General features: G+C 52.2%; 1 protein-coding gene across 3 annotated transcripts; it reads right to left on the bottom strand.

The window, feature by feature from the left end:
- Positions 1-2,078: 2,078 nt before the first annotated feature.
- Nol4l (nucleolar protein 4 like) lies at positions 2,079-120,661 on the bottom strand. 3 transcript variants are annotated; one of them, XM_041670359.1, is made up of 11 exons: positions 119,828-120,661; positions 73,594-73,749; positions 67,974-68,085; positions 60,823-60,932; positions 29,353-29,494; positions 13,844-14,121; positions 11,322-11,507; positions 11,051-11,242; positions 10,738-10,860; positions 10,220-10,421; positions 2,079-6,371 (listed from the first exon to the last, which is right to left on the bottom strand). In XM_041670359.1, the coding sequence occupies exons 1-11, from the start codon at positions 120,146-120,148 to the stop codon at positions 6,154-6,156; spliced, it is 2,040 nt and encodes a 679-aa protein (XP_041526293.1). In that variant the 5' UTR covers positions 120,149-120,661; the 3' UTR covers positions 2,079-6,153. The 3 variants fall into 3 exon arrangements, with proteins under 3 accessions (XP_041526293.1, XP_041526294.1, XP_041526295.1); XM_041670360.1 differs by having other exon boundaries at positions 13,862-14,121; XM_041670361.1 differs by lacking the exons at positions 60,823-60,932; positions 67,974-68,085; positions 73,594-73,749; positions 119,828-120,661 and adding an exon at positions 36,601-36,718.
- Between the last annotated feature and the right edge of the window lie 2,317 nt (positions 120,662-122,978).

Below are 122,978 nucleotides of genomic sequence, written 5' to 3'. Positions count from 1 at the left end.
AGACTACACAGAGAAACCCTGCCATGAAAAAATAAAGAGAAAATAGAACCTCATTTGAAAGTGGTGAGTTCCCATACTGAATTTCCCTATGTTAGGGGACTGTTGGGAGCTGTAGAGAAGGTGGGGCTTGTAACCTCTCTACAGCTACTTTACACCCCAAAATGGGCAGCACTCACACTTGTCTCCATTTTACATTGATCTGGCGTACTACTGTTGGGGTGTTGTCTTGCCTCAGTAGATGGGTGTTTGTTCTGGGCACACTCCTGGGGAGTGCTCCTGCCGCACTCTAAATGCACACAACCTGCCTCTGTGTAATAGCTCCTGGATGCTAAGCCTAATTAGACTGAATTCATAAAAGGGATAGCAGGAGATAGACCTTCGCAAAGACTGAAAGATTTTCTAAGTACTGTGCTCACCCATGTGTTTTTGCTTTTGTTTTTATTGTGTTTGGGGGGTGTTTTGGGCTTTTTAAGATAAGGTCTCAAATAGAGGCCTTCTGTATTGCCTGGAATTCACTGTTTAGACCAGGATAGCTGTCAGCTAAGATCCCTCTGCCTGCCTCTGCCTCCTGAGTGCTAGGATTAAAGGCATGTACCACCCAGTGGTATTATATTTTTCACAGGATCTCCTATCCCAGGCTTGGTCCTGCCTCTACTTCCCAGGTGCTAGGCATGGACCAGTCACCATGTTATGTGGGTACTGGTGATGAAATCCAGAGCTTTGTGCATGCTAGGCTAGCCCTCTACTGAGGTTTTCCAGGTAAAAGGACAACATGTGTGTTTTTCCCGAGTGGAAGAAGGGAAGGTTTGCCAGTATTAAGTGAACTTGTCATTGCTTAGGATGGCATTTCCCATTTGATGATGTCTTGTGTCAACTGTTGACAGCAGTGAGGTCTGATGTACCACCTAAAGAAGCAAGAAAATGAACCAGTGTTTTCTGTACTCCAGCTGCTTCCCCTGGGATTCCTGTGTTCTGAGGAGGAGCAGCCTCACTGGGGAGGTAAGTGTTTTCTGATGCTGAGAAGCCACGAGGCCCTGCACGATCTTGTTCTTTAGGTACAGTCAAGGTCGTGGGGCTTTTGTGGTCCCTTGCTTTGGCAGGATGGAAACTTCCCTTGGCATTACTGAGGATTTGCTGGCTGTTGGCACCCGTATCTGGCAAAGATGAGGTGAGGAGGCACATCATATGCTATGCCATACCTAACCCTATCTGCACAGCTCAGGTATGTAGTCGGTGAGGGTTGCAGACTCCTTGCACTCAGCCATTAATGTGAGCATTTGGCTGCTTCACGGAATTTATGTTTTAGTAACTGGTAATGTAGCCAGGTGTGTTGGGCATACCTTTAATCATAGTCCTTGGGTGGCAGAGACAGGCAGATCAGAGATCTGAGTTCCAGGACAGCTAGGGCTATGTAGAGATTCTGTTTGAAAAATCAAAACAAAAGCCTGCTTATATCTGCATATACAGTTTCATAGTAAAAATTTTGCTTTTAACTTTTGCATTCAAAATTTCCTTCAAACTTAGGATAGTCAACTTGTTTCTGTAGCGATTCCTAAAAGCTTAACCTAAAAATGACTAATAGGGTGGAAACTATGTAAACAAATACTAGGAAAAGTGGCCTTTGTTTGCTTTCAAGGTAGGAGTAGGGTTTTGCCTAGAATTGGATGTCAAGTTACTGGATGTTGAGGACTAGGAGTTTTCCAGGCTCTTTGGGGGTTGCTATGAACTCAGACTTAGTCAGTTGGCCTGGCACCTGCCTACCAGGAGAGAGCACAGGCCTTGCTGTCACACAGCTGTGTAGCCCTCTAGGGGGAACGAGGTGACTCTGAAACTTGGCTGCATGGCAGGAGACCTGCCACCAGTGCTCGGCACAGTGGAAAAGCACCCTTCCCTCCTTTTCTAACAGGCTCGGTGCCATAATGGAAACCTATTGATGATGCATGTCTGTGAGCCCACTATAGCTAGGGAAAGGTGAACTCTATTGGTAGGGAGATGTCTCCGGACTAGATTCAGAAGGACCAAGAAAGGTTGACAGTGCTGCTGGAGGTGGGACACAGGCAAAGCTCAGCTTTGGGTTTGTTGTTCAGTGTTTATTAAGTAGATTCAGTCTGGTATATGATACACAGTTTCAAAAGGAAAAGGGTTCCACATACTTATGACATCAGTGCATTTAGCAGTAATACCATGGAGATAACCGCTCATTAACAGCTCATTGGTCTTCTGGTAAGTGAGGGAAAGAGGGCATCGGCCTGTGCTAGTCATTCCACAAACAAAACAGAATTTAGTAGCCGCATCACGTAGAAAGACACATCCTAAGAATTAAAGTATTAAGCCACATTTACTGGGAACTCTACAGAACACAAACACTTTATAGAGCATTGAGGAGGAGGTCCTCACCTGCTTAGAAGAGCCACATTAAGTTGCATAGGTGCATATCTGTAAAAATATAATTTAGCGGTGAAACCATTGATTAATAAAGTCACCTTTAAAAGTTGGTGCCATCCACTGCTTGCGGTAAGTGCCTTATGCTTACTGTCTGGAGCCCCTGACCCTCCCCAGAGGTGATGGGAACCCTGAAGAAGTGCTTGTACCATCTGCACTGAAAGTCACAGTCTCACCTGATATGGAATTTATGCTCTTCCAACATGCATCTCAGTTATGCCAGCAGATTGATGACTTCTTGTGTTGTCCCTAAATCCTGCCTGGCTTGCTCCTGAAGACCCATGAGTCCTCTTGACCTTCTTCTATTGCCTGCTGCCCAAAGAACTTCCTCCCAGAGCTGGGCAGTGAAGTCCTGCCTTGCTGTCTCCTCTGTGTGCTAGCTCATACCCAGCGGACAGAAGGTGCTATCTTGATTCCTCTCCTAAGTGAACACATGATAGAGGCACAGAGCGTCCACCAGGCAGAGTGTGTTGGCAAGTCTGAGTTCAAGGTGGTGTAGGGTTTTGTTTTTAGGTGGAAACGGGTACAAAGTGAGAGGTTTTGCTTTGTGGCTTTGCTAAGCAGATGAGCTAGTGAGGTGCATCTTCCTCCTCGAGCACACGTCTTGCAGAACACACAGGGATGGGGCATCTGTACATGTAAACAGTACACTTCCACTGAGTCCAAAATTAGGAGCAAAATACAAAGGTTCACATTGGTCTTAGGTAGATACAGGCAAGAGAGGATTGAGCTGTTGAGCTCAGAAACAACAAAACAAAGTTTCTAAAGCACCACTAAATTATATAAAAATCAGACCACGGACGGATTGAAACTGGTATTCTGGTGAAATACTTTACTATCTTGTAAAAAGTTTTACAAAAAATTACAAATTAAAAGTATCAACCCTCTGAGATCAAAGCAGCATTTTGAGAATGAACTGGTAGTTAATCCTATAACCACCTGTGGAGTCATATGTGGCCCTTGAGAATAGGGAAGGACAGATGGGTTCCATCTGTTCCAAGTCCTCTTAAGACCCTCCTCGCCCTGCCTGCCCGCCCCTCCCCAACACCATCCTTGGGAATAAACTGTCCATTTGTTGAGTGGTGTGAGAAAAGGCCATGTACGCCATCACTGCTCTAGCGGGTCATCCACCACTTCTCTTGACACCTGCAGGATCTGCCCTGCAAGGACGCTGGCACTGGTGTGCCCTAAACCTTCCATCAGCCTCAAGTGGCTGTAGGGCAGGGCTTTGGGGAGCTCCCCTGGGAAAAGGCAGGCCCAAGTCAAGGGGAAGGCTTGAAGCTGCATCTTTTAAAACAAAAGTAAAACAGAACAAGTCCCCTGACTGAACTAGGTAATAGAATCCTCTGTCCATATTAACTTGCTCCTGATATGGCTGTCTCTGAGGCTTTGGGGACAGCTTCTCTGGGAGGAAGTCCAGGTCAGCATGACAGCATCCACTGTCCTGCAGTCCCTCTGGAAGCAATCGGCACTGGCACTGGTTCTGCTTCTCTTGAAAACATGTAGAACCTATGCTTATACTATACTCTGGGAGCAGGCTGCTGGTGGCTGCTCCAGACAGTAGCTATGGTGACTGATCAAGACTGCTTGCACTTAGGAAACACCACTTAAGATGTAGATCATGCTCGCTCTTACAGATGTGTCCCACGGGGGTGGAGGGAGGAGTCCCTGCCTAGTCTCTTCTCTCGTCTTCCAGAAATGCAAACCATTTGTGTCTAGCTGGGGTACTGCCTCTGGGAGCAGAAACGACACGGTAAGCAATTGATACCAGAAATTCTAGAGCGGCGATTGTCTCTGCCAATTTTTAACATTAATATTTTCACAAATTGCTGGGGTAACATTTTGCAAAAGATCTGATTACTTTGTAGTATTCACACACAAAAATAAATATTTACACAAATTCAAACATCCAGGAGTCTTACTGAGCAGGTGGGGAACCGGGCACATGGTTGGCCAGCTGTGGGGAGGCCCTGGGCACTGGAGCTTGTGCTGTACGAAGGGGGCTCAGGTGTCCTGGCCCAGTCCAGAGGCCTGGTGAGCGGGCACATGAAGGCAGAGGTGGTGTGACTGGGTAGGCATTGGAGGCCATCTAAAAGACCACATTTAACCCCAGGGAGGACATGTGCAGGGTGAAGAGCCCTGCCTGGCAGCCCTGAATCTCAACAGGTAGGGAATCTGCGCTGCGCTGCCTGCCCACCTGTCTGGGAAGGGACACCTGCTCTGGGATCGAAGGTGACTTTTTGTGGCTGTCCTAGTGTCCACTCAGCCCTAGCTCCCCTGAGGCCTCCTTGCTCTGAGGGAGGAAAGGCAAAAGGGCTTCTGCCAGCTCTGGGCAGGGGCAGGCAGCAGAGTGCTGCTGTCATGGCTACGGAGTGTTGAGGGAGAGGCCCCCTGGCCTGCTGAGGTCTGGGTGAATCCCTGGTTTTAGCAGCACTGGTAGGTATTGCACAGAGCAAGAGGAAGTGCCTATCAGGAAGGAAGGAAACCAGGTCAGCTTTTTCTTGTCCCTTGTCACACTCCAGGGACTTGGGTTTCTTAGAGGACAGGCCTTTCCACAAGAAAGTCTGATCCTAGGAGAACACAAGTACCCCCCCCCACACACACACACACTTGCACCAATTACTCCCTTTACTCCCACCATGAGGTGAAGGTGGAAGCACAGTCCACCCTGGGGCACACAGGTGCCTGACAGAGCTGGCCATGAAGAAGTGGCCCTTCTAGCAGGTTATCTGGGGCTGAGGCCTGTGTTCATCAGACCTGGGTCCTTGACCAGCTCCCGGCACTGCATCCTTCCAAGATCTCTAAGAGCCAGGCAATGGCAAGCTGCTGGTTTGTAGGGCCAAGCCCCTCGGTCTGATGCAGTTAGATACATTGTGTGGGAGTTGGGGAGACAGCCATTCAGAACACACTTGGAGCACATCCTGGAAAAGCCCACGCTGGAGTGTGAGGTAGAATACAGGTGACCGTGTGACTGGAACTCTGGAGGATGGGTGGGTGCTTTTGTTTGCAGTGGGTGCGGGTGAGGTCCTCCTGTTTGGCAGTTCCTGGCAGTGTCCCTGTGGCAGCACTGGGATCTGCAACAAGATAGCCTAGTGGAGTGTGGTAGCCTTCCCAAGGGTGTGCTGGGCACTCGAAAAGCGAGCTGGTGCCTAACTCTGCTGGCCTCCAGCCCGCATCAGTGTAGTGATATGGAATGTTAGGTACAGGGATACATCCTTCTGATCAGATAGACACAGACTGGCAATCTGTACAAACACAAAAGAATCCATTTCAGAAAAATAAATTACTAAGGGGAGAGGAAGAAAGGGTCCACGTTTGCTCTTCTCAATAAATATGCAATTCTGCTCACCTAAGACTTCAAAGGTAATAATTGGGATGGGGGTTCTAACATCAGGGTCCATGAAGGTGAATTCTAAGTAGAGCTGCAGCCCCTGTGCCTTGTCAGGGGAGCCCAATCCTTCTAGAGCTGCCCCATTGGCCTCTTTCCAAGCAGGTCAGAGCACCCGTGTGGTGAAATTAAAAAAACAAAAAAAAAAAAGGAAAAAAAAAAGTGTCCTTGTGCCCAAAGTCTCAGATGCTCGGACTGTGGCTAGAAACAGCTCTTTTGGATCCCACCTCTTTCAGAAAATGTACCAACTGGTGAGACAGGAAGCTGGGTCCAAGCTGGGACAGCCTCCTTCCCTGGTGTCGTGCATTCTGGGGCCAGTGGGGTCAGTTCTGCTGTAAAATGAGGTTTTCCAGTTCATCCGCAGAACGCAGCAGGAAGGCTGCAGACTCTCGGTAGCCGGCAATGAGCTGCCGCACAGCGCTGATCTCTGTGGGGCTGAGCTGAGCCGTGGGCATGGTCCTGCTGGTGCTGTTGCTGGGAGGGGTGGGTGTGGGAGGGGTGGGTGTAGAGGCCCCACCTTTCATGCTGAGGTCTGTGGGCCCTGTGGAGATGCAAAGATGGTTTTAGACTCCATAAATTTTAAAGGAAGTAGAAGTCCCTGCCTGTATCTGGGAAGGGTTCCCTGTGGCTGGGCATAGCATTAGATGGAGACCACCCTGGACTATTTCTCTGACAGCTGTAATCCCAGTATCTAGAACAGGGCTTTTACATGACAAGGATTCTAGGCTGAACCTCACTGGCAACCACATGGCAAATGTGTGGACGGTGGACCTGCCTGAGGAATGGGGTGGCATGCATCAGGCTCTGGCATAAGGCACAGCAGGGCTCCAACCTAGTTTCCTGCCTCTACCCATGCCTTTCACTATCTTTTGAGGACTCCCACCAGACACAATCCCAGCTCTGGTCCCCAGAAAAGAAAGAGGCAACCTGGAGACAAAGAAGCATGTATGCCTTTAACTCCTGACTCCTGCTTCTCCCCAGGTAGTGGTCAAGGTTGGAACAGCAATAATAGCCCCAGGAAGGAACTGTACTATAGGCACTGTGAGAAAGAGCTGTTGGTATGTTTGGGGGACAGCAAGGTGCATGTGCCATTTCTCCAAAAAAAGGACAGTTGAGAGGGGAGGCATGCAACATAGCACATGTTACAGTGCGGCCGTGAATAGCCCTCATCACAGCTTGGAGAGGCAGCACCCCTCCCCTTGAGGGTTTGTAGGTGCTTGTGGATGGAGGAGGGGCGAGGTCTGCTGAGCCTCAGCTCCTCTTCCTCTGAGATCTCTGTCCCAAGTGAGGAGGCTGATGCTGCTGGGGCTGAAGAAATAGAAACCACAGGACCCAAAGAGGACTTCTGGAGAAACTGTCTGTTGTCTGCCCTCTACTGGCTGACTGTGGCAGCAAAGGAGCCCAAGCTCTTAAAAGCTCTGGGTCAAGGGCACCACAAGCCACCTCTTTGCCTCTCCTTAACAGCTCCACGGGGTGGGCTGCAGCATTGGGATTCAGTAGGTATGTGCTCAAGTCTTTCTTTGCCCCCTCGCTCCTCCAGACTTTAAATTCCAAAGCAAAGCCAGGAGCCTCTGGGGAACAGGGGGTTACATGGAGCTTGGGAAAGCACAGGCAGAGCCCAGCAGACAGGCTTTTCAGCCTTGGAGAGGACTAGCTGTGGTGCCCACTGGGACAGACTTCTCAGTAGGCCTGGAACTTTTGGGATAGATTCCCAGTAGTCATGGAAGTGTTAGGAGCTTGAGAAGCCTTGTAGATGTTTATCAAGAAGATAAGCAAAGAAGAGAGCTGGAGATGACAGACCATGTGCTTTGACGAGCACTGTCACCCTAGCAGCTCTTCTTTCCTGCCTGTTGCCCTGAGTCCCCTGCCTGCCCTCATCCTTCATCTTGGAGGCTGTCTTACAAGATGCTCCTCTGGGCATCAGCATGTCTCCACTTCCCTGTAGGTTTTGATGGCCAGGCTTGTTCATTGCTGAGTTTACACTGTAGAGATGGACAAAACCTTGTCTTGAAGACGTCTAGACTAGAAGGAACGTCTGGCGATAAATTCTGGAAACAACTGTTGCTAAAAGGAAGTTGGTGCAGCCCCTCATTGGCATCTGTGATTTGAACAGTTTGTAAAGTTATTTTTTGCCTCTAACCAGAGAATGTGGATGGTTTGCTAAAAAAATTTCCTTGGGGATGTGGTCATTGGTGAAATAGCTACTCTGGGTTCAATTTCTAGCACTACAAAAATAAATGGCCGAACAGTGGTGGCGCACACCTTTAATCCCAGCACTTGGAAGTGGCAGGCAGATCTCTGAGTTCAAGGCCAACCTGGTCTATAGAGTGAGTCCCAGGACAGCCAGGACTGTTACACAGAGAAACCCTGTCTCAAACAAACAAACATTAATAAAAATACAAATGAATAAATAACAATGCTCTTGGAACTGAGAAGGCAGAACAGTTAGGTCTGTTATAATCAAACACAGGAAGAAGGAGAAGGGCTGTGTGTTGTAGAAACAGAACCAATCAGGTGACTGGCTTCCATGTCGGTAGCCTCTGCTAGTTTCTCAACATCCCAAGTGCAGGACCCAAAGGGGATGGGACAGGCTTGATTCCCTCTGGCTGTCTCTGGTCTAGGCAATGTCCAGGGTATCAGAGGCCACCACCTGCCACAGTCAGAGGTAGTCCCAGGTTTCTCCCCCACTCCCCAATTCCCAAATCTCAGCTCACTATTCATGGCTGCTTAGAGAGCTCTCCCACGCCTCCCCATCCCTGTTTCATGTAGCCTGTATGATGTGGGACCATCCCTATGCAGGCTCTGGTTACAGCCAGACTCTCGGGTTGCTGGTGGCCCCTATGGGGCTAGTGTGGGCACAAGCTGCCTAGCACCCCAGGCCTGAGGAGCAGAGTCTGATTCTATCTAAGCTCATTCCTACCTCCAAGTGACAACATGAGCAAAGTGGGGAGGATGAGCCATTGGCACAGCTATTGTGGGGTCCAGCCTGCACCAAACAGGACAGAGGAGGGACGGCTCTGTGACACAGTAGCTCCTGCTCCTGCTTGTTTCCCCAACCACTGGAGCCACCTGTGCTCACAGGTCAAGGCTGTTCCCGGCAAGGAGGAAAATGGTCAGCATGTTGTTCAGAGATAGGATACCCCTTGATCTCAGTTCTGACTGCTATTATTGTCTTTCAGGACCCACACCCTCTTGAGAGGCCAGGGAGCCACCACAGCTGCAGTCCCAAGACAGGCCATGCTGCGTGTACCGGGTGAAGACTTAGTATGTACTGCCTGGGCATGACTGGTTACCGGGTCATCCCTACCTCAATCCCCAAGAATTCTAACCTCCCTGATCCTGAAACCCACTTCAGATACCCCAGCAATGGGGCTGGAAGGAGGGTGGCTCTGGGTCAGCCATTCTACCTGGGGTGCGCGCCACTCTGGCCTGGCTCTAGGGATTTAGGCCAGACAGCCTCTTATTTTAGGTTAAGATGCATAAGAAGGGATGAGAGGCTAAGCCCAAGCAAGGACCTTCCAGACACCAGCACTTCCTTCCAGTTCTGGAGCACAGTAAGCATGAAGGTGTGGAGCAAGAGGGTCGGGGGAGCGGTGGTGGTGGAGATGGCTTGGGCTTTCTCCCACAGCTAGGAACCGGCTACTCAGGGACAGTCCTAGACCCCATGCTCCCCTGCCAGAAAGTGCCCTTTCTTCTACCTGCCCCCTTCAGTAGCAACATGATGTCTTCCAACTCCCTTCAGTCCTTGGCCCCTGAATAACATTGATGCATACTGCCTCTGCCTCCTGCCCTAGAAACATTCTCATCACTGGGTTACAACAGGATGATGGAGGCCGAGTCTTCTGTGCCTAGGAACTCCCAACCCCAGCAGAGTCCGACCTCCCCTGACCACACTGTGCCTGCTGGCCAAGGGCTGAATGCCTCTTCCGCTCCCATATAAAACAATGCCTAATGCTACAGGAGGGGTGTAGAAGGTATCTCTGTCTCTGTCTTCCTCCCACTGCCAGGTGTAGCACCTGTACCACAGACTCCTGGGAAGCACTTGCCGAGCTGCTCAGTTTAGGTATGGAGCAGAGGAACCCAATGTCTAACAATCACCAAGATGACGTAAATGGCGGCTCTGTGCATGGACGGGCTAAGTCTGGGTCAGATCCTGGCTCTGCGACCAACTCACAAGGAGGGGACTTTCAGGGAGTGAACCAGAGATGGGTACTTGCAGTGACTGGCAAAGGCAATGCCATTAGAGATGAGAAGGGAGTCAAGGTTTTCCTGACCTCATCTGACGACTGGCTGCTAACGGGGAATCCGAGCCATCGCCCCTCTCCTCCCAAGGGCTACTGTGCAGACCACGCTAGGCACTATCTGGAGAACAGGCCTGACCCTACTTACCGTTACTGTGATTTCCTGTCTGGAGGGAAGCAGAGGGCTGCAGGTTGCTGCTCAAGGACCCATAGCTACGGTAGCTGTAGTTGAGGCCACCATTGACGTACACAGGGTCCTGGGAGTAGGCAGAGGCTGGCAGTGAGTAGGTGGAATGGGTGATGGCTGTGGAGTCCCGAGAGTGTTGCTTATCCAAGGCTATGGGTTCGTCCTGCAAAAGAGGGAGGACAGTGCTGGGAACCCAAGGCACAGCAAGCCTAGTCACCGTCCCTGACACGTGGAAGGCAGAGCACAGTCCTGTGGTTCCTGGGACCCAGTGACGTGACTTAAACTAGGGGATGCTGTTGGTTCTCTTTCCTTGGCATCTTACCCCAGGGATCTCGCCTGACTCCATCCTTTCTGCCCCCACAGTGCCATCAGCCTAGGACTATGTGACAGCTGCGCACCCAACTGCAGGTGAGTGTACAGTGCCCACTGGCCTCTGCCCCCTGGGTGAGACCCCGCAAGCAGCTAGCACGAGCACATACTTGTGAGGACTGGTAGATCTCCAGGCGCATCCTTTTAGCTGCTTTTCTTGTCTCACTCTCACAGGCAGCTGCTAGGATGTTTTCTGCCATGGCTGAGGTCAGGTGGGGAGGAGTGGGTCTGGTCTGCAGGCAGAAGGGACACAGAGCTGGTGTTTGGGCTGGAACGGCCCTGGTCAGGGTCAGGGTATGGTAAAGCAGGTGTCTGGACCTGTATTCCTCATTTGTGAAATAGGCCTACTGAGAAGTTAGGGTAAAGGGGTCTGGAGAACAATGATGGTGTCACAAGCCAGGGTGGCCTGGAGGAGACGCTCACCATCTCCATGCCATTCTTCTTCATGCGACGACAGGACTTGAGGTATGTGCGAATGCGCTTGCGGGCCCGCTCCTGGAACTCAGGGAACTGCCGGCTGCATGACTCAATGATGGCCTGGATCTTCTCCTTGGGCTGCTTGGAGATGGGCACCATGCGGTCCAGGTTCTCATCCACAAACAGCCGCACAAACATCTAGGGAGACACAGGCCATGGGAGGGGCTGGCCTTGCCTGAGACTCATCCCTGTCTTACCAGCCCTGCCTGGTACTCACATTGAAGGCCTTGAGCCGCTCAGGGTCCATGCCCTCTGAGTCATTCATCTTGTCATTGTCCTCATGGTCATCATGATCATCATCGTCATCATCTGCTGTGGGGGCCCGGCCCACTGTCAGGTCCTCAGGACAGCCACTGACCTCAGTCTTGATGGAATCATAGCTCCCAGAGCTGTAGGGGGGAGACTGAAACAGGGCAAGAGACAGGGAAAAATCAGAAGGCTGCCTACTTGACCTCTCATGGTAAGCTTAGGGGACCAGGCTGGTGAGCTCATCCAGCTGCCACAGGAGTCTTAGATGCAAGCTCCTCAGCAAGTTAACCCTGCCTCCCACTATGAACCAAGAGGACCAGCTCTGCCCGCAGTATCCCTGGGCTACTGCCAGGAGGCCTGGCTGCAACAGCACATAAGGGCCTTGCCTCTTGGAGGCCATGGGTAAAGTGTGGTAGCAGTGTCCACATTGGGACCTGCCATGTTGAGGGAAGGAGACAAGAAGCCAGCCTCTTTTGTGTGCCAGGCTCTGTTGGGGCTTCCAGGGCTCCTCCTGGATCCCCAAGGGACTGCAGCCTTGAGTTGACAAGGGAGCTGCCATCAGAGCAGCGAGTGTGCTGTCTATCGGGAGGAACAGATGGGCTGGGAAGGGGGGGGGGGGGGGCATGAAGCAGGGCGCGCAGTCCCCAGCTCGCAGGCTGGGCTGTTTTTGCCTATCTCCCAAGAGATTACTCTAAGTCCCGGGAAAGCAGGTATTCAAGAAGAGCGGGAAGGGCCTGCCTCGCACTGCCTCACCTTGAATGGGTTCAGTCAGACGACAGGGAAAGGTGGTCACACCCGGGAAGGGCACAAAGGATTCCCTTCTGTGTGCTAGGACCTATTTGGGCTTCTGGATTGAAGCCTGCACTGACTGCCTGTTCCTCCTCAGACTATGGCTTCTGCTTTCTCCTGCTTCCCAGCCTTAGCTTGCCCCTTGTGCCCCAGCTCTACAATACTCCACAGAGCCCTGGCTCGAGGCTGCTGTCGTTTGCATCTGTGGCATGTCCTGACCGGCACTAGTGTGGTGGGTAAGTTGGGCTCAGGAGGACACACAGTTGTAGTCTGGCACTGTGATGGTGGCCACAGCCTGGCCTACAAGGACCTGTTGCTCAACTCTGGTCCTCAGGCCCTTCTCGCTATGACATACAAAGCCTTACAGAGGCAGAACTCCAGCCGTCCAGAACAGAAGTGTGGAGTCAAAACACATGTAGGGCACAGGGCTGCATTCTGGTGCCATGGACATGTCAGATCGGCAAGTGATTCTTTAGCTGAACCTCTGCCAGGGCCAGAGCAAATAAGAAAACTGTAGGAGCCGTTAGTGCCACCCTTGTGCCATATGGCCCTGGGAGCAGTGGCTAGCGGAGTGCTTTGCCAAGCAAACCTTGCTTCCACCCTCAAACAGCTGCTCTCTCTGGTCCCTGGACCTACTTCTCCCTTGATCCCTATGGCTGTGCTACACATGTGGTACAAACTCCATTCTGTCGCTTTAGATCATGTCTTGGGGCGTGTATCCCACCCCTCTGCAAGAGACAGGCAAGGACAGAAGAGTTTGTTGGGAGTAGGCAGGTGTTCAGGGAGGCAGATTTGAAGAGGTGCTCCAGGAAAGCTGGCACCTGCTGTCAGGAAACCTTAATGACACACTACAATGTGTGGAATCACGGGCCATGGTTGGGGACCCACTCTGCCCATCTCTATACCCACATCAGCCTGGTCAAGGGAGGAGTTCCGCAGCCCTCATTCTGACAGCTTGCCCCTTTTCTGCATCATCTGAAAAGTAGGGACAGCAGACTGAAGATCCAGGAATGGGGTCTGTGTGCTGCCTTTTCAAAACGTGTGGGTGCGTGTGTGTGTGAGTGCACACGCGCAGTGGGGAGGAAATCACAACCACGATGCGTGTGCAAGTCAAAGGACAACTGGAGAGGGGTTCTCTCCCCCCATCTTTATGCCGACTCAGAGGATCAAACTCAGGTCACCTTAACAACTGAACCTTTTCTAAGTGTTTTTTTTTTCTCCCTTAGAGGTGTCACTGTGTAGCTCAGACTGTCCTGGAACTCACTATGTAGAGCCTAGGTTTGCTTCAGACTACAGCCCCCCCCCCCCATTTTAAGCAATTCCGAGTGCTAGCATTACAGGCATGACTCCTCTGCTCAGCGATGTCTTGTACTTCTGTGCCACATGTACCACTTGTTGCTATTCTTTACAGCAGACTATCCCAGAAAGGAAGGAAGCCTCTGGGACAACAGGGACAAACATCACCTGCCATCTCTCCACCAAGGCAAGAGCCATCACTTCTCAGAGAAGTGAAACCTATATGGGACACATCTGCCATTGTAGTGTGTCTCGAGGAAACCATGGCAAAATGGCCACAGCTACTACCCTGTGTTGATGTCACACATGGGCGGGCTCAGTTCCCACTGCCCTACAGTATGTACGATGTATGACCTCATTCCAGCCTCCCAACAACCCAGAGGCACAGTCTGCAGCCCCACCCACCTCAGGAGTGCTCTTTACCCCATACTTGACACGGCTCCGCAGCCCGTCAGTGCCACAGCCATCTGAGGGGTAGGACGGTGTGCCCAGCGCTGTGCCTGGTGGGAGCTTATCACACAAGTTGATCGGCTGATCCTCAGCAGTGGCAGTGAAGTCCATGGGGGCTGCAGTACCGTTGCCATTCATCTCAGGGAAGGCAGGATCACCCTGTGTGCTGCTCGAAGTGGATGGGTTCAGGGTAGAAGAGCCATTGCCGCTGCCGCTCTCAGAGGAGGAGTCGTCTGGAATGAGAGCCCTGGCCATGAGGCCCTGTCCCTGCATCCACCGTCTCCAGAGGCCCCGCTGGGTGTGGTGGCCTCAGAGTACCTGTGCTGTTAGCCAGAACCTCCGCCATCTGCACTGAGCCTCAGGCTTCCCACCTGAGCTGAGGTGAGGTCAGGAAGTGGGACCACTAGGAGCTAAGTGGCCATGACCAGCATATGCAGAGCACAGAGGTTTCTCTTTACCTCCAAACCTACAGATGCCAGAGACAAGCTCAAGGGAGGCTCCACTTCAAGCAGCTCACCACAGGTCCTTAGACACTTCCAGGGTTGCAGGACTGGCTTCTCTGGCTGCTCAGAACTGCCTTCTCTCCCACCTTCATGTCTCTCTACACAGGGGCCCTTGAATTTCTCCTTCCTCTACCCAGGGAAGGAGACGGCTCTAATGCCCAGCTCCCCATTTACAGGTGCCTTTCTGTACAGTCTAGCCAGATTTGCAGCCTATGCACAGAACACCATTCTGCCTCTACCCTCTGTGCCTGGCCAAGTGTCCTCAGACAGCACAATGCCAACTGGCAAGTCTGGGGGGCTGCACCTCCTGTTTCCAGGGGGTCTTCCTGCTTTCTTGAGGTGGGAGCCCCCTGCTGTGGAGAGTGCAGCATTGCAGGACCCAGAGGATGCTCCAAGGACACAGCCATTTTTAGATAAATTCCAGGTTTCTCTTCCCACAGGCCCCAACCTCCTGCTGCATTAGTTGGGACCACAGCAGCTACTCTAGACCTCCTGGGGTCACTGTCAGCTGAGCACTCATGTGGATACCAATGGTGCTTAGGTACCCTGGAGACTGCAGCTAAACCCAGCAAGGGGATGGGTGGAGTGGCAAATGGAGCCCTGATCATATCCCGGGACCCTTTTCCCTAGGCCAGGGTCGCACTGAACCCCACCCCCACTGCTAGCAGATTATGAAGATTTAGTCCCTAGTGTTGAGCACTGGGCATGAGTGCCGCCTGAGCGTCCCCATGGTGACTGAGAGGCTCTAGTGCAGCAACCAATCACTAGCCTCTCAGCTGCCTGAGGGCGGGGCCGGTCTGCCCATCAAGCAGTCAGGGCCCTGAGTAGAGGGGGATGGGGAAAGTGTGGTGCAGTGGCACCCCCTCAGCTGCTGCAGGTCATCTGGGCCAGGCTACACTGCTGCATCCTCCCTGAGCCCTCACCGCCTAAGTCCTCTGCCTTCGTAAATGGGCTGGGTTTTTCTCTGACAGTATCTCTAGCAACTAGTCTAGAAGGATGCACTGAAAAACAGATTACCTGAGAACCTACTGTGGGCTGGCCCCACCCCAAATGTAGGAGCAGTGATGACCACTGCAGGGTGCTGGCATGCCTGAGGACCAGCTACATCTTAAGGAAGTTTACCGGTAACTGGTGGGTGTCACCTACTCAGCAACTGTCAAGCCCCACCTCTGCTGTCTGCTGTCCTCAGCGCCCTTTCAGAGCTCAGGGTCTTCCCTTTGTCACTGTCCAGGCTCCAACCTCGTGACCTTGCAGACTGCCCTGCCAGCCCCCACCCTAACTCCTGGGTCTCCAGGCCTGGGTTAGGGCTTTGTGTGTCCTGGTCCGTTCAGCTGCGCCCTTTTCAGTGGGCTTTCGTGGCCTGACTCTGCTCTCCTGTCTCAGGGTACCTGGGAAGGAGGTACTCACCAGTCCTAGGTGCCACCCATACAACCATGGTAGAACCTGGCACCAGAGAGGCTCAAGTAGCTGAGATCTGGGGAACAAAGCTGAATACCTACCCTGGCGCCTTTGTCTAGTCTTTGTCTACCCTACCTCAGGCCACTTGCTCTGGAGGGATGAGCTGCTCCTCATCAGGTACCATGCCAACAGTCACTGTATTCTCCACAGGCACCAGGCTTAAGGACTGCTGCATGGGCACAGAGGTAGACTCCCTTGTCTGCCTGCTTAGAGCAAGCAACCATGTATGTGGTTCTGGAGCTGCCCAGGACACACAGGGCAATCCTAGGGCTTCAGCCTAGGGTCAAAATCAGCTGTGATGAGAAGCTACCAACACTGTCACCTGGCTACAGGCCCAGACTCATGCTGCCTCACTTGCTAGAAAAAACAGGCACTAGCTCCCATCTTTCCGTTTTCAGAGGTCATCCCCATCTGGCAAGGAAAGTGGTTGGATAGATGTGGCCCACAAGACACCAGAACCTGCAAACTGCTGTGGCCATGGACTAGAAACTCATACTATTACGTAAATACCCAGAGTGACCAGTATATACCATTAGCACCTTGAAAAACCACTAGAAGTGAATAGGCAAAGTGTGACCTCGCCATGAAATAGAAGACTCAGCCTTAAAATGAAGACAGACGTGGGAGGGTAAACAGTGAGTGAGTCCACTTAACTGCACAGGAAACGGGTTAATGCTTAGTGAACTCACAGTGTCTGTCTGGCATGATGAAACGTTTGGGAAATAAGAGTGCTGATAGTATTTTGAAATATTGAAGTATACAGCCCAGAGACCTTATATTTAGTTTAACACACACACGCTGCCGCCGCAGCCACTGCCGCCACCACCACCACCACCAAAACCCTCCAGACAAAAACACCAAACTTTTGAGCAAGCCAATGGGCCCTTGCCCATGCTGCACCTTGGAGAAGCTATCAATCTGAGGGGGGAAACAATTACAAACGCCCACATTCTACAATCCCACAGCATATGGGTCCCACCTGGTGGGCTAGCTCTTTTTTTACACAGCCTGCTCCAGCGCCACCTAACAGGAGGCGCATGTTTTCCAACTGGCGAGTGTTAGCATAATACAAAGGAGCTAAGGACAGGGTGGATGTCCCCTATATGACCTTAAAGAGGCCACCTCTACTTGTACCTCAATTTTTCTTTCAAACAGCTTTTGCACCAGTAAAACAGAATTTATGTCGTTATCAACTCTCCCTGACATGAAGCAGGGACTCAAAAACTTATTTCACCCCAAACCTCCTTACGTCATTCTCACCTGCTTCCTGCATCCGTGTCCCCAGACAGCAACAGGGGGCCCAACAGTATAGTATCAGAGGTGGGCACAAGGAGAAAGGGAGGGTAAAGGCCTGGGAGGAGTCCTCCTGCCTAGGACACTGGGAACCAAGAGCCAGGAGAGTGTCTCATGGCCCACACCCTACACTGCCCTTCCTTCAGAGCTCCCTTGAGCATCACCTCAACGGGTAGCCTCTGAGTCTACCTATCCCATCTCATCCTGGCACAAGCTCTGACTTCTGCAGAATTCATCCCAAGGAAGGTGGCCCTACAGATACTGTCCATCAGCCCCACCATTGTGGCCGCAGCCCCTTTTCCCTATTGAGCCACAGGGCCTCCTGCCATGCCTTCCACTTGCAGTTCAACCCAACTGTGGCTTGTACCCTCTGCTGCTTGCTACACTGTCCCTGGCTCTCCAGAGCTTGTCCTTCACTTCCTGTTCCTTTGTTTCCAGGGCTTTGCTTAAAGGTTTCTGTGTCAGGAAGCCCTCCCCTCCCCAGCCCCCACACTGACACGCTAACCTCTTTACCTATTTCTCACCACACTCAGCCGCCTTTGCCATACTATTCATTTATTGTGTCTGTAGCCTGTAGAGAGGTTGCCCCTGGGCCTTGGCAGAGTCCTAGTGCTAGGCCTGGATCACTTCTGCTTCCCTGTAAGCCACACCCCTTCTTCTGACAAGAACAGCTAGGTCTGCTAGGGTTCCTGGGGTAAGCATGGACCAGTCAACACGACCCATCACAGCCACTGGTAAAAGTCATATGACCGAGTTGGACCCACCAAAGTCAGAGCTGAGCTTTTTCTACCTGTTAGGCAGTACACACCCTGGGGAAGTTCAGAGATAGCTGACACAACCTTTCCAAAATCCGCCCATGCCTTAAACCAAAGGCAACCCTAGACTAGTTATGAGAGTAACAACTTCCTTATTGTCAAAACTAGCTGGAGGCCACTTTGCCTGAGTAACTTACGGTAGGCAGGGGCCAGGCCTGGGGGCTGGACTTTCTGCTTCCCACTTATCCTAATGCTGCTAATACTGACCCAGGGATGCCACAGCCTCACCTCCTAACCCATAGGGTTCAGGGGCAGGGAGTAGAGACCCAGCAGCTGGGATCTGGCCCATGGCAAATTCTTCCTCACTCTCCAAGAGGCACCCAACCCCATGCCTGGATGGCATATGGTGGGTTGGGCCAGTACTGTCGGCTGGCCTCACTTCAGCCTGACCTTGGGCACAACCACCTCCTGGGCTCTTCTTATCTGCAATTCAGGGAGTTGCCGCTGACGCCCTCTTGGGCTCCAGTGTTTTATGACTCCATGAAATAACCAGCTGGCCCCACAGCACTGAAGGCCCTAGTGCCCTGGCCCTTTTGAGGCTGTGTCCTCTCCTGGGACCTACTCAAACCTGAAGCTGGAAATAGAAACACAAGGGGTTCAGGTGACCCTCTCGTCCCCACCTGGTCTTCATCTTGCAGTTGTGCCGAGTCCCCTCTAGGACATGCACCTACCTGAATCCAGAACAACTCTGGCAGGGCACAGCTGCCCAACCTGTGACTGCATGAACAGACTAGAGAGGTACCCTGGGAGCAGCAGGAATGTATCCCTTCTGTCCATTTCCACAAAAATGGTAAAGGGTGACTCCCTAGGCTGGGAGGACCCAGAGCCCACCACCTGTGCCTGGAGAGCCCTAGGGCAGGGGAGGCCTGCCATGCCCGTCTACTGTAACGGGGTGATGTGCTGCTATTCAAATGGGAGATCACTGATGAATGGGGGAAATTGTTCCTCCTTCTGTCCTGGCTCCAGAAGGAGACAAAAACTCCTTTTACCTCAGCAAACAATGCCCTTATGTGGGCGCCAGCGCCCTGCAGCCTGCACAGGCCCAGCTCTGTGCAAGCCGCCAATCACCACTCTGGGCTCTGGGGCCACAGCCAGCGGTACCCTTCCCCAGTGGGCAACCCACACCAGCCCCCAAGCCAGGCTAGAGAGGTGGCAAGGCCACAAGAACCTACAAGTTGGGCACACAGGCAAGCTGCCTGCTTTAGCAGAGGTGCAGGGCTGAAGGCAGCATGGGCCCCTTGGTGAGGCTCTGGTCAAAGCCGCAGCCAGGCAGGGGCAAGGAGGGGTATCAATAATTCACATACAAAAGCTGGGAACCAGGAAGGAGGGGGAAGGTGAAGTGCTACAGTTAGTAGCTGCCCCCACCCCCAGCTGTATATGCCAAGCAGGAGTCACTGAAGGTCTGGAAGGAAGCTCTGGGCTGTAGGCTGGCACGCTGACTCCTCTGAATTAGGGGCATACACCTTGCTAGGGCTCTCCACCTCATCCCTCACTCCCGCCTGCTTTGACAAAGGCCAGTGGCCTGGGTAGTGTTTACATAATGCATAGTTCCAAGGAGCATCAAGCTCCTGGCGCCCATCTGTGCTCTCTGAAGGCAGGCAGAGGGACTGGGGTCAAATGGGGGCCAAGGGATCCAACTGTCCTAGGTGATAAGCCACACTGGGCATGTGACCAGCCACATGAAGCCCATATTCTCCACTTGGTTTTCAGGCTCTGCCGCCACCCAGCTTCTCTCTTGGGCTCCCTGGCTCTCCCCCTGTGGTTAAGCAGTCTGATAAGTGGAGGCTTAGGGGTCAGAATACCATGCCCACCGCTCATGGGCTCCACTCTTTCTCCTTTTTAGGACAGGCTCTCACAAATCCCAAGCTGTCCTTTAGTAGCTCTACAGCTGAGGATGACCTTGAATTTCCCATCCTCTTGCCTCTACCTCCCAAGTGATTATAGATGTGTGCGCCACCAGGCCCAGCTGCTGCAGCGCTGGGGAAGGAACCCAGGGCTTTAGGAATGCCAAGCAAGCACTTCCCAGCTGAGCTCCATCACTGACCCACTCAGGTTTCCTGACACCCAGATCCATAGCATCTGCCTCCACAGTGCACTGACATTTTTACATCTCTGGCTCGTTCCTCAGGCACCAACGCCGAGGCTCACCGTCATATTTTTAAAACGCAAGACAGAGTTGAAACTGAAGCCATGGTCTGTTTGGGGTTTGGTGGTAGCTTTTTGTGCAAGGCTAGGAATGGAAACCAGGGCCTCATGTATACTAGCCAAACACATTAATTTTAACAATGTATTGTAAAGTCAATTGCAATGATACAATCCTGTAATCCCACTATCATATGAGACTGAGGCAGGAGAATCAGCTTTTACTACACATAGGAAGTTCAAGTCTAACCAGGATTACAGAACCGGACCCTGTTTCCAAAAGGGGAATCTGAGTTTCTTTTCCCTAATATAGCCAACATATCTCAATAGGTAATCGGTAGCACATTTCTGTTTTCATGCTAAGACCACCCAGCCAAGTGTGTTTTCCTGAGCGCCACACACCTCTGCACCAACCCTTTCTGAATGTTCAGCGGCTACTAATGAAGGAAGTCTCTTCACGCAGCGCAGGGCTGCGGGGCCCCAGGATCCAGGCCTCTGGAGAAGTTCCAAGCTGCAGATGAGGTATTAGAGAGCAGGGGACCGAAGCACCGAAACCACGTTTGTTGTGAGAATGGACACCAAGTACACACCAGATCTGAGTGTCAGGCTCTGTGCGTACAAATGCCCTTTTACAGGACACAGCTCAGTGAAGGCTCAGAGGCTCCCAGGGTGAGCAGCAGCGCCCAGATGGCTTCACAAAGAATGCCTCAGCCCACCCCCACCCTGGATTCCCCCAACACACACTGGTAAATGACTCCCAGAGGATATGCTCCCAGTGTGGAACCCTTGGCTTGTCCTCCCGGGCACAAACAATGAGAAATAAATACCAATTCCAAGTGCAAAGCTCTAAGCTAGACTCCCCACTGCCTGCTACCACCAACCCCCACAAATCATGTGTTCTGAGAGTAAGCAGCGCCACTTCAGGCTACCATGTGTGAGTGATTCATGGGGCAGGGCCCTGCCTGGGAGCTTGTATGTGGAGTTGGCAGGCCCCTAGTAACCCTTCCTGTCCTCCCGGAAGCTGGTCTAGGGCTGGTGCATCCCAGTCCTAAGATCAGGGTGATGATGACAATATGGCCCAGCTTCCTGGTTCCTGGAAATGCCACCCCCAGACAACTCAGGCCAGGGTGGTACCTGCCAGTATGGTCTTACCCAGCCCCTGTGTGTATGGCACAGCAGGGCCACCCTAGCAGAGGAAGGGCTCTGAGTACTGCTGGATAAGGCAAGGCTGCTGATAGCAGGGCTAGCATCTGCCAGATGGTCCCAAGGCCAGGGCTAATCTTCCTGGTCAGGGAGGAAGAGAGGGGGCAGGATCTCCCTCCCCTTTGTTTAGCAGGTAACCTTCATCCTGTTGGGTCCCAAAACTTGTCCTGCCTTAGTGTCCTTACCAGGAATCCTGGGGCCCCAGTAACCTAGACAAGGTCAGGGCACCATGAAGCCCTGCCTGATCCTCTGATAAAGGAACCCCTTGGAGCTGTCTCCTAGCTCCTCTTGTCTTTGCAGGCCAGGTCTAGCCCAGCCTAGCACTACTGCACTGTCTACAGAGCAGCTTGAGGGATGCTTTCTGTGACCCAGGATTACCACATGTCCCATGACCAATCCCCAGAAGAACTGAAATCCTGGAGTAGGGTAAGAGAGAGTCTAATGGAGACTATGGTCAGATGTTTGGTGCCTTGAATCAAAACAAACAACTCGCTTTACAGGGAGAGAAGAGGACCCAGGCCTGGCTTCCAGTCTCATAAGATACGACCTGAGACAAACAGGGTCTGAGTGATAAACAGGACGAAGACCCACAAGTGTGGGGAAGAGAAGCTCCATTTAAAAGTCCACCATCAGTAGCAGGGCTATAGACTGGGTGTAAATGGTGTCTACCAAACACAAGGTCCTAGGTGCAATCTCCAATAAAGTAAAGGCAGGGCTGGAGAGATGGTTCAGAGAGCTCTGGTTGCTCTTCAGAGGACCTGGGTTCAATTCCCAGCACCCACAAAGTGGCTCATGACCATCTGTCCCTCTGGTTCCAGGGGATCCAACACCTTCTTCTGAATTCCATGGGCACCAGGCTCACAAGTGGTACACACACACACACACACACACACACAGGCAAAATACCCATACACATAAAATAATAAAAATAATTTAAAAGAGAAAATGCAAAGGTAAGAGCCCAGTGAGGAGTTGGGCGTGATAGATCTGGCCTATAATCCCAGCGCTCAGGAAGTCTGGAGAAGGACTCAGGGTTCAAGGCCTGCCTGAACTGCATAATGAGACCCCTATATCAAACAAAGGCCCTTTAGGGTCATCCCAGGAGGCTGTAGTAGGTACCACTCCTTCCTCCATGGGGCAGTATCCAGCCATGAGGACTGAATCCACAGTGAGTCAGCTGTAGGGGTCAGGAGCTCCAAGCCTGTGCTAAGTGCTGTTCTGTGTGAGTAGTGGGCTTACTGAAGGGTGGCCATGGCAGAGGGAAGACCAGAGGTGGCACAGGCCTGGCCCCAACACTCATTCACCCCTTTCTCTGCTAGTCATGCAACCACTCACCTAAGTTCTCACTTGCTAGGAACACTCTGGGTGGAGCACACAGGAGGCATGCCATCACCTGGCTGCTTCCCCTCAGCCACCTGCAAGCCTGGGAGTGGGTGGTAGGCAGAGGCTGCGTACAGGGAGCAGAGGAAGCCCTGAGTGAATGAAATCCTGAGGGCATGTGTGCTGTTGACATGGGCGCAGTCATGTCAAGGACTCCGAAGTCTCAGACCCGTGAGAAAACAGCAAAGCCTTCTCCAGGCTAGGTTCAGGGAAGTGGAAACCCTTTCTCCAGGTTTGAGTGTGAATGTTGACAGTATGTGTGGAAAATGTCCACCACAGCTCCCCCTGCCCCGCGGTGTTTACAGCCTAAAGACTGCCCACCCCGAGACTGCTCCTACCAAAATCAGCTAGCCCTGCCTCCTTGATCAAGCTGAGTACCGCGAACCCTGCCTCCATGTTCAGCTGTTTGCAGTAACCCCGCCTCTCTGTTCAACTCATATGTATTGTAAACGTGCTGTGCTTCCAGGGTGCTGCAGTTTCTCTATCTCAGAGCTCAGACTACCCAATTCCAGCTGTCTGCAGTCCAGCTGTCTTTTCTGCAGCCCCTTGCTTCCCCCATTCACATCCAAGTCCCTAGAGCCATCCAAAGATGTAGCAGCTGTCAATCAACAGGCAGGGTCTTCATACACCTGTGGGTGGGAATGGGTCAGGAACTTGGGATGCTAAGGGAAGCTGTGAGAGCTCAGACCCAGCGGCCATCAGGGCCTTGGTCCAGCTGTTTAGCTAGCTTTTAAGACAGGCTCTTTGCTATGAAGCTTAAGTTGGCCTCAAACCCGCTATGTTACCTAGCCTCACCACCACTTCACCATCCATCCTCCTGCCTCAGCTTCAGTGTTAGGGTTACAGGAGTGCATCACCATGGCCAGCTCTGGCTTGCCTTCTCAAGTACCAAGCAAGATTCTAAGGGTTAAGGACATCACTCTCCATGCAAGAAGATGGCTGTAGGCAGAGGCCCATGGGGCCTGAGGAGGCCAAGAAGCAGGACTGGGCCAAGTGAGTCTGGAGAAGAGCTCAGATAATCTGGGAGAGGTGGAGGGCCTTTTATTGCTCACCGACCCCAATCCCTACCCACAACTTTCTAGGCCTAAAGGTGTCAGCGGACCAAGAACCTCACTTCCAGCCTGGCCTATGATCCTTCCCAATGTCCACACACCATCCAGTCCTCAACAGCCCAGTAAGGTGGGCACAGGATTATTATTGTTTTCTTTGTTTGTTTTTCAAGACAGGGTTTCTTTGTATATCTTTGGTATATGTTCTGAAACTAGCTCTTGTATACCAAGCTGGCCTCGAAACCACAGAGATCCGCCTGCCTCTGCCTCCTGAGTGCTAGGATTAAAGGCACCACCACCGCCCCGCCTTAAATAATTCATCTTTTTGCGTGCTTTGGTGTAAAGATTTCAGATACCCTGGAACTGGAGTCACAGACAGTTGGGAGCTGCCATGTGAGTACTGCGAATTGAACCCGAGTCCTCTGGAAGAGCAGCCGGTACTCTTAACAGATGAGCCATCTCTCCAGCCCAGGCGCGGGATTATTATTCAGCCACTAAAGAGGGGAAATGACTTGCTCATGATCACACAAGCAGGAAGGAGCTGAGGCAGGGTCTGGACCTGTATCAAATGAGAGAGCTAGCTCCTGAGTCTTTCCCCCACACCTCTCAGAGCCCATGGAGGAGAAGTTGGGAGAGGAGACCTGGAGACCTGGGAGGGGCAGTACCCTGAGACACGGGTGTGGCTGGGAGAGGAGGGACAGAGACGCTATAGTTTGAGTCAGGGCCACTAGACCTCACTTGCTCACAAGGGGCTGCTCGAATGCGCAGTTGGCATTTCTAGGTGGCAGAAGGCCCTACTCAAGGCAACAGGAACCAGAAGGTCCAAAGCCTTGGTCTTCTGAAAGCTTCTAAGGGCACACCGAGATTAGTTTACAGCAGACGATCACACTAGACAGGTGCTGAGCCTGGTACAGGGTAAGCAACTAGCTTAGAACATACTGGGCACCGAGCGCTGGTGGCGGACGCCTTTAATCCCAGTACTCAGGAGGCAAAAGGAGGCAGATCTCTGTGAGTTCAAGGCCAGCCTGGTCTACAGAGCTACTTCCAGGACAGGCTCCAAAGCTACACAGAGAAACCCTGTCTCAAAAAACAAAAACAAACAAACAAAAACAACAGAATGTGGGGAAGAAAGACCAATAGCAGAGGACAGGACCTACCTACAGGAAGCCAGGCCCAGGAAAGTCCTCAGGCCCACAGAGGTGGCCCTATAGCTGCCTAAGCTGCAGTCTGGCTGAGGCTGCCCTGACTTGCCTTTCTTGACTGTGGCTTGGGATCACAGGAAGCTTCTGGGCATTTAGGGCCCCAGGACTCCAAACCCAAACTGCTTCCTCTGACAGGCTGCTGCCCGGTGCCTCCTCTAGGAGCCCTTCCCTTCAGTCGATGGCCACACAATAGTTATTGAGCATCTATCTATACAAGCCAGGGGCTGGGACAAAGCCTAGGACAAATGACTCTAGCTGGTTGCTTCCTGTGGTCTGGACAAGCTATTTCCATGTCAGAAACCGAAGGAACTCAGTGCACAGGGCTGGCTGGGGCCGGGGGCACAGTAGACTTGGGTTCACAGGGTAGACTGGACCATTTTTACATCAGCAGAACCAATGACAGGAAAGAGGGAAAGCCATTATGTAAGGAGCAATGTAGCACAGTATGATCCTCCCAGCAGAGAAGAGTGAAGGGTAAGCCGCGAGAGAAGCCTGAGGAAAGGCCCCCAATACCGGCAGCATTTCTTTCTTTCTTCCTGTGCTCCCACCCCCAATTCTCTGTAACGCACAAGCTAGGAAGTGAGGGGAACACTAAGATCTATTTGTATAGTCATAGCTGCTGCTCTCAGGAAGGTGACAGCGCAGCAGGGTCCCCAACTTCCCTGTGCTTGGTGCTCTCCTGCCAAAGCCAAGCTTTGGAGACCTGGGAGGGGCTGACAACCTTGTTAGTCACTTGACCAGACTACTGAAAACCCCTCTCAGACTCTGACCAGCTTAGGGATGGGCACCAGGAGGCTACACTGGCCTGCGGGAAGTAGGAGTCCCAACCTAATGGAGGCAAGCACCCATGTCCAGCAGGTCCCCAAGAATAGGCTGCAGGGGGGCCTCGTCTGGGAAGGGAGGGGCTCCGGTGCTCTGCCTAATTCCCACCAGGCAACCCCAGCCTGTGCTGCAGAAGGGCGGAAGCAGGACCCTCCACTGTCCCCTGGCGTGAGTTTCCTGTCTGCCGGTGGAGGTGGGGATGAGTAACGTCCGTTCCCTGCCCCCATGCATCCCTTCTGAAGGCCAGGCCTCAAGTTTTCCATTCAGGAAGGGGCACAGTGAGGGGCCTAGTAGAGTCCTGGCAGGGGAATAGGAGGAGCGGCAGACAGGGTTAGAACCCTGGCCCGCATGACTGCCTTTCAGGAGACCTGCTGGCTTCTCCCCTGGGAATGCGCACACGCATCTCCATTCACTCATTCACTCACCGATGCTTCCCCAGCATTGCCTTGTGCTGGGTCCTGTCTTATGGTCCCTGGGGTGCTTGCTAACAGTATGGGGAGGAGATACGGATGGGTCATGATAGGATGATGGGGTTTTTCAGCTCCAAGGCAATACCAGACCTTAAGGGCTCTGCAAAACGTCTCAATGGTTGTCTGTCTTTGGCAACTCCTAGACCAGAAGCTTTCCCAAGCTTTCAGAACACACAGAGCCCTGACAGACCCGAGAGAGAGCTCAAAGCCGAGAGCTACGCACGAGTAGGAGGAAGCCTGTGCCTCTCAGTGTGTGAGGACTCTTGCACTTTGACAAAGGCCCATCAAAGTGGAGGGAGGCGGGAACCTCTCCTGGGGCCCTCCCCTGTGAGATAGGAGAAGACTGATGTCCTCAAACAGGCCTCAACCAGGCTTGCTATCACCACCCAACAAAAGGACCTCAGCAAAGGAGGTGGGAAAACTACCAGAGGGGAACCTGGGGGGAAAGGGCTGGGCCAGGGGCAGGCTCGGAGACAAGTCCAGTGGTGAAAGTCAGCATGCTTTCCACTGTCTAGGTTCAATTGTCCCTACCAAGGCCCAGTTTTGTTACAATTTAAAGAGAGAAGGAGGAAGTGGTGGCCCAGGTCTGTAACCCCAACCCTCAGGGCTGAGGGAACTAGTTTGAGGCCAGTCTGGGCCATAAAGCAAGACCCTGTCTCAAAATCAAACACAAAAATAATTTAAAGGGCAAATTCCCTAGAGGTATAACCTGTATAAACTGCCTGGCTTCTTGCCATCACTCTGGCTTGTATTACGGGTAGACAGGGGTGATGTGCCCAGCAGCCCTGCAGTCCTGGCATACTGGGGTGCGGTCTCAGGAACAAAGAAGCCAACTTGTCCCTAACAAGGAGGGGGGCCTCTATTTCCCTGGCTGCCATGCTCAAGGGCAGTCTCTATAAATGTCAGCTCGCCTTTTCATTTGGGCCACAAACATTCAGCAGGCCCCTGTAATAGGCCAGGCATGCAGCTGGAGGAGCACAGGGCAGAGGCCAGCATTAACACAGACTACAGGGCACCTTATAGAACTAGGGGGAGGGACAGTCAGAGACCTCTCCATCCACTGCACTCTAGAGAACTAAGAGCCAGCTGTGGTTATAGGGGAGTTTGGGGATAGACACGCAAGCAGAGTTATGGCTGAGTTTGTCCGCACCCCTTAGTCCTTCAGCAACAATAAGAAACACGGGCTCACTCATGGGGGCCAGATTTCAGCTTGCATCTACACTGACCACGCATTCTGAGACATGGCTGGAAGGCCGGACCAGGACTTCAAGCTGTGATCATGACCAAGCGAAACCCTGTGGGAAATCCTGGGACCTTGGTCACCAGGAGGCCCCAGGGACGCAAGAGGCACCAGAGACCAGACCAGATGTCTGGGTTTTCTTATTGCATATATACCCTCTGCCCTGGATCTAGGCTGGTCTCCGGCTAACAAATCAGTCTGCAGCTTCCAGAATCAGCCTCTGATTCAATAATTAAATTGGTGGCTCACGATCAACACCATCCTCCCTTTTCCTAGCTCTGCTGTTTGCCCGCATAAACACAAGTCCTACCAGCAGGCCAGCCCTGCCTGTGATTCGTCCAGTGCTTAGAGCCAGGAGGGGCCTGAGATATGTCTGACTCTACCCTGCAGGTGGCTGTAGGGCAGCTTACCCCAGAACCTCTGCTTCTTCATCTGCACTGCATCACCACCAAGGGATACTAAGGACATCACAGCCCCAGCAGAAACCCCCAGTTAGTTTGCTATCTATCCTGAGGACCTCAGTCCACTGAGACTCCAAGGTAGTGTTCTCGGGCAGTAACCATGGTTCCAAAAGGCACACTGAGGAACAGCAGCACAACCAGACCTTTGGAGGACTGAGACAGCCTTACTAAGCTGGACCTTGGGGTGGGGGGAAAAGTTCTAGATCTTTCTTGAGGAGGTACGACAAGGGTGCTTACTAAGCACTGTTAGCACAGCTCTTAGTAGGCTGCTGGGTGTGGCTCTATCAGTCAGATGAGGCTGGAGGTCAGCTGCTGGGTTGTCCCAGCCCCAAGAACCCCCATGTGGTAGCCCCCATTGGGCCCCACCCCCGTGGGAATGCCATAAGGCAATAGTAGTCTGGAGGCTCACAGCACGAGGGGGTCTTGCTGACCTCACAAGGCAGCAAGGCACAAAAAGCCTTTTCTTCTCCAGCAGCCTGGCACCCCACTCCTCACACAGCCACCCCCGGCTCCCTGGCTCCCCAAATCCAGGCCCAGACACTTCCAGCTGCCTGTATGCTAGACTCCTCCCAGACAAAGCCGGACTCAGGCTGGGAGGGAAGACCAGTGTGTGGGTTCTGCCATGGAGATGAACTTTGACCCAAACTGCAAGGCTCCTACCCCTTATTTGCTCTTTAAGGCTCACCCATTTTTTTTTTTTTGCAGAGTTAACATTACACCCCTTTTCAACCCTGAACCTCCCTTCCACATTCCAAGCTCTGACCTTTGACCTCTCCTAATTACCAGTTCCTATACCCCAGTTCTCTGAGGTCTAGCTCTGGGCTCATCCCTTACTTCTAGTGATCTAGGCCCAAAAACAAGAGCCCTACCAGAGGCCTCTGACTACAGGTGTTATCCCACATCTCCAATCTGGTCAGGCCCAGGTGACGCAGAACCCAGGAGCCCATTCCAGGACTCTATATGGACTCATGGAGTAGACATCTGACTTCTGACCCTGACTCTCCAACCCCAAGAAAATCCAGACATTTAGTCCATCCTGGTCAGCTACCAACTACCTGACCACTGACCATGTGGCCCTGTCCCAAAGCCAGCCTTACTCAAGCCATAAGAACACAGCTCCAGATCACACACATTCTTACCTTCCCAGGCCTGAATCCTGGCAATTCCGAAATCCTTAACCAACAAACCCATGAGCATAAACAGGTGCAAATAGACAAGAGGCCACCCCACAGTCAATCGGGGGCCCTGCTTATGAAAACACCCTTCTCTCCCTGGGGCAGTGGGGCTTGTGGAGATGCTGACAATACCAGCTCTCAAGTACAACAGGGACGCCCCAGTGTCACCTGGGTCCCACCACCCGGAGCACCTGCAGGCCTCTTATAGAACAATAAGTGCCCTCCCTGCCAGCTGCCCAAGGGGCACTCACCGTCCTCTTGGCTATGGAGGTTTTGCGGGCTCCGCATCCTCTCCTCCTGGCTGGGGCTCAGGCTGGAGGCCAGGTGGGGGTCAGCTGACATCCATGTGGAGTCATTCATATCAAAATCCTCACTGCTCACAGAGGTTTCATCCTGAGCAAAGACAAAGAAGACAGGTGTTCAACAAGAGCAGACGCACACTAGAAAGGATCCCAGAGGGTACAGGAGCCCCTAAGACCTTGTAGTGAGGGCTGGATGGCATTCCCTCTGACCCCCTCAAGTGGCTTGGGCTCTGGTTCCTAGCGGAAGCCAGGGTTAAGAGCCCGTGCTGTCTGTAATTGAAGACAATTAAGAGGTCTCACATCCTGTGGAGCGGATAGCAGGGCCTGGCTCTTACCCTTGTGAGCCAAGGTTGAAATGAGTGCTGTAAACAAGAGCTACCATTCCCCACCCAGAGCCTGAGGAAAAGGGCTCACTCTACATAGTGCCTGCACTGGTAGCGGGACATGCTGGGCACTGAGGAGGCCAAGGTGGCAGCCCCCACCAGGCCTGGTGCCAACTCCTGTGAAGCATACATGGAATTCCTTTCTCCCACTCCCCCAGCCCAGAGGACATTTCTGTCTTCCTCCTTCCTAACCTTTGCTGTGCTTCAAAGATATGCTCTTGGGTGGCTTCCAGGGTTGAGCAGGCCAAACCCAGAAGTGTGGAGAAGGAAGGGGGTGGGGCGGGCCAGGGTTCGGATCACACCAAGAAGGGACAGGGAGAAAGGGTGCCAAGGCCTTCCAAACAGCAGACAGTCTGCTGGAGAGGACAGCAGCGGCTCCTCTCCTGACTGCTGGTTTCAGTGTGCCTTTGGCCAGTCACTTGGGAATCCCCAGGATGGGGCCCCTTTAATTCAGCCTTCCAGCAGGAAAGAACCCCACCTCCTTCTGCTCCAGCCCCTTTGAAGAGCAGCAAGCAACTGGGATGGCTCTCCAGTTGTAACACATGGGGAAGATGGCCCCGCAGTGCCACACATGGAGTCCTGACCTTGTGCCCCAACCCCTAGCAAGATACAATAGCTTCTGTGGGTCCATGGCAGAGCACCCTTGGGGCCTTGGAGCCACTCCTACAGGGCCCTCTCACAGACATCTCTTTTATGGTGAGCAAACACACTTCGGTTTGAACTTTCTTCAACTGCTGTCCCTGAGGCAGACACATCTGCTCCAAGTGCTAGGGAGCCGGAGGTTGAGTCTCCCTCCCTCCCCCAACCATGCCTGCTGGCAGCAGTTTCCTGGAATTCACAGCTTCCATACAGCAGTAGAGACCCTCCGTGCTGGGTCCGGAGGACAGGAGCTGAGCCACAATACTGCAGGTCCAAATGAGCCCAGTGTTCTCCCCATGCAAGTGCCGGTCACACACACTCATCCTCTGGGCTACCTACTACACACAAGCTTCCTCCAGCCTGCCTCCATGACAACACATGTGCTCACATCAACAGGGGCATGCATGCTCAACAAGCTCTCTTTGCACAGAGTCTAACAGGAAAAGGTCTCTTGGAGGTATGGAGCAAGGACACAGAGCAGGGATTCTGTGCTCCCCTGCTGGCCTGGCCTGGTGGGTGGACTCTGGGATTCTTCCCTTTTTTCCCTGGGCCTCTCACAGGCAGAAGCAGAACTCAGAAGCACTGTGGGGAATGCATGAATCAAGTGATTCTATCTCCTAGTACTTTTTTTTTTTTTTAATCTTTTTGAAACAGGAGCTACTTGAGCAGGTTGGTCCTACACAGGCAGGAGGATCTCTAAGTTCGAGGCTAGCCTAGCTTAGTCTGTAGAGTTGAGTTCTCTAACACTTAGGGGCTACACAGAGAAAACTTGTCACAATATAAAACAAAAGAGAGAGGAGCTACCTATGTAGTCTAGACAATCCTCCTGTCTCAGCCTCCAGAATCCTGCAGACACCTATGTAAACCCATTCATTCACTCAAGTATTCCCTGGACACCAACTATGGGCCACGTTTGCTAAGTGTTGGAAATCCAGCTGTGAGCAGACCCTGTTCCTGGCCTTCCTGATACTCCCCATCCATGGGGAAGAAAGTGGCTGCTGCTGCCCATGCTCCACAGCTCCTCTTCTTAAACAACCTGCATGTCTGTGCCACCAGCCTCATCACACCACAAAACTGCTGTGGGGCTCTATCCTATCACCCCAGAAAGCTCTCGGGTCATCCAGGAGTAGGGACCAGGCTGCCTGTTCTCTGAATTCCTCATGAGGTAGCAAGACTTGTTGAACTGACTAAACTGCCTGGCAGGATGTGGTGTTTAATGAGGATGTTGCATTAATCTGACAATTAAGGGCTCTGGTCCCACTGCGCAGTTCTTGAACGAGGGCCATATGAAAACCGGGACCCTGGCTGGAGGGCCAGAGGCTGCATGCTTCTCTTAGCTACAGTTGTTAGCTATCCCACAAAAAGGAGCTAAAGTTGCTCTTGCTTAGACACCTGAACTGCTCAGGAAAATGCGCTCTGCCTCACCCTGCCCAGCAGATGAGCTGCATTTCATACTGACATTGAAATCACCTGGAAAGAAAAAGCCAGGTTCCAGGCTCTGGGACAAGGGTTTCCTAAGATTTCCTCATAATGGCCCCATAAGGCCCCACAGGGCAGGCCTCTCTCCAGGTCTAGTCATACAGCTCTTCAGACGCTCGCCCCAACTATCCAGGGTGACAGAACTTAGGGGCAGAGCTGGGGTCTGAATCCAGACAGTCTGCACCCAGAGCCATGAAATTACACACTCCACCCTTTGATCAAAAGTGCCTGATTCCTTAATGACGAAGTGCCTCAATATAATACCCAAAGGCAGCGGGGCTACATATGCTTGATGGCATGTGCACACACACATGCGTGCAGAGCTTTATGCGTGCACATTACTGAACATCTACTTTGTGCTGAGTTGCCCTAGGGATCTATCTATATGGCTAAGGAAGGTCTCCTACCTTCAGACTTTATTTAGGGAGAGGAATCAGCTGAAACTTCTGGCTCATTTACAAGTATGGGAAAGAGCTGGGGGAGGCTGCATAGTTACTGAACATCAGTGGCTCCCTCCCCAGGGACTTTTCCATAGCCCCCAGGTTTCTGCCATCCCAACTGCTGCTCTGTGAATGGTGGCTCTGGGAATTTTGAAAACCCAAACGCTGACTGCGATGGCTTTTTTTTTTTTTTTTTTTTGTAATCAAGCCTATTAAACCTAAACTTTCCAGAAAACAAACAGAACTGAGTAAGCTGTAGCTGTGGACGTGGCCAGACTGACAGGACCACCGCCAGCACCCACAGGTGCAGGGCTGACCTGGAGAGACCCTTCCGCAAGCCCTGCTGTAGCAGAACCGGGCTGTCCATGGGGCAAAGCCAGCCAGCACAGAGGAGCAGACTCAGGCTCTCTCTACTCACCTATTCGCCCCTGAGCTGAGGCTGGGAAGGCCGTCTAATCACACAGGCAATTACCAGAGCACACAGTTCAGACCCATCACCCAAGTCCAGAGGGACCTGGGGGTGGGGGGGGAGTGCAGGGAGGAAGAAAGGGAGGCAAGCCAGGCAGCCAACCCAGGTCGGGAGTGTCTAAGACCCAGGCACTTCCCTGCCCCCCCATGAGGTCACAAGTAGGTCACTTCTTGCTCCCTTCTTAAATCTCAGGAGAATTGGGGCTACTAATTTCTCCCTCTCAAATAACTTCACCGAAGATAAAAGTACATATGCCATGCTTCTAAAATCCCTCCTGAGATTCTGTGTGACTGGCCAGGGAGCTGTGGCTAGATCCCCCAGCCTAGCCTTTGCCCTTTACATCCTGAAGTCTGTGGCCTTGCCCACCTGGCAGTAAAAGAACATGCACCATAGTGCTTTTGCCATCATGGGTCACAGGGCATTAGGGCCAACTAACCTTTTGAAAAGCGGAACTCTTGTGTTGGCCAGGCAGGGTGGGTAGCACCTAGTCTTTAGGACACACCCCCAACCTTGGAGTCTTCACTCTGGGCAGAGAGAGAAGCGCTGACTAAACCCTTGAGCCTCTTATCTTCAGTCCAAAATTCAGAAGCCAGCTCTATTTCTCCCCACCCAGCTAGCCCAGGCCCTTCCTTCTCTGCAGGCCTCGGCAGCACCAACCACCGTGCAGCCCGGAGGAGGGGAATTCGGGAGACATACCGAGGAAAGTGGAAGCAGGCCTGTATCCATGGCTGTAACTATGGGCAGGTGCTATCAGTAACCTGATTATTTTACAACTGGGGTCAACTTCTCTGGAACTGGGTTCCTGGTGCCTCTGAAGCTGAGCCATTTGCATCTTCCAGGACTCAGAATTCTGGGGCGTGCCTCCTACAGTATTTTCCAGGCCTTTCCTCAGAGCTGTAACTCTATCTCAACCACTCACTTGAGAAAGAAAGGGAGGAGGATTTACCGAGAATTCAGTGCTAGTGGAGGCCATAAGGCCTGATCTGGAGCCCTGAGTGTGGGTTTCAGACCGTGGTGGGGGTGGGGATGTTCAAGGATGCTCCTAGGCCAGGCAGGAAACAGGCACTCCAGGCTGGCTGCCCCCTCCCCCACCATCCCCAGGTTTTTGGGCAGCAGGAAAGAATACCAGTGTGGGCAGTTCTCCAGCCCCAGCTCTCAACCTAGCATATATATTAGGATGTGGGAGGTGGCTTCTCAGTCCAGTGTTGGGCAGTGCCTTCTGGGTCACCTGTGAGCCTGGCCAGGTCAGGGAATGCTCGGCCTTGGAGCTGCTCGGGTTAGCATTATGCTCATCACTCCAAATATGCCAAGAAAGTGCTGAACCACATTTGACCCCAACCTAACCACTTCAGGCACTTACTAATGGAAACTGAAAACTCCCAGGATCCAGAGCAAGCAAAGGTTCATGCCCCTGTTGTGATGTTGTGATACTGTTACATCAAAGAAACAGGAGGCTGATCTGAGTCAGCTCCTGAGCACTTGGGGCTTCCAAGGCGGTTGTCAAATTCTGTACCCCATCAATGCCCACCTGGCCACCAGAAGAGGTGATGCGTTTTCCTGAGACACAGCACACAATTCTACTTCTTGCTAACAGACCTTGGCTTACCAGCCATACAAACACATTCTTGTGGGGAGGGGAGACAGAGTGAGGAGGCTTCCATCCTCCCCCTCCCCCCACTGACTCGCAGACTCTCACTGCACCTGTCAGAACCATGTTCATGTACCCATGTGCTTGCTCCACAGTCCTTGCCATAGTGCATGCCTGGATGCTAGAGTGAGCATGTCCCACACCTTCCCTGGTATATGGGCTTTTGTTCCTAAGCAAAGGCGCAACGGACTGTTTCCCCAGCATTCCTCACTATGAGACCTCACTGATACCCCAGCTCCTGCCATCAATGGGCACCTGAGTTTCTTGGGCAAACTGGGTTCTTCCAGCCAAAAGGATGGCCAGAGGGGAAGCACTCTGAGCTAACCCTCTCCAGGTCTATCCTTCCAAGAAAAGGACTCAGGCTAGACTAAAAAGTTCTTGAGCAATTCAGGGATGGACCAGCTTCCCATTGCCCCAGGGTGGCTGAGGCCCTGGGAAAGGGGTTCCCCCTCAAAGTTAGCCTTCTGAGCAGGAAGGTAAAGCTGGGGTGCTGTTTGCCACTGGTAGGTGGAAAGGTGCTGAATGGGGTAGAGAGAGCAGAAGGAGGTGCTGCCTTGAGACTACTCTATAGCACAGCCCAGCAGAGGAGCCTGGATTGCATTCAAAGACACATTTGGACTCAAATGGCTTTCCAATGAAAGGGTAATTTACAACCTGGGGTTAAGCTACCCACTGGGGCCTGGGCCATCAATGGGCTCTTTCCCCCACACCAACACACAGCTGAGAAACAGGCACGTTTTAGGGGTCAAGGGACCTGGTTCCACCATCACAGGCTCTGCCCACAGGAGTGAGGAGAGCACCAACACTCACCCCAGGCCCCAACACTGGAGTGTGCAGTGGGGGGAGGGGGCTTCCAGATGATTCTGGGATAAGTAGGGCTTTATCTCAAGGGAGAATCTATTTCAGGCCACAATCCTCAGAAAAGGGGAAATCAGAGTCCAAACACCATTTCAGGTGAAATCAGGAGGTTATTCATCTCCCCTCAAAGCAGACAGAAAGAAAAATCAATGTTTCAGAGGGGGAAAGGGTTCCATTTGAATTAATGGGTTTGTGGCTTCTCCATTGATCTGCGCCTCTTCACACTTTCTTTTTGTGCTTTTGTGCTCTGAGGGAGAGGGGAGGGAGAAGGGAATGGCAGGGAGGGGGCTCTCGGTAAGGAAAAGGACGGTATAACCTTAACCTTTCTCCGGGAATAATGCTAATTAGCAAGGCTTAATGAGAACTTCCCCCAGGAAGCTCGGCCTGGTAGAGGCGGCCAGACTACCCGCAAACGCAGCTCTGAGAAAGAGTAGGGTCACTTCTGAACCCAAGAGGCCGGAATAGGAGGGCGAATTGCACTCCCCCCCGGGTATCCTGCCCGGGAACCCTAGGTGAAGGGCGGCGAGCAGCAGGAGGGCGGAGGTGTAAATCCACCTTAACCCTTGCGCGCGCTCTCCGCAGGCCCCCGCGTGGTGTGTTCCTTCACCAGGGGTCTTCAGAACCCTTGCTTCTTCTCCGAGGGTGCACACGAGAGAGGCTGTCGCTCCCCTGGTGGAGCGACAAGAGCCTGCCAAAGTGGGCTCAACTGTGCAAACCGCGTCTCAACTCCCAGCGCCTTGGCAAGGAGCCCCTCCCTGCCACTGTACGCTTCCCGTCCCCACATCCCCAAACACAGTCCACTTCCTTTCTCCCGGAGGCAGCGGCCACCCGAGCCTGGCCCCCGCCCCGCTGTCCGCGAACGCCCTCCTCCCGGGGACGCGGTGCGGAGCCCGCTGCAAACGGCGTGGCCGCGGCACAATACCGCGGCGCGGCGCACACAATCACCGCCCCCCAGGACCGGCGGCGCGCACGGCCAGGAGTGGGGTGCGCCCGGCAGCTCCGGGCACTTGAAGCTAGACGCACCTCTCCAGCGCCCCGCAGGCCCAGGAGCGCAGCCCCCGCCCCTCCCCGCTCTCGGGCACACTCGCCCGCCCCCAGCCCCAACCCACTCCACCCAGGTCCATCAGCTCTCCCGGCGCAGGAAGCTCCCCTTGAGTCCCCCTCCTCGAACCCCACAGCTCCCCTAACCGCAGCTCAACGGCCAGCGGCAGAGCAGGAGGAGGGGGCGGCAGCCGAGGGCCCAGGACCAGTCCGGTCGCGGGGTCCCCCAGGACTCTGTACCTGGGCGGGCGGCGAGGCGCAGACCGGCGGTCTGGCTCTGGGAGTGAACCGGGCGGGAGGCGGTGACAGCCCCACCGCTCCAGCTGCTGCTGCTGCTACTGCTGCTGCTGCTGCTGCCGCCGCGGCCGCCCGGGGAGAGGGGCTGGCACCGCTGCGGCGCGTCACTGCCCGGCCCGGGGGCGGGGGTGGCCAGGGGGAGGGCCCAGGCGAGCGGCGGCGGTGGCGCCGCGGCCCGGGAGGAAGGGGGAGGGGGGCACCGGGCACGGGGAGGCGGGGGAGGGGGCGGGACCGGGCACGGGGCGGGGGCCGGGGGGGGAGGGGAGCGCCGGAGGACGCACTCAGGGGGAGTAGGAGGAGCAGCAGGAGGAGGAGGTGGAGGGGCGGGAGAGAGGGAGGAGTGGGCATGGGGGGGGGGGAGAAAGAGAGGAAAGGAGGCACCCAGGGAGAGGGGAGAGGAGAAAGGAGAGTGGGGGGGGAGAGAAGGAAGAAGGGGGGGTGCTTGGCCAGGTATGAGGACCAGGGTGCGCTGGACGCGCTGCCGTGCGCTACTGGATAGAGCTCTTCTTAAGGGAGAAGAGCTTGGAGGAAGATCCCTGGGGGCGTGCGGCCCCGGAAAGGAGGCGATGGGAGCTGGGCTCGACCCTGGCTCTCAGAGGCTGCGGACTTCAAATCTTGGGGCGGGGTGGGGACGTACCCTGCAAACTGTCTGCGTTCAGGCCAGGAGAGGGAGACTTGCCCCAAAGAAAGTGACTAAGGGAGGCATCGTCGGGAACTCTTGGTGCCGTAGGGCCTCTACACAGCCTTCGACCCTAGGCGTCTCTCAATCCCGGGTACCGCGGTTGTTTGTCGGGCAAGGCAGCGGGACCCGCGGGCTCAGCCCTACCTAGGAGGTCTTAGTGGGACCCTAACAAGGAAAAGCCAGGCACGTGGCCGACTCTCGGTCGGGCCCCCGCCCACACCGCAGGGCCCCCTTTTCTCGATCAAGTTCAAGCTTGAGCTCCTGGGCACCCTACCCACGGGCCGCCTCCTCCCCTCCCCTCCCCTCGCCTCCTTTCTATTCTGCTGTACCATCTCGCTTCTCACTCTTCCTTTGTCTCTTTCCCACCACTTAGTTTGCACCCGCCCCTGAACCCCTCCTCTCCGCCCCGCCGCCAGCTCCAATGTCCAGACTGCGCTCACCTGTTCGACCCAAACATTCCGGCGACCCGGAGCGCTCGCCGCCCGCTCGCTGCCGGCTCCCTTTGAGAGCCCCCGCCCCACTCCGCGGGTCATTGTGCTCCAGCAGACCACACGGTGCCGGCTCCCTACGGCGCTCTGGCTACCGTAGTAAAGTCATAGCATAATATCAAGACTGCTGCCCAGACCTGGGCGCGCGCAGTCCGCAGGGACTCCGCTAGAAAAGGGAAGACGCACGCCGACCCAAGGTGAGGTCCTCCTCCGGGCAAAAACACCTTCCGTCTTGGCATCAGGAGAAGACAGAATGGGGCAGCACGAGGTGGCTAGAGGGGTACCCTAAATCTCCGGGCAACCTCAGAATCGCCGGCGACCTAACAAGGTAGTCTCCTTACGGCAGAATTAAAACATCGACAGAGAAAAAAATGGGTTAGGGCAAACGCCCCCCGAACTCTCTACCACCAAGTCCAAAGGTCAGGTTAGAAAACATGGGCCTCGAATAAAGCTGAGCTTTAACAAGGATAGAGACGTACATGAAATTCTGTAGGGAGATGCCCCGCCCCCCAAAAGAAACCCAATAACGAGCCCTCCTCCTGGTTCCTATGAGGAAGGACAATTTCTACAGATTCCTTTACGCTACAACTCATTCTCAGTGGAGCCAGCAGAGGAGAGCAAACGAGACAGCCACCACGATTGTTTGCAATTTTGAAACAGACTGCCTTTAACCCTCCAACTTTTCTTTAAAAAGCCCTTTTCTTTCTTCCTCTGAAAGCTTTGCATTGTGAACAATCTATGATAGACAAGACTCCCTCTACAGGTTTGATCTGTAATTACAGTCACAGGTTCGGAGCTCCCTGTTCACGGATTAGAAAAGATGACACTTCAAATTAACAACACACAGACTTCATTCTGCACATGCTAAAGATCTTACTGTCAATATGAAACTCACGCTTTAAAAAAAAAGGATTTAGGCGTGTTACTCATTAGCGCCTTTTACTCCTGAAATCAACTGTGTTTTCAAATCAATTCACCAATTCACTTTTCCCACTTTCTCTATTAGACCTTTACTTCCCATCTTTTTGGGTGGAGGTATCTAGGGTCACAACTCTGTTGAGTCCATCTAGGGCAATGTGGGCGTTTCCAACATGGAAGCTGTCCTTCCTTGCTCTGAATGAGATAATTCGGGCTCAGGATTTCCTGCCTCTTTCCAACACATTTCTTAAGACCTTTGACCTCGCCTGGCCTGAGTCACAATTTCACAGCAGTGGTGGACATCTGGGCTTGAAATATAAAGCCCAAAACAGCTGAAGTTCAAAGGTGAAATTGAACCCAGATAACCGTCCTCTCCTCAGACTCATCAGGGAGCAGAGTGCAGCCAAGGCCGGTAGGACTGTCCTTGCAGACACCAGCGTGCGCTCATTTACCATCCTCCAAACACAACACCGAAGCCGAAGCACTTCTGAATGCCAGGAGCCTCCCAAGCATTGTCCCCACAGGGGCTGCCCCTCCTCAAGGAACCTTGAGCTGGTGGTTTTCAGTGTCCCTGTCCCTCTGACCAGTTCCCTCTGACCTTAAAGAGGCCACAGTGTGGCTCCCAATGTGGGGGAGGGTTCCATAGCAAGAAAAACAACAACAAAACCTGGTCCTTATTCCTCACTGCCCTCACATCACCAATCTCCTGGCTCAGCAGTAGGCACGTTTGGAAACAGATGCTAGAGGCAGATGCTCTTAGGAGCACCTACAAGAATCTTTTATGAGCCTGGCCAGGGGACATGAGGAAGGACAGGAACTTAGTTCAACCGGAGTGGACTCTGTGAGAACACTGGAAAGTCATTTATCACCACAAATTACCTCTTAATGACAGAGGGACAGTACCTGCCTACTAGGGTGATGGAGCAATCACCTCTGAACTATGCCATCAAGTCAGCTGTCACAAAAGGGCCGTCACCTGACCTGATTCTGTGCACCTTCTGAGGTAGTTAGTAGGAAAACAGCTTCTATGCTGCTTATTCTCCGCGCCAGATCCCTCCCCACAAAAATGTTTGAATCTGAAGAAATCCAGAAAGATCACTCTTCACAGACAAACAGTTCTGAACTTTTCAAAAACAACCATGAGTGGGGGCTGTGGTTCATGCCTGTACTGCTAGTTACAGGAAGCAGGACAGGAGCATCATCACAAGTTTGAGGCCAGTCTGGTCTGCACATCAAGATGCTATCCCAAAAGCCAAAATAAAAACAGCAAACAAAAATAGGGTAGCAGGTGTGGCAGTAGCTGTAGCAAATTCCTTTAATCCTGGTACTTAGTACTCAATACTCGGGAGGCAGGGGAAAGCAGATCTCTTGAATTTGAGACCAGCCTGGTCTACTAATGGAGTTCAAGTACAACCAGGATTGGTACACAAAGAAACTACCTCAAAAAACCAAACAAAAACAAAAAAATCTCCCCCCAAAACCAAAACAACAAAAACAACAAAAAAAAAAACAACCAACCAAACCACTTATTGTCATACATTTAACTGCTATAGATGATGAGACTAAGGAAAAATACCAGCTAAAGGCAACATATGGGTTCCAGCTGGACCTTGGACTTAAGGGTATAGGTAGAGGGAGAGGCAGAAAGTGAGGACAGAGGAAAGGGAGAAGATGGGCTGGGAGGAGGGTCAAGTGCTCTCAAGGAGTAGACCAACATGCTCCTGATTCTAGACAGCAAAAATTGGCAACTGGGGGAAGACCTTGAGGCATGGCCTTTCTGGCAGATTCGGCAAGTGATATAAAAGTTCTAGGAACACAAGGGTGATGAGTGTTGCTTCAGCAAGAGGGATTAAGGGAGGGTGGGAGGTGAGACAGCGAGGGCTGCAATTCAGGCACTAGAAAAGGTTTGGTCAACCAGAGACATAACAACAATAAAATTACAAGTCTATGAGACACTTGTCTTAAGCTACCTTCTTCACAACTCTGAAACCTGGACAATGAGAGGCTCCTTAGAACAGCGGCTGAATGTGTTTGAGATGGCATGTCTCAGAAGGATTCTAGGTGTCACATGAAGAGACAGGCTGCACAACAATGACATTAAGAAACACCTCTATTGAGCTGGAGAGATAGCTCAGAGGTTAAGAGCATTGCCTGCTCTTCCAAAGGTCCTGAGTTCAATTCCCAGCAACCACATGGGAATTGAACCATCTGTAATGAGGTCTGGTGCCCTCTTCTGACCTGCAGGCATACACACAGACAGAATATTGTATACATTAAAAAATAAATATAAAAAAAGAAACACCTCCATCTATAGAAGAAAGTAAACTACAGGATACGGCTTGAGATACTTCGGCCATGTTATGAGAAGGAATGATGGAAGATACCCGAAGATAGCACTGCTTGGAGGAATACATGTGATAAGGTGAAGAGAAAGGCCCAAAAAACTGCATAAAGGAATACTGTGGAACCTGGGTATGACAATAACACAAGCAACTAGGACTGCCCAGGATAGGAACAACTGGAGAACTGCCATACCCGGCTGCCCATGCATGTTTAAGCATTGCTGGGATATTAATGGTGATGATGATGATGGGAAATGAGATGGCAGGGTCATATGGGGTCATAGGGCCAAGTGTGTTGAGCCTGGACACAGCTGAGAGGCATGGACTTTCATTTGGCCTGCTGAGGTGTTACAAGCTCAGTTAAGTTTCCAGATCAGGGCACACAGGATTTGAATGATATAAAAGGGGCAGCAGGAGGGTAAATAGAATACAGGAGGTCCAGCTAAGACTGGAGCACAGATCTTTGGGAGACACTGGCCTAACAAAATATGAGACTGGGTTCTCATCCCAAGTACCTCAAAATGAACTAAAAGAAAAGATTTAGCCTAATGGGACCAATTCAAGCTCTAACAGCACACAAATGTTGGCACCAGGCTCCAGCCTCTGTAGGCCTCCTTTCTCCAACTACAAAGTGAGCATAACATAGTATGTTCAACCCAGAACTTGGCAGAAAGTGTTCTACTCTGACATTAGAAACTCCAGGGCTAAGGATACAGCTCAATTGGTAGAGTACTTATCTAGCATACAGAAGGTCTTGAGTTCAATCTCTAGCACTGTAGTAACTGGGCATGTCTATAATCCAGCACTCGGGAGGTAGAAGCAGTAAGATAGAGAGTTCAAGGTCATTACTACCTACCTGGTGAGTTCAAGGCCAGCCTGGAGCACTGTCACTCCATAAAGAATGTGTGTGTAGGGAGCTGGCAAAATGACCCAGTGGTAAGAGTGTTGTTTTCAAGCTTGATGACCTGGGTTCAATCCCCTGAATCCACACAGTCAAAAGTTGAGAACTCACATACTGTCCTCAACTTCCACACTCATAATGTGGTATGCATGCCCCCAAATAAATATGTTTTTGTTGGTGTTGTTGCTTAAAAAATAAAGAAAAATGAAGAACAGAGTAGATGGCTCAGTGGATAAATGTACTGTGCTGGCTAATTTTATGTCAACTTGACACATGCTAGTAAGTCTCCTGAGGGGAGGGATCTACAGTTGAAAAAAATGCCTCTGTAAGATCAAGCTTTACGCAAGCCTGTGGGACATTTTCTTAAATAGTTATCCATGGGGCAGAGCCCAGCTCATTATGAGTGGGGCCATCTCTGGGATGATGGTCCTGGGTTCTTTAAGAAAGCAGGCTTAGTCAACAAAAGGCCGGACTCACATCTTTAATCCCAGTACTCGGGAGGCAGAGGGAGGCAGGTGAGGTGGATCTCTGTAAATTCGAGGCCAACCTGGTCTACAGAGCAGGTTCTGGGGCAGCCAGGGCTACAAAGAGAAACTTTGTCTTGAAAAAAAAAAAAAGAAGAAGGAAGGAAGGAAAAGAAAGAAGAAAGTATGCAGGCAGGGTAAGTGAGCGTGTGGAGCAAGCCTGTAAGCAGCAGGCACCATGGCCTCTGCATCCCCTCCTTCCTCCAGGTTCCTGCCTTTTGAGTTACCGCCTTGACTTCCTTCAGTGATGGACTGTTACCTGGAAGCACAAGCAGAATAAACCCCTTCCTCCCCAAATTATTTTTGGTCATGGTGTCTCATTACAGCAATAGTAATCCTAAAACAAGTACTTATACAAGCATGAGGATTTGAGTTTGGCTCTCCAGTATCCACATAAAAAGCCAGACATGGCTGTACACACGCCTGTAATCTCAGAACTAGAGGTAGGAACTGGAAATACCAGCCTGTCCAAAAAACAGCAAGCGCCAGGTATAGCGAGAGACGCTGTCTCAAGGGAGTAAGGTAGTGATCACTAAAGGACGACGTTGTGAACACACGTACCTTGGTGTATTTGTGCATGCTTTTTTTTTTTTTGCTTGCTTGCTTGGGTTTTGTTTGTTTTGTTTTTGTTTTTTTTTAATATTTATTTATATATTTATTATGTATACAATATTCTGTCTGTATGCCTGAAAGCCAGAAGAGGGCGCCAGACCTCTTTACAGATGGTTGTGAGCCACCATGTAGTTGCTGGGAATTGAACTCAGGACCTTAGGAAGAGCAGGCAATGCTCTTAATCACTGAGCCACCTCTCCAGCCCCGTTTGTTTTGTTTTTGAGACAGAGTCTCTCTGTGCAGCCTTGGCTGTCCTGAAATTCACTCTATAGATCAGGCTGGCCTCCAACTCACAGAGATCGTCTGCCTCTAAAGGTGTGAGCCACCACTGCCTGGTTCTCTTCTACTGCCTTATAATTTTTGGTGATTGTATGTTTATGTTTTGATGTAAGAAAATTTTACAATCTTATAATCAGGTTTAGTTGGGGTTTTCTCTTCACCAGGTTTTATTCCCAAATTTTCAGTGAATTTATTATAATTCATCTGAAGTCTCTTTTTGAAAATCTATTTTAAATTTATCTTCACACAATTACTGAAGTAGAAGTTCAGTTTGCTTTTTTGTTTTTGAGATAGGCCTGAACTCAGTATTTAGCTGGAAGGATAACCCCTAAACTTTGGATTCCCCTGGGTGCTGGGAGTATAGCACTTATGAGCCTGGAGCTTTGTGTAACCTATGCAAACACTCTACCAACTAGGCTACAAACCCAGCCCAATTTGCTTTTGTTTCTAAATGGTCTCATTCATATTCAAGCCCCCCCCCCCACCTCCCTAGAGTTTCACATGGTGGCTCATGATTACCTGTAAATCCAATTTCAAACCTTTTTCTCACCTCCTCAGGCACCAGACACACACATGGTACAAACCTTCAGACAAGCATTTACACATTCACATAAAATAAAAATAAATATTTTTAAGAGGGATCTGTTCATATCTGGTGAGGGGGTTGGAGAGATGGCTCAACAGTTAAAGAGCACTGGCTGCTCTTCCAGAGAACCCGGGTTCAATCCTCAGCACCCACATGGCAGCTCACAACTGTCTATAACTCCAGTTCCAAGGAACCTGACACCCTCACACAGACATACATGCAGGCAAAAGACCAATATACATAAAATACAAATTAAATGATAAAAAAGATAATTCAAAAACTTGTTAAAAATATTTGATAAGGCCAGCATGCACCTCAACCCCATAAACTCTCTGCCTGCATCACAGAGGGAAGTAACCCAGAATGGGGACACCCTGGGCACAGCACTGTCATGAAGAAGAGAAGAGCCTTCCAGGTGGGGAGAAGGGTCCTGAAAAGTATCTTTTCTAGGATGGTAAGGAGGGGGTGGTGTCTCCAGTTCACAGGACTCTGTATTACTACTGGGGTGGAGGAGTAGCTTAGTTAATCCATTCACTCTTCCCAGTGGTCAGTTCGGCTAGCTGCAACCTCCCAGCCAGCTCAGGCCCCCAGCTGAAGTCTAGAAGTAGCAGTCCAGTGTGCCTCCCTGCTCTGTTGGTTTTCCCTTGTGAGCACACCAAAGGAGCCTGACTGGGGGAAATGCGGCCCCGACAGCCATGGCCACAGGCCATTATTTTCCTTTACAAAAGCACCTTTAAAAAAAAAGATTTATGTGTAAGAGTTTTTTGCCTGTATGTATGTATGTGTACTGTGCCTGTGCCTGGATCCAGTCAGAAGAGGGCGAACTCCTTAGAACTGGAGTCATAGATGGTTTCGAGCCACCAAGTGGTTGCTGGAGATTGAACCTAGGTCCTCTACAAGAACAGCAAGTGCTCTAAACCACTGAGCCCTCTTTCCAGCCCCTTAGTGCCTTGATTTAAAATGCCATCAGGTACCCTCTGGTTTTGTCACTCTCCTAGTACAAAACCTTTATAGCTCCCAGCTCCTGCTCTGGTGTCCTAGGCTTGTGCAGCCCTACTGGCCTAATCTTCTTGTCTTTTCTGGGAACTCTGCTATGATGGAGTGTCACCATCTTTTGTCCCTCTTCATCCACGAGCAATCCTCTGTGCCTCTGATCATGCATGCTTTCAAGTATATGCTCCTTCCACAAGCATGTTCAGAGCCCTTCACCTGTGCTAGGCACCATGACCAGTGCAGGTAACACAGTAGGGGATGATACAGAATGCAGGTCTGTCTCTGGGTACCTGCAGGCCAGCCAGAAGGAAGACATTAAGCAAATGACCATGTGGCTTCTTGATCTGGTGCTGTTTGTAGGAGGTGTATCCTATCTGAGCTTGACAGTTATGTGGCTATGAAGAAGGAAGGGGCATGTCCAGGAGGTCTCTGCTCAGGTGACATGGAAGCTGTGTTGATGGATGCACGGGCGGAGAGGGATTGCTAGGTAGGAAAATGCATAGATTGCCAATAAAACCCATCCACTGGAGCCTGCTGAACTCTGCTGAACTCAAGAGGGCCAAGACTGTCCGTAGGCAAATACCTATCAATTTTGTCATATAGTGTGGAGCTGACAGTTTTCTGCATTATGCCTCTTGCCCCATCAGACTGCAAGCTCAGGGACAGAGGCAGAGAGTGCTCACATCATGCCACACACTGTGGTCTACGAGGGTCTTGCTCAGACCCCATGGCCCTCACTCCAGCAGAGTTGGCTTGGTGCTGAATGCAGGCCACATGCTGGGACTCTGAGGGAATGAATGGAGTGCCCAAGCCTCTCCTCCCTTCTTCCCTGGCCTCTTGGGAGAGGCTTTACCAGGAGACCAAGGCTAGCTACCATAGAGTGTCCACTTCTATGGGTGTACAGACAGATGGCCCCTGAAGAGCACACCTTAGCCACCGCATGGTGGGAATCCTTCAGTCTTAGTGCTCGGGAGGCAGGGATACATGGTGAGACCCTGCCTTTACAAGAAAACCAAACCGATGCCACCCTAGCCGGGTAGGAGAATGACAGTAGCCTATTGTTGCTCGGTAGTGACGCTGTGTATGGTGACGCTCACAGGCCTGCGTGTGAGAGCACATGTTGCAGCTGCAAAACCCAAACTGTGCTATTAAAAGTCACAACAGTGGTCACCTTTGCTTGTGGCAGTGACTAGGAGGGACACAGGGGTCTCTGGGATTTAGACAATGTTGTTTCTTGCTCTCAGTATTGGTTACAGGAAGTGGGAAGTGTACCAAACTCTGAGTTGTCTCTCCATACTTGTCCGCATATGGGTTGGTATGGACAATGTGCATCCACTGGAAGCTTGAGAAAGGCAACAAGTCAAGCCAGCTGCCATGTCCTAGTGATCCACCGCACTCTGGAACCAATCCTGCCACCCCACAGCCTCCCACCCAGGCTAGTTGTACAGTCACCAAGCAAAGGGGGTGATAATAATGCCACATGCACAGGAAGGCTGGAGACTTTGAGAGACTAGGTGACCCAAGTCACCCAGCAGTGAGGAAACTGGTGGGCAGAGCCATGGGGCAAAATAGTCACAGAGCTGGAAGCAAGGGGTAGGCGAGGGTCTGGATGGAGGTCTGGGTCTGTAGGATGCTTGGCAAGCGCTGTTAGAATAGGGTTCCTGAGCCAAAAGGCCTGTGGACACTAAGCCTCGCCAACTGAGTGAGGACAGTCACAGGCCAGCACACAGTATGTTCAGGGACCATGGTAGATTGGCAGACCTGGGCCTGTCTGGTGAAGCTGAGGGTATTGGAGCCCTGCTGACCTCAGCCTGACCCTATTCTAATGTCTGTTTTCCTTCCTCTACTCCTCCCCCTCCTCGGGAAACAATAGTGTTAGGAGGCAGGGATGTGTGCTTCCACCGACCTGACTTTGCAGGTTACTCAGGTGCTCTGAAGTGGAGCCTCAGTCTTCTGCATGAAAAACAGACTTCTGGTGCTCCTGCTTTCTCCTCATCTCCTGATCCCCCCCCCCCCCCCGTTTCCGTTTCCTTTCCCTTTTCTTTCCTGCCCCAGTCAGAACCATCTTACTATCCAAAGGCAATGCCAAGTTCAGATGAAGGGACCCAGGCCATGGCAGGTCCCATAGCAGAATCTAGCTTACGTGGGACCTTCACAATCTTTCCCAGTTACATAGAATAAAAAATAAGAGTCCTCTCTTTTGCAGCCTCCCTTCTGCCTATAGAGGCAGCAACATGTCTGGAGTTTGGCCTAGAAAGGCAGCAATATGAATCCGCAGCCTTCTGAGAAAACTTTGGTTTTTGCTGAGCTAGCCTTGCTCCCCCCTCCTCTCACCATGGATGGGATAAGATAACAAAGCCAGCATGGTCCAGACACTAACCAGGCACTGCAGACCTCACAGCAGGACCTCCATCCCTCCACTTCACACTCGCTCCACAGGCTGCTAGTATTCCTGACTGAGTCACAGGGCTCCTATCTGGGGACAGACCGGACAGCCAGGAAGCCAGCCACCATGTGTCTTCTCCCCAGTATTCAGAGCCAAGTACCTCCTGCTTATCCTGTGTTGTGAGGTCAGAGAGACATGCAAAGGGCCTTAACTTGCAGATGCCCTGGGAAGGAAAATAGCTTCCTCAGCATGGTTCCAGCTGGGCAGTGTGATACAACCATTTTAACTGACCTCAGGTGGTGAGGCCTGCAGTGTTACTTGTGCTCTTGAGGAGTCTGTGGTGACTGGATCCTTCTCTCCAACTGTCTTCAGCCCCCTAACTTAAGGATCTCTGCATCCTGCTATTGGGGAGCAGCAGGGAGGTGGGAAAAGTGGCGGAGATGAGGGCCAGGTAGGTGGCTCTGGGCCTTGCCCGGATTTGTCAGTGACACATCTGTGTGATGCCAGCCTGCAAGGCTCTAGACTCCACCACCCCACTTCTCTTGGGAAAGGGGCTCCACGGTGAACACCAGCCCTGCTGCTCCTCGTAGGACAGGGAAACTTCAGCCCTCAGAAGGGAAAGTGAGGCAGCCGTGCTGCAAACCTGGGCCACTAGATAGAGACCTTCACTTGCTATCATACCTGGCTGGTCAAGTCCTGCTCTGCTCAGGTAGCAGCATGCGGCATACAGCAAACTGTGTATCCAGCTGGCAAGCCCTTCAGGAGCTGTCTTTGCAGGCTGCTCCCCCTCTCTTCATTCCCTCTATTCCACCCCAGGGCCTTTGTACCTGCTCTTTCCTCTGCAGGAAGCCCAGAGGACTGGCTGGTTCTCAGCAGTCAGAGCTCTCTTCTCGGAAGCATATCCTCTTACTCCATTTGAACTCTGCCCCAAACACCTTGCTCTCTCCTGTTTTCTCTTCCTGACTTATTTATCATCTCCACAGCCTGTAAGTGTGGAGGGTGGACAGGTTCTCTGTGCTCGTCACTGCCAGATTCCTGGTGTTCAGTGGCTCCCAGCACTTATTACGAACAAATGACTTCGGAGTGAATTAAGGAAGCGATTTCCTCAGCTGCAGCACACACAACAGTGGCAGTGTCATTGGGGGAGGGGTCTGGGGGCCACTCTCTCCATCTGAATGGGGGTAGCAGAGCTACCAGCCTGCCAAGGGTCCACAGTGGTCCCTCTGCATTAAACAAAGCTTCCAGCACAAATCCAACCTCAAAGGAGAGTGAGCTTGTTAATGATGTAAACACGGGTACAACCAGGAAAAAGCTTGGCCACGGTTTCTCCAGTCCACACAGAGCCATTATCTCTAATTGATCTCCAGACATCAGCTGCTGAGGCGGCTGGAACTCTCCTGTATCCTTCAGGTCTGGTTACAAAGCCCTAGGCTGCTGTCCATGCATGGGAGTCAGGCTCGTGCGGCCCTGCTTGCTGGACCGACAGGTCTGTCTGGGCCCCATGGGAGTGTGTGAGCCACAGTCACTGTGTTCAGTGGCTGCATTTGGGTGCCTTAATAGGAAGGTCATGCCCTCAAGAAAAGATGACAAAAACAAGTTAGCACCCAAAAGAGCCTGATGCCCCAAATATCCCACTAGCCATGGAAGGAAAAGATACCTAAAAACCAGGATGAGAGTTTTCTTCCACCAGGACAAGGGTGCAAAAATAATGTGCAATAAAATCCAGGCCAAGGGACAAGATCACAAATTCTCACTGGGTCTCAGAGACGGGTCACAAGGTCAGCTTTCAGTTCAGTGACCATCTGGACATTTTGAGCTGCTCCTTCCTGGCCTAGCCCAAGAAAGAGGCATCCTTTCCTGCTGGAGCACTCTTGTCCTTAGGGACAGAGCTGGGCTGAGCTACTGGGCTGCCTTACAGCGGAACTCTGGGAGGAGAGAGCTTCTCTCTTCATCTCTGGGCCCCAGCTAGTGGCTCTCGGCCTCCATCCCAGCTTTCCCCCAGACACAGATAAGGCGTGCATGAGCTAGGCCTGCACGTAGGATTTCTGTTCATGGTCCACACAGACATGGTATGGTTGGTGCCTGTATTAGAAAATTACAGGTACTGTAGACATTTTTTTACCTGGTTAATGAAGTTAAAAAGGCTGCCTTGAAACCCTCAAAGCATGGACAGGGACGTGAGGAGCTGCCAGAGGCAGCAACCCTTTTAGGCCTAGGCTATCCAGCCCAAGAAACAAAAGGAATGCTGGCTACTTCTGTTTATTTTTCCACATAGCTTTAGGGATGTGGCAGGAGAGGAGGGCCAGGCCTCTGTGAGCCCAAGCTGTCCCAGTAAAAGCACGTTCATTCTCTTGGGAATATTTGGAAGTCACAGGAGATTTCTAGAAAACACTTAAGGATAGTCCATGGTATATTGATCTGGAAAATAATGCCTCTCAACCAGATACATCTGACAATGAGCTTCCCATGCTTCTCTCTGTCGTCCTCTGAGAGGTCACTTCCTCTTGAGGTCAAGAATGTCAATAGTGGGGCTGGAGCAATGACTCAGTGGTTAAGAGCATTTGCTTTACTTACAGAGGACCTGGGCTCAGTTCCCACCACATGACCACTTACAACCATCTCTAATTCCAGCTCTGGGGGATCCAGGACCCTCTTCTGGCCTCTGAGGGCACTGCACACACATAGTGCACATACGCACACATGCAGGCAAACACCCATACACATAAAATAAAAACAAATCTTTTATGAAACAAAAGCAAAATTCCAGTTGTGCTGAAGCCATTTTCAGGATGGCAGGGGCACCACCTGTCCCCAGCAGGTTTTTGAGTGAGCAAGAGGCTTGGGGCCAAGTGTATTGCTTAATTCTCACAGAGTCAAGTCAGGTGGGCCTCCACCAGTAAGGAGAGGATACGTTTAAAGAAGTATTTCCATCACCAAATGACCTTTCTTCAAGTCAGTAAAACTTTGAAAAACAAAGTCAGCAAGAAGGCATCTATTCCTGTGATTATAAAGCCTTAATACTTAGCACAGCATGGGGCAGGAACAGGCAAAGGCCAGTGGCGTGAACACAAATGGATTCTGACTGGACAAAAATTTGGTAAGGTATAAAAGTAGTCTCAAAGCTGTGGGGAAAATAGGTTCCTCCTCCTCTAATGTCTAAATGGACAAAGATAATTTTTTTCTTCTGAGACAGGATTTCTTTGTATAATAGTCCCAGTTGTCCTGGAACTCTCTTCTCAGGCTGATTTCTAACTCACAGAGACAAAGATCAAATATTAAAAAATGAAAAGTTAGAGGCACCTGTCACCAAGTCTGATGACCCGAGCTCGATCCTGGGAAGCTAGAGTTGAAACAGAGAACTGATTGGTCCAGACATGTTGTAGCACACGTGCCCATATGCATATGCACACAAAATAAATGACTAAATGATGCAATAAAAAATTTAAATGAAAACATGTTTTTCTCTGTCCACCTAGAGGGTCTGAAAGAGAAGACACTCCAAAAGCAGCACACTTAATACCCCAATTTTATTTTTAGCATGACTCTCCAAGAAGGGGAAAAGGCTTTCTGGGGGAAATGGCTGGTTCTGGAGCTGGGGCAAGAAAGATGAGGTGAACTGGACTGTTGCAGTGCCAAGGAGTCATGATAAACCAAAAAACCAAACCAGAGCCCAGGCCAAGAGAGCCAGAGAAGGCAGACTCAGAGGGGTACATGTGAAAATGGCACAGGAGCTAACGGGAAGGGTGCCCAGTGGCCCAAATTGGAATAAATTTGATCAACAAAATGGAGGGGCATTGTGAACAGAATATGAAGGGAGCAGTCAGGCAGCCATTAGGGGTGGGGAGGAGGAAAGTCAGAAAACCGCACTGCTTGGGAGGCCACAGCTCTGGCACATCTTTGGCAGTTCTCCTCAAGAACGGAGCGGGCAACTCTACAGGGAGATCAACAGACATTGCCTCAACCAGGTGCGATCAGAGCCAACATCAGATAAACCATGCTGACAGCCAGAAGCCGATGTGTCTGTGTCCTTCCTTGGAATGACCATAAACATTACCGTTTATATTGAGAAAGACATTCAAGAAATTCTAAAATCCCACAAAGCACATGACCAGCACTCATGACAACTGTCAAGGTCATCACAACCCAGGAAAATCTCAGAAAAATGCCACAGCCCAGGGGAGCCTTAAAGCACAGGGCAGCTCAGTGTAATAATGCATCCTGGACAGAAGGGACAAGAAGACTCAAGGAGTGTAAATAAACTTTGACTTCAGCTAACCGTGTATGGAGTTGGCCACTGTAACATGTTACTAATAGTTGAAACTGCTAGTAGGATGGAAGGGAGTGTGGGTGTCCCCTCACCTCAGCTTTTCTGTAAATCTAAAACTCTTCTCAAACATTATCTATACCGAGAATGAAAACATCACTAAAAGGAAACACAGGGCTGGTGTGGTTGGCTTTTTTTGAGACGCAAATGTAGGCGGTATTAAAGGAAGAAGGAAAGAAAAAAGAAAGAAGGAAAAGAGAGTGAATCTGAGCCCATAAAAGATAAATGGTAGGCATTCTCAGCACAAGAAAGATCAGAAGACACAGGGAAAGGCGGGGAAAGGCACTGGCCAACTGGAAATCCGGGAAAGCAATGGCAATCAATGGCACGCTAGCTGGGCCAGCTACAAGTACGACCTGCACACAGTAACAATGTGAATAATGAGTAGTTATTTATCTAGACAGAGACACGGGCACACTGAGGGGTGGATGAAGAACTAGCGAGGGTGCTTGCAGGACAGGGAAAGACTTCCAAACTTCGTCTCCTATAGCAAGAAATTCTTAAAATGACAATGACAAGCAAAGTCCAAATTAATACAATAATAATAAAACAAGTGCTAGAAGTATAAACTTGTTATTTAGAGACAGAAGGAAAATACAGAAGAGATGGCTGAGGAAAAGGAAAGAAAGAGGCCTTCTATGTTGAGAAGAGAAACTAAAGTGGACAGGTTGGGGCAGGATCGACTGTTTTTGACAGTTGTTTTTTTTTTTTTTAAATGTATTCTCCTGATAAAAGTACAAATAAAGACAAACAAAAACACAGAAAAGAAGAAAGGCCTCCAGAGAGGGAGAGGCCACTTCTGAGGGCAAGCTGCCCTGGGGTCACAGGCAGATCCTGTCAGCATAACCCCTCGGTGGAAATGCCCCAAGGACCACACTTGTCTGGAGAAATTCAGGTGGCCACCTTGGCCAAGGCCAGTACTTCAGTTGCTTTTGTTTTTCTTCTGTAGCTCAAACCCTCCTCCAGAGTCAGGGATTTACTGAGGCAAGAGATTCTGTGATCTCGAAAATATAGCCACTGGTGTTCTGGGCCTCTCAAGATAACAAGCTGAGCCCCCACATCAGATCAGGGACAAGAGGGCGATCCCAGAGGCTCTTTTTCCAGGAGGACTAGAGGTAGGACAAGAGAGGAGGCCAGCAAGAACAGAGAGTTCTGGGGCGAGGGATGTGAGCCCAGGGAGGAAGGTGAGAGTGGCCTTGCCAAGGTGTCACAAGGACATGGATGCCTCCAGGTCCACCTGTACTGCTCAGACGCAGACACTGACTAATGAAAACTGAGGAAGGCAAAGCCAGACTGAGTGCCACAGCACAAAACTGCTGCCTCGCAGCATCTGACCTCTCCGCTCAAGGGCTAGCCAAGGAGGAAGGCTCTGACCATCCCCCGGGAGGTTGCCTTTCAGCACGGGCATGTGGCACTTTCTGACAATTAACATGTGTTTGCTCAGCATAACAGCAACACCTCCTCTCACTCTAGTTCTCATTTTCCTTTCTGGACCATTAATAAATATATCAGGTAAATAAATGATTAGATTTTGCTGGCAACAAGCAGAGGCATGGCTCCTTTAAGAGGTTTCCTTGCTCAGCATTAGAAGCAAAAACTACAAGGTTTCTTTTTTTTTTTTTTCTTTTTTTTTTTTTTTACTACAAGGTTTCTTTAAGAGACAGCTTCCTGGTTCATGCTGGCAGCACTAACTCTGGCTCTTTGGGGAGGTCCAGCATTTAAATGGGGTTTGTGAGCAGCTTGCTACTAGTTGCTTAATAATGATATACACCCACTCTGTCCCTGGAACTGGGGCGGTGAGCATGGCTTGCAGAGCTGGCAGTAAACATACCTCCACCATGTTGGACAGGGCAGAGACAACAGGCAGGGGCAAGAAGGTGGTCCTAGCCACACCTATTTAGCATCTAAAAACAGAGGTCAGAAAATTATAGAGATATAATAAGACAGAGAGCTCTGAATGGGTCACAGTGTTGAATAAACGTACATGAGCTTAAGAAAGAGTACAGTCATAGATTAAAGGAGTAAAGATAAATATTAAAAAGTAATAGAGTCAAAATAATAAGCCATGTAAAGATGGAGTATACACAGAAAGTCTGGATTATGTATATTATTGTGTTTTCTTTGAATTTTTTTGACTGTTAATGAGATAACTGCAAAGAGACATTTGATTCTGGGGAAGGCTAAGTTAAACCAATATAAAGGTATCTTGACTTCAAAATTTGAATCTCAGGATTTGTTGCTTTGGGAAAGAGGTTCTGCTTTTGTTTCCACAGAAGATGAGAATCTGTGGGTTCCTTCTAGGCTAACGTGGCTTGATGGAACAAGACCCCCCCTGAAAGGTCTCCATGAACCCTAAAAAAATCTTTGCCCAACAAACAGCAGGAAGCAGTTTGGAAATAACAATGAAAACTCCCAAAATTACTGTTTGTAAATGTTGATTTTCATTTAAAGGGGATTGATTATAAGTGATTGATGGTCACAGTCAATTTCTAAAAAACATAAGGGGATATGATGTAGAGATGAATACTTTGCATTGGTATGAATCCTGGTCTATTGAAACAAATTTAAGGTTGATTTTGTTATACTGTGTATATGTAATTCTGTTCTTGTTTAAGGTATTATGTTTATACAGTTCATTTAAAAATTACAGATTAATAGTTATCTATAATAGTCAAACTTGTCATGTTAGTTAGATTTTCTAGATGTACAGAGATATATTTCAGATGGGTAAGTATTCTTCAAACCTTTCAAAGCCCTACAGAATATGGCATTTAAATTGTTTTAAGAACTTAGACTTTTCTCAACAGTGAGACATTTCTGCTTCTGGCAGTACCAATCTACTTAAGAGGATGATGGGCATCGAAGAGGCTTCTTATGGAGTTTGTTAGCCATTTGGGCAAGAAACTGCTCTTGCCTGGACTGCTTGACAGTATGCTGTATAAACTGGACATGCAGGACACACAGGAAAATGACTGCTGAACTTTCCAGAAGGTGAGACGATCCTTCAGGGTTCTTGTTCATGAAGAACAAGATATTCTGGTCAGAAATTCTGAAGGACTCAGAAGAAAGTGATTGAGAAACTGCCAACATAGGCAAAACAATCTTTCAAATTTCCTGCTTCATGGAAAAGTCTTCCAGATACTATAGGCCTGGAGGCTGAAGATGGATGCCCCAATGCTACATAAGAACTTTGGGTGACTGTCCAGGTAGCAAAATGTCTCTGTCAATTCTAAAGTTTTGGAAGTTGCTTGCAATACATATCCTGTTTGTATATCCTTCTGGGGTCTTTGAAGAGTTGAAGACAGATAGTTATGGATAAAATTTTCCTTAGTTATGATAAAAGATAAATTAGAAATAAAACTCTCCAGATACAAATAAACTAAATATTGTAAGTGTAATTCTTGCTTGATACCCATTTTGTATATATAATTTGACTATGTTAAAGTTAAAACCTTTAAAAGTTAAAAGGGGAGATGATGTGGGATTCCCCTCTGTATGCTATGAATATGTTTTATTATCATTGGTTAATAAAGAAGCTGCTTATGACAGGGCAGAATAAAGCCAGGTGGGAAATCTGAACAGAGATATATAGAGAGAGTAGGCAGAGTCTACTAGTAGACGCCATGTAGTTGCTGAAGGAGGCAGACACCATGTAGCAATCTGAGAAGCAAGAGGTAACAAACTATGAGCCTTGTGGTAAAAGATAAAATAACAGAAATGAGTTGATTTAAGATTTAAGAGCTAGCTAGAAAGGCACCTAAACCTTTGACCAAACAGTGTTGTAATTAATATATTTTCTATATGGTTATTTGGATCTGGGCAGCCAGGAAACCAATGCACAGTTTCCATTTATAAATCAATCAATCAATCAATCAATCAATCAAATCAGTAAAAAGGCCACCCAAGTTCATATACGCTGAGCAGTAGCAGATATGGGCACACAGATACCACACAGCTGGGGATGACCTTGAAATCCTCTTGTAGTGCTGGGACTGCAAGCATCAGCCACTATGCCTGGTTACTGTAATGTTGAGGATGGAGCCCCGTGCTTCAGGAATGCTGGGTAAACACTGTTAGTTAGAGTGCTAGCTAGGCTACACCCCAGCCCTTACATTAGGTTTTCGGGGTTTTTGTTTGTTTTGTTTTAAGTGAATGTGGTGGCTGAGGGGGTGGGGGGGGGGAAGATGGCTCAGTGATAGAGATCTTGCTTAGCCTGTGTGAGTCCCTTGGTTCCACCCCCAGCACCGCAAATAAGAAACAGCTTTGGAAAGTGCTTCTGATGTGCCCAGCCCAGTGCTCGCTATGTTTCACATCACCTGGCTCCCTTACAAAGAAGGGCGCTAAGACGATTCAGTGAGTAAAGGCAGCTGTTGCCAAGCTTGGCCAATACCCTAAGTTCAATCCAAGGACCCACACAGTGGAAGGAGAGGAACATGTCCTGAAAGTGTCCTGTGCCCTCTACACCAATGCTGTGGTGCACAATGCTTCCCCCCACATGCATACACAAAATAAATAAAGAAGCCACAGTAGTCAAGAAATGCTCTCAAAAAGGAACAAGTTTGATTCCTAGCCGGCAATTCACAACCACTTGTAACTCTGGTTCCAGGAGGCTTCCCAGACACCAGAACACACGTTCACAGACCCACCGTTAAAAATATCACCTCTTAGAGCAGGGTGGTGGTGGCGCACACCTTCAATCCCAGCACTTAAGAGGCAGAGACAGGTGGGTCTCTGAGTTCAAGGCCAGCCTGGTCTACAGAGTGAGTTCTAGGACAGTCAGGACTGCCCCACAGAGAAATACTCTTGAAAAAACAAAAGAAAAAGAAAGGAAAAAAAAAACCAACCAAAGAAACAAACAAACAAAAAGAACCTATGAGGAAAGTGTTTTCTTTTGACTTTCAAGTAATTAATGGACAAAATGGAGGACAGAGAAGTGAAATCCTTTAGACAAAGTCACCCAGGGTGAAGTGGGGGTGGTGGTCTGGAATCCTGACTGGAAACAGGGTCAGCTGTCTGCTTTCCAGGCAAAGAGGGAAATCATCTGGAGAACCCAAGTGAGCCTGCAGGTTCCAGGTGTAGGCCTGTTCTGACCATTTGTCTGCCCTGGACTAGGGTGGCATGAAAGAGAGGGAAGCAGAGGTTAATGGAGGCAAAGTGGTGCCCCTAGCAGGTTGGGCTGAGCAATAGAGCTTAATACCGCTTCACACAGCTATGACAACAGTAAAACCATTAGGAGACATTAGCACTGCTGGGAGGACAGACAGGTGCAGCCAGTCTTCCCTCTGGACAGAATCTGGGGTCAGGAGACTGAGGCGTAAAGTAGGGTTCCACAGATAAAGTTTACATGGGGTGAGGGCAAGACGGTCCTGCTTCCAATTGTGACTTCTATAGTAGGATCTCCCTTCAAACACTGCAGTCTCAGGAGCAATCAGGACAACCAGGACACTGAGGGCACGTGGACTTCTTGTGGACACTGCGGCGGTCGCAATCTAGAAGAGATGCCCATTGGTGTCCCCACCCTCACTATTCCCTTTTTTGTTTTGTTTCTGGTTTTTCCAGACAGGGTTTCTCTGTGGAGCTCTGGCTATCCTGGAACTCACTCTGTGGACCAGGGCTGGCTGCGAACACGGAGATCTTCCCGAGCTCCGGGTTTAAAGGCGGGCATGGACAGCTCTAAGTTTCCCTCTTAAGGCAGTCACCCCCCAGTTTCCAGGCAAAGCCAGCAAGGTGCTCCTGAAAATGGGTAGAAGTGGGCAGGGTTGGGTGGAAGATGGGATCTTTTTCACCACCCTCTCTGTCGTGTGCTTTCGGCAGGGGAGCTGTTTAGTCTAATTGTTGTTACTGGTTTTCCTACAGAGTCTGCGTGTTATTTCATTACAAAAGGATGAAAAAATAAGAAAGGGGGAATGGCAGCAAATGGGTTATTCTGTGACAGAGACAGGGTGTGGCTCTCGGTGCCCACAGCACCCTCTGGGAGGGGACCGGGCCACTGATAGGTCGGTCGGTGCCTACTGGGTAGCCTGCATCCCTTCCTGGGACCTGACTGTCACAGCTCACTGCATGTCCCTTCCCTACCTCCTTTAAGAAGATACGGCTACCATCTCTACAACCAAGGGTGACTTCAGTCCTCTGTCTCTAAAACAGTTTGTGATAGGCAAAATCCTCTTGTTTTGAGTTTTTGAACCCAGGCTGGCCTTGAACTTGGGGTCTTTCTGCCTCTCCCCTCCAAGTGCCAAGATTACAGTATGGGCCACCACCCCAGCAGGAAATAACACCTCTTTTAGGACACTATTCCCCATATTTCCAGCTCCCTGTGGTCACTTCGAAGACAACTGGAGCCATGCTCTTTGGGGAGGTCTCTGTAGAGAGTGTCATTTAGTGTAGTGGGGGTGCCGGTGTCAGCCCCTGGTATTAGGGTTCCATATTGCTAATATCTGACACAGAGAGGGACTAAGTTCCCAGCTGCAGAAAAACCCCAGCCCATCTTCACCATCTCATCAGACAAGATGAGGCGCACATGCACCGCCCTACCTCCCCGTTATCTCCTGGACATGCAATGTTGGAAGACCCCAAAAGGAATGATTGGGCAGTTGCTCCCCCCCAAGTGTATGATTACACTGACCTTTTCTACCCTGGCCCGGTACTGGGGACTGACTGCTTTTGCTTTCACGTAGCTCACATTAGAAGCTTGCCAACACCACAGGTGTCAGCCATTGGCACTCGGGTCAGTGATGGAGTGAAGCTTTGTCTCGGGATGTGAGGCGTGACAGGGCAGAACTTAGGCCAAGGTAGGCTCTGGAAGAGAGAACTTGCCTGAAAGGAGGACCCTGCTCTGCCTTCACTGTGAAAGGAAGAGGCTACTAATGCAAGGATATGTATTTTTAGTTTCAACTCAAGCAGGAGGATCAGAGACTTCAGGTCCTTGGCCCCTTCCTTGCTGCTGTAGATAAAACAATCGAGTGAGCAGAGTGATTTCTCGTTTTCCCTTGTGCCAGCCATAAAGCAGGGACAATAGTGCTGCCTGCTGCCTGTGAGACAGAGGCCTTGAAACTCCTTGCTGTTCATGGGGAGGTGAGGAGTGAAGGGGGGAGAGAGGGGTGCTGGAGATTGACATTTCCCAAGGAAATGTGGGATATTGCTATTGCTTCACCCGCTAGAATGCAAGGAGGGTTTGCCCTTTGATCCCCCTCTCCCACAGACAGGGGAAACTGGTATTCTGAATCTTCTCACTCCCAGCCCCAGCTGCAGTCAGCTCCTAGAATACTTGGGGACAACGACTCGACTCCTGCAGTCTTATTGTGGGAGTAGCTTGAGCCAGGCCAGGACAATCAGTCTGTGCGTTTTGGTTAGCTAGATACTTGCCCAACACTTGAGTGTGGCTGTAAGTTTCCCCTTCTCCATCAGCAATGGAACTTCTCACATTCTGTCTCATACAGGCTCTGTCCTCCCTTGACCATAGGGCCTTTGTGTAGGTTCTTCCTATGGTCTGGAACTTTTCTTTCTTTCATGTCTAACATCATCTAAGGCATCCTTTGCTGTGGGAAGCCTTCCCTGACTCTGCCGCGGACCCTCCGCTGGACATCTTGAGTACCCAAATCCACATATCCTGGAGGGCAAGCTTCATAGCAGCACCGTTCGGCCCCATTTGCTAAGCTCTAGAGCCTGGCTCACAGGAAGGGCCCCATCTTTGTGAAGCCCTCACCCCCTGCCCTTGTACCAATGCAAGGGAAACTAGAGTAAGATTTTAAAACCAAATAAAACCTGTCAGGAGCATGGAAGAGAGGTCACATCTGCACACCACACTGACCACACTGGCCTCAGCAGCCACCCAGATCCAGTCGCCTGCCCCGGAGAGAAGAGGCCATGTGGTACTGCCCTCAGCTGTCTGAGTTTTGTGCCTGGCTCTTTGTATGTCAGAAGTGACACTGTGATGGTTATAGAAAAACAAAGGCCACGATTCCTCCTGAAAAGTCACCAGGGATCTGTGCAACAGGACTGAGATTTCCTAAATATTAACACAATGACATCTTGAGACTGCCACCCCACAACAGAAAAACCCAACTCCCCTATCCTCCCATTCCCCTAGCCCCCACTCCCTCACCCTGCACACACAGACTTTGACTGCAACCATCTAGGACAGGTACTGTTGGAGGAGGGGGAAACACAGACACAAGAGGCTGACCTTCCAGAGCAAAGGTGGCTTCCTTCCTTTAGCCTCTAGGAACCGGGGTTGTGGGGTGGGGGCAGCTCTGCAGGTCAAGCCAAATAGTGTGAGTGCTCACAGTGAGCAGCATAGGCCCAGCTGCTGCACAGACTCACCCTGCCACATCCAGGCCCAGCCATGAGGCTCCCCACCTTTCATGCTCCCCCTACCCCACCCCACATATACATGTTCACATTCTCAAGGAGGCTTGTAGACAAGACAGCATGGACCCAGAATTCTGACCTGGATTCCAAGCTCCCCTTCCTTTAGTTTTAAGCCTCGGGGACTTGATATCAGCAGAGGTGGGGGCACCTGAGATGAGGTGAGGAAGGAGTGCCCTGATTTTGGTGGCAGCAGAGGGAGAAGACAGCGCTCACCCAGATTTTCTTTGAAAGACAGGCTATTTGCTTTGTAAGAGGTTACCAAATGGGCTGTGTGGGACGACGCAAGCGCAAACGAGGTGGAGTTTTGGAGCTTGTTTTCATGGTGCCTCACATCCCTTGGCAAACCGCATCTGGAAGTCTTGGACAACCAGGGAGCCCCAAGGCCTTATCTAGCCTGGGCCACTGTCCAAGGCCCATCTTCCTGGCCTGTCTAGGACCCAAGAATGACAGAGGCCACAGGCAAGTAGCCAGCAGTGCAACAGACAGAGGGGAGGACCTGAGAGTCAAGGCCTGTGGTTCTGGAGCATCCCTCCCTTGAAGGTCCTTGGGGGAAAGCCTGGCAAGGCTGCGTTTTAAGACTTCAAAAGACACCCCCAGGAAGGGTGCGGCGCTCCCACCCTCCTGCTGGCGGTGGGGCCAGATGACCAGATAAGGGTCTCTTTGATTTGCCCGTTTATACAGGCTGCTGTGGCCCCCAGTCCTGGGAAGACTCGGTCAGCCACAGCCAGGCAAGGTCAGCCCGCCTAGAGAGCAGGCACCTTACCTGCTCCTGAGAGTTCATCACTCGCAGCTTCATCTGCTTCAAGTAGGTGGAGGTGAGGGGCATGTTGTAGTCAATAATGCCAGACACCAGAGGGGACGGAGGCTCGTTCTCTGCAGGAATAACAAAAGGAAACTCCTTTCAGTCCATGTCGGGGTAGAGGGTGGGGGCAGGAGAAGATGCCTCCAGGAAGGGCAGGGCCAGTGGTCACTCACTGGTCAACGCGGTGTGCAGCACACAGTGTTGAAAATGCTTGTGTCATTTTTTTTTTTTTAAGTGAGACTTGTGTGTTTCAAAAGAAATGGAAGGTCTGGTCACATGGCCCTGCAGCAGCCACTCCTTACAGGCAGGGCATCTGCGCTGTGCCACAGCCCCATTTACCACAGGGCACAGCTCTGCTCAGTCGGGCCACCTGCCAGGACCCTGAAGGCATTAGGTTTCCAACTCTGGCCAAAGTCGGCTCCTCCTGGTAAACACCTGACTCTGCCTGTCCCACTCCAGCCTCGGCCCCACAGTGCCCCCCACCCCCCATCCCCACCAGCACCCTCTGGGACCAGATGGCTCACAGATCTGAGCCAGGCCCCCAGTGCCATCTACCCTCCCAGATCCTGGTGCTGCCATAATCGCATGCAGAGGAGGATTTTTCTCTCTGCTGTCCTGAGGATCAAAGCTACGTGTGTTTGTTCTTTCTGTAGAAAATCTGCAATGTGCAGAATGGTGTGGAGAAGAAAATTTAAAAGCGTAATTGCATCAAGCAGCCTGGCATATGCCCTGTTTATTTTCCCTTGTACTTCTCTTTGCCTACTTGATATCATAATGCATGCAGAGAATTACGGTTCAGTTTCTTCTCAAAAAGGGTATTTAATTTAATTATTTATTTTGAGGCAGGGTCATGCTTTGTATGTAGCCTAGGCTGGCCCTGAATTCATGATCTTCCTGCCTCAGTCTCCTGAGCAGTATAGGTAATTTTTTTCCCTTAAACATTTTGCCATGTATATTTTCTCATAATTTACCTGAGCCATATACCCTTATGATTGATTAGGTATGGGCTAGTGTAACCAACACTGCAGAGAACATCTCTGGGAATAGATACTAGTCTGTATGCTAATCTTTTCCATCACAGAACTATTCTAAGAGATGGAATTTATGGGTCATATCGTAAAGATGACTCGAATTTCTGCTCAAGGTGGCCATGACATCAGCCTGGCTGCCTATCCTCTGGACCTCTCCAGGTTGGTTTTATTGTAGACTTTCCATCATAAGGTCTCTACTTCATCAAAGGGTGGGATCCTAGTGGAGAGGAATGAGAGCAACTTCCCCACCAAGCAAAGCCTGCCCTCCTCTGTCACCACCACAGTCAAGAGCCAAGCTGTGGCACACGCAGATGCCAGGGACAGGCTGCAGGCAATCACAGGACCATTTGCTCCCCTTATCCCTCCAGAGCCAGCACCCAGCTACAGACACCTTCACCCATGCAACACCGTGCAAGTGAAAAGGCCGCAGAAGGACAAACATGTGTGAGTAATGTCCAGGAAGTGTAAGCACAGTGCGTCTAAAACGGCTCAATGAAATATTACTAAGACAGTTCATCTCTAAGTCTTTGGCTGCAGTGAGAAAAGGAGAGAGAGCTTCTGAAACACGGGGGCAAAGTCACCCCAGTTCCCCTCGATCCCCCACCAAAAGAACAGAAGAGAAGGAGAATGGCCCCAGACCAGACTGGGCCCAAGACTTCTGTATACCCTTTCTGTAGCTTGTATACGAAGAAATTATAACTAAAAATGTTTGCTGGCCACCTAGGAATCTGGAATACAATTCCATACTGATTACTCTGACTCAAAATGGTAGTTATTGAATTCATGCCAGCCCACTAAAAAAAAGAAAAAGAAAAAAGAATGTAGCATCACCGGTGCCAACGAGTCACTTGAGTTTGTGTTCTTGTGGCCTGCCTCTACACCCCCTGAATTTCACTTCCATACTCGGTTCAGACCCCCGAGACTGCACTGATGTGCAGGAGCACTGTGTAGAAGGTAGGGAGGGCTGGTCCTTATTTCCCACCTTTTCTGGGTGGGGCAGGGAACGCTGTATACATGGGCCTCGCTTATAGGAAAACGGAGCTGGTCTTTTCCTCAACAGACCACCATTAACCTAGAGTTGATTTCCTTAACTCCAGGGAGCTTTTAAGCCCTGCTCTGCCAAGACAGATTGGGTTGGAGGCAGCCCAATTATTAGATAAACCATTCCAGGGACAGTGAGATGGGGGGGTCACAGACAAGAGTCACGCTCCTGTCTCCAAATCATGGCACTTCTGGCTGAGAAGTGCGACTTCACTTTAATTCCTTCAAAGGTGAAGTTGTCCAGTATGAAGTTGTTGGACAACGTGGAGGTTGTGAAGGGCCACCCACCCACACAATGGCCTTGGTCATCTACACAGGTGAGAAGTCCTGAGACAGCTTACACTGTACCTGAACGCTAGAGCTGCTTATCAAGAAGCAGTAAGAAAGCAGATGACAGTTTAGCCTAGGGAAAAATAAGAAGCAGCAGCAGCATGGCCAGGCTGGTGAGCTGTAGGCAGAAGGGAAGAGTTTTCCCTGGTTTATGCTCCCCAAAATCTCCAGAAAGCAGAAAATGCTTCTGGGACCCAGAAGGAGCTGGGACTGCTCTGGAAGAGGTGGGCGAGACCCCTGTGGCAGGGAAGCAGACAAACAGCTGTCAGAAACACCTGCGTTGGTTGCTATGCAGTACTTAGTCACCCAGTTCCAGGAGTGAGCACTTTGTTGGGGCAGCAATACAAAGGTGGGCAGAGGACATTCCCAGTGAGGAAGGGAGCCATGGGGCTGGCGTGGGAGGTCAGAACTGGCTCATCACAGCAAGGAGAAAGGCAGAGGGCTGGGGGAACCACATGAGCTCTGGATATGGTGAGTGGAGAAATAACAGCCGCAAGACTGATGGATACCCACTGTAATGATGCTCACAGGTGGGAAAGATGCCACGCCAGGCAAGCTAAGGCAGGGTGTAAACAGGAAGAAGGGAATTCTCTTGGCTCTCTGAACAGAGTGATCCTCTGTGCCCAGGCCATATTGCTTGATGCTACTGCACTGGATGCTGTTACTATGGAGAGAGGAGAGCTAAGAGGCATCACCTACAGAGGCTAAGTCATCCAGCAGGCTGCTGGAAGAGAGGCTGAGGAAGCTCCCCGAAGCAATGTTTCAGCACCTCCTTGCCAAGGAAAATGGAAACCAGCCCAAGTGCTCAGCCTAATTCTCTGGGGCTCTGGAAAGGATCAACAACTTGGGCTCTGCCCAGGATAGAACAGGCCAAGCCACACTCAGCTCCACAGTGGATACAAATGGTACCTGCCAATCAACACAGATTCCAAAAGGGAACGACCAGTCTTCACATTCTCCAGGCGCCCATTCTCACAACCTTTTACCTAAAGAACTCCTCAGTTCAGAGATGACAGAAGTGTCCAAATATTGGCCGGGGGGTATAAGAACTCTATTGAGCACTGAAGGGCATGTGCAAGAGGAGCAGAAAAGCCACAAGACCAGCCAGCCTTGTGGAGTTCAGACACAGAGACAAAACAGGGATCCCGAGCCTCGGTGGAAGGAAGGTCAACGGATTGGCGAGCTCTAGGGGCCTGCAGAGTGGGCACTTTTTACACATTCACATCACACACCACTCATATTTACTGTTCACTGCCTGAAGGGGAAAAAGAGGCTGAGAAAATAGGAGGCGTGGACAGGGTGAGGTAGGGTATATAGGCATCCATTAGAGTCAAGAGCACCCTGGAGTAGCTCAAGAAAGCTTTTCAAAGAGCATGAAGTGGATTCCTCAGCCAAGAAGAACTGAGCATGTCCTAAGGACTCCACAGGGACCCAAAGGCTCCAGGAGATGGGCCCCTTTTTTGCAGCTAGGACAACACTCCCAGAAAGGTTATGCAGCTTCCCACTGTCACACAGAGTATGAGAATGGGGAGAGAAAAGGCCAGCCAACAAGACTGAGGAGAGCCATGGGCAGGACGGGACCGGAAAGCACAGGAAGCTCTGGAAGGCCAGCATGGTCCTGGGAACTACAGAGAAGTCTGGCTTGGTGATTCACATGCTCCCAAGGAAGCAGAAGCCCAGCCCACGTTGTTCACCGTCAGCTCAGAGTTTGCAACCATGTCACAGTAGAGAAAGCAGGAATGTGCCCTCTGAGGCTCCTCTGCCCAGGAAGTCAGGCTGCTCTGAAGATGAGTTCCCCTGGGATTGGCTGGTGAGTTTGTGGTGTAGAGGCCCTAGAATACAAGGACTTCCAGATCCACTGTAGCTTGCTTTGTTGTAGGGAGCTGGGGGCTGTTGGGCCCCACACTCTGCTGGGGACAGGCCACTCACTGGGGCCACTCTGCTTCCTCCTTTTCTTTCCAGCATGAGGCCAGGAAGCTGGGCAGTCTACCAGCAGCCTCCAGAGAAGACTCCATCCTGTCCCCTGTCCCCACTCCTCCCCACCTTCCTGGGCCAAGAATAAGAGGCCTGCCTCTGGGGGAAGGGAGGGCTAGCAGGCAGAGATGCAAGCTGACAGAACACATAGGGTAGAGATCTCTCCTGCCAGGGAGAAAACTGGCGACAAGGACTTAGATAGGGGCTGATGCCCCAAGTCATGGAGCAGAGAGGGAGCCATTCAGACTCCAGACTTCCTCACTAGCAGCCTTGAAATCTAGCGCATGTGTGGACCCAGCTATTTTGCTGAGAGTGGGGGTTAACCTTACCGTTATGGCCACTGGCTGCGAGTCTAGGTGGGGAGGGGAAGCCACCTGGGCTTGAACACCACAACCTAACAATGGAATCCAGGTCGCAGGCCCTGCACAGTGCGTCCCTCCACTCTGCTGACAAGAAAGACAGTTTTGCTGCTTTCCTCTCTAGGGAGATGGGTGAGGGAAGCCTGGATGAGTGATTTCACCCAGCACCTCTTGGTTTCCTTGGCTGTATGCCAGGGCTGACAACTCATGGCTATTATGAGCAACAGATTCTCAGAGAGGTTCCCTAACCTGCTGTGGGACACACAGCAGGAACAGGACTGTACACCAGGACCCCTGGCCTGGTGCCTACTCTTCCACAGGCTGTGCGCTGTCTGACTTCCTGTAGCCCTCTCTCTGCAGTGGGAAGGTCAGCTGCCCAGGACTGAGGATGGGCAGGCACCTGTCCTCTCTCCTGTCAAGACAAGCCCAGGAGAGAGGTTCAGCACATAGTCCTCAAGCTGGTTTAGATTCTATGCAATTCCCAGCTGTGAGCAGCCCCCCTTCTCCTCCTTTCTGGGGTTTGGAGGTGGGAAGGACCCTCCTAAGGTGGAGGCAACCAGTGGAGAGGGAGCAAGTTGCTGCTAGGCTCCTGTGGACCTTGCAGCCTTTGGGGAGGAGCACCCTCCTCACAGTTGGAAGCTGAGCAGGAGAGCTGGGAGGCCAACAGTCCCCCAGGGCAGCCTTGCCTCTGTTCCTTCAGGCAGCAGTTTTGTGCCTGACTCCTCCAGTTGCTATGGAAACAATTAGGGCAGGAACAGGAGAGGACCAGCATACTTGGGTGGGCAGGATACAGGCAGTTAGCACTGGGCCTAAACCTGTAGTGTTGGGCGTACACAGAGAAAAGCTCTCCAGGCCCACTGGCAGGGCCAAGGATTATCTTGGCTTGACCCTGGGGTCAAGTTATATGTGATAGTGTGCCAAGCATCCCTTAGGGTCACTCTCCCATGTTAGAGCTCAAGTTTTACTAGTCCTCAGAGTAAGGACACTTCCGAACCCCAAAGACAGAGCTGAGGCCTACAGCCTCACAGCCTGGCCCAGGAGCCTGCTCTCAGCAACAGAAGAGCATTAATGGGTTCTGGTTAATGTGCCTGACAGGCATCCACAGACTAGTGATTCCCAGGCAGCAGATTCTCTTCATTTGGTGAGTCAGCTGGTATCACAAGTTGCTTAGGTGCCTCAGGGGCACACATAGGAAAACCTTGCCTACTGCCTGTGCTCCTGTAACCTGGCTATCATCACATGGCTGACATTTCCTCCCTAGGTGGGTGGAGGCCACAAAAGTCCTATCTGGATAAGTGGCTTCCTCTCCATTCCTACTTTGTTCTCATGGTCAGGCCACTGCCCGGCCCCCCTTGCCCTGCTGACCATGGCTCATCATTTGCAGGCCTGAAGCCAGAAGAGGCACAGCATGTTATGGGGGAAGGGCCTAGAACTCTGATCAGTGTCCCTCCAACCCATGACACACTAGAGCCATGAAAATGTGCTGGCCTGTGTTACAGTTAAAGCCAGCTGCATCTAGATAAATCTGATGGGCTGTTATGGTTGACAGGGTGGGGAGATATTGAATGGGTACCTTTGATGTTCTCATTGGGCTGAACATAGCAAGGGGCAACTTCATCTACTCACAAGTGGTCTGTCCATTTTCAATTCTAATCAGGCCTCACTGGTCTACTGATTGGAGGTCACATGGCTGTGCACAGGGGCGGGGGAGCAGACTTCAGTGAGGACCCAACACTAGAAGGTGTTAAGGGCCAAAGGGTAAGAGGAACATGACTCATGGAGTATGCGTCTCTCTTCAGAGACCAAGACCCGTGTGTATGTGAGAGGAAAAACAGCCCCAGGGGCAAGGCCCAGTGGCTTGGACAGCAGTGTGCCCAGAGAACAGGAAGGGGACCCATTTTTTTCTTTTCTTTTCTTTTTTTCTTCGGTTTCTCGAGACAGGGTTTTTCTGTGTATCTTTGGAGCCTGTCCTGGAACTTGCTCTGTAAACTCCTGAGTGCTGGGATTAAAGGCGTGCACCACCACCACCCAGCAAGGGTACCCATTTCTAAACAGAAATGAGGAGGGAGGAGAGAGGCTAGCCTAGGCCTTGAAAAGCAGGATGGATGGGTTGTTGACTTAAGTAAAACAACGTTAAAAAAACAACCCCCCCCCCCCGAAACAAATAATCTGTGTAGTGGTGCACACATAATCCCAGCGTTTGAGATGCCGAGGCTGGAAGGCTGGGAGTTCGGAGTCAGCCTGGGCTACACAGTGAGACTCTGTCTCAAAAACAAATAAGCAAACAAGTAGTTAATTAAAAAGTTAAATGAATCCAAACAAGGCTTCTGGGGCAGTGCCACCAAGCACACTGGCTTCTGGGAACAGGGGCCCCCACCTTTGGGCTCCGGGCCGCTGGAGTTAAAGTGCATCCTCTTCTGACATTCTGTGCAGCTCATGAGGAACCGAGTCACAGCCTCTCTGGGGAGGAAGGCGTAGGTCTCCGCGATCTGCCAGAAAACAGTTTTCACGTCATGTGCCACCTTGGAGGCATCTGAGTCACCAGCAACAAGGCCAATGGCCTCCATTCCTTGCTGTAAGATGAGCCACTTGTTTGTTAAAACTTGAATAAAGAAGATTAAAAACTGCAAATGAAAAGCATTTAGACATTTAATAATATTACTTTAATAAGTAATACTCTTCTTAGAACATTGTATTGCTGCCACTAAGGGGTGAGCTTACGAACGTTGCTCTAGAATACAACCTCTGCTCCGAGATATATAAACTAAGACCCACTTCTACTAACAGAGCCCAAGGTCCACCACTGATGTCCTGGGTAATTCACAGGCCAAGAGCCTTTTCCAGCAGAGCTATTGGAGGCTGATTTGGGGGCAACCAGTTTTCCACACTGTACTACTTGGGGACCTTATGTTCATCCTTGTAACTAAAGATTCAGCTGAGGTCACACAACTCTTGAGAGGCAGTGCTGCAGGTCACACCATCCCATAACAAGGGAGGCGAGCTGGTGAGGGAGGAAGTGGAGACCGAATGGAGAGAACATGAGAAGGCTGGGTAGGAAGCAGGAAGGGTGGGTGTGGGCCTAGAAATCTAGTAAGAGGGTCAACTTTGCTCTAGGTTTTGGGAAACTTTCTGGTTCTTCTTTGGCTGTTCATGTGAAGCCATTGATCCCCTTCCATGCTGCCGAGAGCCCGGTTCTCCCGTTCCTCTCCACTAGGGGGCAGCATCACCAAGCATTCCTGTCCTTACAAGAAAGTTGGGTTAGGGCTTTGGGGCCACTCTGGACCGCACTGGGTCTGCCTGTGGCCAGCACACAGTCAGCTTCTATAGGGGCCAAGGATAAAGACTCAAGGGTATTCTAAATCTCTGCTGCTAGAGGAAAGGAGAGCTGGGGTATGTAGGTGGCTAGGGTGAGCTGCTGTTCTGCAGCAGCTCCCTTTGACAAACCTTCAAGGCTCTCAGCCCAGCCACTGGCCTGCTAGTTCCATGGCTACTCCTGCCAGCTGCAAACTCAAGTTAATTTTGGTGACACAGTTGTTACTTCTCAGCTGATTTGAGGCTCTGCAGAGCAGGCAGTCTCTTTGATGAGCTATCTCCCTTCTAAATCCCCTGCCTGATTGCCTTGCTCTGGAGGTCAAGGACAAGGGCCAACCCTAGCATCTCTGGCTGCAGCCACAAATGGAAGATCCACAGTGGAGGAAGAAGACAAGGTTGGGAATAAGGGATGGAAGGTGGGGGTTTTCCGCTAGGAAGGTGGGCATCTTCATCCTTGCCTAGAGACCTGAAGTCCCTTTCAGAGCATGCTGATTGGGAATCGTGAGCTTGACTGTAGAAGGGCAAGAGGAAAAGAGAGAGGTCCAGACAGAGCCAAGGGCCAGACTGACTGGCCAAAAGATGAGGTCCTGGACACCCCTGAAATACTGCTCCCAAAGTTGGGCCTCAGAAGGACTGAGTGGATGTGGGGAAGAGAGCCATAGTAAGCTGGAGGAGGTGGAGGCTCACGCCAGAGTCTAGTGAAGCCTCCCTGCTCACCTGCACTGGACAGTCACTTCAGAGGACTCAACAAATTCCCCTGGCCCAGCTGCTCTACTTAGCGCTGCACACAGGATGAAAATGGCTATTCTTGCTGCCTGGCCTGCAGCATACACAAGAGTCTATTTCCAGCGTGGGATGGTGACCAAGACGGTCTCCTGGTCTTGGCTGTGCCATGGGAATACATCTTACGACCCTGGGTCCCACAGGGGAATGAGAGAGGTGAGAAATCCTTGGAGCTATCAGAGGGCTGGGCAGAGCGTGGAAGGAAGCCTGGGGAAGCAGTTCTGTATGGCCAGAGAGACCCACACAGACAACACACAGTCCCTCTTCTCTTATTCCACCACCAGCATCTTTTGATTCACCCTTTGGTTGGTCCAGGACTAGAAATGGAGCCTCTATTTCTGCCTGAGTGCCAGGATGCCACAGACTCACAGGAACAGAATGAACACACACACACACGAGACCAGAAAGGCAATCCTCACAAGATATCTTGTCAGGAGGATGGTGGCTTTCAGATGGCTCCAGACCCTGTTTTAGAAATAGATACACATGTACAAAACCGAACCAGAGAGCTGCCTATATATTTTGGAAGGAGATGCTCCAGGGCTGGGCCCTGTCCCCAGTTAGGTTTCCCTCAACTGCCCTGATCTGCCTGCTGAGTAGCTCTCAGAGTCTCCTGCTGGGACCTTGAAACCATGTGTGGATTTCCCTTTTCTGTTTTCCCTAGTGTTAAAAACTGAGAGATTTCACGGGCAGGGAGAGAGCAGAAGCTACCTGCCAAGTCCCTGATTTATAAGGCCCATTTTTGCTCCCCAACTCAGAAGCCAACGAGGTGGGTGGGGTGGGGTGGGGTGGAGTGGGGTGGGGATTTGCACCACATTACGAGATCCTCCTTCTGCCCTGTGGTGGATTAGCACCATGGTGGGCCTGGAACAGCTGTTGACCACATCTGGCCTCAACTCCAAAGTGGCCTGGGTAGCCAGATCTGGCCTCTAGCGTCTCTGGAGGGAAGAGGAAGTGAAAGGGTTCCTCCAACCCTGATTGAGAGAGATCAGGGAAGTATTTGAGAAAAGGGCTCAGGGAACTGAAGAAACCTTGAACTTTCTGTGTGTTTAGTGAACTTCCAGTGAAGCTCCTGGGATCCTTGGACTGTCAGGTTACCTTGTTTGGAAGGCTATGGTGGGGCTCCCTGCTCAAAAGGGGGCTCCCCCTGTATCATCTGACGGAAATGCCTTTTTTTCCTGACTCTTAAAGACTCCAGGCCCTACAAGCTCATAGCCCTTCCTCTCTAATTCATGGCGTTGCTAGAAAGACTCTCTCCTCTCCTGAAGAATTGGCCTCCCTTAGTGCCATGAACACGGCTGCCCAGTCCCCTACTGTCTCCCAACCCCTTAAGATACTTCAGGCCTGGAAAAATTTTCAAGTCCTTGTGCCTTAAAGATGGAAAATCAGACCCAGGGTTCAGTTTTGGCAAAATACACAGTGACAGATCCAAAAACCGCTCATCCGAGGGCTTGATGAAACCCTGCAGTGCCAGGCTGTGCCTCTCTACAGCCATCAGCACAGGGTTTGCTTGGGGGCTCTTTCTAAAGGCAATGGGCAGGGTAGGGGAGCTCCTACCTGCAGAGCAAGGTTGAGGAGCTAGGCTGGGGTGGAGGGAAATGGAAGCAGATAAGATGAAAAGAACAAGGCATCCAGGTACCACCTCTGCTCCAGAAACAGAAAGGGTGGCACAAGAAAGGTGGCAGATAGGAGAGAGAGAGAAAAGTGGAGAGGCTCAGGGGGAAGAGGAAACACCGGCTCCTTGGCCTTGAACCACTGCAGAAGGGACCTGGCCTGCTGGGCTCAGCCTTGGCCCTATGCTGAAATTCCAGCTGTGTGTGCAGTCCAGCTGGCTCCATGCCAGTCATGTGCCAGCTCCAGGCTGATCAGAGAAATGGGGCACATGGCAGCATACACACCAGAAGCCAGGAAGTGTAAAGGGCTAGCTGTTCATCCACTTAGTCCAGCACACAACGGCTAGCAAGACAGGATGTCTCAGAGGCCTCAGACACCATTGAGGATTGCCTGTGAACAAGGTTTGGTGCTAGGCACTAAGGAGCTAGGGAAGTCACCAGATCCAGACAATCAGGCCCACGTGCCTGACAATAGCCAGTAGCTGGCATGATAGTTTGCCTCAGGAGACCTGTGGCAAGGAAGCATAGATACTGGTCAGTTGCCAGGTTCTGCCCCAGCTGGGTGACCTCAGGCAGGCTGTGGCTCTCACCTTAAAATGGGGCTCACAGAAGGCCCTGCTTCATGCCTGTGGCCTTTATATGGATCTGACTTAGAAGGTGAAACTGGAAAGGACTGAGGATGCAGCCTGGCATATGGGCCCAGCACTATGTTAGACTCAATGATGAGCAAACACTGCCTTCTCGATTCCAAGGGGACCCTGCTGGTTCAGACTGATGGTCCTCCCTTCTACAGCCTCATTTGGAAATAACCTCAGACTGGCTTCCTTTCTCATGGGCATATATACTGCCAGCAGGAGGGGTGGGAAGACAGGGTGACAGTCCTATGGCCCTCAACTTGGTTCCTCACTTCTCCAGGCCCTTAGCAGAGGACCCATCCTAAAAAGAGATGGCTCAGTGGTTAAGAGCACCAGCTGCTCTTCCAGAAGACACAGGTTCAGTTCTCAGCACTCATACAGCAACTTACAACTATCTATAACTCCAGTCCCTAATGCTGTCTTTTGGTCTCCATGGGTACTGTATTCGCATGGTGCACAGGCTTGTGTGAAAAAGCAAGGAGCTAAATAACCATTCAGACAAAGGCCATCACCTGAGAACAAGGATCTCTAGAATTTTGGATTCTGTGAATTGGGCCATGTGGGGAAATCATACTACATGGGCCATCTCCACGACTGCCCAAGGCTGTCTACACACAAGAGACATTCACACCTGGTGTAGGGGCAAGCCTGGCCCTAGAAAGACAGAACTATAGGATTCTAAAGAGAAGATCAACATGGAGGGCCTGGAAGACACCAGCTTACTGCTTCTCAGGGTCTGTGTGACCTCGGACAGGAGGCTGGAGGTTCTGGGTCTGTTCCTTTAACTAGGAAATGGACCACAGTGCCTTAGTCACCGGAGGGCCTTAAGGACTCAGCTGAGAATACAATGTCTGGCTTGTGGGCTCAGACCTGGGCATGAGCCGCAGGTATAGACTGGTGTGGGGCCAATATGGGAGGGGGCCTTGGCCTAGCAGGCTCCTGAAGGTTGGGGCCACTGCTCTATTTTCCAACTCCCTGGTGTGTACTGTTTCTCTAGGGAGCCATTCCACTCCTCTCTGCCCTCCTAGAGGTAGCCAGTATACATGTTGCCTTCTCCATGAAGTCCCCCAGGAATGGGGTTCTTGCTCTCTCAAAGCAGGTCATGGAGACATTTCTCCTTTTGTGTTTATCTCTCTGCCTTCGGCCTCTCTGGCCCCAAATTGTAACCTCTTGAAGGTAGGAAGCAGGTCCTCAGACCCAGAGCCTCTGGGGAACTCACAGGGCTGGCTGACAGTGTGCGGTAACCTGGCTAAGCTCGCACGCAGGAGGCATCTAGGGCAGGCTGGCAAGCAGTCCATGCCATGCTGTGGAAGCACTGGCCCCTGCAATTCTTATTATCTGTGCTCCCCCAGCAGGCTACAAGAGGCTGAAACTGGGGAAGGAGGGCTTCCTCCCTGCCCTGCCCAACCCCTCTCCTTCTCTCCCTCTCCCTCCCTTCAACCTGCTTCTCCTTTGTGCTCTGACCGCAGAGCCCGCCCCTCACCCTGTGAGCCATCTCTGGCTGCCATGCCCTTGCCCCATGCCCCCCTGGATCCCCAAAGGCCGCTTCATCACGCCTCAGCTCCCTGCCCCGCCTCCCGCCCAACATGTGCAGAGCCCATGGCCTTCTGCCAAGGCCTGGGGCTGCCAGCAGAGGCAGAGACAGAAATCTCACCGCTCGGTAGGTTTTCTTCTGCCCAGCGTGCTTGGGGGCTTTGCCTGGCTCTGCGGAGCTCTCCACGTGCATCGAGTAGATGATGTCAAAGAAATCTTCCACCACAGCAACCCGCTTCAGAGAGATGCCCTCGGGCTCCGACAGGCCATCTGCCCCCTGTGACAGGATGGACAAGCGGTGTTAGTGTCAGGGCTGATGGTGGGTGAGAGCTGGGCCCTGAGGCCAGGCCACAGGTCAGGGGAGGGGGATAGGGACTTTGCTGCTCCCTGGCCCAGCATGGCCTCCAACAGTCTGGCTAGAGGTTGGAGAGAAAAGGGCGCCCACTGGGTCTGGGGGAGGGTACCAAAGTCAGGGTGGCTGAGGGGCTCCTAAATCTACCAGCAACAATGGGCAGAGAAACACGACAACACCAGTACAAATTAGGAAACCAAGAGGCTCAATGTTCACAATTCAGACAGATTGTGCCAGACTCCCAGAGAGCTCTCGAATCACACGCTGTGCCAAGACCATCCTAGAAGTCTCTGGGGAGGGGGAGTGCTAAATAGATGCGGGGCCCCATCAGGAGCTTGCCAATTAGCAGTAACCTTTCACTGTGGTCCTGGGTCGGGGTCCCAGGGGACCAGCTCCCATCACCTGGGTGGCTCCTGCCTTCGCCCAGGCCTTTCGGAAGAGCTTTTCACTGCTTTCCTCCCTCCCCACTTCAGCAGCTGAAGCCAGCCACTGCACCCAGGCTCTTTGTGTGGAGAGATGCACAGAAAAACAGGCTGGAGGCCATGTGGATGTGGCAGGGCTAGGAGCCTGATGGCTACGGGCCCCAAGCCTCTTCTCAGGCTGGCCCAACAAGGTATGCCAAGGTGAAGACTGAGTTCCTTGCAGCGGCGGTGGAGAGCTGTGGGAGGCACCTGCATCCCCGCCCCAGGCGCCACACCCCTGAGGAAAGAGGCCTTAGGGAGACTACAAGGCTTGAGTTCTAGGTGAGGCCAGTGCGCCATGAAGGTGTTTCCCTGGCCCTCAGAATACGAGGTCCACGGAGCTGGGGACACCAGCTCTCAGCCATCATCTCCCTAGGGGAAGATTGGGACAGCACTAGGGGACTTCAGAGATCAAGAACAAACAGTGCGGAAGGGGCTGGATGATGCACCCAAAGATACAACTCTAAGACAATCCCTCCCCAGAGGAGGCAGGCTCAAGGACAGCAGCCCTGTGGAGGTGTGGGATTCATCTGCTGGCTCACACCAAGAAAAACGCCCGGCACATGGGGGTGATTGATGAACGACTGCAGTTGAGCAGGCAGTTGGCTAGCAGCAGCAGAGCCATGCGGTGTGGACATGCTCCACCCCACCATGTAGGTGTCGTGTGGCCCTAAGTAGCTGGTTATCCTGCATCTTTGAGCCTCGTGTTCTTCATCTATCAAAGGGGAAGAAAGCACCCTATTGCCTACAAACTTCTATGAGGACAAAATGGGAGCGGGCGCAGCACTTGTACCAAGCCTGGCAGGCAGGGCTGTTCCCATAAACACTGTTATTAAGGAATGCTTTGGAATGAGTGTGGTGGTGCATGCCTTCATGTATATCTCTGTGAGTTTGGGGCCAGCCGGGTCTACATAGCAAGTTAGACATTCAGGGATACGTAAAGAAGAGAGACCCTGGGGCTGGAAAGAAGGCTCAGGAGTTAAGAGCACTGATTGTTCTTCCAGAGGAATGGGGTTCAATTCCCAGCACCCACAACTGCCTGTAACTCCAAGATCTGGCATCCTCACACAGATATACATGCAGGTAAGACACCAATGCACATAGAATAAAAATAAATAATTTTTTAAAAAAGAAATGAGACCCTGTATAAAAAAAAAGTGCTTTGTGACTGGCCAAGTTTCTGAGTGTGTGACAGAGCTGCACACTACAACTCTGGGAGGTTCTGATGGTTGGGACATGCCTGGAAACTGGACAGGCACAGATAGCTTAGGCCCTCAGACTTTGTAGTTGAAGAATACAGGTCTTAGCAGCATGCAACATACAGGCTTCTGTTTTATCCCTTGGCTTTCCAGACAGATAGGCAGCGATGGTAGAATGGGGAAAGCCTTTTAGCCATCGGCCAGCTTGGGGCATCTGTGGTATGGGCTGTTGAACCTAGAACCCCCGGGCATCTCTGTATGATGACTCTGGGCTAAGGCCGCACCTGCCTGATACAGCTCTCTTGTTAGTCAGGATCTGTTTCAGTGGGGACCCCTCAAACAGCAGGCATCTGTGTAGGCACATATGTGTGTGTACAATGCACGGGTGCAGGGCGGCTACATGCTGGTCCACCATCACTGCTCTGCGCTGTGGGCAGACTTCCAGCTTCCCTGGTGGTCACTTACGAGATGAGCTATGAAATAACATGTCTTTCCAGGTTCAAACTCGTCAGAACTCACTTTTACCTCCTTCTCGGGGAGAGAGGGGTTCCCAGCCCTCTGAAGTCCTAAACTGTCTTTATGGGCTCAGCAATGGTCAGCTTGTTTATTAGCTGACTGGTAACTGCCAGCATTTGGAGATCTTCAAATACTGCCCTGACAGAGTTGAGACAGTTCTGGCTGGCCTTGAACTCACAGAGATTTTGTTTTTAAGATTTATTTTTATTATCTGTGCATATTTTTTATCTGCACATAAATATGTGCACCACACATGCGAAGAGCTGTGCCAGACATGCTGGAACTGGAGTTACAGTTGTGAGCGGCTATGTTTGCTGGGAATTGAACCCACATGCTCTGGAAGGGTAGCTGGTGCTCTTAATCACTGAGCTGTTTCTCTAGTCCTCCTGCTTCTACTTCTACAGTGCTGGGCTTACTAGTGTGTGCTACAAGCCCAAGCTCAGTTATAGGGAATTTCTTTAAAAAGACACTGTTGGCTGTGATGGCACAAGCCTTTAGTCCAGCATTCAGACAGCAGAGGTAGGTGGATCTCTGTGAGTCTGATGATAGCCTAGAGACTACATAATGAGTCCCAGACCAGTCAGGGCTATACTGTGATAACAAGTCTCAAAAACGAGCAAATAAAATCCCAGTTTATTTATGTGTTTGGATGTTTTGTCTGCTTAAATGTATGTGCACCCTGTGTATGCCTGATGCCCACTGAGGCCGAAAGAGACACCAGATCACCTGGCACTAGAGTGACAGTCAGTTGTGAGCCACCATGTCAATGCAGGTAACTAAACCCAGGTACTTTGCAAAAGCAGCCAGTTGAGCCATCTCCCCGGCCTCCTCTAATACACCTTTTTTTTTTTTAAAAAAAAAGGGGGGTATTTATTCATGCACATGAGTGCTCTATTTTGCATGTATGCCTGCACATGACAGAAGAAGGCATCATATTCCATTACAGATGGTTGTGAGCCACCATGTGGTTGCTGGGAATTGAACTCAGGGCCTCTGGAAGAGCAGCCAGTGCTCTCAACCGCTAAGCCATTTTGTGCTTAGGAATTTGCCTTTGTCACTCTGATCTAGTCAGCTACAAACTGAATCCCAGAAGATAATATCCACACTCAGAGATGTATGGTCTTATTTCATTCTCAAATAATATGCTTAGGCTGTCCTCAAACTTGGACAAGTAAGTTTTTCTGGAGTCCAACCTAATGTTTGTTAGGTGTGTTAGTGCACACCACTAATCCCGGTACTTAGGAGGCAGAGGCTGGTGGGTCTCTGTGAGATTTTTATTTTAAGATTTATTATGGATACAGTGTTCTGCCTGAATGTATGCCTGCCGGCCAGAAGACACCAGATCTCATTAGGGATGGTTGCGAGCTACCATGTGGTTGCTGGGAATTGAACTCAGGACCTCTGGAAGAACAGCCAGTGCTCCTAACCTCTGAGCCATCACTTCAGCCCCATAATCTCTGGGGATTTGAGGTTCACCTGGCCTGCACATCAAGTACCAGGCCAGCCAGAGCTACAAAGTGAGACCTTGTCTCAAAACACAAACACACAAATAAAAAACTCCCCAAACGAATATACCTAGATAGAACAGCAAAAGATATTACCGAGTGCCTGTCCTGTCCCTGGCCTACCCTCCCACTGCTATTCTTAGGTACACTTGGGTAAGCAGTGGCTTTGCACCTGGTTCGGTGTGACCATAAAATTATCCCAGGGAAACTTCAAGGGAACATTTATCACTAACTCCCTCTTTAAAAACTGATTGCTCAGCAGGGCGTGGTGGCACACACCTATAATCCCAGCACTTTCTGAGGAGGAGTTCAAGGACGAGTCCAACCTCGGCTACTTAGTGAATTTCAGACCAGACTGGGGGCCATATAGGAAGTCAAAAATTAAAAAAAAAAAGACTAATTACTTATTTTCAACCTTGGGTCTTGTCCTGGTAGGGGAGGGCCTGTAACAAGAACTCAGATCACACAAGGTTAGTCCTCTAGTGAGTTGGGGCCACCTGGTCATTGTGTGGGTAACACCCTAAAGGAAGAACACCAGAATGTATGCCTGGCCTTCAATGAGAACCCCAGGAAGAAGGTAACAAAGCAATCTGTCAGCAGTCACAAGCCCTGCATCCATGAAGGTCATGTGACCTTTCTGGTAAATGCTGCAGGAGGGCATTCCTTCTCTAGCTGGGAATACAGACACAAAGTGTCTTCCTGATAGCCTTGGGAACCTTGTCCACCCCCACCCCCTGCCCTGGACTGATGATTCTGAGTCCAGGGCCTTGTACATACCAGGCAAGTGCTCTGGTTCTCCTTAGCCTTGGGATGCCTCTGCCCACCCACTTCTGCCTAGGACCCAAGTCAGCATCACCCAGTGCTGAAAAAGGAATTTCATTTTTCTTATGGGACTGGATCAGAGGGGACCTGGCCTCTCCTGACTCTCCCAGCTTCCAGAAATGCCAGGTGGGAATGACGGTAAGAAACTCTATAGCATTTCATGGGAAAGGACATTGGGAGATTTTTCTCTGTAAGAAAGAACATTTCCATGTTAACATACTAAAGAACCATCCAACTCCTGAACAACCAAACAGACCCAAACTAACCTAACTGGACATGATATTCATTTTGAAAATTGTAGAACCACCAACTTTCTTAGACATTGCCAGTTCCCTTAAAGCTAGCCCATTTGAATTCTGATCCAGAAGTTGGTTTCCAAGCAACTGAAACAATCACAAAATGTCTACTTTAATTGTAACTGATGTTTCAAAATATTTAGAACTCTGATCCTCCAAGTGTGGGTCCTACATAAGCAGCATGAGAATTGAGCGGTGGTGGCGCACACCTTGAATCCCAATACTCAGGAGGTGGGGGAAGGCGAATCTCTGAGTTCGAGGCTACTCTGGTTTACAGGCTACACAAGAGAAACCCCATCTTGAAAAACAAAAACAAACAAAAGTTTAAAAAGGGGGGCTGGAGAGATGGTGCAGCTGCACTGGTTACTCTTCCAGAGGATCCACATGGCAGTTCACAACTGTCTGTGACTCCAGTTCCAGGGGATCCAACACCCTCACACAGACATATATATGCAAGCAAAACACCAGTGTACATTAACTAAAACATACATAAAAAGAATCATATGAACAGTTGCTAACAATGGGTGTTTGGGGGCTGGAGATACGGACTAGTAGGTAGAGTGCATGCCTAGCATGCATGAAATCCCTGTCACCACATAAACCATACATGATGAGTTCCACCCATGATACCAGTACTTCCAGAGTACAGGCAGGAGTATCAGAAGTTCAAGCCAATTTTCACTGTATAGGGAGCTCGAGGTCAGCCTAGGCTACATAAGATTCTGCCTCCAAAAACAAACAACAAACAAAACGCACATATTTTCATAGTCTATCTCAGTCTACCAAGCCTTTGCTGTGAGGTTTTAAAAAGTCTATCCCAAACGACGATAATGCAAAAAGATTTTGAGAAATGCTGATTAGAACATCTCCACAATTGAGACATGTTCTGGGCTTCCAGGCCTTGTGTGTTAATGTTTTCATTTCTAGCAAAGGCTTCCTATCCCAAAGGGGGGGGGGGGGGCGAAGACTCCTATTGGGCAATGTTACTATATATTCAAGAAATCTGCCCAGAGACTAACTGTGTATTACAGGGATATGGACAGGGACCCCTGGCAAGCCTGATCCCGCACTTTGACTTCTTGGCAAAGTTACTTTAGGAGGGTCTTGACAGGGATTTTCTGGATTGCTCAGTTTCTTCAAGTGACCAGAATACTCATCAAAAGGAGATTGCTGGGCTGGAGAGATGGCTCAGTGGTTAAGAGCATTGCTTGCTCTTCCAAAGGTCCTGAGTTCAATTCCCAGCAACCACATGGTCGCTCACAACCATCTGTAATAAGGTCTGGTGCCCCCTTCTGGCCTGCAGACATACACACAGACAGAATATTGTATACATAATAAATAAATAAATATTTAAAAAAAAAAAGGAGATTGCTATATACAGGGCTGAAGACCAATGAGAGGAACCAGTACAACTCAGCCAGCCAGTAAGCTCCTGCCAAGTGACCTCAAGGCAATCCTTGGTAGTATTCCTTAGGTCAAGCCCTCTGATGGAATCTTGACCATCTCCCACAGACCCCTGGTCTTGACAGCCACCACAGTACAAGTGCTAATGGACGGCAGTTCTGTCATCATCTGTAGTGATACATTACATACTTATCGAGGTGGGAACACCGTTTCAATCCGCAGGGCACCTTTCAGTCCAGCGCCATCACCGTAATAGGGCACCATGCTTCCCAGCCACAGGAAGGCCATGGTCGAGAGGATGTTGCTAAAAGCAAGGACATTTCTCAAGTGGGCTCCTCCTAAGGGAGAGGAAGGAACCATGGAGAAAGTCCTTAAAATATGTGGTCTTGGTGCATTCCAGATCCAAGTCTTAACGAGGCATGAAAATCAACAGGATTGCTGCTGGAGGATGGCATCAGTCAGCAGAACACACCCCAGGGGAAAAACCTTTGGCTTCCACTTGTGTGGGAGTTTGGGACTTCAGGGGGTTGATTGCGCAGGCAAACTCAATGCTGCTGCTCCATCCCATCTAGGCCAGCCAGTAAAGAAGCTGAGAACACAGCAAAAGGCACTGGCCACGCTCCACCCAGATACTGACAGGGCTTGTTCCCCGCTTTAATCAATTTGGCCAGGACTTGAATTTGGGAAGTTTCAGGATAAGGAATTGCCTAAGTCTTACTCCAAGCCCTGAATGGAGCTAAAAAAAAAAAAAAAAAAAAAAAAAAAACCCAAGGGGGAGTCAGCCCCCTGCAGGGGAGGTGGAGAGATCTTAAAACCACAGAAAACCGAGAGATGGAAAAGTAAAATGAGAGAGCTTCACCAAAGCTCTGAAAGTCTCTCTCAGAGTCCCAGGAGCAGCTGGTGAGGATTTGTAAGGGGCAATCAGACGGCCAAGAAGGGCCCTGCTCAAATACGAGTGACAATGTTTATTTCTCCTGACCATATTACCTAACTGAAAAGAAGCAATCCCTTCAAAACGAGGCTCGCCCTGGAATTCTCTGGCCCCCAGTGCCACCGAGCTCTGAAGACCTGGATGGGGCAGAGGACCTCCCCCCATAAATAAATGCATATGCAAGGCACGGAGGACTCAATGTAGCACCTGCCTCTTCTCCACCCTCGTGCTCAATCTCCAACTGTTAGTGCGGAGCACTGCCACCGAGTCGCACCTGCCATCTGGAACAGCCTCACATATTCCAAGACCTCCTTTCTGCTTCGCTGAACCTCTATCTTCTCTCAAATCACGCCGAGGACGGACATGCACTCCCTGGGCCACTGAGAAATTGCCCGGGATGGACCCCAAAACCACAGCGAGGTGCCACATCCTTCAAGATGCTCCCAGTAGCCTTTTCCTTTTCTGCTCTTTTCTCTCTCTCTTTCTTTTTGGGGAAGGGAAGGGAGTGCAGCGACCCAAAGCAACGTTTTTGGGAAAGAGATGGGCTGGGGAAATAGGTGACAGACTGGAACGAAGTCCTCCTTGGGAGATACTGCAGGGTCAGGGGTTGGCTGCAGGGGTCTGGCTGATCTGAGCAATAAGAGTGCTCCTAGAAGTGAGTCAGAACCTGACGACAGGCCAGCCCTGCCCTCAGACGAGGAGGGCTGCGCCTCAGTTTCCTCAAGTGTGAAATGACACCATATGCACCATGGCTTTCACCACCTCACAGGAGAGCTTGCGGGAACCCCAAACGAAGCACAAACATGCCTGCCCTCTCGAGACATTCATAAATGACCGCTGTCGTCACCACTGCAGGACGGGCGCCCTCTGAGACTCTGGGGTCCTGCCTCCCTCGGGAGTCTCGGCTCCCGAGGACTGGGATTGGGGACCGGACCGCTGAACGGGTTCTAGGCAGAAGGAGGAGACACTGAACCCGACAGGTCCCTCCGGACCTAAGCGGGAGGCCCGGGTACGCTAACGAGCAGGGGGCCCCAGGTGCGGGCCCCACCCCAGGCTGGGGGGGGCGAGGGGGAGGGGCGCGGCGCTCGCTAATGACTGTTGACAGCGCGCGCAGGGGCTGGGGGGCCGCGCGCGCCGCTGACAGCTGCTAGGGCGGGATGAGGAGCAGGGGTGAGACCGCTCGCTCGCGCTCCCCACGGCGCACGCGCGTGTGGGCCCCCCATCCCGGAGAAGGGGCGGGAAGACAGGCGCGCTCACGCGCGTGCGCGCGCGCGCGTGTGTACCGGCCCGGGTTCGGAGGGCCTGCTGGAGCGGCTCGCGCGGCTCCTCGCGGGCAGGCAGGTAATGAGAGTAACCATGGCAACCCACCAGAGGAAGTGTATTCTGCAGGAGACGTTAATCCCCTCTCCCCGGAGCTGGGACAGCCTGACTTTCCATTCTCACACAGTAATTAGATACCAGCTGTCAGTGCAGGGGGGACGGCTCCGCGGCTGCAGCCCGGCTGGGGGGGGGGTGCACAAAGGGGTGGGGGCGACGTGGGGAGGGGGGCCGTTAAAGACACAGGGACGCTTTGCGGCCATGCGCCCAGGGAACCCGCCTCCCTGCGCGTGCCCGCGCACCTGGAGACCCCGCTCGCTCGGGGGCCCCGCCCATCGCACGCGCACCTGCTGCGCGCGCGCCCGTCCACCCTCTCCCTCCCGGCTCCTGCCCCGCCTCCTCGCTCTCCACACACCTGTCCTGCTCCGCCCTCCATCCCGACGCTGCCCACCTGTCCTTTGTGCGGGGCGGTACCACTGGAACCTTCAGGGACTGCCCACTATGTACCAGGCGCTGTGCCAAGCCTGGGCTCGTGCAGTCCTCCCCGGAGCTGGGACAGCCTGAGGTAAGCGCCTCACTGCTCCTCTCCCAAGGCTCAGCGGGGTGTGGCCATTTGCCCAGGGTCATGCAGACTTGAACACCCATCCTGATGGCTCCCATTTGGCCACGGAACCACAATGCCTTCCCTTCACATCTGTGACAACTCTGGGACCTCCCAACTACTCTGGGGGACAAAACAATCACACTGGTGGCTGGCATCGTGATGCACCTACTGTGTGCCAGACATTCAGTGCCTCATTTCACCTTCCAGAAGCCCAGGGGATTTATCACTCTCATCTTACAGGTGAGGAAAGAGATGCAGAAAAGTGATGCTGGCCTCCACACCCAGGCAGCCCTACTCCGGGATCCATGCCCCAGCTACTGGGATCTATTAACCCACCTCTGTATTGAGGGGGCTACAATCCAGCTCCCCTCTTTCCCGTTTCTCCTGGCTCAGCTCACTCACGTCCTGTCCCTAGCATTGTTACACGCCACCTCTCCTAGTCACTGAAAAATCCAGGAAGCTTCTAGGCCTGAAGCCACTGTTCCTAATTTATGCCCAGCCTTCCAGGTCTCAGCACAGTCACTTGGAAGTCATTCCCTCTCCGTTTCCCAGATAGAAAAACTAAGACAAACCAGGGCAGGAAGCTGGCCTTGGGATGCTTTAGGAAAGAGGTCAGTCCCCCTCAGACTCAGTTGGACCCAGAGCCTCCCACCCCACAATAAGGGGGGCATGCCAAGGAAAGGCAGGAAGTTCAGATAAGGAGAGCCAGCTCTTGGGACCAATGGCAGCTAGTGTCTGGGGCAGGAGAACGCTATTTGATCCCTTCTCCACTGCCCTGGCCATGACCTCTTCTTCACCTCCCCCCTCACATCCCTGATGGACAAGGCAGCCAGCACCCTGGACTGCAGCACAGAATCCAGTGTTCCCCAATTATGCTTCATTCTAGTGAGAAAAGAGGGTGGGGAGGCTAGGCCCAGGGCTTTAGGGACAGGGTACCCCTGGGGCAGCCCCGCCCTATACAGGGGCCTTGGCTTAGCAGCCTCCATCTCAGGGTTTCCTGCCTCTTCTCTCCCCATCTCTCAGTAGCAGAGCAGCCTAAATTTGGCTCGAGGAGGGAATGGGGGAGGTGGCAGCAGGCGGGTGCTGTCAGAGGCCAGGGCGTAACTCCCGTCTAGCCGGCTGGCATTTTTGCTGTCTGGAGGAGGGCAGGGGGGCCTCCGGCAGGCAGCCCTCTCCCGGAAAGGGAGATGTTCGTACCTTCTGACACACACTGAGTAATGTGCAAACGACATGCAAACTGAGTTTCAAATCAGCATCTCAGCCAGAGAACAGCTTGGTGCTGCTTTGAGGATGAGAACAGGGCCAGCAGCCTCCTTGCCAGGGGCTCGAGTAGGGGTCAGGGACACAGCTGGTCTAGGGCTGGGCCTTAGGAGAACTCCCTTTCTGGCCAGTAACAGTGGCTGAGTACCAGCCCAAAGGCAGGGCCTTGACTTTCTCTGTCTGCACTGCCAGAGCTGAGCACTCACTGTTGCATGGTATAAGCAGCCACCTTGTTCAAGTCTGACAAGTTGTCCCTGGACAACTGGGCTAACTCCTCAGCGGGGCACCGCATTCTAGACAGCCACAGTGCACAGGAAGTGATCTGGAAAAAAACCTGTGCTTTAGAATCAAACCTAGATCCCAGGTTTGGTTGAACATGTGAAGCATTCTGGTCTAGTGCCTCACATCTGGAAAATGGGTTCAGAACCTCACGTCCACGGGCTGGCCTTCTGCACTGTGGGCATACTACAGGTCTCTACGGGCTGGCCTTCTGCACTGTGGGCATACTACAGGTCTCTACGGGCTGGCCTTCTGCACTGTGGGCATACTACAGGTCTCTACGGGCTGGCTTCCACACTGTGGGCATACTACAGGTCTCTAAGGGCTGGCTTCCACACTGTGGGCATACTACAGGTCTCTACGGGCTGGCCTTCCACACTGTGGGCATACTACAGGTCTCTACGGGCTGGCTTCCACACTGTGGGCATACTACAGGTCTCTACGGGCTGGCCTTCTGCACTGTGGGCATACTACAGGTCTCTACGGGCTGGCCTTCTGCACTGTGGGCATACTACAGGTCTCTACCAGCACTCAGACTCTGCATGCCTCTGTCCTACCAGCTCTGGTCCTCGGCTTGGGTTTTCTTATCTTTAGGTAATTGTGAGCACCTGGCTCTGGTGACCTTGGAAAGGTGGGGGGGGGCTGCTCTGAGACCCAGCAGATCTGTGACTGAGGCAGTCCTTCTTTCCAGCCCTCCACCATCATTGCAAATGACCAGGAGGGGTAGGCTGGCCCTCAACACTATCGGGTATGGGGAGCTGGGGGCCCCTCTTCTTGGTAACTCTGTTTAACCCTAGATAACTGCTCTCCTGTTCCCTCAGTTGGCACTGATATGAGCTGAATCCAACTTCCTGCCACCCAAAAGCCACTTCCTGCCAAACTTGAGCTGATACCAGAAGAACTTGTTTTCTGTACACAGAGCAGTCCCTAATGGGGTTTCTGCATTGGCCAGTCTACCTGGTAGGGCTGGGTGGGGAGGAGGGGAACTCTGCCCTCCTTACCTACTGCACCCACCTGCCGTGCCCTAGCACAGCTTCTGTGCTCGCCAGCCTTCCCAGACAGGTGTTCCGCTGGGCCAAGACATTGTTTAGGCCATGGCACACAGTCTGACCCAGCCGCATACAGCCAGTCTGAGAACACTATGTGTGGGCGAGGCCATCGGAAATGTGAGTGACTGTCAATGCATGACAGCAGTCATAGCTGCATACATGAACATGATCTCACAGCCACACAACCATATGGAGTCACGGGACAGTCTCACACACAGTTAACTACAGTCATACTCACAGTGCATGGTATCAGAACCCCTGGCTTCAGGCACATGCACAAGGTGAGCATGAGTGTGTCCACACTCTGAGGTCTGCCTGGGCAGGGGCTGGGTCTTAGACTAACCCTGGGAAGAACAGCTGGAACAGCACCACCACCATGTACACATTACAGCCCAGTAAACCAGCGTTTTTCTGAGACAGGGTTTTTCTGTAGTTTTGGAGTCTGTCCTGGATCTATCTCTTGTATGCCAGGTTGGCCTCAAACTCACAGAGATGCACCTGCCTCTGCCTCCCAAGTACTAGGATTAAAGGCGTGCATCACCACCGCCCAGCTCAAGTGAACCAAGTCTTAGAAGTGTCCCATCGAGGCACCAGCTGCTCACACTGCTGTTCCAGCCAGCCTGACTGCCCTCCCCCCCCATCTGCACACGTACTGTTTCTTCAGCCTGCACTGCCCTTCAGGCTCATTCCTTTAGAACTGTCAACTCACACAGCCCTTCCCACAAAACCCAGGGAGTCCCTGTTCATTTCTTCAGAGTCTGGGTCATTCACAAAAGAGCACACTGCTTTAAGGGACAAGGAGATGCAGCCTTTGGTCCTGGCTGCAGCCATGTTCTGTTCTGTGGCACAGAACAGGTGATCAACAACTATTTCAGAATCGAAAAGACTACTAAGGACAGAGTCTGGACTGGAACCCAGGACGCCTGAGGCTGGGGCTCATTTCTGTGCTACTGTGCTCTGCAGGCTGCCCAAAGGCCCTCTAGCAGCAGCGATGAATGAATGAATGAATGAATGACCCAAGCTCTCAAGAGCCTAGGCCAGTGATCCCCAAGCTAACCTCCTTCATTTCCTGGCAGTGGGGACATGAGCCAAGCTCCAGGCCCCTTGGATAGTGGCAGGGCTGATGGCCGCCCTAAAGCCGGCTGTCAGAAGCTTGTCTGGCCAGAGCTGCCAGCAGAGGAGACCAGCTGGCAGTGCAGGGTCCACCGTCCCAGGCCTGGAATCTGAGACGCCCTCAGAGGCCCAGCTTCTCTTTGGGCCCCCACAAACTGGCCTTTGTTCCTGGGCTAGCCAAGACCGGCAGCTTGGGCTTTCTCTCTGCCTGCGGCACCCGCGCTGAGCTGGCGAGGTAAATGGGCCAGCCTCCCCTCTGTCCATGCCCAGGACGTTGCTTCAGGACTAAATGGAGATGTAATTTTCTATACAAATCCATGACAATTTAGACGGAGTGATTGTAATTGGCTTTTCAATGGAGGTTTTGTCCAGCGCTGGTGGCTAGAACTGGGTGGCCTGTTTGAGGCAGGCTCCATTTAAATGACAATAAAGCAATAATATTGAGGACTTGTACAACGCCCAGTGTCCCTCCTGAGCACTTGGGGAGCCTCATGTTTATGGATCTGCTCCTTCCAGGGCTGTCTGGACAACAGGGTGCTGGGGGGTCACTGAGGCTAGGAGAGAGGTGGCTGTACCTTTGGGTTTCAGGGAATAACTGTAGAATGGCTGAGGCAGGGCCCATATCCCCAACTATCTGTTCCCTCATTTGTTACACATCCACTAGCCAGTACCTCCCAGGGCTGAAGGTGTTGGGCTCAACACCTTCAGGGCTCAGGTGTTGGGGTGCTAGTAACCTCCCAGATAGGTCAGAGGGAGGAGTCTGCCATGCCACAGTATATCAGTGTGGCAGGCATGACCAGGCCCCAGAGAGCATAAGCCAAAGTCTGACCCTCTTGTAACTGGCTTCCCAGGGCCTATCCCTGAGTTTCCCAGCCGAGGTGGTGCTGTAGATGTCCCAGAGAGGATGGAATGTCTTCAGGGCTCAGCCCAGTACCTGGCATGTGATTGCCGGTACTAAGGGCTCCTGCTCAGGCAGACTGGCTGGTAACCTCAGGCAGGACATGTGACTAAATCTCCTCAAACTTCCATTGGTTTCTCTTTAAAATGGGGCCTTTAGGGGAACTGACCCCATGGGGTTCTGAAGATTAAGGCAAGGGCGTGTCCAAGCACTTAGCACAGGCCAGGCTCCAAGAATGACAGCTTTCCTGACTACAGCTCCTGCCTCCAGCAGCTTCTGTGAGAACAGTACTGAGGGGACCCACAACAAGAGGACCAAGCTGACAGGAGCCATGGTGGGTCGTTTCTGCTGCCTAAAGATGCAATGGGAAGGAGTGATCTGAAGGAGGCTGTGTGAAAGAAGGCAGTGCAGAGAAAGCGACGTTTGGCTGGACCGCTTTGCCAAGAGGAAGGGTACCTACAGTGTTACCAGGAAAGTTCTGCAGCCTGGTCACTAGAAGGAGCGATTCTCACCTGTCAGTGAGTCACAAAGACTCTGTTGAAGTGACAGTGTTCATGTCACTATAGAAGGCAAGCAGCCTGGGCAAAAGGCCAGTAGGTGGGAAAGCAGCTGCCATCATAATCATAGCAGTAAGTCAGAGTGACTCACTATGTAGCTCAGGCTGGTCTGGAACATGTAGCAATCCTCCTGCCTCAGCCTCCCAAATGACAAGTATAAGCCAACAGAGTCCTTTTGGCTGTTCATAGAGAATGGGCTCTGGAGAAAGGGATAAGAAAGAGAACAAGAAGGCTTTAGAGCCGTGGGTGAATCACTGGAAGAAAAGTGTCAGATCTGAGAAACACAGATACTGGGTAACTGTGGGTGGATAAGAAGGCTCTGGCAGGGGGTGGGCACCAGCACCAAGGGACATGTGGCCATCGAGGTGGGAGAAGCTGTATGTAGCTAGAATACATGTAGGGATAGTGGGAAGGGGCGATGGAGGGCCAGCCCCTCCTGCCCACGCCAGGCCAGGACTCTGGAGCTTATTCCTGAAGGCAGTGGGGCATCAACATCAATTTTCTCCAGGCAGGAAAAGACCATGCTGAGATTTGTGGTTTTTGAAAGATCATTTTGGTGACAGGGTAGAGGGTAGGAAGTGGCAGGTAGGTGAGGCTGAAAGAGGGAGAGAGAGCCGTTAAAGCGGCACTCAGAGGCCTCCGGAGCACCCAGGACATCTTCTAACTCTAAAAGCAGAACACTGCTTTTCTCAGAAAGGACAGTAACAAGGCCAGGGTCACACAGCGAGTCAGTGACAGACAAGACAAAAGCCACCACGAAGAAGTTTTATCTGAACTGTCAGTCCAGAAACTACTGTGTCACCAGGAGGTGGCACTGTGATTGTTCCCATTTTCCAGATGATGAACCAGAAGCTCTTCAAGGCTGTCACTCACTCACGTGGGGACCTGCAGCTGGGACTGGATCCTGCAGTCTGGCTCACCCTACACACCAGAGATCCTAAGCAGGAGGCCATAGGTCCAATGGAGCCATAAGAGTGTACTACAACTTTAAAGTTATTGCTATTATTAAAAAATTGAAGAAGACCACAGAAGGAGAAAGCCTGAAATTAAGATCTCTTTATGTTAGCATCCTCAGGGATCTTGTTTATCTCCCATCATCTCAGAGTGACACCAGGTTCACAACAACAGTTTGAGCCTCTTCTCTGCCTCCAAACAGTCAACTGGATAGCTCTGAAAGATAGTATCCAGGCATTCTCTGGGAGACCACAGAAAAATATATGCTTATTCAGCAAGCATTTGGTCCTTTCTCTCCTGTGCACAGCCCCAAGCCCTCAGCACTCAGCCTGCTGCACCAAGGGCCTTCTCCAGTGTCTCTTGCTCAAGCCAGGCACCTGGAAGGATCCTTAACTCTCCTCTCTTATTCACCCACTTCCTGCCTGTTTTCATCTTGGAGCTCTATCCAGTATTCAAGGGCATCCTACCAACCTTAGGAGCCGGGAAGAAGCATGTGCTAACGGTTCAAGGCCAGCCTCTACACTCCTGTCCAGGTCTGTTTTGTGAAAAGGGCAGGACAGAGCAGGCCACTCCATTCCCATTATCCTTCCATCCAGATTTTGGAGTTTGGCAAAAGCCCGAGTGAGAAGATACTAGGTTAAAATTCTAATTCCTGGCTGGATGTGGTGGTGCATGCCTATTCCAGCTCTTGAGGGCAAAGACAGGCAGATCTCTGTGAGATCAAGGCCAGCCTAGTCTACAAAGTGAGTTCCAGGTCAGCTAGAGATATGTAGTGAGACCCTGTCTCAAAAAAACCTGTTTCTTCTTTAATTGCCAAGCTGAAGATATGGCTCAGAAACAAAGGCACTTGGCTAGCAAATATGATGCCTGGCCCAGGACAGGTGGAACACAGCGAGAAAGTGTGGGTATCTAAAATGATGAGTTTGGTTTTCAGTGCCCTTGGTCAGGTCCGAGTTCCGTGAGATGGCCCCACAATATCTTCTAGGGCCTGGCATAAGCAAGTGCTCACGACGCATTTGCTGAAAGGACTGGTGATGAGCGATGAGCCCTCCAGATCCCCTGAGAGTCTGAGCATCCATTCATTCCGAAGGCCTTGGCATTCCCAGTCAGAAACAGGACGCATGCTCTCCTGCCACAGCCTTCCGTCTTTGCACCAACCACCACACAGACCATGCACTGCGTGCCAAGCACGGGCCTAAGATCCTTATGCTCTCCACTGTGAACCCAGAAAGCAGTAGCAACTACTTCTTATGGCTGAGTAAACTACAGCCAGGAGAGGCTAAGTGACAAAAATGGCCAAGGTCACAGAGCTCATAAGTGGCAGAGCTAGAAACCAACCCGGGCTGCCTGACTCCTGACCCCTCATCCTTCAGCATTATTCAGGTCGCTCCTCAAGAAGAAATAAGGTCTAGAGAGGGAAGACTGTGCGGGTTGCAGATGAGGACATAGTTAGCAGGACTGCCAGCACCATGGTGTGGTCCAACTTTCCCAGATATGACACAGAGACTTATTCATTATGAAAGCTTGGCTTTAGCCTAGGCTTGCCCCACTAGCTCTTAGAACCTATGTTTTACCATGAGGCCTTTTAGTTTTCTTTCATTCTGTATGTCCGACTCCCTCCATGTCTAGTTGGCGCCTTCCTGTGCCTCAGTTATCTTCGACTTCCTCTCTCTGCCCGGAAGTCCTATATCTCGTGCCCAGGTATTGGCTGTTCGGCTCTTTATTAAGCCAATCACAGCAGTATATGGTACACAAGTATCCCACAACACACGGCCCTTCCCTGGCTTCTATTATGTATCTGACGTCATCTAGATCTTTAGGCTTTCAAGCTACTCTGGAGGCTCCCACAACTCCTACCTTGGAATCAAGGCAAATCTGATATTCCTACCACCACCACACCTGCTTGACTATGGACCCTGCATGCAACAACACCAACATTCCAGGCAGGATTGTCTGCTTCTGCAATAGTGGCTCCTCCACTGGGTAAGACCAACAGCCTTCCAACTGGATTTAAGGCCCATTCCACAAGAGGAAGGTTAAGCCTGGTACTATAATCCGGAATAAAAACCTGTGGCTAGGGATCTCGTAGGTCCCAATAGGAAAGCAACTTCTATTTTTTTTTTCTAGATAGATGTGATGTGCCTGTCAATCTGCCTTCTAAACATGTGTATTTATGCCCATAGATCACTGTTATCAGACTCACTCATGACCACTGGGGAAGCTCCTGAGAACCGTTACCGTGACATGTGGCCTGCTTCGTAGCCATAAGTGGACACCTACAGTCACCCCCTCCAAGTCTCAGGGATAACGGCAGAAGAGTGGGCCAGAAAGAGTGTAAGAGCCAGATTACTCAAAACAGCTTCAGCAAGTCCCTGAAACTGACCAGATCCACTAGGCCCCTCCCTACCAGAGTCAGCAACAGGAGCCGAGAGCACCTCTCAGAAGGAAGCTGAGCTGCAAAGAAGACTCTAACCCCAATCCAGCTGCCGGGAGGAAGCAGAAGTCAGCCAGGCTGGCTTAGACCAACTGAGATACACGCAAGGACATTCTTCAATGGGTTGAGCTGCCAACAGGCTGTGCAGTGAGCTCCAGATTCCCAGTTTGTGAGCTGTCACCCATGCTGAGGTGGGCTTTGGTGATGCAGCTGTCTTTGAGTCATTTCTGCTCTTATAAGTAACCCCTCACCCATATTTCTGGAAGTAACCCCCACAAAACTCATTAGTTCAGCAAATTGGACTTCAGTGGTGTCTGTCCGTCTGGTCTGCTGAGGGTACTCTATCTGGAGTTAGTAGACTGTAAGTATGTTGGGTCTCCCCAGGAAAAGTTTTGTCACACAGTATCCTCCTGCCTGGAGTATCATCGCCTGTTCAAAGCCTCCCCTTCATGTTCCATTCAAATGTCCTTCTCCTTCCTGGAAGGTCTCTCTCTCTCTCTCTTTCTCTCTCTCTCCACACATACACACACACACACACACACACACACACTCTCCAGGGAGAATCATGGCAGTTGGTGCTCTTTGTAAGACAGAGGGCAGCACTCACATGAGGAGGTGGAGGCACCAGGAAGGTGCCCAAAGACAATGCCTGAGCAAGAACTGAACCCAGTCTTATATGACTTCAAGTTAGACTTCTAGACTTCTAGGATGGGCTTTGGCTCAGTGGTAGAGCACACTTTCTGTGCCCACACAAATGTGATATCCAACTCTCCAGGTATACCTTCCAATCTCATCCTTCTGGTAATTCAGAAGCAGCCAAGACCCTCTAAAGATATAGGGACTGATTGGGGGAATGGAAAGACAAGAGTCACACAGACCATGTGTCCTTGGCTCCTTGTTAGGTATGAATTTTCTTTTTTTAAGATTCATTTATTTGTTATGTATACAGTGTTTCTGTCTCCATATATGCCTGCACACCCCAAGAGGGCATCAGATCTCATTATACATGGTGTAAGCCACCATGTGATTGCTGGGAATTGAACTCAGGACCTCTGGAAGAACAGCCAGCGCTCTCAACCTCTGAGCCATCTCTCCAGTACCCACGGTATGGATTTTCACTCTGGCTTTCAGGATGATTGTTTAGGGACCAAGAATACATTCGAATGTTTGATACATGGCACCCAGAATCATCAGTGAATGACTCACATTTTAGACACAGTTGCTGGTAGTGACAGCTGGTGCCCCATGTCAGTGGAGGGAAATATGGCATCATGGACCCAGCAATTCTACTTCTTACTATACACACCTGTGTGGGTGAACATCTATATTCAAGATGTTCACTGAAGTCTTGTGAAAGCAAAGTGCTGGAAGGATTCTGAATGTCTATCAATGGAAAATGGGGTAAATAAATTATAGTATGTCCATAAAAGTGAGTATTATACAGATATAAAAAAGAATGAGAATGTCCTTTTATGCTCTTACTTGCTCTTGTGCCAACAGTGCATAGATTTACTGCTCAGGAGAAAAACAACCTGAAGAATGGAGAGACTGAAACTCTTAGATGAAAACATAAAGGAACCTATGACCTTGGATTAGGCAATGGTTCTTAGATGGTGACACAGAAAGTATAAGCAATAGGAAAAATCAGACAAATCCAACGTCTTCAAAATGTGAAACTTTTGAGCTTCAAGAAAATAAAAGGCAGGACTCAGGGATGAGACAGGAGCTCACAAGTTTAAGGCTAGTCCGGGTGATGTATTAAGAATGCTGAACCATGGTGGTGGCACACACCCTTAATCCCAGCACATGGATCTCTGAGTTCAAGGCCAGCCTGAACTCTACAAAGTGAGTTTACAGGGGTCTACAAGACACCTGGGCTACAAAAAGAAGCCCTGACTTGAAAAACAAAAACAAAACCCAAGACTCTCCTGAGAGAAACATGTACGCGCGCGCGCGCGCACACACACACACACACACACACACACACACGGGGAGGAGGGACTGAATGACTTATCCCTGTCCTTGGAATGCAGGCCTATAACCCTAGCTACTCTGGAGACCAAGGCAAGAGGATCCTAAGTCAACACCTACCTGGTGGGGTTGGCAGGATGACTCAGGTGGTAAAGCACCTGCTCGCCAGACTAACAACCTCAATTGAATCCGCAGAGCCCAATGAGAACCAACTCCCACAAGTTGTCCCCATGTTCCCATTCACACCTACACAAAATAAATAAATGTTTAAAAAAAAAAGAACAGTTTAAATCTGCCTGAGAAACTTAGTAAAATCCGGATTTTTAAAAAAGAAAAGTAAAAACCCAGCTGAGGATGAACCTCTGTAACTCAGTGGGAGAATACTTGCCTAACATGCACGAGGCCCCACTTCAATCCACAGCATGGAAAATAAGAGAAGGGAAGGAAGAAGGAAGACAAGAATGAAGGAAGGGCAGGAGAACTCACAAACCTGAAGTAAATATTTATAAATAGTTCATCTGAGGGGGACATCTATCTACCATGTGTAAATGCTCTCACAATTCAATAGTCAAACAACAACACTTTTTTTATGAGCAGCAGATTTGAGCAGACCTTCTCCCAAGTCAAGTATACAAATGACCAATAAGCAAGATGATTAACATCATCAGCTACCAGGACATGTGACATCAAAACCACAGTAAGGGGACTAAGGAGATAGCTCAGCAGTTAAGAGCACTGGCTGTTCTTCCAGAGGTCCTGAGTTCAATTCCCTGCAACCACATGTGGCTCACAACCATCTATCTAGAGATCTGGTGCTCTCTCTGGCATGCAGGCAGAACACTGTATACATAATAAATTAATTTAAAAAAACACAGCACAATATCTCACTCCTGATAGGATGGTCTAATCCAAATGACAGAGAATACTAAGTGTTGTCAAGGATACAGAGAATTACAGCTCTGGCAGTCTGTGATGCTAATAGGAATGACAAGTCAAGTATTTGGAAAGAGGGCAGTTCTTTAGATAGTTGAACATGAAGTAGCCATGAGACCTTAGCAAGTCCGTTCCTAAGTATAAGGAAACTGAAAAGTGTGTGCCCACTAAACTTGGCACAAGACTGTTCACAACCACATTACTTATGGTAAGCAAAATATGGAAATAACTCGTGTCCATCATCTGCTAAATAAAATATGGTATGTCTATAAAATTAAATATTACTTGGCAATAAAAAGGAATGAAGGAGCCGGGCGGTGGTGGCACACGCCTTTAATCCCTGCACTTGGGAGCCAGAGGCAGGCGGATCTCTGTGAGTTCGAGACCAGCCTGGTCTACAAGAGCTAGTTCCAGGACAGGCTCCAAAACCACAGAGAAACCCTGTCTCGAAAAACCAAAAAAAAAAAAAGCTGCAACATAAAGAACCCTAAAAACGAAAGAATCGAAAGAAGTCTGTCACGAAAGATCAGGCAAGTCTGCAGGGCCAGAGGCAGATTAGTGGTTGACAGCCTCAGGTCAGGGCCGAGAACAGCAAGGAGTGTGGCTTTAGGGGTATGGGGAGTCTTTCTGAAGTGATGAAAATGTGCTGATTGTGGTGATGGTTCAGAACATAGTAAAACACACTGCATTTGATATGGGTGAATTGTGCAGTATGGGACATATATATGCATGCAACTTAAAAATCATAGACAACATACTTAGCATAAAGATAAATCAGGGATGTCAAGACGGCTTAGTGGGTACAGGTATTTACAACCATGCCAGGGACCCACATGGTACAGAGAGAACCAGCTCTCTCAAGCATGCATACCATGACCTCCACAGGCATACCATGGCACATGTCTCCACACACTTACACACGCACTAAAGAAATAAATGTAGCTTCTTTTAATTAAAAAAAAAGAAGAAACCAAACTCAGAAATATCCTTGCCTATGTATGTATCCATGAATCATCTCTAGAGAGACCAAGAAGGCCCTGGTAGCCCCTGAGAAGAGCAGAAGCAAGACCAGGAGGCAGCCTTGTTTGTTACTGTATCCAATGAATTGGTTTGTGAGATAATGAAATTCTAGTACACGAGAAAATGTTACACTTTGGAAGAAAAAACAAAAACAAAAACAAAAAGTCAGTAGCTTATGACTCACTGGCCCCTGGCTAGAGGATAAGTTGGGAGGGGCAGGTAGCTCCGAAACAGGGAGCTTGCAGAGGGACCCCGCAACCTTTAAAGTCTGCCAAAAGGGCCAACACACATGCTCCCTCTCCTCACACGGGCTTGGCTTCAGCACCTGTTGCCACCAAAAGTTCCCTCTAGAGAGCCTGGAGACCAAAGCGGAGGCTCAGAGAGGGCAAGCGAGTGGTGCAGAGCCACACAGCCAGAGGTAGGTGCATCTCTGAATCTCCGTTCTAGCCTGCTCCCATGCCTTGGGGCCTCAGCTACAGCATCTGCCAACAGAAGTGCTCTGAGCTCTGGGGGAAATTACTATTCCCCGTCCATCAGCCCACTCAACAGGTCTGAGCTGAACAGAGGAGGGCTCCTCAGGAATTCACCTCAGGTCAGCAGAGGTCCCAGGGCACAGGGAGCAGTAGGTCACCAAAGGTCATGCAGCAGTTGTATGGTGAAGCCAGAAATGGAAGACACAGTGTCCGAGACCCCACCCCCACCCCAGGGTCAGACGTACAACCGTTCAGAAACTCAGGCTACAATCCTCAAGAAATACACACTGCGGAGTACGGGACATCACAGGACTCAGTAGCCCACGTTCAAATGAGGCCACGTGATCTCGGGGAAGGGGCGGCACCTCTCTGGACCATTTCTGCGGACCATTCACGGGGTTAATAGTGTCTACCTGGTAGAGAAGGGGTTAAGTGCTAAATGAAACAAGCTGTCTATTACACAAAGTGGGGTCATCTCCCAAACCCACTCCAGAGATCAGGATCGTCCGTCCGTTCACCACAGACTGGAGTCCTGGCAACTGCCCTGCTCTCCTGGTCAACTCTGGTGTGTGTGCAGGGACCAAGTGCATGAAAGCCCCAGGTGCCTAGCACTCTGGATATGACTCCTGCTGACATCACCAAGGTAGGCTCCTTATCTTACTGATGGAGAAAATGAAGTATGGAGCTAAAGGGACTAAGAACCAAGGTCATACAGAGCCAGCTCCAAGACACCCCAGCCCATCATCCTGCGCTGCCCATCCCCCACAGCTCAGGTGGGGGCATCCATCTGCCCTCAAGCCTTCCATGAACCCTCAAGAAGCCACATGGGCAGGTGGAGGCTCCAGGGGGTCATGACCCCTTCTTCAGCCTCTTATGCTGAAGGGTCAGCGATGCCAGGCCCGGCCAGGCCTCAAAGGCTGCAGTATGGAATCTGGGCTTTGTCCTAAGAGCCCCTGGAGAGCCACTGAAGGGTTTCAGGCTAGGCACTGATATGGTCTGATTTATGTTCCAGAAGATTGCTCTGGCCGCTGGCGGAGTGGGGTTAGAAAGTAGAGAGACTGTGCCGGCTGACGTAGAAGGCGAGGCTGCTGGGACTCAGGGCTGGGACCCAGCTTAGAGCCAACGTCTAAGAACCAATGTCAGAGGGCAGGTCAGCTGCCTGCAAACAGAAACAGTGCGTTCCTCCTCAGACGGTGAGTCCCCCACCTCCAAACATGTAGAAAGCAGGACTGACCACATCCCAGAACCACCTCAGGGAACTTCGTGGGCAAGACTACACTGCCAAGACTGAAGACCGCTTCCTCCAAGAAGTCTTCCTGAGCCTCAAGGTCAGGTCCACAGCCCTTACGCTGCTCCATTAGATTATCCTGGGTAATTGGGGCCTAGATTTCCTCATCCACATGATGGGTAAGCCCACTTGGCTCTGGATTCCAGTGTAAAGCAACGAGCCTGGCACACAGTAGGAGCTACTTTATTACCTTCTTCCCGCTTTCTTTCTTCCTTAAAGCAGGGCTTTACTATAGCTCAAGCTCTGCAGGCCAAGCTGGCTTTGAACTCATGGCAATCTATGAGTTCTGCTCCTGAGTGCTGAGATTACAGGTGTGAGCCACCACACCTGGCCTCTTCCCTTTCCTTTCCTTCTTGTCAACCCTAGGACTTTCCTCTGGCATCCTCAGTGCCCATCTGGAATGGCAACACACAGTAGGTAGACAGTTCTTGATTGAAATCTCAGGGCAGAGCTCTGACAGCTCCACAGCGAGGGCAGAGCTGAGGACAGAAACGACAGCGGCAGTCTGAGGGCCTGCTCTCTCCTCGGCACTCCACAGAGCTAGAGGTAACTGCTTCCATTCACCCTGCACACCACAGGAGGTCTCCAGACAGCAGTACCAGCCCCACAGCTGTAGTACAGTAGAGCACCAAGCCAGCATGGTTCCAGCCTGTAGTCTCAGGCTGCTCTGACAAGAAGATTGGGAGTCCAAGACCAGCCTGGGCTACATAGCAAGACCCTGTCTCAAAACAAATCAAGAGGGGCTGGAGAGATGGCTCAGCGGTTAAGAGCACTGACTACTCTTCCAGAGGACCCAGGTTCAATTCACAGCGCCAACAAGGCAGCTCACAACTGTCTACAACTCCAGGATCTACAACACCCTCACACAGACATACACGCAGGCAAAACACCAATGCACATAAGAATAAAAATAAGAAAACAAGAAAGTGGAGGGTGGAAGACAGAAAAGAGACAGGGAAGGGAAAGCGGGGAGAGAGAGTAGGGGAGTGGGGGGGGGAGAGAAAGGGAGAAAGAGGAGAGGGAGGGAGGGAGGGAAGGGAGAGAAAAAGGAGAGAGAAAACACATGTGAGCATGCAGGCCATCAGACCTCGGGACCAGATTGTATAGCCCAGTTCTAGGGGCTGCCCCTTCTCTTGGAACATAGGAGGTACCAACACAGGTCTGTAACTGGCCCCAGAAGGACAAGGTCACCCCAAGGTGATTTTAGCCTTCCTTTCACCAGAGTGGGCCAGGCCACTGCCAGCCCAGGCCTTGCCGCCCACAAGGCCTCCCTGAGCAGCCAGCAGGCTGGCAGCATGATCCGCCCTAGGGGACCCAGCCTCTTCTGACTGCAGGGCCTAGACAAAGGCCGGTGGCGTGCCAGGCCCCCTGGCCCCTGGGCCGCCTCCTTCTCCTCCTCTTTTCTCTCCAGGGCATTGGCAGAGGTTATTTCCACAAAGGAGGTGGAGGGAAGGGTGAGAGCTGAGGCTGGGCAGAAGGGCAGAGGCTGGAGCAGGCACAATGACTGGGCAGGTTAATGGGGGTGGGGGGCGGGGAGCAGTGCAGGCCTACAGAATGGAGTGGTCCACAAGGTAGGTGAGAGGGCTGGCAAAGGCAGCCTGGCAGGTCCTAGGTGGGCACCCAGTGTGCAGCAACTGAGGTCTGCTGAATTAGGAGCACTTGGATCCAGAGTGCTGCCAGGGTGGGGCCCAGCTGTGCAGTCCCTAATCCTGCCAGTTATAAATGATCTTATTTACACCGAGAGGACGGAGTTACAACACACCTTCAGACCATCTGCCCAGCTGAGTCAGGAGAAAGCCAAGGCTCGAAGGGACTTGCCCAGGGTCCTACACCTAAAAGTGGGGCACACACTGTCTCTTTGACTGCAACGAAAACTTCGATTCCCTGCCACCTTTCCCTCCCTCTCTCCCTCCCTCCTTTTTCTGAGATAGGCTCTCACTGGATAGCCCAGACTGATGGCAAACTCATGACCTCATGATCCTCCTGCCCTAATCTCCCAACCACTAGGATTACAGGTGTGTGCCACCATGCCCAGTACCATCGCTTCTCTATAAGCAATGAATAAAGAATAAACATTCATATTTATAGGGCATTAACTCTGTGCTGGGCACTAAGCCTAGGGCATTGCTCATCTAATTCCTACAACAACCCTACAAGGTAAGAACTATCATGTCCACTTCACAGATGAAGAAACTGAGGCCCAGCAAGACTGGGGAACACACCAAAGAACAAACAGCCGAATCGTGGTCCGGAGCCGGCATGTAAGTGACTGTCCTATCCCACAGGCTTGCGACCTGACTGGGAGAGAGGCCCTGTGTGCTCCAGACTAGGTATCCAATAGTACTTGGCCAGCAGAGGCCATGCCACATTGTGCTTCCTAGAACAAGCCCTGCCAGAGGGCCTCCCATGCTCAGCAGGGCCGTGCTTGGGGGCCGTGGGATGTGTGCCTGGGCTGCGGGGCCGGCAGCCGGAGCTCCCTCGCCAGCAGAGCTACCGCATGACGGATGTGCCCGCCGCCGCGGGGAGCCCAGGGTAGAGCAGTTGCCTGGAAACAGACTGCTCTCGCGGCCCACACTCAGACCTTTGTCACCATCTCAAGGACCTTTTTTTTTTTTTTTTTTTTTTCACTCCTCCTCCTTCCTCACTGGAGCTAGACCCTGTGTGCAGGTGAGAAACTGCAGCCAATGCCACCAGCAGCACCTGCCACTGGGGACCTGGGAACCCATGGCCCCAGGAGGGGAAGAGAGAGGAGGTTCTGGGAGAGATGGAGGGGAGGGAGGGTGCTCCATGGAGGCCCAGCCTGGCTGTGGAAAATCCTGCTGGGGCACTGAGACACTTCTCTCCCTGGCTGTATTGTGCCCTTCATCACCCCGGCTGCCCCAAGGATCTACCCAGGGCCAGACCTCCCCTAGCTAGAGGACAGGGGCATTGCCCTAGCATGAAGGCACTAATTGGCTCTTGGGCTGGTGGGCCTTGAAAGAGGATTAACTGGGCCCAAGGGAACAGCCGAGGGACCGGGCCACGCCCCAGCCAAGCTTGAGGACAAGACTACCCAAGGGTGAGCAAGGATCTTGGGGTCAGAACAGCCTACGTTCAAATCCCAGCTATGTCTCCTGAGCAGGTCTTTTGTCTCAGTTTCCTCTTCAGCGAACGCCACAGGGTTCCTGGACACAGGCATAAGGATGCTATTCTAGCCCCCCAAACACTCAGGGAGACAGGAAGCCTACACCCACTCACTGGATAAAAACAGAAACTGGGGCTGGAGAGATGGTTCAGCGGTTAAGAGCACTAGCTGCTCTTCCTGAGGACCTGGGTTCAATTCTCAGCACCCATCTGACAGCTCGCAACTATCAGTAACTCCAGCTCCGGGGGATCCAAAACTCTCACACAGACATACGTGCAAGCAAAACACCAATAAAATAAATAAACAAAAAAACAATAAATAATTTAAAAAACAAATCAGAAACCGAGGCAACCTCAGGCTCACCTTACCCAGGTCAGACACCAGGGAGAGGGAGGAGTGCGTGCCTCTGCGTGCAGGACCGTGCGCCCACTCTGACAAACGGATGCCAAGCCATGTGCTTTGAGCCGTCTGGGCCTCCTCAGTGCCGAGATAAAACACAGACTAATGGCTGGAGATGTGGCTTGACGCATGCAGAAGGGCCCGGGTTCCACTCCCAGCAACAGAGTGCTGGCTGTGGGTGGTGCTTTGAGGTCCCTGCACAGCCTGTCACCCTTGCTGGGGACAATTACCCTCTGCTTAGCTTCTTGAGGAGCCTCAAGCCTGAGGCTCACTCTTCCAGAAAGTCTTTCCAGGTCAAGCTGGGGACTCCTTCAACTATGCCTCATGATTCTCAATGCCCAAGAGCTTCCTGAAGCTTCAAAGCCAGCAGCGAGAACCAGCCTGGCCTGGCCTTGGAGGCCGAAGGCAGGACCCATCTCCTGGTCTTAGCCTTCACTCACCCTCCACAACTCTCAGGCTGGTACCCTCTGCCCTGCGTTCCCAGCCTCACCTGGCCCTGCACGTAGCCTATCACCTGTACCTCTACTCCTTTGCCTTCGCGGCACCCCACATGCCCCCACAAGGCTGAGTCTCCTGTCTCTGCCCGTTGGGTACAGATCAAACCCCTCCTAGGCCTTTTCCTGAATCCCCAGTGCCCTAGGGGGCCTTGCCACCCACTCTTCCTGAAATGGTTCTGTTCCTGCCCTCACTCAGTACCAGCTGGATCTTACTCCAGTGCATGGCCCCACATCTCAGGAGGAGTAAAGGAAGGCCTGGGCTTGCAGAAACTAAGCCCTGCTGTTGCCCCAGGGATCGAGGCCTCGCTGGGCTCCTCTTTCTGCCTGTGCCACCAACATGGCATGACAGGGCCAAGGGCAGTCACTGAGCTTGCATTCCTTGCGTTCCCTCACCTGAGTTAAAACAAGCCCCAGGTGGTGGCGGTGACAGCAAAGACGTAGCAGTAACAATATCTGCCATTATTTAGGTACCAGCCTCCCAACCTCACACAATCCCCACATCAAGGATGGGGAAACCTGCCAGAGAGGCAAAATGACTTATCTAAAGGCACACAGCTTAAAAGCCAGAGCACCAAGACCGAAGGCCAGGAGAGAAAAGCTGTACCACCCTGGGGCCCAGGGCTGCCTGGTCTCTGCCAAGCTAATGCCAACTCCCAGGCGTTAGTAGCCCCAATTCTGACCGCTAGGCTCCAACCTTGTCTCGGGTGGCCGCCCACTAATTAGCCAGGTGGCTTCTGCGGAGCAATTCTCCCAGGAAGGGCTGAGCTAGGAGCAAGAAAGGTAATTGCTAATTTGCTCGAGAGGAGACAAAGGGGACAAAGACGCCCTTGGTGCAGCTAGCTTCTCATCCACAAGGACCTGTCCCCAGCCAGGCCTGGCCTCCTGTCCTCTGCAGCATCTGCACAGTTAGGTCTGGGCCACCTGGCCACACCTCAGGAGGAAGAAACCCTTCTCTAAAGGGAGGGTCAGGGAGGGGGATTGAACAATGGAAACGGCCATCTTCCACCATGTCCCACCGGTCCTCTCTTGGTGCCTTGCTCATGGGACCTCACCGAAGCTCACCGAGTGGCTGTTGCTCTCAGCCCACGAACAGGTGAGAAACTGAAGGGGACATGATGGGGTGGGTCAAAGCCCCAGCGAGGAAGCCAAGAAACCAGATTGGAATTTAGCCAGCTCACTCCATGCTGTTTTCTGGGCTCTAAGACTCCTGGCTCAGGTCTCCTACCATGCAGCTGTCCACATGAGGACAGAAGCTACACACTATGGGGTGACGGGGGGAGTGGGGAGCCGAGTTGGCTCACACCAGTAACCCTGCCCTCAGGAGACTGAGGGGGAGGATGACAAGCTGGAATTTGGCATGCGACCTAGGATTCCCAGCTCTGCCTCTTATGTTTCAAGACACAATCTTCATGCTTATGTGCCTCAGTTTCTTCACCTACAAAATGGGTCCAGAAAATGAAGTTACTGGTGTGCTGGGGAAAGGCTGTCTGGGTCCTTCACGGTACCAGCCAAAGTGGGCTCCCTGGCCTTTCCTTCACGGGAGCCAGGCTGTCTGCTGTCCTCTACAAGGCTAGTGTATAGCTGGGAGTGATCAGTGACCAGAAGTCTGGAAGGCCAGAAAGGGGGGTTAAGAGAGAAAGGGGTCCTCCTGTGCATGCCCACCTGCAGGCACCGGGGACTTGAGATCGCACAGGCCTGTTCCAGGTCCTGGCTTCCTCAGCTGTGATGTTCCCTCGTGGGGCTGTCCTGAGGCTCAGAGATGTTGACGGAACGGCTATCTTTGGGGGCACTATGGCTGAACAGCCTGGAGATGCCCCTCCTTTCCCTGGATGGACACACAGGCCAAGCAGACAGTCATACGAAGCCCTCCTTCCTCTTCTCCCGGACCTGGCCCCATGCCTCTTGCCCCGTAGCCTTTCTCCTAGTCCTGGCCTTTCAGCGGCATCACCACAGCCCTAGTGACCATGCCTTGCAAAACCTGCTCTGGACCACAACTCTGAGTGGTTGTTACTGTGTGTGGCAGGGGTGAAGGATGCCATGTGCAGCTGGCCTGTGTGTGCCAAGGGGACCTGTGCACTCATGACTGCAGATGGGTACCCAATAGGCCCCATGCACCTGGCGCCCAGGAGCCATGGTCTTCATATCCATCTGTCCTATTGCTCACTCTGACTATGGACAACTCACTCATGCCACCTAAACATCAGTTTCTCTCTCCTGAGGTGGGCTATTATTTCTTCTCCCCCTCTTCCTCGTGGCATTCTTAGAGACCCATGTAACAAGGTAAGCTTGCAAAGTAGGAAAATACTTCAAACCATGCAGAAGATCAGCCTCTAAGTTTTTTTGTTTTTTTCTGAGACAAGTTTCTCTGTGTAACCTTGGCTGTCCTGGAACTCGCTCTGTAGACCAGGCTGGCCTCAAACTCACAGACATCCCCTCTGCATCTGCTTCCCATGTACTGGAGTTAAAGGCATGGGCCACCACCACCTTGTCAGCCTCTAATTTTAAACATTGACTGAGCTCACCCTACTGCTAGGGCTAAGACTAGACTCTTACATGCTTTCTGGAGGAGTCTCTGTAATCCCACTGTCACTCTGATCTGCAGGCATCCTATCCTCACTGAGGACACTGATGCTAAGAGAAGAATTTGCCTAAGGCCATACTGAAAAGTGGTAGACCTATAATTCAAATCCAGGGCCAGGTAGGAAAGAGTCACTCCAGCGAGGAGTCGAGATGACAGCACTTCCTCAAGTCCCTACAGGTCATAAAACTAACTCCAATGGCTCAAGAAGCAGCCCCTCCCCTCTTAACAAGCTCCATCCAGGCATGGGCTATAAAGACTTACAAATCATTTGGTTCTGATGCTTTCAGAATCCTGAAAGGTAAAAGCTGATCTTTTGGACAGGCATAATGACATACGCCTTTAATCCCAGCACTCGGGAGGCAGAGGTAGGTGGATCTCTGTGAGTTCGAGGCCAGCCTGGTCTACAGAGTGAGTTCTAGGACAGCCAGGGCTGCATAGTGAGACCCTGTCTCCAAAATAAATAAATAAATAAATAAAGCAGCTCCTTTTGATTTCTCAATACCAAGGTAGCAGGAGTTAAGGACCAGGGCTTCCTTACCAGTCCTCAAACTTACAGACACACCCCTGCCTCAGGGTCCTTGTGCTTACTCTTCCTTATCCCTACACAGCTTACTTCTCGGCATCCTCCAGGGCCTTGCTCAGCTGTCACTATGAGAAGCCTTCTCTGATACTCTTTAGGATTCCCTCTGCTCTTCCCTCTCTGGCATTTGCCAGCCCCTGACAAGTCAGGCACGTCCCTTCTTTCTTGTGCGGTGTCAGTCCCACCAGGTGACAGTTCTCTGAGGGCATGGGTTTTCTTTTTTCTTTTTTTTCATTTTTTATTACAGTCATTTATATATGAGGGGCACACATGCTACGGCACACATGTGGAGGTTAGGGGACAGTCGTTTATATATGGGGGGCACACATCACGGTGCACATGTGGAGGTTAGGGACAACTCTCAGGAGTCAGTCCTCTCCATACAGCAGGCTCAGGGTGCTGGGGTTGGGCAGCAAGGGTCTTTACCGGCTGAGCCATCTTACCCACCCCTGGCGATTGTCCCTTGCATTTCCACTGAGCAGCACCTGGGTACAGAGCAGGCACACAGCAAATGCTTTGGACAAGAGAGCGTAACTGAGGCCCGGAGTGGAAATGGGGCATGTCTTGGGACACCCAGGAAGCATCGAAGCCACCTTTGCGTCTTGGCCTTCTGCCTTAGACCTGTTCCTTCCTTTCACCTTCATGGGATCAGCTTGGATTTGTAAGCACAGAGAGTAGACAGCCTGGGTCCCTCCCTCCTGAGTGCAGTCTCCCCTGCAGAGGGCTTGTGTAAATAATCAGCAAGGTGGGTAGTGCATGTCCTTCCAGAGCCCCTAGTCCCTGCTGCCACGCCCACTCCAGATCCCAGAAGTGGGTGAGAAACAGAATCTTCTCTTTTCTGCCTCCTGAGAAGCCATCGTCTGGGGAAAGGGAAACTCCTTGACTCGCAAGTGGTTCCACAGAGGGCAGCTCTACCCTTCCAGACGAGGTGCTATGTAGAAGACAAACCAGCACAAACCCTGCTTGGGCAAGTTGGACTCAGGCACTTTCCCCTGTGCTGGTCCCAGGAAGCAAGAAAGGAGGAGACAGAGGAGGTGGCTGTGTTGCAACTGGCAAGCAGCCATGGCTGAAGTGATTGCTGGTCAAGCAGCCTGCCTGAGCTCACATCCGGCTCACAGGGGCCTTGGCAAGTTGTGTAAAATCTCCATGCCATGCAGCACTGGTGCAGAAGCCAATGTGCAAATACACAGGACGGGCCAGGCCATGAGTGCTCACTGACCGTGAGCTGACATAGTACTATCATCCTGTCATCACCACCACCATTATGCTTAGAACCCACCAGCCCATGATCATCACTGCCATCATTACCCGCGTCATCACAACCATAATCATCACCATAACTACCACCTCATCACCAGCACCATCACATTGCCACCTCCATCATCACCATCATCACCGCTATCACCACCAGCACCATCGCAATTGCCATTACAACCACCACCACCATCATCATCATCACCATCCATTACCATCACCACCATTGTATCACCATCACCATTTTCACCATCATCATAATCATCAGCGCCATCATCATCACCACCCCATCACCACCATTGTATCACCATCACCATTTTCACCATCATCAAAATCATCAGCATCACCACCAGCATCCTAACCACCACCTCAGCACTCCCACCATCGCCATTACTACCACAATCCCTATCATCACCACTGTACCATCACCACCAGCACCAATTGGGGTACCACGAACACCACCATTGTAACTATGTAGCATCTGTTTACCACAATGTATCCTGAGCTCTACCAGGGCGGAAGCCATACCTGTGGGGGCTCAGTGCTACATCCCTGGAGGCCCCTCTAAGTAGCTAAATGAATACACAATGAGTGGTGGTGAAGAGGGCGGAGGAAGGACAGTGACCGCTACTGCAGAGAAGTGACAAGAATTGGGACGCGGTGCTAGGAAAGGCCCGTCATTCCTTGCACCTCCGTTGTTCTACTTCCTAGAAAAGGGAGGCTCCAGATGGGGCAGCCTGTGGGCACTGAAGATAGCTTACAGAGTGGCCACCGTTACAGAGCTGGCACCGTTGGGATAAGACGGCTGCCTAGCTCCCCAGCCTTCATATTCTTGGAGGAAGGAGATCAAGTCTGCTGTGCCCACTCCTCACTCGGGGCCTGCTGCCTGGTGGTGAATGAGTGGCCTAGCCCTGATGTCTATACTGGATGTTTTGAGAGTGTGGTGGGTTTTTTTGTTCGTTTGTTTGTTTGTTTGTTTTTTGGTTTGGTTCAGTTTTTTGAGACAGGTTTTCTCTGTGGCTTTGGAGACTGTCCTGGAACTTGCTCTGTAGACCAGGCTGGCCTCGAACTCAGAGATCCACCTGTCTCTGCCTCCCGAGTGCTGGGAATAAAGGTGTGTACCATCACCGCCTGGCTTAAGAGTGCGTTTCAAGAAAGCACCATGTAATGTACTCAAACTGCCTCCCACTCACCCCTCACCTACTGGATTCATGGATGGAGACCACCATGCCCAGCAGCTGGGTGCCCCTCACTGGTGGCTTGCATTTTAGTCTTCATTTTTTTAAAGTAACTGCAACAGCTGCTAAATGCAGAGGCATGAGGCAGGTCCTGGGCCAGCAGCCCTTGTCTGCATCAGACAGCTGTGCACATAAGCATCTGTCACCAGGTTTGCCAGACAGAGGAGGAAACGGAGGACTGGACTGGTCCGCTCATTCCCCACAGTGGCCCGGGCCACTCAACAGCACTGCGGTGGGGTCCTTCCCTGTGCTGTGATCCACAAAAGGTAGCAGGGGCCTGCCAGCCAGGTCCTCAGTGAGAAACCCCAGCCCTGCATCACACCTGAGGCGTTTCCTGAGCTCCCACAACAAAGTAGCGCCGCCTCCCCTACAAAGCCCAGGGCAGGAGCTGTATAGGTTTTTCAAGAAGTGCGGGGTTGCAGAGGGGCAGGGAAGGCCATGCACCCCATCACTGGAGCCTGACCACAGATCTTTCTTTAGCCCTGTCTCCTCCTGTACCCACCATCACCTGAAGTACCCTGTCTAGGGGCAGAGGATCTGTCCACCTGCCCTGGATGAAGCAGTGAGGTCCCCGGGACACCAGCAACCAGGAAACTCTTTACACAGAAGCCTGCTGCAAGATCTGGCCCTATGGGGCTGACCTCCTCAGGCTGACCTCTCCCCTTGCCTCTTTCCCAGTGTTGGGGGGGCATAAAAACTGAGCTTTGGAACTTGAGAGGGGATCTTAGCAAACATTTAAACTTACACAATAACAATGCCAACAGCAGCAGTGATAGGGGTAGTGGTGGTGGCGACAGCAGCGGCAACGAGTCCATACCCAGACCCCAACCACATGCCCAAGTTAAAGCCCTCCACTCTCACTGAAGCAGGTCGTGTAATTTATCCCACGCTGTTCACATATGGAAACTGAAACAGAGAAGTTAAGCAAGTTGCCCAGGTCACACAGCAAATAAATGGTGAGCTCAGGATCCAAACTTGGCAGCCTGGCTCCGGAGTCCAGCAGAAGGACAAGGCTGTTCACTCAAGGACTGGAGAGCTTGGGGCAGGGGCAGGAGCTGGCCACTGGGGGTTGCTGCTGAGTTACTGCTGCCTTAAACCATGCACACAGATTCCCTGTAAGCAAGCCTGTCCCAAGCACCTTCGTCCACGGGGTCCTAGTTCCACTGGGAAGCCCTGGCCCCTTCCTCCTTCCACAGTTCCAGAATCAGTGGTTCACAGCAGCTCCCCGACCCCACCTGCTCGCCATCCCTCCCTGATTCATGAGACCCCTCACCCCACCCTCAGCCCCAGTGCCGTCCAGACCATACTGGACTGAAACTGCATCTCCTGTCACCCCTCAGCGCTGGCACCAGGCTCTGCCACTGGGCTGATGGGAACGGCAATGTGACCTAGAGTTAGCATCCTGCCATATGGGTTCACACTGCCCTGCTCATCCCTGCAGTCCGGTGGGCTTCAGTCCAGCTGTCAAGGGGATGGGCAAGGTGGGGAGCCAAAGCGAGACTTCATCATTGGCTCCATGTCCCTGCTCTGCCTCTCACAGCTGGGAAGCCTTGACACATGGACTTGACCTCTCTGAGCCTGACTGTCCCAGCAGTGGGAGGACAGGAAAGACAGGTAGACAATCACACAAGGCCCAGCACACCTAAGGTCCCTGCCACAGAACCTGGTACTTACTTCCAGGTATCAGCAAACACAGGTTGTGCCGTCGTGGTCACTGTTTTCACTCTGGAGGTGTGCAGGGGGCACTGACCGTACACACCCTTAACTGTCCCTTCAATCCCAAGAGAGCTTTAACATCATTGCTCTTCCATTTTGCAGATGTGGACGTGGAGACCTGAAGAAGTTGCTTCTAAGGTTTTACAGTCAGTGAGGAAACAAGGATTTGAATCTGAAGCCCCCAGACCCCAGGGAATACACCACACAACATTTCTTTTGGAGGAGGCGTGGTGTTTCCAGACAGGATTTCTCTATGTAGAGCCCCGGCTGTCCTAGAACTCATTATGTAGACCAGGCTGGCCTTGAACTCAGAGATCTGCTGCTTCTGTGCCACCCCATCTGAGATACACAGCTCTTAATGGGCAGCCTGGAGTCCAAGAAGCTGGCTGGGTTCCTTCTCCTGCCTCCTGAAAGCCACCTTCCCAAGTGGCTCACCCTCTATGACTCAGTGACTGATCTCAGGTCCCATTCAATCCTAGAAGCTGATGTCCTCTTCCTGGAAGCTTCCTCCCCGCCATCCTGTGTCCCTGTACCCACGCCCCCTTCACTCCTCTCACCTTGGCCTGCTGCTTCTTTGACCCCTGGCCCCCAGAGTTCCCTGCAGCTGCTGTCACTACAGCTCAGGTACAACAGCAAACGCCTCTTGTCTTCAGGGCTGAGCACTTTGCTGGGAGTCTCCCCTACTGCCCACAGTTTTACCACGCAAGACCACTGGGCTCACAGAACTGAAACCTGGCTAAAAGAGAGGCAGGGACTTTCTCAAGGTCGTTGAGTGTTAGCTGAGAGCTCAACCAAGAGGCCACTGAGCTCAGAGGCCTGCAGGCAGCACTGTTGCCCCTGTGGCTCAGTGGCTATTCATTCCATCAGAGCCCTGAGAGCAGCTCAGTTACTGAGGACAGGGCTGTCACCCTGGGGTAGAAGCCCTCCTGCCAGAGTGGCCTGGAGCCTACAGGGAGAGGAATGGAATCCAGAGCTATTTCTACTCCATTTTATTTTTACTCCTTAAACTTACTTTCTGGTCAGGGCTGAAGAGATGTCTCTGTGTTTAAGAATAATACGTCCTGGTTTTGCAGGGGACCTGGGTTCAGTTCTCAGCATCGGCGTGATACAGCTCACAAGTACCTATAACTGCAATCTGGAAGGATCCAGCACTCTCTGGTCCCCATGGGCACCCACCCGTATACATATGGCACATATAAATTCATGCAGGCACACATACACACATATGAGTAAATATTCTGTGGTTCTGAGGATGGAACGGAGGACCTTGTTTGTGCTAAGATCACAACCACTGAGCTACACTGCCAGTCCCATTGTTCCATGGGATAAATGATGAAACTGGGGGTTAGAAAGGATGTGTTCAAGACCACAAGGTAGTAAATGGCAGAGCTCCCTGGCTCAGACCAGCCCCCTAACTCCAACTCCCCAGTGCTCCACATACATGCAGAGAGCCTCAGCATCAACCTAAAGGGCTTGAGGGTACAGCATGCACAGGCCCTGGGTTCTAACACCATCACCAGAACAATACCACCCATAACCCTTGACTCCCCAAGGCCTCTCAACCCAGAGTCCTGGAGAAGCTCCAGGTCCCTAGAGCCACTGACTGAGCTCCAGGAGCTTTTTCCCCCATCCAGCCTTCCTGCTGCCCCAAAGAGAGTCTCACCAGAGGTTTACAGTGACCTGCCTTTGGGATCTTTGCAGGAGCCTCCCCCTTCCCCAGGTGCCTGAGATGGAACAACAGCCCCTACTCAAACCGGCCTAGCAAACTGAGCTTCAGGCCACCATCCCACCATACCGTAGGGTACAGACTGTGTCAGCCCAAAGGGCCAGGATCAGAACAGGCAAGCCTTTTACTCAATGTCACAGTCACTGGTGGGGCTCTAAAGGCAGGGCTGCCACTTGTCCTGTGGCCCTCTGGTCTTCCCTGGGCTCTAGCCCAGTCATGAGTACCAAGTGTCTGTGTGGGCCTCTTCACATACCCATGAGAATGGCAGCCTACCATGTAATGCATTTAACTCAATTCTTTCCTTAATTTCCCCACCAACCCTGAAGAACTGCCATCAGACCTCTTTTTCTGATATATATATATATATATATATATATATATATATATAAAAAATATACCACAAAAATCAGAAGTCGCTAGTGGCTACCTAGCTGGGTGCCTAGCACAGGCTATGCCTTGGTTTGCTAACCTGCAGAATGGGGTCACAACAACCTTTTGAGGTGGCTGAGGATTGTTCAAGACTGGAGAAGCTAGGAGCCAGTCCATGGATGGATCTCATGTTTTCTCGCTCGCCCCTCACACCCCATCAGGCCTGGCCTGGTGAGGGAAGGCTCCATGTCTGCTAGACCATTTGCTCAATCCTCAGACGCTGAGAAACGCTGAGTCATTCACCCAAGCAGAGGCCTTCCAGGAGTAGGGGATGATGGGTCCCAACTCAGCAGGAAAGTTCCAGGCAGTCCAGGGTTCCTGTGCTCATGGTGGCTCCTGAGTTGGCCACCGATGCCTGAGTCACTAGGGCTCCCTATTGGCCTCCTCCTGCCACCCCAGGGTTTGTGGACCCTTCCTAGATTCAACTTAGTAGAGTCTGCTCAGGAGTGCCCCCCACCCCTGCCACTCCCACACACCCCTGTAGCCCCCACACTTCTGCCACCCCCCACCCCCACACACCCCTGCCACCCCCCATCCCCACACACCTCTGCCACCCCCCCACACCCCTGTAGCCCCCACACCCCTGCCACGCCACCCCACACACCCTCCACAGCCTCAGCCATATCCGCAGCACCTACCCATCTCCTGGCTCCCTGCATGCCTCTCTTCCCATCTCACCCCACCTATCACCCCATCTCAGCTGCTGTCCCATCTCCTGTAAACAGAGTCTCCAGGCCTGCACCCTCCCAGGGTTGTTTCTCCGATGGAACCCCTTTCTCCTTCTTCAGAGCCTGTATAACTCCATGACTCCAAGGCTCCTTCTAAACCATCCTAACCTCCATCCTTACTCAACTACCCTGCAGGTATGGCACACTTCCAGATCCTTCACCCCCAACTGGTCCCATCCAGGTTCCCCATTCTGATCTGAGCAGACTAAATCAGTGGCCAACCCCCAGGCATGGGGAAAGGCAGCCAGATTCCATCCTGCAAAGGCTTCATCAACTGCACTCACCTTGCCTCAGCTACAGCCGCTTCATTTCTAGGCTCACTAAACGATGCTTTGGGCACCTTAAGGCCCAGGTCAAAGGTCAGTTCCCTGAGGACTTTCCAGACACCCACGAGTTGAAGGCTATGTCTGTACTTGGGGCTCTGAGCCCTGGGGTGCAGGGCTGGAAAGAGAGTCCCCAGAGTTTGACTCAGAGAGGAGCATCTGCGCGACCCTTCCCAGCAGGAAACCCCAAGGCGCAGGGGCTACCCCAGGCCAATGGGATGTAAAGTAAACTGAACAGGTAGAGACCGGCGGAAGGTGCCATCATGAGGGAGAACACCGAAGCAGTACCATCTACCAAGTCACAAAAGGGTGACGGGAAAGACAGAGAGATGGGGACAATATCCAAGAGACCTCAGGGAAACTTCTCTGAGGTGGTGGTATTTAGCAAAGATTTCAAGGAAACAGAGCCAGCCAACCACACAGAAAACTGGGGTGAAGGGAGACAGCAGGGTAAGCCAGTGCAAGGGCCCTGGGACCTCGTGCACTTGCAAAACAGCAGAAGCCAGTAGGGTGTGGCCAGATGGATGAGGCAGAGTGGAAAGCTGTAAAGACCGCAGGCAGCTGGTCAGATCTCACTGGGTTCTGTGACTTCCACCCCTGCTTTGAGTGAAGGGGAATCCTGCGTTTCACTCTATTGTCCCAGCTGAGTTCAAGCTGTCCTCTGAGTACTGACGGTCACATTACAGGTGTGTGCCACTATATCCAGGAATCAGGTAAAGTCCTGGAGGGCTCTGGCTTGCTTCTCGAAAAGTCTCCTCTGGTTGTGTGGATAAAGAAGGGATCCTCTGGCCAGAGTGGATTTGGGAGCCAGTAGGAGGCTGATGCCCCTTCAGGCTAGCCAGAGCTGGTGGCCATGGAGGGCATAGATGTGGGGGGCTTGAAATGTTGAAGACAGAATCAGGGTTTTCAAATGAGCTGGCTGGGTAAGGCGTCAGAGATAAGAGAAAGAGGTTGAACACTTCCTAGATGACCCAGAAGGGTAAGACGGAGGGAGGTAGATGGGGAGGAGGGGCTTGAAATCAAGGGGGCAGGGGCTGGGCTTTTACAACCAGACCACCAGATGTTTGCTTAGCTCTGGGATTCTGCTGGACCGTGAGTGAATTCCCTCCGCGCTGCCTCACTTTTCCTGTCTGTATCAGAGGAGTTACATGTCCCATGGTGGCCAAAAGGAATGAAGACGGAGGAGCTGGTGACCTTGTCCTCCAGAGCCAAGCAGCTTCCCTCCAGCCTCCCCACCCCCTGGAATTGCCCAGGACAGGCCTACAGCTGCAGCTGAACAGGACCAGGAGGAGGGGAGAGGAAAGAGGGGGAGGGAGGGAGGGTGGCATCTGCCTCCCCAGGCTGGGCCAGCAGGTGGAAGGGCTGACGGAGGTCTGGGAAGCCTCAGAATGGCCCTCAGGCAAGGGCTCAGTGAGTCTGGGGTGGGCGGAGGCTGAGGACACTGGGCTTGCCACCCCTCCCAGAGTGCAGAGAAGGCCAGACAGAGCTCTGGCGCCTGAGCCCTGCTGAATGGGGAACCCAGGAAGGGTTTCTGACCTCCCTAGTCCCATATTTGGGGGGGGGACATTAATTGGCATAGGGTAGAGGCTTGGGTGACTGGGAGACCTGCTCAGACCCTGGCCTAATGGATTAGCAGGAGGTGGGTAGGGCACTCAACAGGACCCACCAAGCTAGGGTAAACCTCTCCTCCCTTCAGCCTTCCTAGCAGCAAGAAGGGGTACAAGATACTGAGGGTACTTAGTTTCCACCAAGTTCCCCAGCCCCTGATGGCACAGCAGCACAGAGACGCCTTAGGCACAATCTCAAGGGACCAAATCCTTGCAGCTGCCTACTGAGTGCCAGGGACCGGGCTGGGTCCCATTCAATGTCCATGACAGCTTCCATCACCATCCCCGTTTGCGGGATGAGAAAAGCAAAGCTCAAGAAGCTCACAGAGCAGCTAACTTTCCCGAACACTGCTGTCTGTGTGCTGTGTGCCTTGAGATGCGAGCTTCAAAGCAGTCCCCTAAGAGAGGCTGGAGCAGGGATGTAAACTCACGGTCCTAGGGCTGGAAAGCCCTTGCCCTGAGTCCCACTCCATGTCTAAATACAGTCTTTACTCTAACAAGCCAGTGCCACAGCAGGCTGCCACCCAGCTTCCTTCTACCCCTTTGCCTGCTCTGGCACTCAGGGGCTAGACCTGGTTTTTACACTAGCAGGGTGACCTTGAGCACACTCCTTAACCACCATCCTCAAGGACAACAGTGCCTTCTCCAGGTTGTCCGGGTTTGGCATCCGTTGACTATTTTCCCAGCAAGGCAGCTAAGGCTTGCAGATGGCTGGCAGGCTACCCACCATCAAAGTGGAGCTGAGATCCTAAGTTCAGACCTCTCTCCCCGGAGCATCCATCCTGCCCTAGGGACTTGACTTTGGATCTGGGGGATGGGGAGGCTATCAAGGAGGTATCTGAGTTCCCAGCATGGGGACAAGGCCCCATCTTTCACTCACTTTCTCTAACTTGGCTTCAGCTGGCCAAGAGGGACACTGGAATCAGGGTGGTGGCTTGAGCTAGCCTGGCTGTGATGAAGAGCACCCCGCGAACAGCCACGGCTGTTCCACCAGAACCTCACATGCAGTCACACCATGGCCTGCCAGCGCGGCACCCCAGGTGCTTCCACATCTGCCAACACAGCCGCTCACAACCACATACATCACAAGCACGCCGCCTCCCTCCACCTGCACACACCGGTGCCCTGCACACATGCCCACCACCATTCTCAGCCAGCACACAGACAGGCATACCCCCACGGCTGACTTGTGCCACGTACTCTACACACACACGCTAAGCACCTCACGCGCATGTAAACTCTATCATCAGCGGTATAACCTCTAAGGTAAGAGGTGGAGAGGCCACGGCTTGTCTGAAGCCATCACCCTTTGTCCCTAGAGAGCCTAGCCACAAGGCTTCCTGCTCCAACTCCTTCTCACCCACCTACCAGTGTTCCCAGTGGCATTTTCAGAGTCTGGCCTTCTAGACAGGAAGGTAGCCCATTTAGGTCACAGAGCGGAGGGCGGGTTACTTAGTGAAGGAAGAAGTGTACACGCTGTCCCCACCCCAGTGGAGTGACCCAGAGCCAGAGAGGAGGTCACGGAAAGCCCTGGCCTGACACTCAGTATCCAAGTGACTCTCAGCTCTAAAATACCTCCCCAAGGCTCCATGACCCTGTTACCCAAATTATGGAGGTTTAACGAATGAAAAGGCTTCCTTCCTTCGGCCACTCCTGAGAAAGCTAAAAGGGGCCTGTGTCAGACACCACTGTCAACTCCCCCCCCCCCCTCCAGTCTCTCGAGGCCTTCCTCACCCATGGCTACCTCCAGGAAAATCCCAGGTATCTTACATGGCACCAATCTACAACTCCAGACTTCTTGACCAGGGGATTCTTCTAAACAAATTCTATCTTGAAGGGTTTAGATATTCAAATTACATTAGGTCCCAGTATGCGTCAGAGTCAGGACAGCAATGTGTAGGAGACAATACCTACGCTCAAGGCCTGCCCACTCAGTAGTGTGGTCTAGGGACATTTTTTTTACGTTCCCTGAGCCTCAGTTTACCTATCTGACAGGTGATGGTAATAGCAGTGTTGGCCTCTATGCTGCTGTCAGGGTCCCACAAGCTGAAGTGGCATCTCAGGCCAGTGACAGGCACAGTCACCTACTGAGGAACAGGTGCCATGAATGTTGCCTTTAACCCAGCACTTGAGAGGCAGAAGCAGGCAGATCTCTGTGAGTTTTGAGACCAGTCTGGTCTCACAGGGAGATCCTATCTCAAATTTAAACATGTTTTTAAAGGAGGAGGAAGAAAAAAGAAGAGAAAGACAGAGAGAGACATAGGTGTGATGACAGCTTGAAGAAAGCCAAAGAGAATACTTAGGTAGGCATTCCACTAAAGGCGGAAGCCTGTTACTCAGTCAAAGCCTGCTACAGCTACAGTGTTACACTGCGCACCAGAAGCCCTTTCCCCGCCCTGGACCAGTGGCCGCAGGTGCCAAAGGTTTACACAAAAGCTCTGGGGAGGAAGACTTCAGACTGTGAAAACGCTTTCCACTAAATGAACGTCATCTGCAAACTGGGAAAAGACCACCATTAGTCAATTTGGCCAGCGCAACACCTGGGGTCCAGCGCGCAGAAGCCTCGTGTTGACAGTGGAGTTGGGCAGTCACACAGGGGACCCTGGAGGAATATGGCTCTCATGGTGGGAACCAAAGCACGGGCTAGCCCCAGCAGAGACCATGGTAGAGCTCAGAGACCTATGCCCCAGTCCTAGCTCTCCACCAACGGAGCTGCGTCTCCCTGGGGCCTCAGCTTGTGTACTGGAAGATGGTATGGTTGGTCTGAGACTCTCTCTCTCCAAAGAGCCTTGGGAGTCTCTTGACCTAGGTAGGCAACTGGCTCAGGGTCCTGCCCCAGCCTAATCTGTGGCCTTTCCAGGTCCCAGGGACAGCCCCACTCAGAGGCCAGGTAAAAAGAAGAGGAGTGGGCTCATTATGTGGCTGGAACAAAATCAGAGGTTCTTCCCCTCCAAGGGGTTCCACTTCCCCTGCTTAGCCACCCTATGTGGTCAAAGCAGGCCAAACACAAGAAATAATAAATTAGCCTAACCAGGCTTTCCCCAGCCAGAGGCCCCGGCTGGCTCTTATCATTAAAGATCTTATCCCCAGAGCACCAGTGAGGGACTCCGCCCTCTCTGTCTTCTGCCTGCACCTTCGACTTCCTGTGACAACCTGCACACTGAGACCAGCCTGCCTCCCCAAAGCTAGGCTTCCCTCCCCCGCCAAGCCCCACCCCCCACATGGGCCCCAGCTGCAGGAGGCCCTGCTGAGTGTAATTCCCTGCGCCCTCCTCTCTGCCCTGCCCCGTCCGGACAGATTAAGCCTTTGTCACACACACCCAGAAAAGCTCAGGGCCAGATGGGACAGGACAAGTGTCAGATCATCGACCTGAGGGCCAGCCTGGAAACTGGGGAAAGAGCCCTGACCACAGACAGCTCTTCAGTGAACTGTAGGGGGAGGCAAGGGGACCTGAGGTGGGGGAGAAGAGAGAGGTCACATATGACGGTCACTCTCGGATCACTAAAGCCACCCGTGGGCTTATCTCTGGCTCCTCGATTCTCTGCCCTCCCTCTGGAGTCTCTGCAGACTTTACCACTTTGTCAGCCACACCTGTTTTCCTTGCTGGGTGTCCCAGGAGAAGCCACCCACTCCAAATGCCCAGTGCTCATCTCAATGGCGCAGGGTCTACCCCAAGGCCTGGAGACACCAAATAAATGTCATAGACAAAGGTTTATGGCCCAATGACCTTCACAAGAACCCACCCAAGACAAATTACAGAATCTTTCCCACTGACACCAGAAGCAATGACAACTTTAATTTCCATGTGCATGCCTGCACATGTGTGTATGCACATGCACGTGTGTATGCGTGTGGATCAGTAAAGGCAGAGGGACGACCCTTACAGCTTTCAAAAAGGTCCCATTCAGCCCCTCCTAGGAAGAGGCCGTGGCTGTCTCAGAATTCCCAGCAGGGTCTGCTCCTTAGATCAGCGAAAAGGAAAATGGAAATGGAAAAATGATAACAGCACCCCAAGAAAATACTTGGAAATGGGGTGGCAGCACTCTGGACATCTCCAATGGCTGGCTCTGGTTGGCTAGGCATGTGGCAGGCAGGGTAACTAACAGGTTCTCTGGGGACAAGCAGGCCAGGCAAGCAGGCACCGGGAACTGGAGGGGCAGGCTGTCACAGGAGGGCATGCCTGTTGTGTTTGTCATCCTCCCGGCAGCCTGGGCAGGGAGGCCTGGGTCCCGTTTCTCTGCCTCCCAGGCAGGTGTTCCCCTGGGGAAGGTTTATTATTGGTCTAGAGCCAGGGTGGAGGCTTGTCAGGTCCCTGCTGTGAAAGGCAGGCAAGGGAGGCAGAGTGGGACTGGGAAAGGGCTGAAGCAGCCAGCTAGCTAGTTAGCTCAGGCAGGACCTGAGCCCAAGACTAGCACCGGCTTCTGCTAGGGGATGCTGTGACAGCTGTGTGAAATAAAGGGATGGACAAACTGCCTCACGATTCCCACTCCCTAGGGGAGTGGGTGACCCACAGAGAGCCAGTCAACCAGCTGCCAGGTGTGGGAGCATCACCACACCTGAACTCCAATAGCGGGTGGACTGAGGATCTTACCTAAAAAGGAGTTGGGGCAAGACTCTAAGCTGATGGGAAGGGTAGCCAGGAGAAGGATGAGGTGGGGACTGACCTGGGAAGCCCTGAAGGCTGAAGGCAAGGATCTAACTATAGGGCTAGTGGGTAGTTGCCCTGGGAAAAACCACCTGGGGGAAAAATAGCTAGCTCAGGATGGGGAGAACCAAGTGGAAGTCCCAAACTGGCAGGGTGGGAAGGGCTGACCTAGTGTGCTTGTGGGAGGTGACAGCTCACCTGCCCCATAAGGGCAAATGGACAGTGATTTGGTTGAGGGAAGTCATCGTTGGCCCATCGGAGCAGGGGACAATGACCCAGACTCCCTGGGTTTGGAGGCGAGTGCCCATTTGCGCTGGGGGGGTCTCTGTGACCCGCGCCGCAGGGACGTGGCCCAATCTCCCGCTCCGGGAAGCCGGTGGGCGCGCCCCTCGGCCCTGCCCCCTGTTCCCTGTCCGGCCGGAGGCGGCAGCGGCGCAGATGGGCTGCTGGCGGCCTCAGCGGCAGCGGCGCGGTTATCAGCGCTCCTCGCAGATGGGCCGCCCGCCCTCCGCGCTCGCGGCTCCCACTCCCCGCGGCCTGCAGCCCCGTCCCCTGGGCGCGGGGGGGAGGCGCCTCGGGCTCCGCTCCCTGCCTCCCGCCTCCCTCCCTCGCGGTCCCCTCACCCCGCGGGCCCGGCCCGGGCGGCCGCCGGAGGGGGAGGGGGAGGGGACAAGTGCACTTTTCGTAACGACCGAATCAATTGTGTGTGAAGAGCCCGCTCCGGCCGGGGACAGGGCTGAGCGCAGGGCGGGCGCGCCGGACGGGGGAGGAGCGCGGAGGGGGGAGCGGGGGAGCAGGGAGGAGGGAGGCCGGCGCGGGGCGGCCGGGCTCTAGCGCTCCGGCCGGGCGAGGCCAGGGAGGGGCGGCGGGGAGGAAAGCTAGGCTGGCCCGGACCGGGGACAGAACAGACTACCCGAAGGTCTGGGCGACGGAAAGTTCAAAGCTCAGCAGTGCCCCAAGAACAGCCGCCCCCCCCAGCCCCCACCCTCTGCAGAACAATGAGGTCCCGGCGGGGGGAGCTGCGGGGCCCCAGCCGCACGCCCTCTCCAGGGCGCCCCGGGCCGAAGGGGACGCCCCCGCCCGGCCACTGGCCTCCTCCTTCCCCGGGGCTGCGGTTACCCGCCCCCTCCCCAGCGCCACCCGGGCCGGCCCGGGGGACGGGGGAGGGGAGAGGATGGATAGGTCATGCCGCCCCTGTCCCATGGTGGGGGGAGCGCGGGGCCCGGGGGGCGGCGGGGACGCCCCACCCACCCTTGGGAGGCTGCTCCTGCGCCAGGCTGCGGCTCCTGCTGCCCCTCCCCGGGCCAGCGCCGGGTGGGGTCGGGGCGACAGTGCCAAGGCTGGCCCCCTCCCCTGGTGCGTGGAGGCCCAGCGGACTACCCGTCCCGCCTCTGCCCCTGCCTCCCCACCCCCGCAGCACCACCTTACATACACACACACACACACACACACACACACACACACACACCGCCCAGCCGGCCCGGGGGCGGGAGCGCGAGGCGCCCGGGACAGGCGGCCCCGAGGCGGGAGGGGGGAGGCTAGAGCTCCCGAGCAGTCGCCTGCTGGCGGGGGGGCGAGGGGGAGGGGACGGGAGGACAGAACACGCTGGGGTGAGCAGCCCGGGACAGCCCGCCCGTCACAGCCACGGCCCGGGCAGCGGCGCAGAGAGGGGGCAGGGACACCCCAAACCCAGAGCGCTGCCCAGGCTGTCCAGGGAGGGTTGGTGAGCAGAACGCGCGCGCCCGGGTGGGTTAGATACACCGACAACCCCAAGAACACACCATTCGGACACACATCCACACCCCCACCCCGCCCCCGCCCGCCCCGAGCCCTGCCGCGGGACTGGCCCGCAGCCGCCGCGCGCGCACTCACCGAGCCCGTCTTGACCGGCACATACACCACTTGGCCCATCTTGGGTTCCCGGCCGCTGCCCAGGCGGAAGCCCTTGGAGCGCACCCAGAACTGGAACTTGCCTTTCTCGCCGGCCGCCGGGCCGCTGCCCGCGCCGGTCCCGCCGCCGCCCTGCAGGACCTCGGCTATCCGCTGGTATTTGCTGCGTGTCACAGTCTTGGTTTTGGCCGAGTCGCCGTAGGTGCGCAGGCACCAGTCCCGGAACTGGCGGCCCAGCTCCGAGTCCCCGGGGCTGCGCTCACGCTCCCAGCCCCCGCGCAGCAGCAGCGTCGGCTTCGGCATCCTCTCGCCGCGCCCGGCGCCCTCGGGGGCGGGCCGGCCACCGGGCCGCCCGGTGCTGGGACTGGGCTGGGCCGGGCCGGGCTGGGCAGGGGCGCGCCGCAGCCCGGGCTGTCCCGCGGTGTGGCTTCGGCGCGGCTGCTGGATGGGCGCGGGCGGCGGCCGGACGCGCGGGGCTGCGGCGCGCTCTGTCCTGCTCGGGCGGCGGCGGCGGCGTTGGCGGCGGCGGCTCCGGCTCGCCTCCTGCTCCGCCTCCTCCTCCCCCCGGCCGGGATGCAGGAGCGATGGAGGCAGCTCCGGGCCCGGAGGTGCAGAGGGGGCGGGCCGCCCCGCGGGCGGCCAGGGGAGGCGGGAGGCGGGGAGCGGCCCCGGGCGCGGGGAGCGAGACCGAGCCTGGGCGCGGGCGGCAGCGGTGGCTGTCAGCTTGTGCGGCTCATCCTGCTCCTGCTCCGGCTCGGGCTCCCGCTGCCGCTGCTCTTCCTCCTCCTCCCGCGCCCGCCTCCACCACGCCGCGGGATCCCACCTGTTAGAGCGTCGCAGCCTGCGCCGCCGCCCGCCCCCCTCCCTCCCGCGCCCGCGCGCCCAGCCCAGCCCCGCCCGGCCGGGCCCCTGGGGGCACGGGGGCCGCCGCACCCGCAGCGGCCGGAGGGCAGCAGCCGCAGGCGCGCAGTACCCAGCTAGGGACCGCGTTCCATCTGGCCGCCCCAGCCTACAACCTAAGGCCGCGCTCTGCCGGGACGGGCTGGCTGTCCCGCGGGGAGTAGGGCACAGATCCTCGCCCAGCGACCAGTGTCCCCGGCCTCCTGGGTTGGGTCGTCCTAGCCGAGGTAGCCCGATTCGGGCGGTGTGGACAGGCTCTTCTCCCTCCCTCCGTCCCTTCCGGAATTGGCCTGACCTCTCTGGTGTCAGTGTCAGCCGCAGAACAGAAGCGTTCCCTCTGGGGAACCCCAAGTCACCACCCTTTAGGCCCCCAAACTTCCTCTCTTTCTGCCTCATCTGAATTACCCGAAGATTGGCCGCCCTTGCCTTAATGGAGGTGGGGGTGGGCAGCCCCAGGCCCTACAGAAGTCACCTAGTCCCGTGGCCTCACTAAAGCCAACTTCACAGCGCCACTGAAGACCTTGACACACCCACAAGCCCGTGCTGGGAAGCCTGACCTTCCCTGGTGCACCTTGACCTAGAATCCCTGGGTGAACAAACTTCGCGTCCCCTCGTACCTGAGCAGATCTGACCAGAATAGAGCTTCTTCCCACCTCCATGAAATTACAAGCATAAGTAAAAGTTCAGGCCAATTCTCCAGGATTTCTGCCTTCCTTTCTTATCAGGACCTAAGAAATTACTGCACTATCTACCTTTCTGCTGTTCCCTAGGGGCCACCCCCCCATCCCCAGGTCACTCTTACAGGTTTGCTATCACTCAAGAGTTGAGTCCCAGAACAGGATCATTTTCTGCCTCAGAACTACTAGGTACCCGTACCTGAGTCGTTGGGACTATTGGGTGCTAGGCCCTGGCTGCTGTGAAGACATCTCTATCTTCCAGAAGGTTCTGGGGATTTGAGAGTTGGGCCTGTTCTGCTCAAGGTCATGAGGAAGGAGTGGGTTTTTTGCTTAGTTCTGCCTGGCACCCGCCATGGTTTCACACACAGACAGGCCTTCCCTTCTCAGGTGGGAGCTACAGCTCACTCTTCCTACCCCTCCAATCAGAGGACCCAGATGTTCAGGGCCCTATCTGACTCATCCCCGAATTTCCCAGCCCTGGCACAGCAGCTGGCACACAGTAGGTGCCAATTGATGCTGGGAGAACTTAAGGGGTCTTCCAAGTTCCAACCTCCCTGCATGTCACATCGATTATTTTTAGATAATTTACATTCCATGTTACTTTATATACACCAACAACTCCACACTCACTTTTCCTCTTTCTCTTCTCAAGATCTCTTTTTGGATCTGTGCCACCATACCCACTTTAAGGAGGTGGCCACTGGGAGCTGGGTGTGGTGGTAAAGGAGGCAGAAAGATCAGGTCCAAGGCCAGTTTCCATAGCATAGCCAGCTTCGAGATAGCTTGGACTCCACTGGGGTTCTGAGGAGTCCTTCTAGCCAAAGATGACCATCGCTGCAGTCTGGGGGCTTCCATCTGCCTTTGCCGGGATGCAGGCATTCAATAGCTGGCTCCCTTTCTGAGAGCCAAAGTGTTCTGCCTGGCAGTGCTCATGATCACTGAGTGAGGGCGTCCTGTAGATGGTGGGGACCTCATTTGAACCCACTTGAATAACCACTAAGCCATGCCCCTCTCCATCAGTCTAGATCTTTGCCTGTTTTTCAGACCCTAAATGCCTGATTTTCAGTCCTGAGCTGAGGTTAGTGTGTCTGGTGAACCTTGTGCAGAACCAGACTTGGAATTGAATCCTGTTGGGACCTGCAGTAGCATGTTTCATGCTTCCAGGTTCTGCCCGACAGCTTCCACCTTGGCTGGTTGACCCCAACTTTATCATCTGTGGGATAGGCAGCGTGCCATGTATATAAATACTCAAGATGATATTGGATGGGAGGGTATCTGTTATGTAAGATGCCCAGTAAATGCCCACTTCTTCATGGGGGCCACGAAGTATTAAAGGTAGGACATGCGCTTTACTGATACTTTTTTGGTATTTCACTCACTCTGCAAACATTGGTGGGAACATGTTCATGGGCTTCTCAAGGTCTCACTCTCCTGAAACTCCTCAGTGGGTGGGATGAATGGCCTTCAAATAAACCAGCTGTCAGTCCTCGAAATTGCAGGAAAGGGACCGTGATGGAAACAGGGTACTATGGAAGTAAATAATGCAGGAAGTGACT

This window comes from Microtus oregoni, unplaced genomic scaffold, assembly GCF_018167655.1.
Source record: "Microtus oregoni isolate MIOR12 unplaced genomic scaffold, Mior012 000020F_ref0000438, whole genome shotgun sequence".
Lineage (NCBI taxonomy): Eukaryota > Metazoa > Chordata > Mammalia > Rodentia > Cricetidae > Microtus > Microtus oregoni.
The sequence above is the reverse complement of the archived record's forward strand: the minus strand, read 5'-3'. Positions and strand labels throughout refer to the sequence as shown.

Excerpts from the sequence above, each read along its gene's own strand:
- Nol4l (XM_041670359.1), bottom strand. The coding sequence starts at position 120,148 with ATGCCGAAGCCGACGCTGCTGCTGCGCGGGGGCTGGGAGCGTGAGCGC. Across the intron at positions 68,086-73,593 it reads AGAAGAAAACCTACCGAGCG|ATCGCGGAGACCTACGCCTT; the intron begins GTGAGATTTCTG and ends GTTTTCTGGCAG. Across the intron at positions 29,495-60,822 it reads TGATGAACTCTCAGGAGCAG|GATGAAACCTCTGTGAGCAG; the intron begins GTAAGGTGCCTG and ends GTCTTTGCTCAG.